This window comes from Periplaneta americana, chromosome 4 (assembly GCF_040183065.1).
Source record: "Periplaneta americana isolate PAMFEO1 chromosome 4, P.americana_PAMFEO1_priV1, whole genome shotgun sequence".
NCBI lineage: Eukaryota > Metazoa > Arthropoda > Insecta > Blattodea > Blattidae > Periplaneta > Periplaneta americana.
The window spans coordinates 4,230,502-4,374,680 of NC_091120.1; the positions used below are offsets into that span (position 1 = coordinate 4,230,502).

Consider the following 144,179-nt stretch of genomic DNA (forward strand, 5'->3'; position numbering starts at 1 on the left):
GTAAATTAAATTAAAAAAAAAAATTTTCTTTAAAATACTCTTTGATATGTGTGGAATGCATTGCATAAGATTTTGTGGGTATTTGTGCCCTTATCGGATGTTGAGACGTCATTTTTAAACTTTCTGCGCTATGATTTTTAAATCACACGCCCACTTTTATCGGTTTCCAGTAACTTCATTTTTTTGCTACATTGCCAGACAAAAATGGATATAATTTCTGAACTATTAAAGATACATGCATGAAATTTAGAACACACATTCTTTAGACTATTAGGAAACTTTTCTCTGTAACAGAATTTTATTAATTGATTTCATTTTAAAAATACGTCCGTTTGTTTGCAAGAAAGGAAATCAGAAAATTGTTATTATATTTTAATTGTTTATTTTACAAACGTAGGGACTAATATCAAAATTCTGTTACAGACAGTTTGTAGAACATGCTTTTGCAAATATATAGCAAAAAACCGTTTGAATCTATCTTTAAAAACGGTTTAGATATATCGGTTTTAGTAAAATCCTGCATTGGGTATATTTTTTTTCAAATTTGGTCCCAAAATAATTTTTTTTATATTTATATTTGGTTGAGTTGCTACTGCTATGAGATCTCTACATACAAAAATTAATATTTTACACCAAATAGGAAAAAAGTTTTAAAAAATACTATCCTCTCCCCTTAAAACATCCCACTTATTGTATTTCCTACAACCAGATTTTAATGTTTTGAAAATTGTCACTGTATTACAAAATTTGTGAAAAACTGTATTTATCTACTGACGTTGGAAAAGTTTATAGTTAAAGAAAGTGGAAAACACGTTATGTTATTTTACTTAGCAACGCGTTATGAAGCATTTTATAACTAATTATTACCGTAACAACAATACAGCTGACGTCATGAATAATAAAGAATAAAAATTTTCACTGATATAACTTTGATAGGCCTAATGGAATTTATAGATTTACTAGTGGCTTGTGCAGCAAATGCTGCAAAATAAGTCCATTACACGTTCAAACAAAAATTTTTCAGATTTATTTTCAATGAAGAATACCAGATATTTTAAAAGTTATTTGCTTCCATAATAATGAAACATACGCCCTCTGAATGGTTTTTTTATGCCAAATACTTTTTCTTGAACCTATCCACCTTCAGTTTTGAGTTTCAACGCGAAATCGCAAGTAACAATGTCAGGACGATCAGTGGGTTTTTCATGTGGGAGTAAAGCAATAGCTATTTCAGATCATTGCGGATTGTAGGTGAAAGTTAAAAAAAAATGTCAGGTTTGCTATGCTTTCGAACAATAGACATAGCATCTTGGTATAGCTGCTGCATGTAGAGCTTGAAATGTAGAGGGTAAAATCATTTTATCCTGCTAAGAGATCTTGCTGAAATGATCGGGAGACTACAAAATTTTGTAGGTCTCTTATTTTATCAGTAAGTAATACCTTTAGGTCTTTCCTTAGGAACTGTAATTTTTGCGCTCTCTCGAGCCAATACTGAAGAGAATGACCCATATAAATGTGACCCATTAAGTATATGAAAAAGACCCAACCCCACTTGATTAATAACTATAAAAATATTTGATTTTTAATAACAATATTCTTATCTTACGTAAGTTTTTTAGTCTTATGTATAAATAATAGTCGCCACTCAGTAAATTATAGAAATGAAGATATAATTTAAGATATTCTCTATATCTACTTATATAACCCCAAAACGTTTCACTTTCATATCATCAGTATAGCATTAATATCTATAATTAATGAAAAATATTCACATCATGGCATTAACTATAATGAAATTTAATTTCTAATGGTAATAATGTCATCAAACCACCTCAAGTTTTGTAGATCTTAATATCCAATACACAGCTGTACTCAGAAAATTACACACCGTAGAATCAAACCTGTAAAAAATTTTGTAAGTCTTGAAGTTTTTAATAACAAATTGAATTTGAACTCTAAATATGTCAGCAATCCTGCAGATCATGGCCTTCGTGTAATATCCCATTGTTCATTGTAGTGTGTGTTTTGTTTTATTCTGAAATGCAATTAGTTCTCAAAACTGATGAAAGATGGATTTTGGAAAGTAGGAAAATAATATAGGAAAATTGACATTTCACTAAAAACTACTATTTTTCTGAAAAACATTGGGTTCCAGGCTTCAAAATGACGGGTCATTTATTAAAATCAGTTCAGTAGTTTTCCCGTAATTTCCATTACCAGTTCAAATTATACATATAGATTTTCTTCTAATTTTGGACAAATAACGAACAACGTACATAAGAGTAAAAAGTAGGTTCTTTGACTCCGGGTCAAGTTAGGTCACTTCCCCCAGTCGTAATCTGACTTGACCCACTCGATAGTAAAGCTCCATTTTTGTACGTTATACTATTAAAACGATACACTTTATATGTAAACTTTTATGACAGTTGAACATTTATCGTCCGTGTAATATTACAACGTGCAAGAAAAAATTGGATATTGAATCGCGTTTAAACGAGTGTCGTTAAATATTAGAGACAGACAGGTGGCCCAAATTTTGTTTCTGGGTCCTTACAAAATACGTGAGGAAGCATGGCCTTTTTAAATACGTAATTCTATTCTAGATTGGACAAATAGTTTGAAAATTGCAGGCGCATAATAAACTTGAACAAATAAAGGCACTTGTGGTTCGAGTCTCACAACATGTCTTTCATATGAAATACTTCCTTAAATTGGCTTAAGAATAAAAACTTATTTACATTAATATAGGCTATACCGGAATCGTTAGTTCCATTGTTACTTTTTGTAGAATTACCTACTACTACATATAATTGTACATAATTGTACCTATTTTTAAAAAGGGGGACAAAACCAACAGTGGTAACTTTCGAGGAAGATCACTTTTGTTGACGTCGTACAAAATTTTGTCCAATATTCTTTTGAGAAGATTAACTCCGTACTTAGATGAAATCATTGGGGATCATCAGTGCGGTTTTCGGCGTAATAGATCGACTACTGGTCAGATTTTTTTGTATTCGACAGATAATGGAGAAAAATGGGAGTATAAGGGTACAGTACATCAGTTATTCATAGATTTCAAAAAGGCATATGACTCGGTTAAGAGGGAAGTATTATATGATATTCTTATTGAATTTGGTATTCCCAAGAAATTAGTTCGATTAATTAAAATGTGTCTCACTGAAACATACAGCAGAGTCCGTATAGGTCAGTTTCTATCTAATGCTTTTCCAATTCACTGCAGGCTAAAGCAGGGAGATGCACTATCACCTTTACTTTTTAACTTTGCCCTAGAGTATGCCATTAGGAAAGTTCAGGATAACAGGCAGGGTTTGGAATTGAACGGGTTACATCAGCTTCTTGTCAATGCGGATGACGTGAATATGTTAGGAGAAAATACACAAACGATTAGGGAAAACACGAAAATTTTACTTGAAGCAAGTAAAGCGATCGGTTTGGAAGTAAATCCCGAAAAGACAAAGTATATGATTATGTCTCGTGACCAGAATATTGTACGGAATGGAAATATAAAAATTGGAGATTTATCCTTCGAAGAGGTGGAAAAATTCAAATGTCTTGGAGCAACAGTAACAAATATAAATGACACTCGGGAGGAAATTAAACGCAGAATAAATATGGGAAATGCGTGTTATTATTCGGTTGAGAAGCTCTTATCATCCAGTCTGCTGTCCAAAAATCTGAAAGTTAGAATTTATAAAACAGTTATATTACCGGTTGTTCTGTATGGTTGTGAAACTTGGACTCTCACTCAGAGAGAGGAACATAGGTTAAGGGTGTTTGAGAATAAGGTGCTTAGGAAAATATTTGGGGCTAAGCGGGATGAAGTTACAGGAGAATGGAGAAAGTTACACAACACAGAACTGCACGCATTGTATTCTTCACCTGACATAATTAGGAACTTAAAATCCAGACGTTTGAGATGGGCAGGGCATGTAGCACGTATGGGCGAATCCAGAAATGCATATAGAGTGTTAGTTGGGAGACTGGAGGGAAAAAGACCTTTAGGGAGGCCGAGACGTAAATGGGAGGATAATATTAAAATGGATTTGAGGGAGGTGGGGTATGATGATAGAGACTGGATTAATCTTGCACAGGATAGGGACCGATGGCGGGCTTATGTGAGAGTGGCAATGAACCTTCGGGTTCCTTAAAAGCCATTTGTAAGTAAGTAAGTACCTACTACAAGAAATTTCTAGACTGCAACTTCTTCACCAGTCCAAAAATGTAAAATTAGTGACTGGAAACAACTTTGACACGCAGCATCTTCATACTGGTGACAGACTACAGTCGCTAATCGCGATTATCGACCTAATCGCGATCGTGATTGTAGTGTGTCACCGTCCCGATCGCGATCAGGAGCTAAATCCTGTTTCCAGAACAAGATAATCGCTCTGAGGCACGGCCCAGTGGATGAAAGTAACATTTTAGTAATCTTTGGTTTCGAATCACCTTGATTTATATTATTTAGGAAGTCGTGATAGCTTCTGCTGTGGAATTTTGTTACCCCTTCCAGTGTGTTATATGAAATAGAAACGAAAATGAATGGCTAGAAAATTAATTTGACTGCTATTAGACATATTGGAGAAATTTAATGCAGATGTGAGAAAAGTAAAAAGAAATATATTAACAAATGACAGACCAATTATTCATATTTCACATATGAGCCGTTGAGAGCAGAAGTGGTGTAAGTCAAAAATGGGTAATGAGTGGTAAAGTAAGCATTCTGTGAAATACAGCGCAAAGTAACAATTAATACTCAATTTATTTAAACTATTAGTAGTCAGTGGATAGCAAGAAGGACATATTAATTGCTACTTTGCGCTGTATTTTACAGAATTTTTACTTTAAACCTCATTACCCAATTTTGACTTACACCACTTCTGCTCTGAACGACTCATATATAGTTTTCTCTTTGTCAAACTTTCAGAATGGCCCCAAGGTCCACTCAGTCTTCTATAAAATTGAGTACCGGGTCTTTCCCGGGGGTAAAAGGCGGTCAGAGCGTGGTGCCGACCACACCACCTCATTCTAGTGCCGAGGTCATGGAAAGCATGGGGCTCTACCTCCATGCCTCCCAAGTGCCTTCATGGCATGTTACGGGGATACCTTTTTACGGCTCATATATAGAGAGCAATAGAAGGCTGCTGAAAGATGTTTCATTTCAATAAATAATGGATTACAAACTGGAACTGGTTTCTTTTTCAGATTTTCAATTTCAATCTCCATGACGATGCTATCGTTGAGGTTAGGGTTCATTTTAAAAATATGTTTTATTACAAAATAATATAAATTTTTGACATAAATTTTATTGGCTATAAAATCTCTTTTCAAAATATTATAAATAGTAATGATATAAATTGTATCGGTTTACATTGCAAAGCATATAACAATTTTAACAAATAAATTCCCTTATCATGCTGCAAGAAACAACAAAAAAACGAAAAAACTATGGACAAAATATATCAAAATAAAGTAAGAACTTTAGGTGTTGTCCAGGAGGGAAACAAACATATAAGTATAATGGCGAAGATAACATTTGGTGTCGCCAATAGTATATAAATATACCCGCATTATACGATTCAGAATTTCATCCCCCTCTATTGATTGTAAAAAGCATTAAATTTAGCGGGAAACTGCTGATATCGTAAATTATTATTTATTAATTCAAAAACAGTTTAATTTATAATTACTTATATTACATAAAATAATTTTTGTAACGGTTTTTTGCTTGAAGTAGGGATATTTTATATGAATAGTAGGGATTTTTGGTTACAACAACCTGGCAACACTGTTGAAAACGTGTAAGGGTTCTGACATCCGCAACACAGGCTCGGACACCCCGTGTGTTTGTAAGAAATATGTGGTAAAAGTTTCAGATTAATTGGTGTAAAAATGTGGAAGTTCGAAATTTCACAGATCCTTAGCCTTAACAATAATTGTTTCCTCCATGGTAATTCAGCTGTTGACCAGACGGGACGTAGTGTGTCACCACATTTTCGGTAATCGCGATCGGAGCTAATCGCGATTAGAGACTGTAGTCTGTCTCCAGTATAAGGGTACACTGAAGCCAGTCCGACTGGACTCATCTCTGAATTGCTCTGCCAAGACTTCAGTCATTGGCCGTAATCATTCATAAATCGACTTGAAGCATCGCACTCTTTCTCCCATGTCTTCTTTGTCTGCGTCTTGCTGGAGAACGAGGAGCAAAGTTTTCTTTCAAGAGTTAAGAGCAAAAGGGAGGCTGCTATAAAGAAATAAGGTAGGAGCGATGAAGGAAGAGGACGAGGGGTGCATTGTGCCTTGCTTCATCGACGTCATCTTTCCAAAGTGATAATGTATACTTTCATTCTGTGTATTGTACAACTTTCCAAGAGAATTTATCTTTCAAATCCATTCTACATGCTTTATAACGCTAACAAAGAAACTTAAGGCTAAGGATCTGTGAAATTTCGAACTTCCACATTTTTACACCAATTAATCTGAAACTTTTACCACATATTTCTTATAAACACAGGGGGTGTCCGAGCCTGTGTTGCGGATGCCAGAACCCTTACATGTTTTCAACAGTGTTGCCAGGTTGTTGTAACCAAAAATCCCTACTATTCATATAAAATATCCCTACTTTTAAGCAAAAAATCCTTACAAAAATTATTTCATGCCATATAAGTAATTATAAATTAAACTGTTTTTAAATTAATAAATAATAATTTACAATATCAGAGTTTCCCGCTAAATTTAATGCTTTTTACAATCAATAGAAGGGGATAAAATTCTGAATCCTATAATGCGGGTATATTTATATATTATTGGCGACACCAACTGTTAGCTTCGCCATTTGTATTGTATTGTATTATATTTACTAACATTCCATGGTATTCATACATTGCTTTACAGCTAGAATATTGACTTAATACTATTATAAAGTCTTAATTTATAATCACAGCCTAGATGAAATATATACAGAAGACATTTACAATATAGCACAGTCTAGTATATACAGTCGCGAAGCTCAATACGTAGTAAATATGCAAACATTAGACAGTTGCTCACCACTAGGACCGCTAATATCGCCTCTTTATAGGCAATGCAAAATAGAACCGTCACAGTCTCTTGTTTCTAGCACTCTCAAAACTCAAGCTTCGTGACTGTATATAGTAGACTGTGAATATAGTTTTAGTATCAATTTCATTAAATGTTATTGAATGTCATGAATTCACCTACAGAATAGAAGGCGTGAGAAATTAGGTGCTTCTTTAATTTGGCCCTGAATAATATTATCTTTTGAGTTTCATTTTTTATATCGATAGGGAGGCTGTTACAAATTTTACTGCCATATAACGTACTCCTTTTTGATAGCACGATAGACTTGCCGATGGAGTATGAATTCATAGAAAAAATAACTAAAAAAAACACACTTACACGAATAAATTATCCATCACTATCGAACTAGCTTTTAAAGATATCTGACCTAGAATTTTCTGATCGTGTAAGTGAACTTTCTAACCACGGGCTAAGTCAGAACCAAAGATATAACAAATGGACAAACTTAATAGTTCCGCTAGCTCTCACTAGGTGACAATATTATTGGGCATGGTAAAAATATGTTGGATAAAATGATAAAGTAGATTAAGAATAAATTATTCTCATAATTGACATTATCAGCGGTTTCCTCCAAAACCAACTGCTTTTTACAATTCAGCAGAGGGGGATGAAATTTTCAATGCTATAATGCAGGTATATTTGTAATGTATATACTATTGGCGACACTGACTGTTAACTTCGCGATCTATTCATGGAAGTAAGATAATTTGTATAAACAAAAGCCGCCCTAAATAAGGGTTCGATAGATCGGCCTACTAATCAATTCATAAAGAATAATAAGTAAACAAAACAATTTTGTGACACTTGGAAAGAAAAAAAACATTAAGATAAGAAAACATAGGAAATCATTTACAATAAAAATTTTGTTGGGTACAAATGATTGCTAATTATAGCTAAGGATGATTTTAGCACATGAGATCCTATGGCATCAATCGTTGCATCAGAAATTTTAAATTGTTTAAGTTGATTTAAAGTTTCGCGTGGGATCGTGCCACGGGCACCGAACATGAGCCCAAAAACTGTCCAATGTGTGATGTGGTATTGTGCTCAGAGATGCTGACAACAAGGCTCATAGATGACTTGTTTTTCACGACACACCTCTTGCGGCTGTCGCTCATGCATCTCGAAACGGATTGTGGGATCAAGAATGACACCTTTATCCTTCTGCCGATCAATTATGATGATATCAGCCCGTCTAGTAGAGCCATCAGAAGAGACGCAACCAACCTCCTCATAAACCTCATAGGAAGCATTCTGACGGATTGAAGCTGCGATGAGAGAACGAACCGTGTTATGTCTGTTGATTCGGAGCAATTCTCCATGATGGCAGAAACCCAAGACGTGAGGAAGCGTTTCTTGCTCGTCGCATCTTCTGCAACGGGTTGAGTCAAGAGTTCTACCAGGGAGAGAACGTACAGGTATTGTATTACAGTTCATCTTAATGGCTTGCGTCCACTGACTGCTCGAAAGTCCCGAATACACTATAAGTGTAAGCCACACTTACACGAACCAATTATCGATCACTATCGTTTAGTAGGGGTCTGTATCTTTGAACGCCAGCCTACAACCAACTATCTGGGAAGTTTAGTTTCGTATGAAAATAAATAGATTGGCGGTAGAACTTCAAACTTTTTTTTAAATTCAGGAATTATAAACAATATCTCCAAACTAGACATGATTTGAGGGGCGCCCATTGCCTCCCCAGACGAAATGTGAGAACTGTATTATTAATTTTAAAATATACCATTTTTCAACGCTTAAGAAACAGAAGACGAACTAGTTTATTTAAGATTTTGCTCAAATGAAACCTTCGCTACATTAGTGGTTTTATCTATTGTAAAGAAAGCTATTTTTTTGTTCATTTAAATTAAAATGTATTAAAGAAATGAAACTGTGTTTATTTGTTCACACCTACGTCATATGAACAGCGAATGCATGTAAAATATGTATCGTGTATTAAGCAGGATACGAAGTTTAAAGTAGGTGTATGTGTGGAAACTGGAAATGTGCTGTAAAGTGGGGTAATTTTGGCCGTAAAGCAACAAAAATTAAACCGTGATATCAGCCCTATTTTTAGCTTAAAATGATGAAATACTCAACAATTAAAGGAAAAATATGAACTTCAGAACTATGTTCAAGGTATCTGCTCTCATGGATTAGATATTTTATGGTCATGTTAACTCCAATTTACGTGTGGGAAATCCAAGACAGGCTAATTTTGAAGTAAAAATGATTAAGACAAGGTAAGATTTATTTCTGTCATTAATTAAATACATGGATAAGAAATAGACGGTAAATACATGGATAAGAAATAGACAGTATCAGAAATGCATAATACATTACAATTTCATTTTTAAAAAATCAGTAGCTGGGATCTTGTATAACAGAAATTCATTTACACTATAATAAGCTTTTTAATCACTTAGAAATTATTTTACAAAATGTGCTTAAAGATAATTCTCTTACAGTTTGCGAAAGATTATTAAAGAAATAACTTGTACTAATTAAATGTTTATGGCTATTTTCTTTCTTACAATATGATGGTATATATATATATATATATATATATATATAATATATTTAGCATATGATGGTATTCTAAATCAATTAATAACAGCTATTTACAATATTTATAATAATAATAATAATCATATACAGGTTAGGATTGAAAACAAATATTCAGAATGGAAACGAATAAATCAAGGAGTGAGACAGGGTTGTAGTTTATCTCCTCTATTATTTATTATATACATGAATCACATTATTAAGGAATGGAGATTGAAACCACGTGGAAGTATACCGGTAAGTCGTTTGTCCCAAATAGATACTTTATTATTTGCTGATGATATTGTGTTTATGGCAACTTCAGAAGATAATTTACAACGTTTGGTTTACAACTTTAATCAAATGGCAGAAAGTTTCAATATGGAAATTTCAACTGACACATCTAAAGTGATGGCTTTTTTTTTAGGAAAGGAACCAGTCCGTAACAAAATATGCATCAATAATAAGATCATCGAACTGGTCAAAAATTTTAGTTATCTCGGTTACCAAATTTCATATGAAGAAGAAAAGGATTTGAATGACAAAATTATTAAATTCAACAGAGCAATGGGGATAATTAATCAGATATTCAAACCAACCTTAGTAGAAAAACACACGCGCACCAGAATTTATAAAACATTGGCCAGACCTATACTTTGTTTTGGTAGTGAAGCTTGGACGATTCGTAATATTGATTCACAAAGATTAACGGCGGCAGAAATGAGATTTATGCATCGTACAGCGGGATACACGAGAATGGATCTCATTAGAAATTTTGACATTATGAAAGAACTGCAGATTGAACCGATTACGGAATACCTACAGAAATACAGAAAAAACTGGAGATCACATGTCATCAGAATGCCTCGTTCTAGAATTCCACGCCAAATTTTAAATTACCATCCTGTGGGCAAGAGATCCTTGGGCAGACCGTTCAAGCGTTGGCAAGAGACCGTAACGGCCCACTAGGCCCAATACATGCAAGCATGATGATGATGATGATGATGATGATGATATATTTATATCATGCTTATTTATAGAACATAATTGTGATGAAAAGAGCGTTCAAAAAATCTTGTTTATGTTCCTTGATATAAACTACAGGGACATAATTTTATTTTTACTTCGATTTTTATTGTACCTGAGTTTTTGAATGTACTTCACTCCCACCCCTTCTACTAATGAAGTTCAACCGTCCTCAAGACAGAATCAAGGCCGCATATAGTAAACAGCACTGAGTTAGTGAGTATAGTACGTTCCAGACATATGTTCGCGTTTTCCAGTGACGAAAGAACTTTCAATATTGAACCGTATTTTCGCACAGATACTGTCCGTTTGCCTACGTCGCATCCCGATTTCCCCCACCTGCTTCTGCACGCCCCTCTGTAAAAGCTGGGCTGTCTTAGCTCTTTTCTGAAAACATTAATTTCTGTTAGGAATTGGACGTTTACGTAATATTATACAACTGTTAAAAATAACTTAATAAAAGGGCCTCGTTAAGTAATTAACTGTCACGTGATTTCCTCCCTTTCTACGATCCTGCTGCATAACCATTTGGACGGACAGTAGATAGCATGTCTGAGTAATTTTATCTGTGCTGGTCGGGCAGAAGTGAAGATTGAATTTACAGTACGTAAGGTACTCTTTTATAGAGTAGGTACAGAATTATTTCAACATGAGTTACTAGTACGAAGGACGAAACTGGCAATTAGAATTAGATGCAATAGTCTACAGTGCGATAATATGCACATTAGAACTGAAGCCTGTATCGAAATGAACGGCCACCATTTTCAAAAATGTGTTTAAATATCCATATTATGATTATTTTTCAATTTAACTTCATTCTCTATATTGTACGCTAATGTGATGTAGACAGAATATTATACACTGCATAATGAATACGTTCGCATGGATAACTCAGTTCGTGAGTAAAAACACTTATTCTTAATACAGTACTGCATATTGATTAAACAAAAACCTAATAAAATTATCGAACTCAAAATTGCGATATTTCCTAGTTTACGTAAATGGACGAACTACTTTTCTTCCCTCCTATACCTAGTAAAGTGATTTGTTTGTGTTTTACGCCAGTATCATCGAACTACAGTCGTGGAAGTGGTTAGCGAACGGTGTTTCCGGTTCTCTAAAGGTATAGCCAGGTTAATATTAAAAATGTTAGTAAAAATAAAATGATGTCCCTGTAGATTAGTATATATGAATACGGAAGACAATGTTATAATTTGTACAGAAATAGAACTGTCTCTACAAGAATCTCTTTAAGAGAGTTGTTGACTACATTTTATACTTCATGCGCATCATTCCTTGTTAAATTTAGACATAAATAGATAAAAAGTGAGTTACATATGAATCAAATTCGATTATAGTTGAGGTGAAATCGCTCTGCAAAACAGGCTGGAGGCAAGTAGGCAACAGGAGCCCTGAACTGTGTGTTCCGATCTCAGAATAGATTCCCTGCTTGCTTGTCAGTGTTATAACAATATTTTCTCTTTATATTATGGTCTACGTTGTGGAATGAGAAAGTGAATATGTAAATGTTCACAAAGATCCTCAAATTGTGACTTTTCTCCACTCTTTGGAGTTGCTGCTTCGAAAAAGTGTGACTTGGTACACTCTTCTTTTCTAACTTCCCTGTTACTTGTTATCAGCAAGACAAATATGGTCATGCCATGACATACATAATCCGTAGAAGTTGCTTGGCAACCATAAAACTCGCTAATACTCACTATCAGCAGTCTGTAAGGAAAGATAGTAGCATGTGTGTTGTTACAAAATAAATAACAATGTTGTGCATGTTCATTAATGTAAATAAGTGAGGATTCTATAAATACTACAGAAGATAAGAACTTCCCTAAGTACAACAGGAATAAATATGCAGTCACATTGTCCTTACATGTAAACTGTTGAATGGAATTTATGTCTTGCCTCATGAATGTTGGTGTATATTGTCCCAGGTTGTCATTTTGGTCAATAAATTAATGTAATCTATCAAATATTTCATAATAACAATAATAATAATTTATTTAACCTGTTGACACACAACCAAATAGATCACATCTTGATAGATAAACGGAGACATACTAGTATAGTAGATATTCGAACTTTCAGGGGTGCAGACTGTAATTCTGACCATTATTTGGTGATTGGAGAATTAAGAGAAAGATTATCAGTAGCCAAGCGAGTAGAGCAACAAGTTAATATTACTAAATTCAATATTTTGAAATTAAAGGACGAGGAAGCTAAGCAAAATTATCAGGTCGAAATTTCGAATAGGTTTGCCACTTTAGAAAGTTCCGACGAAGTTGAAAAAGAATTAGATGTTAATAGCGTGTGGGAAAATATCAGAGATAGTATCAAAATTGCAGCTGAGCAGAGCATAGGTTATTATGAAACTAAGAAAAAGAAACCGTGGTTTGATGAAGATTGTTGCATGGTAGTAGAAAGAAGGAAACAGGCAAAATTGAAATTCTTACAGGATCCAGTTGAGGAGAAGAGAGATAATTATTTCAATGAAAGACGGGAAGCAAGTCGTACACTTACTTACTTACTTACTTACTTACTTACAAATGGCTTTTAAGGAACCCGAAGGTTCATTGCCGCCCTCACATAAGCCCGCCATCGGTCCCTATCCTGTGCAAGATTAATCCAGTCTCTATCATCATACCCCACCTCCCTCAAATCCATTTTAATATTATCCTCCCATCTACGTCTCGGCCTCCCTAAAGGTCTTTTTCCCTCCGGTCTCCCAACTAACACTCTATATCCATTTCTGGAGTCGCCCATACGTGCTACATGCCCTGCCCATCTCAAACGTCTGGATTTAATGTTCCTAATTATGTCAGGTGAAGAATACAATGCGTGCAGTTCTGTGTTGTGTAACTTTCTCCATTCTCCTGTAACTTCATCCCGCTTAGCCCCAAATATCTTCCCTATTCTCAAACACCCTGAACCTATGTTCGTCTCTCAGAGTGAGAGTCCAAGTTTCACATCCATACACAAGAACCGGTAATATAACTGTTTTATAAATTCTAACTTTCAGATTTTTGGACAGCAGACTGGATGATAAGAGCTTCTCAACCGAATAATAACACGCATTTCCCATATTTATTCTGCGTTTAATTTCCTCCCGAGTGTCATTTATATTTGTTATTGTTGCTCCAAGATATTTGAATTTTTCCACCTCTTCGAAGGATAAATCTCCAAGTCGTACACTTAGGAATAAAAAGAGGAAAAACTGAATGAGGTAGAAACAAATAGTAGTCTAAGAATAAAAACATCCAAGATTTATATAAGGATATAAAGGAATTTAAGAACGGATATCAGCCAAGGGTAAACGTGATCAAGGATGAGAATGGTGACTTGCTTGCAGATTCTCCATCAATCCTAAACAGATGGAAAAACTATTTTGCGCAACTACTAAATGTACATATGCCAAATAGAAATGATCGGGACGGAATTGAAATACAAACTGCTGAGCCATTTATACCCGAACCCACGCTTTCAGAAGTCGAAATTCTAATAGAAAATCTGAAAAAGTACAAGTCTCCAGGTATCGATCAAATTCCAGCAGAATTAATACAAGAGGGTGGAAGTGCATTATATAGCGAAAATTATAAACTTGTACACTTCCTATTTGGGAAAAGGAAATTGTACCAGAACAATGGAAGGAGTCCATAATTGTACCTATTTTTAAAAAGGGGGACAAAACCAACTGTGGTAACTTTCGAGGAATATCACTTTTGTTGACGTCGTACAAACTTTTGTCCAATATTCTTTTGAGAAGATTAACTCCGTACGTAGATGAAATTATTGGGGATCATCAGTGCGGTTTTCGGCGTAATAGATCGACTATTGATCAGATTTTTTGTATTCGACAGATAATAGAGAAAAAATGGGAGTATAAGGGTACAGTACATCAGTTATTCATAGATTTAAAAAAGGCATATGACTCGGTTAAGAGGGAAGTATTATATGATATTCTCATTGAATTTGGTATTCCCAAGAAACTAGTTCGATTAATTAAAATGTGTCTCAGTGAAACATACAGCAGAGTCAGTATAGGTCAGTTTCTATCTGATGCTTTTCCAATTCACTGCGGTCTAAACCAGGGAGATGCACTATCACCTTTACTTTTTAACTTCGCTTTAGAATATGCCATTAGGAAAGTTCAGGATAACAGGCAGGGTTTGGAATTGAATGGGTTACATCAGCTTCTTGTCCATGCGGATGACGTGAATATGTTAGGAGAAAATCCACAAACGATTAGGGAAAACACGGGAATTTTACTTGAAGCAAGTAAAGCGATCGGTTTGGAAGTAAATCCCGAAAAGACAAAGCCTATGATTATGTCTCGTGACCAGAATATTGTACGAAATGGAAATATAAAAATTGGAGATTTATCCTTCGAAGAGGTGGAAAAATTCAAATATCTTGGAGCAACAGTAACAAATATAAATGACACTCGGAAGGAAATTAAACGCAGAATAAATATGGGAAATGCGTGTTATTATTCGGTTGAGAAGCTCTTATCATCCAGTCTGCTATCCAAAAATCTGAAAGTTAGAATTTATAAAACAGTTATATTACCGGTTGTTCTGTGTGGTTGTGAAACTTGGACTCTCACTCAGAGAGATGAACATAGGTTAAGAGTGTTTGAGAATAAGGTGCTTAGGAAAATATTTGGGGCTAAGCGGGATGAAGTTACAGGAGAATGGAGAAAGTTACACAACGCAGAACTGCACGCATTGTATTCTTCACCTGACATAATTAGGAACATTAAATCCAGACGTTTGAGATGGGCAGGGCATGTAGCACGTATGGGCGAATCCAGAAATGCATATAGAGTGTTAGTTGGGAGCTCGGAGAGAAAAAGACCTTTAGGGAGGCCGAGACGTAGGTGGGAGGATAATATTAAAATGGATTTGAGGGAGGTGGGGTATAATGATAGAGACTGGATTAATCTTGCACAGGATAGGGACCGATGGCGGGCTTATGTGAGGGCGGCAATGAACCTTCGGGTTCCTTAAAAGCCATTTGTAAGTAAGTAAGTAAGACAGAGTTAAGGCCATGCGGCCTTCTCTAACACTCAACCAGGAGTAAAACTGCGTTTCAAAAAACACTACAAATTTACAAAGTACACTACAATTTTACACACAAAACTGAATAAGATAATAATAATAAAATGTAAATAACAAGTAAGTAGAAATTAGACATAATATATAACATACATAAAGAAAGTAAAAAAGCATAATAAAATGTGAACAGCATGTCAAAATAAATGAGACATACAAAGTATAAAAATTAAGACAATTATTGATAATAATAATAATAATAATAATAATAATAATAATAATAATAATAATAATAATAATAATAATAGTAATAATAATAATAATAATAATAATGTGCAGTATAAAGCATACAATGAATACAATATTTTTAAGTACACACAGTAAGGAAAATTATGATTATATATAGCTCAACTTATCACATTAGAGATATACCATTATCGGAAAATATGAAAACAAAAATATAAAATAAGTTAAATATCACTAGAACATAAAAAAAAATGTGAATACGTGGAAACATGCAATACAACACTTGTCATAATAGTAAGTTAGTTTGGCAACTCGTCATAAGATAATTTTCTAACTTGGATTTGAAAGATTTCAATGTTCGGCAGCCCTTGATTTTAGGCGGCAGAGAGTTCCAGTGACAAGAGGTAGCAACAGTGAAAGATGAGGAATACAGAGATGATGTGTGGAGTGGAATTTCTAGCGTGTTATCGCGTTGTGATCGAGTATTAATATTATGATAGTGAGGGGGAGTATGAAAACGAGCGAATAAATAATAGGGGGATGAAGTGTGCATAATTCGATATAGGAGAGGAAGTGAGTGCAGATTTCTCTCTCATGTAACCTAAGCCATGATAACTTCTCGAAAGAAGGTGAGATATGATCATAGTATCGAACATTACAAATGAAGCGGACGCACGCGTTATGAACACGCTGTAGTTTCTGAGCGGAATCAATCCTGAGATCACTGAACCAAACGTCGCAATAATCGAAGTGTGTTATAATTCAGAATTTTAGATGAACTTACAATCTTTAATTAATTCCTGTAAAACTTTGTATCCAGTTACGCCTGTACTATTTCTTGATTTTGTCTAGAACCGTCGTGATTTATAATTCCTATAGAATTTCATAATTTCTTTGCAATCTTGCAATGCATAACCAAGCAGCTGTTCGGAGGAATGTAATTTCTGCTGTGTACGATTCTGATATATCTTATTTTTCCAAAACTCCTAACTGCGCGTTGCAATTTCCAAAAAAAAAAATGCATACCGGTACTTCAAGTCCTGGGTTCTTTATTGCCTCACCATACAAAGAAACCATCAAACTTTACAACATCGAACTCTAGATATTCAAGTCTTCAACAACTCTGCTCATGTTCCGCCTGTGTACGAAGATCTTAGTAAACTATTGAACGGATGTTATTCATATCAATATCTACGAGTCGGTTCATCCAAAAATATTCGTAATTTTACTAATCATGACATAGCCACATACTTTCTCGCCACACATCAAACAATGTAGTTGTTATAATAATGTATCGAATGATATTACTCTTTATGCTCGACCATGCCGAAATGTAGTAATTATACACCTGGTAGCATGTCATTAAAGTACACCTATTCATTAAAGTTCAGGTTTTCGATTATTCTCGGATATGCAATCGAAAGACAACTACGGAAATGTTACAGAGGCTGGAAATCCAATACTGTCGCAGAAGGTTATGTTCTGTTACTATAATAATTAGCGTTAATTGTAAATAATATTCAAATAAATTCAATTTGTCATCTCGTTTTTCAATTCTAAATCAATTTCCAGGTTATATCAAGACTAATGTTCTCTAGGTTATATCAAGGTCAATGATATCCGTGCCTCGGAAAAAATCAATACTTTCGCGTCAGCGCACAGCTCACAATTCAGGTCAGTTCTGTTCGTCACTTAACATAACCATAACATAAAAACTTATGAATAATTTCAAGTTAGAAATATGGTCGAGCATAAAAAGTTGTATGAAACTTGCCTCCTCCTCCTTCTCCTCCTCCTCATCCTCATCCTCATCCTCCTCATCCTCATCCTCATCCTCCTCCTCCTTCTCCTCCTCCTCCTTCTCCTTCTCCTTCTCCTTCTCCTTCTCCTCCTCCTCATCCTCATCCTCCTCATCATCCTCATCCTCCTCCTCCTTCTCCTTCTCCTTCTCCTCCTCCTCATCATCCTCATCCTCATCCTCCTCCTCCTTCTCCTTCTCCTCCTCCTTCTCCTCCTTCTTCTCCTCCTTCTTCTCCTCCTCCTTCTCCTCCTCCTCCTTCTCCTCCTCCCCATTCCTCCTCCCCCTCCCCCTCCCATTCCCATCCCCTCCCCCTCTCCCTCTCCTCCTCCTCCTTCTCCTTCTCCTTCTCCTTCTCCTCCTCCTTCTGCTCCTCCTTCTCCTCCTCCTCCTTCTCCTCTTTCTCCTCCTCCTTCTCCTCCTCCTCCTTCTCCTTCTCCTTGTCCTTGTCCTTCTCCTCTCTTCTTTCCTCTTCCTTTCCTTTTCCTTTCCTTTTCCTTTCCTTCTCCTTTCCTTAATGGAAGCAAATAACTTCCAAAATGTCTGATAGGCCTATTCGTCATTGGAAATAAATATGAAAAAATTTAATTTGAACTTCTAATGAACATAGTTTGCAGCATTTGCTGCACAAGCCACTAGTATTCATATAATAAGATGGTTCCAGAGTTTTGATTCACTCTGTACTGTATTAATGGTACATTATGCAACGAGCCTATAATGGTAGTAATTAAGAGAAGGAGAAGGAGGAGGAGAAGGAGAAGGGGAGGGGAGAAGGGGAGGGGAGAAGGAGAAGGAGAAGGAGGGCAATAACCTGAAATAGCTATTGCTTCACTCACTTACACTGGTGACAGACTATTATCGACCTAATCGCGATCGGGTTTGTAGTGTGTCACCGTCCCGATCGCGATCAGGAGCTAAATCCTGTTTCCAGAACTAGATAATCGCGCTGAGACACGGCCCAGTGGACGAAAGTAACATTTTAGTAATCTTTGGTTTCGAATCACCTTGATTTATATTATTTAGGAAGTCGTGATAGCTTCTGCTGTGGAGTTTTGTTACCCCTTCCAGTGTGTTATATGAAATAGAAACGAAAATGAATGGCTAGAAAATGAATTTGGCTACTATTAGACGTAGTGGAGAAATTTAATGCAGATGTGAGAAAAGTAAAAAGAAATATATTAACAAATGACACATATTGCGTCTTTCCTGAAAGCGTTATCCTGTTTGCCTTTGAGTTTCCTTAGCATTTCTTCTCATAAAACTCGCTAGCCTGTCTTTCCCAGACATTTTTGTTGCTTGGGGAAAATTATGAGCAATTGATATATGCTTCTGCAAATTCATGAACGACCTTGCGAAGGTCTGCATGTGTGAGGCTATGAAACATGTTAGCGACCTTCAGAATGTAGTCAGCTAATTCTTCTTCTTATTCTCGTGAAAATGTTGCTTTTCGCCCGAGTGTGACAGGTTTCACATTTCTAGTTTTCGTCCAGAAACGAATGATAGACTCAGCAATGCCGAACTCCCGATTTCATTCCATATTCCACTGAATTAATGACATTTATTCGCTGTAGTTGAATATAACTACACTAGTCGTTAAACGGGTCCACAACTTTGGCATCAGCTTTTTCAAATAGTATGAATAAACTAAACATTTGAACATAAACTATTGAAAGTTTAATAGTAAACAAGAAAAAAGAATAAAATAAAATAATTAATGTATTGACCTTTAATTTTATGCAGGACAACACAATAACAAAACGGAGTTAAATATCTGTGGCCGGGAGGAAAAAGGTCTTAAGTCAATTTTTTGTGAAAATGAAAGCGGAAACAATTCTCTACAATCTGGTAAAGTCAAGTAAGACTCATGATTGGATTTATAGAGCGTTACGAAATGTCCTAAGTACTGTTTGAATCGAGCACACATAGAATAAAGGACATAAGAATATTTAATACTTTATTCCTTACAAACCATCACATGTTTACTTTCCATGGTTCCCTATTAAAAAGGTCTAAAATGTATTTTAGCCATTTTATCACATACTGATGCCCTTTCCTTTTAAAACTTTAAGCATCATGGTAAACAGTCCTATAATTGTTTAAAACCCATTTTGCATTTCTAATAATTTACATTTCTAATTTATTTTGACATGAAAAAGGTCTTATGTTTAATAGTCCCTTCTACTCAGATTGGGCTATAGTCTTAAAAGGGCTTAAGCGCGGCTATTTTCGGAAATAATCAAGAAAATTGTTAAATGAGCAACATTACGTATTTTAGAAGAAATATAAACAAATAATATCCAGGAAAAACTTCTTAATTAAAAAAAAATTATATATTTGACAACAATAATTTAAATCTTTCTACTGCTCTCCTGAAAAGTATAAAATTTTCACTTGAGACCTTTTTCCTCCCGGTCACAGATATGTAACAGCACGGTCACTTAAAACCAGCTCACATAATAGCGTCTCTTTCTTGCCACTAACTTCTAGAACTTTCCGCTACAAATCAAACCAACTGGATTTCGAGAAAAGAATTACCAGCCTGCCCACAATTCCACCACCAATTTGGGACTAACATGGTATTAGAATTTTTTATGTAATCTATTCAAAGCTGTAGGAATCTTTGTATTACTTCTACCATGTATTTACACATATGCCTGAGTATTGATTAGGGAAGCAGACAAATCCGACTTGGAAGGCAAAGAATACTTGTAATTTATTTGGCAAAATTTCTGTGTAATATAGTGTCTGTCATATGTGTGCGTAACGAGAAGGCGGCACCTATTCGTAAGTAAGGAGCGGATTTCTATGTAATTAAATATTATTTTTGCGTGTGATAAAACACAATTAACAAAGTTAAGAATTCCGAACATGAATTTTCAAGTTTAAACCCCGAATTTTATTTCGCATAAAAACACATATTTTCACAAAAAGATTATGTAAATACATATTTTCAGGAAACCTATTATAAACACATAAATCTTGGAGTTTTTTTAATTAAATAATTATTTTACAAGAACGTTTAACATTTTAAAACTAAATCAATTATATCACTCAGAAGTACGTTATCTTTTTTAAGAATTCTTGCTTGCTTCGTGTTTCTAAGCGCTGTGTGGTGTATCCGTGATCCATTTTCGTAATAGTATCGCCACAAGTTCTGAGAACTGCTAGGCAGCATATCAGTGTTATTATTAGAGAATAAATTAACATGGACAAGGAGAGATCTTGCAACACATAATTAGGAATGTTTATTGTTGCTGAAGATGATTTCATTCCACGCTTTGTTTGTGAAACACAACAGATAAGAGCTGCGTATGAACATTATTTAATTTAAACAAATCTCTCGCCTCTCGCTCATGTCTATCATGTAAGGCAATATATCTTGTTGTGATTCCCTGTTATCGGGCTTCATCAATCGATTTTCTTCAAGATATACTGAAAGATGGTTGTTTAAAAAACGATTTGGCTTTCCTATTAGTAAATTTAAGCTTTTTGTGTGACACCATGAAAAAACTCGAAACATCCAAAAACCTGTTGTCTGAAACAGGGAGGTGCGTGCCGTGAAAATTAAACTAGACTCGCTACCAGGTTCAGAAGCACAATTACTAAGGGACAAATTCCAGAATGTGTTTGGAAAAAACAGTGGATATAAAAAAAATGTGTAAAGTTGCTGAAGTATTGGAGGGTGTGCCTGTAGATGAAATTGGCGGTGTATGTGTTTGTGACATTCCTCTCTTTAAATATGCACGTCTGACGTCCTGTGATGTGGAAAGATCGTTTTCACAGTACAAGTCGTTGTTCAGAGATAATCGGCATGCATTTGTGATGGAAAATTTGGAGATGATCTTTGTTGTTCACTGCAATTCTCGGCCAACTACTAGCACTCAAGTGTGGTTGGTGAGTACCTAGTAACATTATTTTTTCAAGATAAGTAAGGTATTTTTGTCATATTTAAAAAAATATTTTTTTTTTTATGTTTAGCAAATATTTTCGTACTTTTTAGCACATAAAAAATAAATATATTTAAAATTTTTAGCACATAAAAATCCGCTCCCTATTCATAATTATAAAATATACAATGACCTCGCCGTCCTCTATTAAATGTTGTATATTCCACGACTTTGTGTAGTCATAATGTAAATACTATTAATGGAGAAAATTCGTTCCGACACTGGGAATCGAACCTAGGACCCTAAGCTTGGATCGGATCTCGGCGTACCTCAGATGGTTAAGAGCACTCAGCGTCCGAAGTTGAGAGTCCTGAGTTCGATTCCCAGTGCTGGAACGAATTTTTCTTCATTACGTAATGGCAACTAATTAATTCATTGTCTTCCGTAATCACTATCGTCGTAGTACTTAATTATAATAGCGCTCGGTACAGTAACGTAAAAAATAAATATAACACATGTCATCGCATTCGCATCCACGTTTCTGTAGTCTTTAGTTACAGTTACATAAATCCTGAAAACTCATTGACTGTTGCAAAAGTCCGTAGCTGACACAATTCAGTGTTGCCAATAATCGTCACCTCAATGTCGCCAAAAAAGATGTCTAATGTTGCTATAAAAAAAAGTCGCTAAGTTCAACTTAAAAGTAGAAAAAAAGCGTACCATCTAAAGAATAAGATTAACAATAGCAAAAATGTATCGTAATTTTAGAGATATAAATCATCCATATCCTCCTCTTCCATCTACAGCTGCTGACATGGAAAAGAAGGATTCATATAAGGCCGGAAGTGGAACATATGTACGCATCAGTATTTCCAGTCTTCTGCAGAACACTTTCAGGAAATTTGGTATTTGTAGTTCATCCTCAAGGTGTCCCCAGCGAATAGGGATTATAAAGAATGGACACTCCGCGTCGATACCTTTGATGTAGCCGGACTGATTTCAATGACCTTCAAGCCAGCTAGAGCGTGAGATTCTGCTTTCTCCCTAGAGTTGGCGCTGACATCACACCAGCTAGCAGTCGACACAGCGGAAATATAACACATACTGTATAATTAATGCATTTAGTTACATTATGTACTCAAATAAAATAAATTGGATCCATAAAATAATAAATCCGTCATTAACTGTAATGTCTAGACTCTAGAGTTCCTTTATAATGACAGTTGAGACGTTGACCCCAACAACAATTAAAATATGTAATGATTTGATAGCGCTGAAAATGGAAAAACAAAACTCTTATGAGAAGTAAAACCATATACCTATATTATATTATATATACAAATATTAAACGAATTTGATACTTAATTTTATAATGTATTATATTATTTTATAATATAATTTATTACATCTGAAATATAAAAAAATATTATTACAACTAGTTTGTCACTGAGAAATAAGGAAAAGCTGTTAACTTGAATTTATTTGAAGCAAAGCGTTACTGGATTATGCAATAAGGTAGGCGATGTTTGAATCCTGTGTCTCAACTCTATTCTCAATTATTATCTTAGCCTATGCTCGATTACACTAACCTCTAGCGCTTGAAAGTAGAACTAAACGCTGGCGCACAGAGAAACAAAAGACAGGAAAATTCGCTCAGTGTCCATTCTTTATAATCCCTATTCGCTGATGTCCCTAGCGTATAGCACTAGCTTTTTTGATAAGAATTCTGTTGCGTAGTTTTGGTTTAAGAGGTTAGGCTGGTTGAACAGGCGTTCTACCTCGGATTTCGAATAGGAAAAAGAGAGTACGGCCATAGCAAACATAGAAAATTATTAAAGCTCATTCACAATGAAAATTAAACATAACATAAGCGTTAACTTAAGAATATAAACGTTACGGTAAAATCAAGAAGTCATACCATCATTCACGATGGGAACATAAACATAACAGCAAACATACTTGGTAACCATGGAAACATAACAACGACGCCATTTTCTCATATTTTGTCGTATACTTCAGCGCTCCACGATTGTGTTCTGTTTGCAAATCACGTAAGTATAAGCATGAAAGCATGGAGTTTGCAAACTTTCATGTTAACGTCTTACGGTAATGTTTATGTCAATGCTTATGTGAATCATTGTGAATGATCCCATTTGGTAGCCTGGGCGCAAACTTCTGTGTTTATGTTACGGTTATGTTTAATTTTCATCGTGAATGGGCCTTTAGAGTTAGCCCCTGCAGAATATTTGTACTGGTACACCTCAACTCAAGAATTGCGCCAAGGAAAGATAAAGCAATGGATTACCCATGATGTCATGATACGTTGTGCAGGGTTGTTGTTATAGAGTTTTGAAATTGTACAAAAAAAATATTTTCTCTATAATAATATTAAAAATACCCAAATATTGTCAAATTAAAAATGTTTCCAAACACATCTTACTAAAAATTGTTAAACTAACTCAACATAAAAATCGCTAACTTTGTCGCCAAATTATTAATAAAACATGTTGAATCTTTCGTACACTACTTTTAACACTTGAATATAAATAAATTATTAAATGGTGGTCTTACTAGTGTTAATTGTGTAAGCATGTGCGGCTTACAGCTGTTTCGGTGCTTCTTCACACCATCCTCAGAGCCTACTAGATCTCGGCGTCATCTCGAACTTCGCTGCCTGTTGTGTGGGTGCGTTCGATTGTTGAAAAGTGTTGAAATGTGGTGTCAAATAGTGTGTGTGTTCTGAAATTGATCTATGTGTTGAGAATTTGATCAGAGTGTGTTTTAGTGTGTCTGTATATTTCATATTGTTCTAGTGTGTTGAGTTTTTGGTTTTTGGGTTGTATGTGTAGGATTTCCATGTCTGTATTTATGTTATTGTATGTGTGGTTAGCATTAGTTATGTGTTCGGCATATGTAGATGTATTGTGTCCTCTGGTTATTGCTTTAATGTGTTCTTTGTATCGAGTTTGGAATAATCTGCCTGTCTGTCCAATGTAGAAACTGTCGCAACTATTGCATGTGAGTTTGTATACGCCTGTGTGGTTGTATTTATTTGTTTGTGTGTTGAGATGTCTTTGTAGTGTGTTTTCTGTTCTGTATGCTATGTTGTATTTCTGTTTTCTGAATGAGGATGCGATCTTGTGTGTGATTAATAAAAACTCCAGTAAAGTCGTTGGTCGCTATTTCGTAATATTTGTCGTTACATCTAGCGAGTTGTTGCTAAAGTTGTCAACACTAGTCCACATAAATCTGAATCTCTTACATCAGCTGCAACTAGACACGTGCTGAGAATTGTCTCCTCAGCGATCTTAGAGTCCAGTTGTGTCTTTCGAACTGCTGACGCCGCCACACGATTTGCTTATCTCAGTTTGATCCCCCGTGAGTGTCATGTTCAATGAATATTCATCTTCGTACATTAATGCTATATAAAACGCTTCTTAGAAATTCGTTCTTTATTGCTTACAGTTGAGTATGTTCAAATAGACTTATCGCGTTACAATTCCTCTCACAATATTTAAACGGTACATGCTTTCTAAGTACGTTAGAGGCCCACATTTTGTCCAATGTTGTACTATTTACTGCATACATAGGCACAATTTTCGGTTACGTGAGGCACTCGATTTGAAATAGTTTGTTTACTAGGAGAGGAGACTGCAGAGTAGGATGGGAAATATAAACTGCTGTGACCTGCGTCACCTTATCGTAATCGCTAAGGCGGTCAGTGGCGAATTATTAGGAAAGCGCTTGGTTAACGTGAGAGACTCGAAAACTTTTATTCAATTTGGCAAATTAATTCGGCAGCTTTAATCATAAACCTCTTTACTATTTCTCCATCATTGAATTGATTTAAATCACAGGCGAGAAATTGCGTAACTAGCCAATAATATTCCATCACGTTGTCTACATTTATTTTCTTGAATATTCTGGCGTTTCTCAAGATTACTTAATAGATTTGCACATTCTCGACCTAAAAATTATTTCAGAAAATCATATTTCGTTTTCTACGCACATTTGATATTTTTTTTATAAACTTCTTTTGGAAATAATACGTACTAACAACATTTAATTCCTCGTACCTTTTAATGCAGCGTGTTTAAGGTATAATGTCTTATTTAGTATACTATGCAAATGTTAAGATCATAAATTTTCTTCGGAATAGTACGAAAAAATAACATTTAATTTGTCTTACCTTCTAATTCAGCATGTTCTTTATGACATAAGGAGTAATGTTGTTGTATATTAAATTTTTTTAATGCTTAATAGGATTTTCGAGCATAACATACATCGTATGTTCTCCCCTTCTAAACAGCAAAAAAAACTCTTCCTCCCATTTCTCATGAAATAATCGTTTTCTAACGCGTACACACTGCTTTGATAATGCCATTATACCACCACTGATATTGCTTATGAAACTGATATAGAACCTGCCCACGCCTAGGAGCTACATGAGGGAGGAACGGGGACTGTGAAAATGATGTCACTCAGAACGATAAGCTCTGTGAAGGTCAGTGAGGCACAAATTCTCAAGTGAGGCACGATGCCCACCTGTGATTTACTGCGTTTATTTTTGACGGAATTATTCTTTGGGATAAGGCTTTTGTTCCTGTAGACGCGAATGCGTTCTATTCAGTGTTATTATTGATGCAATAGAGAATTTTCGAACTCCGTGAAGGGAATAAAGTTTTTAAAATGGTTTTAGGTGTGCGTTCTGTAGTCTATCTTCATTAGGGATAAGCCTAAACAAAGTTTCGGACATATTTTAATGGTACATCAGTAGCTTTCTCACAAATAATCCCCATTCTTTTGTGAATTAAAAGATGTTTTCAGTTTTATTTGAGCCACTTAACACTTTCAAAAGTACCTTTCATTTGAGCTATATTTTTAACAATTACTTTTATCTAAATTTTAAATGACAGCGGATTCGAGATTAATTCTTGATGATAGCGTATTTGAGGTGGATGAAATCTGGGTTCTGACGGTTTTTCTCGGGGTTCTCCATTTTCCCTCGTCATTTCAACAAGAATCTCGATATTTTCCCTTTCACCATCGTTCTAGTCTCGAAAAAATATTTATTTATTTATTTACTTATTTATTTATTTATTTACTTATTTATCTATGTATTTATTTATTTATTCATTTATATATTTATTTATTATGTATTTATTTATTTATCTATGTATTTATGTATGTATTTATTTATTTATGTATTTATTTATTTAATTATTTATGTATTTATTTATTTAAGTATTTATTTATCTACAGTCAGATGGAAAGAAGTTTAATGAGATTATACGTTCTCGTGCATAAAATCGAAACTTCACATTGATGTCGATGTTATAGGCATTTCTAATTTATAGTCTCAACAAATGTTGACGCAACATCCGTCGATCGACCACGGTGTTACGTAAGTTTTATAGTTTTGAGTAATATATAGCCGTTTCTCAGTATATTATAGAAATGAAGATCTAGTATAAAATCTTCTTTCTCTGCGTCTACTTATTTAAGGCCCCAAAAGGTTTCACTTTCATATCATCAGTATACCATTATGTGTTGCATTAACTATAATAATATTTCATTTGTAATGGTAATAATGTCACCAAACATTCTTAAGTTTTGTAGTTCTTAATATCGAATACACAGCTGTACTCGGAAAACTACAGACCAGAGAATCAGACCTGTAAATTATTTTTATACGTTATCAAAAAATTACTCAAATGAAGATCGACATATTGGCATTATGATGTGAAAGAATCTTACCCATCTGAACTCTAAGTATGTCAGCAATCCTGTAGGTCATGGCCTTCGTGTAATAGTCTATTGTTTATTGTAGTGTGTGTTTTGTTTTATTCTGAAATGCAATTAATTACTTCTCAAAACTGACGAAAGATGGATTTTTGAAAATAGGAAAATGATGTAGGAAAATTGACATTTCACTGAAAGGTACTATTTTTCTGAAAAACTTTGGGTTCCAAGCTTCAAAATGAGGGGTCATTTATTAAAATCCGTTCAGCCGTTTTCCCGTAATTTTTATTACCAGTTCAAATTATATATATATATATAGATAGTTTGATGGAAATGTTATTTTATTTTTACAAGTTGAAAAGTGTTACGAGTGAGTAAACAACAGAATGTGGATGACATTTGTGGCCGTAAATCTGTTGAAATTAAGATGCTTTCCTGTACGTAACATAAATTGATTAACATAGTTCATAACTAAGGAGCGGATTCCTATGTAATTAAATATTATTTTTGCGTGTGATAAAACACAATTAACAAAGTTAAAAATTCCGAACATGAAGTTTAAAGTTTAAAACCCGAATTTTATTTCACATAAAAACACATATTTTCACAAAAAAATTATGTAAATACATATTTTCAGGAAATCTATTATAAACACATAAATCTTGGAGTTTTTTTACTTAAATAATTCTTTTACAAGGAATTTTAAATATTTTAAAACTAAATCAATTATATCACTCAGAAGTACGTTATCTTTTTTAAGAATTCTTGGTTGCTTCGTGTTTCTAAGCGCTGTGTGGTGTATCCGTGATCCATTTTCGTAATAGTATCGCCTCAAGTTCTGAGAACTGCTAGGCAGCATATCAGTGTTATTATTAGAGAATAAATTAACATGGACAAGGAGGAGAGATCTTGTAACACATAATTAGAAATGTTTATTGTTGCTGAAGATGATTTCATTCCACGCTTTGTTTGTGAAACACAACAGATAAGAGCTCGGGTATGAACATTATTTAATTTAAACAAATCTCTCGCCTCTCGCTCATGTCTTTCAAGTAAGGCAATATAATATCTTGTCGTGACTCCTTGTTATCGGGCTTCATCAATCGATATCCTTCAAGATATACCTACCGAAAGATGGTTGTTTAAAAAACGATTTGGCTTTCCTATTAGCAAATCTAAGCTTTTTGTGAGACACCATAAAAATCTCGAAACATTAAAAAACCTGTTGTCTGAAACAGGGAGGTGCGTGCCGTGGAAATTAAACTAGACTCGCTACCAGGTTCAGAAGTACAAGTACTAAGGGACAAATTCCAGATTGTGTTTGGGAAAAACGGTGGATATAAAAAATGTGTAAAGTTCCTCTAGTATTGGAGGGTGTGCCTGTAGGTGAAATTGACGGTGTATGTGTTTGTGACATTCCTGTCTTTAAATATGCACGTCTGACGTCCTGTGATGCGGAAAGATCGTTTTCACAGTATAAGTCGTTGTTCAGAGATAATCGGCATGCATTTGTGATGGAGAATTTGGAGATGATCTTTGTTGTTCACTGCAATTCTCGGCCAACTACTAGCACTCAAGTGTGGTTGGTGAGTACCTAGTAACATTTTTTTTCCGAGCTAAGTAAGGTATTTTTGTCATATTTAAAAAAAAAATATATATATATATATTTTAGCAAATATTTTTGTACTTTTTAGCACATAAAAAATAAAATATTTACATTTTTAGCACATAAAAATCCGTTCCTATTCATAACAAGGTGGCTGAAATTATTGTATCAGTAACTAGGCCTACCTAACGAAGATAGTTCGAACCTTTAATCGTTAAATAAGCAATAAATTCATTTTTGCATCCAAGGATGAGTGGAGCTCACAACGCAATGAAAAATCTTGTCGCAAGTCGCTGCGCCACTAGGCTCTCTTTGAGTGAATGGAAGGCACGACATTGTTGTACTTTGATGGAGCTTTATAAAAACAAGCATCGAGCGTTCCAGGTCGTTGATCTGCTTGCATTTCTAGCCATTATTCTGCTGAGAAAATCTCGCAGTACTTGAAGGTCAACACGTGTTCGGTCGCGTGGTTTTTATCAGCTCTTATCTCGTCCCTATGTCTGCCGGAACTCTATATAAGCGACTGAACTACAGTAGAGCCTGTTTTGAGAGCTGTGCCAGCGATTGCGATCCTTGCGTCATGTCGAAGACAAAGTAAGTCCAATCAGATGTTACATCTCGTAATTACTACTGTAATTAATTCGCATGTTCTGATGTTCACCTGTACAAACGCGGTTTTCAACGTGATGTGAAGGTTTTGGGATTTTACAGCGTGTTATAGCCAAACGGAGGCGTCATTTTGGGCAGTAGGGTAAAGCATTCGCCTCCTTCTGAGTTATGAGATTTAATATACAGGGTGATTCACGAGGAGTTACCGTCTCTTACGGAGCTTATTTCTGGAGACATCCTGGGCAAGAACTGACATATAAACATTTGTCCTAATCTCAATATTTTCAGAGTTACACTAATTTGAAGTTGTTAAAAATACATTTTCCTTTAGTTTTAAGGGTAAAAGAATGTTACAGATAGAGAACGAACTATTCAGAAGTATACTTTCTTTAATTGGCTAGTATTCTCAGGCTAAAAATGTGTTGTTAATTCCATAGTTGCTTTGTACAGATTTTGTCTTTCCAATTTTTAGGTAAATATTACATTATTCTTACGCACTTATCACAACACTAATTGTTACAGATCACACGACGACTAGCAATTTGGTTCTATAATAAATTTCCTCTTATGTAATAAAGAAAATTTTCCAACTAACTCAGTCATACATAGTATAAATACCCGCAGAAAGAATGATTTTCATACACCATCATCAAATTTATCATGCTATCAAAGGGGAGTACGTTACATGGCGATACAAATGTTCAATAGTCTTCCTGAAGACATTAAGAATCATAGCCAAAAGCCTGCATTATTTAAGGTAAAACTAAAAAATTACTTAATATATCACACTTTCTATTCTGTAGATGAATTCTTGACATTTCACAGTACTGTGTAAATATTATAATACTATTAAATGGTAAACATATTACATTGTATAAAATATTATTGTTATGAAGATATTAATTATGTACATATTTCATATTTGCATTTTATATGTATTGCATTTATATTTAACCGTAAGAATTGGACATGTTCTTTATTCTATGCTATAAAGCAAATGTAAGAATATTATGGAACGAATTAATCTATCTATCTACAGTGCAATTTAGAATCCTAGAGTTTGCGGAAGTGACGTTATCGTCAATATTAGATTTTCTAAAATTTTTGATTAAGAAAAAAATATTTCCTAACGGAATAGGTAAAAGATTCTAAACTACGTTGTTGATGTAGGTCTCTAAAAGATTCCACTAAAAGAATTCTCGAGATATTTAATTAATTGTATATTTTATTATGTAAATGCTTTACGATTGTAAAAAAAATTATGCAAATTTGACATTATTTTTACAGGTAATTATTAGCTATTTTAATATTCTGAATAATGTTTTAAAAAGTGTAATGTATTTGCAATATATTAAGTACGAAAAGTTTTTTTTTTTTTTCATTTAGCTTTTATAGTAGCTGAGATCAAAAAAATGAATATCACTAAATGTTTGTAGGTCAATAGTATACCTCCTCCCTTAAGGGGAGGCAGAGGTGAAATTTTCGAACAAAACTGAAGAAAAATGAAAATTTGGTTTTTTCCATTTTTATTATCTTTATTTTCATATTCCGATGTTAGTTTTTGATTTTGTGTCCTTAAAAGTATGAAATTAAAACCAAGATAACTGTATTACTATATTATTCCCACAATAAACTAATACTTATCATTATTTATATATCTTCTGTGAACATATAAATAAAAATAAATATTGAAAATGTCTTACAATATGGTGCATGGAGCATTTTATATCAAACGCTATAAAGTTTTATAAAATTAGTAATATTTACAGGATTATTGTACTTGAAACTTGGTATGTCTATTACTAATAACATACTTATTAGCCATGATCAATTTCAAACAAATCGGATAAATTTTGTGGATTTTGAAATATTCACCTCTGCCTCCCCTTAAAGATCTTGCAGACAATACGTCTCAGCTGTTATACTGCAAACTCTGAGAAAGACAAGCACAGGTGCAATAAAACATGCTGAGTTACAGTTAACAGCGAATTTTATATGTAGTGTTTCTGCATTAATATCTGAATTCATAAAATTATAATTTTGCTACATGGCGTCACCCATGGGAAGGAAATATTTAGGCTTCATCTGCAATACAATTTGAGCAAATGAAATCGTGAACTTTCGATAAATAAATGTTCACAATTTAGCTGCATAGCTAATCGAAAAAAAAAAAAAACGAATTCCATTTCTCAAAGCAATAATGCCATTCGGTTTAAATAATGTTTATAGTCCGTTTACGGTGTGGAAAATAGTACATTTCTGAGGAAATGGAGTACGCCACGCGATACATTCTGTAAGGTTTTCCCCAAAAATATCTCCCCCCCCTCCCACAAGAAAAGAAACAGAAACGACTCCTTGCAACCAAATCAGGCAAGGGGCACTTATTATCCACCTGTACTTTGGATTTGGTACTAAAATTTCAGAGTTAATTTATACTTAGTTTTTTGTTTCCCCTGTAAAATTCCCATTTTGTTAGTGAGCAGGTTTACAGTCTAAGTCGACGAAATACGTTTTTTCTTTGATTTCTTCTTGACTATCAATGCAATAACCATTACTGCATTTACAGTTGCAACAAGCATAGAACTGTTGTGGATCCATTATTAGAGCTGTGATGAAAGACATGATAACAGCTTTGGCATAGTGTAATATAGTCAAAATCTTACATTTGATCATATTTATTTGATAAAAAATTTTATCATAATCTGTGACACAGAAATTTAATAGTGTAATATAGGCCTTACTTACGGGGTAAGGGACAACCAAAGATATAGCAAATCCACAAACTTTGAAATAGATCCGCTATTTCTAAATAGGTGACACTAGTGTACACTGGCGTTCAAAGATATTGACCAGCGATTTTATGATCGTGTAATCGAACGACGGGATAAGTCAGAACCAAAATTGACAAACTTTGAAATAGTTACGCTAGTGCCCAATAGGTGACACAATTATAGGGCGATTAAAAAAGTGTCTAGGAAAGTAATTCTCTATTCTCCATTCACTAAAAAGATTGTATCATTATCCATCTAAATTAAAACAGACGCTGGTACAGACACTCATTCTACCTCACTTCGATTATTGCGACGTTTTGTTCAGTGATCTCAGGATTGATTCCGCTCAGAAACTACAGCGTGTTCATAACGCGTGCGTCCGCTTCATTTGTAATGTTCGATACTATGATCATATCTCACCTTCTTTCAAGAAGTTATCATGGCTTAGGTTACATGAGAGGAGAAATCTGCACTCACTTTCTCTCTTATATCGAATTATGCACTCTTCATCCCCCTATTATTTATTCGCTCGATTTCATACTCTCTCTCGCTATCATAATATTAATACTCGAGCACAACGCGATAACACGCTAGAAATTCCACTTCACGCATCGTCTCTGTATTCCTCATCCTTCACTGTTGCTACCTCTCGTCACTGGAACTCTCTGCCGCCTGAAGTCAAGGGCTGCCGAACATTGAAATCTTTCAAATCCAAGTTAGAAAATTATCTTATGACGAGTTGCCAAACTAACTTACTATTATGACAAGTGTTGTATTGCATGTTTCCACGTATTCACATTTTTTTAATGTTCTAATGATATTCAACTTATTTTATATTTTTGTTTTCATATTTTCCGATAATGTTATATCTCTAATGTGATAAGTTGAGCTATATACAATCTTAATTTTCCTTATTGTGTGTACTTAGAAATATTGTATTCACTGTATACTTTGTACTGCACTATTTTATTACTACTATTATTATTATTATTATTATTATTATTATTATTATTATTATTATTATCATCATCATCATTATTACTATTCTTATTTATTATTATTATTATTATTATTATTATTATTATTATTATTATTATTATGAATAATTGTCTTTTTTTGTATGCCTCATTTATTTTGACCTGCTGTTCACATATTATTATGCTTTTTTCTTTCTTTCTGTATGTTATATATTATGTCTGATTTCTTCTTATTTGTTGTTTATTTTTTATTATTATTATTATCTTATTCAGTTTTGTGTGTAAAATTGTAGTGTAATTTGTAAATTTGTAGTGTTTTTGTAACGCAGTCTTTACTCCTGGTTGAGTGTTAGAGAAGGCCGTATGGCCTTAACTCTACCAGGTTAAATAAATCATTATTATTATTATTATTATTATTATTATTATTATTATTAATTACAGTATGTAGATCAAGCATAAATTATTCTCATAATTGACAATATCAGCGGTTTGCAGCTAGACCCAGCTCAGGGGGATAAATATGTAATGCGGGTATGTTTATGTACGATACGTACTGAGGTGCAACTTGTGGACGGAATCGCTAAGGAAATTCTGTACGGATGAGCGATAGAAAATTTGAACATGCATTCAGTGATGGTTGCGATTCTTAAAAGAACTATAACTCTTGCATATTGTGCTCTTTTCCGTATATTATTTATATTTTTGTACGATTGCAATAATGAATATCATCTTCGCCATTTATTTATAGAAGTAATAACCAGTGAGCTCTATAGTATAGAACTCACTAGTAATAACTAAAGCAACCGCATGTACAAATTAATCGATCACTATCGATTAGTAGGGTCAGGTGAACAAACGTTCTGTGGTTAGAAAATTCGCGTACACGATCATAAAATCGTAGGTCAGATATCTTTGACATACTCTTCTTGTGTTATGAAATCCTATCATCATAAGGACCTTAATTCTCTCTCATGAGGATCCTTGATGTTATCAAACTTTTTTCATAGCAAAGGGAATAACAAAAAGTATAAACAGTAAAATTGTTGCCATAGTAACCATAGCTTTTGTATGAAACAAAATAAGTATTTCATAAAAGATAAAAATAATCTTCTTTCAGGTGACTACACTTTTTTTAATAAAAAAGCCGCCCTAAATAAGGATTCGAATAGATCGGCCTACTAATCAATTCATAAAGAATAGGCTAATCATGAAGACCAATTGTGTGACAATTTGAAAGGAAAAAGAAAACATAGGAAATCATTTACAATAAAAGTTTGTTGGGTACAAATGATTACTAATTATAGCTAAGGATGATTTTAACACATGAGATCTTAACTTTACCGGTAGAATATAATTTTCATATATTTTCGATAATATTTTGTTTACTATAAAAATATTGCTTTCTAGATACTAGATTTGGTGTGTCTGAGTTTTTTTTGTCCAAAATCCCATCATTCAATTCTAATTGCAATTATGCATTAGTTTTGAAAACCCCTGTTTCAACAATTCTTTTAACTTTATATGTGCTGCTAACATTGGTGATAAATATATTCGTATTTGACTTCTGTTGTGTCAATATTACTGGTAGGAGATACTGTTATCTCTTCCAAATAATATCTCACTTTCCAAATACTGATAAATTGTCGATAGGAAATCAACAACTACTTACTGCTTGTTAACCTTATTTTAAGCACTTAAATTTTCACATTATTCTGACTTTGTAAGAGTATTCGTGCAGGACTTTATAATGATTCAGTAAGTCAATTACAATCTGACACATGTACACAAAACTGAAGCTTAACAAAATCATTTAGAACTTTATGAAATGAATTCGTTTCTGGTTACCATCGATGTGTTGACTTTGGATTTTCAAGCGGAAATGTAGTTATTTCTCTCAGATATTCACTGAAAGGAGAAATTTTTAGTAAGGATCTAATAAAAAATACCTATATTTTATTGCGATAGTTGTTATTTTCATTTAAAGGCTTATTAAACATTATTTTTTTTTATCTTTACTGATTGTACGTCGCTACGTTTCGTTAATTAAACTTTTCTGCGGTTAAATTCAATCTCCTGTCAGAAATAATGTATTGTTTTTAACACTGAATATATTGTTTCTGCAAATAGAGACGTCATGTTTTATATTAACAGGCTAAAGTGACTATTTAGGCTGTTCTAATGTTAGCAGATTTATGATTTAGAAAAGTCGGTTGCACATTTCCATTGTTACAATGAAAACGTTAGCGATACAATGTGCTATGACATTAGTGGTTTCATCAACTGAAACCCAGTTTCTCTTTTCAGTTAGTTCAGAATTAATTTTGTGAATAATTTCTTCATAGCACACATCAAGAGTTTTTCTTTGCAGTAGGCTCATTTGGCACTCTTTCACCTGTATATTTTTCAAGTAATTTCATTAAAGTTTGGTTTTGCAACTTCCACGACGGAATTTCAGCTTACATAAAAGTTTCACAGAGGTCGAGAGAAAACTTTGATTGGGGAACTGACGTTCTAACAGTCTTATAAATGAACTCTAGCTTCTTTTGTTCCAAGCAAAACTTATATTAACCGATTTATTTGCTGAGAAAAAATGAAATTAATTTTAAAATTATATAAATTGACAGGAAATGCAGTTAAGTAGAAAACAGGCAACACACTCGAAAAAAAAAGACAAAATAAAAGCTCATCTAAACTACAACCGATGTCATAAACATCGATCGCTCTCTATAATCCGAATTCTTAAAATCTCAACCACCAAAAAAAGGTATTTTGTCAAACATTCGGGTTCTACTAATGAGAATGGGTCCATTACTATGGATAAATAGCAACAGCGGAGTTCATTGTGGGAGCGTCTATTACCTCAAACAGGAAACGTATTTAATACTCGGCTTTCTGAATGACAATTGATGATACTTTTTCAGTTTTGACTCCTTTCGCACTGAAAAAGGAAACAAATAATGATAGTTACTGCAAAGTGTTGCGGGAAATAAAGTCAAAAATACAATCCAAGGGATATGGGAAACTTACCGAAAGATTTGATCATGTTGTCAGGCCTGACACGTCTAATAAAATGAACTGGTGTATTGAATATTTAAGTTTCCAGCTCTTGGATCATCGATCATCGACTCTATATTCCGAGGTAGTGCCAAAAGCGACTGTATAAGGAACAGAGAAATTCTTCCAGAAGATTATTAAGTGTCGCAATAATATTTTAATTAAGGGGTTATGTAAAAAGAAACATTTCAGTCTTTTAAATTTTATAAGGTTTTACTTCATAAATGTAGGCCTACATTTTTAATTACTCTTGTAATATGTGGAACGTTACCGGTACATGTTTATAAATCAAAGGACACCAAAGGTTATGTAATTAGAGAAGGATTAGGTTATGTAAATGTTTATAGTTGAGACAGGAAGATCTGGCCCGCTGCCATGTATAATTCAAATCCATTATCTGAAGACATGTTTGTTTTCGCTGTAACAACACCTCGTGGAAATGTCCTCCGGAGATCTCAGCAGGCAGTGGTTTGCAGTTGCTCAATGTCATGATATATTACAGACGAATAGATTGAAAAATAGCGTCTTTAGGGTAAAGGTACTGCACTTGAAAATGTAGGCGCGCCCGAGATTGTAGCTTACAAACAATGACGTAAGGACTTCTTCCACTGTTGTAGAACATTTTTGTAGTGTCAGCTGAAGATTTGAAGAAGCGGTACGACATTAAAGATCCAGTTCTCTCAGGGTTGTGTATTACATTTTCCCTAAAAATACGTATATTGAGTCTAATTCAGATTAAATGCTCCAATAGCTCATCATACAAAGCAATCTGGCCTAATTGACGATCAGTAGGGAAGATTACCGTTTGCACTGGTGCAGCTTTCAGAAAGAATGGAAAAAGATGTGGACATTCTCTGAAGCAACATACTCTATATTTTTCGGAACTGTTTGGTTTCGTTCTTCGTGTTCTGAGCTCGCCGAATGCCGATGCTGATTGTGAGGGAATAGTTTAACAACAAAATATAATTGATAAAATATAAAAAAACAGAAATAGCTTGTTAACGGAAACTTGAAATCGGAATCTTTCTTCAAAGCAATGCGTCAGAGTCAAAGGTGAAAATTAATATAAGTTACAACCTCTCCAACAAATTATACAGAACATAAAATGAATTCCTTTGTGTTGTATGCAATGGTGACGATGAATCCCAGATCAATTTTGTTTCACCATTTTACACTTTAAACAGCGTCAGGCTCATATAACAATAAATAAATAGATCCTAGTGCGGCGCCTTTCGTACGTACCCTGACGTTCAAAGATATCTGACCCCACTAATCGATAGTGTTCGATAATTTGTTCATGTAAGTGTGGCTTCTTTAGTTATTACTTCTATGAATAGATGGCGAAGGTGGCAGTCAGTGTCACGAATAGTACGTAAATAAACCCGCATTATAAAATTCAAAATTTCATCCCCCTCTAATGTTTGTGAAAAAACACTAGATTTAGCGGGAATCCGCAGATACTGTCAATTATGAAAATGATATAATTAATCTACATCAACATTTTTCCAAATATTTTTTTACCCGTACAAATAATAGTGTCACCTATTGAGAACTAGCGGAACTATGGCAAAGGTTGTCAATTTATTTATCTTTGGTTCTGACTTTTTCCATGGTTATAGAAAGTTTGCTTACATGATCATTAAATTGGAGGTCAGTTATCTTTGAACGCCAGTGTACCAAAAAGTAATTTTAATATATTAGTGAAATAATAAATAATAGTAATACAAAGTTAGTGACCTTTAATTATTGTTTTGAATTGGAAAATACACACTCGTGGCAGACATCTCTAATATGAGAATATTAATCGCTCGCAGCATAATGCATTTGTCTCTGGCCGCAGGCGTTTGAAACAACGAGCTTCTAACTCGAGAATATTGTAATAATTTTACTCATGGCATTGTTGCGCTCGATAACTTAATTTTTATTAGATCTTAATTTACACAATGCACGAGAATTTTAATTAAAAATAAATGTATCGGTATTTCATAATGTTGTTAAGCTGCATCTACATGGTTCAAATTATCCATACAATCTGGGAAGAATATTGAAAGAATAAAATTTAAAACGCACGTTCAAAAGATGCATGCAGAGTTTGTGTCTACATGGTATGCCGTGTTGAACGTCATCTTCACTACGTAAATATATTAATTAATATTAAATATGAAAGTTGAAAGAAAAGTTGAACCGTATGTATGCACCTACACGAGTTACTTTCAAGGAAAAAATTGTTCCGGGGCCGGCCTCGGAACAATTTTTCCTTTGAAATTATTCAAATCTGCTTTACAGGGAGCTTTTGCATAATATACGAGTTACGTTTGGTGTCTCTGGCAACCCTGCCAGAGAGTCAACTCTGATTCCAGAGTGGGTTGCCAATATAATTACTTTGTCGCTAAATATGGTGTCTTTTTAACTTTTTTTCGGCGATAATTCATTTTAACTTTTCTGTTGCTTAAATGAGTATTTAGCGACTTTTTAAACACTTTAAATTGACAGAAATAAAAACATTGTCTATTTGATGCTAAGGAATCTAGCAACTTTTGAAATTCTTTTTGGAGACTTTACGTATTTTTCCGTTGGTGACACTGATCCAGAGAGTTTAATGCAGTGATAGTGTACTTAATGGCGGCTGTTACAGATATATTTTCTAGTAATTCTATTAGGTAATTTTTTACTGAGATGTAGAAAGTAAATATTATTGTATAGTTAATTAATATGCATTTATAAGTAAGGCCGTCCATAAACGTGTTGAAATAATATTGGACACAATAGGCCTACTTTGTGATGTCTGGTGTCTTTGTTTACCACATGTCTACGTAGGCTTATAGAAATGAATAAAAAAATATCTGGATATATGGGGCTTGAATACCTGTACTTCAGAATATGTGCGTGAAGGAGAAAAGTGAATACTGAATAATTTAATTTGTACTCCCAAAATATTCTTGAAAGTAATAATTTTGAAATTTGTTCAATGAAATTCGAATCATGTATCATTTATAAGCGTTTGGAAAATAATTAACTAATTGTTTAACGAAGCATTATGTAGTATTACAGTGATATTGGCTTTGAATTAATTACATTTTTGTGAGGTTAGGGAAGTTACGGAATATAGGCCAACTGTTCTTATCTGAAAATTAAATTATAATATATTAGGCCTACCAGTAGTTGGAAATGGTCCCCTATATAATTATGCAGGAAACTGAGGACATTCCTACTTGTAAAGGATTGACGCATGACAATAATCCAGTTTGTACTGTTTCCCAGAACATCTTAAGTATACGCTATTAGTATCCTATAGTTGGGCTAATTTTGTTTCTTAAGATTAAGTAACAAATTCCATTTGTTGCATGTGCATGAATGAATAGCTTAAAACTCAGAACTCCAGAAATGTGTGAACAGATGTAGTCTTTTCAATACATCAGTAGTAGTAGTAGACTAATGGCAGGCCCCTGTTTCGTGTTTTACCTATGATTTTATTCTTCAGATTGCCATGTGACCTGAAAATAGAAAAGGATTTGAGAAGTGCTGCTTATGATGGCATAGTCACCGTAGTGCCCACAGGCGGGGAAGGTCCTACACACCCTGAACTTAAGAAAAGTTTCAGCGCTTTTAGTAAAGTAAGTACCTTACCTTAAATTCGTTTATTTCAGGTCATAAGTAAAAGTGGTAATTCTACAGAACTGGACCAAAGGAGGCACCAGTTTTTCTTTAACAGTTCCGTACTACGAATAGTATAGAGTGCTAAGCAGTGCTTTGACTCTCCTGCACCCAACACTGGTACCCCAGAATAACTTCACTTGTATATACAGAGTGTATGAGATATACGCCTATACATTTGATTGCATCGTGTGATGGCAGTATTATTGTTACAGAAATATGACATTACTGTTGGAAAGATAATTCTTCAAACACTTTACATCAATACTAACCAATAGGCTATATTATTTTAATGTACCGAAGTACACTTGATGTTTCCATGCAGATATTCTGCGTCATCGTACAATGAAAGAGTAGTGGAACGGAGAAAAATTCTCTCTGGCACCGGGATTTGAACCCGGGTTTTCAGCTCTACATGCTGATGCTTTATCCACTAAGCCACATCGTATTCCCATCCTGGTGTCGGATCGAATCCTCTGAGTTTAAGTTCCACTACTTGGGTTCCCTCTGGTGGCTGCCCTCTGCACTACGTCATAGATTTCTATGAACGTAGGACAATGTCCACACATGTGCGGAGGTGCGCTCATATGAGTGACTAGTTGGCCGGGATTCGACGGAATAAGTGCCGTGAATCCGGCGTGGCTTAGTGGATAAAGCATCAGCACATAGAGCTGAAAACCTGGGTTCAAATCCCGGTGGAGGAGAGAATTTTTCTCCGTTCCACTACTCTTTCATCGTACTAATGCTAACCAAGTCACTTTATTGTCTCAAAATGTTCACTATTCACATCCAAGCAGAACTGGCAATGCTTTGGGAAGTCAGTGGTTGATTTATGATACATGTCCATTGGAATAGCATGAATTTCTTCCTCAGTTGCTATTTTCAGCATGTCGACGTCTTTCGGTTTCAGGCATAAACCTTCTTCAAATAATCCCATGACCAATAGTCACAGGCTGTGAGGTCAGGGGAACGGGCTGGCCATTCTGTCGTTCCTCTTCTTCCCATCCTTTGGTTTGAATGGATGGTACTTCTCACGTTTCAAAGCACAAAACACACTGGCATGACTGATACCAAGCTCACGTGCAGCTTGGCGGGTCGTTTTTCTGTTAGCTAGTGTCAAACGCTTCCAGAATCCTTCCCGTTGTTGCTGCATCCATGGTACTGTGAGGCCTTCCAGGAGGTTTCCTTTCTGGATGCTTCCTGTTACTAACAGTCATTTTCTCCACTTACCCACAGTCGACGGCTGCAGTGCTATGTTAAAATCACGTACCGGTATTGTTGTTTTTGAAGAATTACCTTTCCAACAGTAATGTCATATTTCCTGTAACAATAATACTGTCATCGCACAGTGCAATCAAATGTTGTTGTTGTTGTTGTTGTTTTCTAATGCCAGGCGTTTGACAATAAAGTCGTTTGACCTCTTGCACTCCAATATTTTTCAAAGATATTATCATGACCAGCCACTGAAGCACAGATTTTGAGGTGTTCCGAATCCATTTCTTGGTTTGAATTGCACAATGGGCAGTTAGGGGACTGATATATTCCAATTCTATGCAGGTGTTTGGCCAAACAATCATGGTCTGTTGCCAATCTAAATGCAGCTACAGACGATTTTCGTGGTAAATCGGGAATTAACTGTGGATTTTGATGCCGAGAGTTCCATTTTTTCCCTTGGGATTCAGTTATCAAATTTTGTTTGTTGAAGTCTAAGTATGTAGATTTAATAAATCTCTTCACAGAGTAATACGTAGATTTAGTAACAGGTCTGTAAGTAGCAGTGCGGCCCTTCTTTGCTAAAGCATCCGCATTTTCGTTTCCCAGGATTCCACAATGGGATGGTATCCATTGGAATACAATTCTTTTATTGAGTGATATTAATTGAGAGAGCATTTTAGTTATTTCTGCTGTTTGAGATGAAGGTGTGTGTTTAGAGACTATTGATAGAGTAGCTGCTTTGGAGTCTGACAATATAACTGCATTCTTAAATTTATTGATGTGGCATAGAAGATTCCTGAAGTGCAATCAAATGTATAGCTGTATGTCTGATACATTCTGCAGTATTACTGGGTGTATCGCTGCCATGTTGTCACATCAGATGTCACGAGCGAACGGATCACCATTTACATGTAGAACACGATTGTTAATGTCCAAATACGACCTCCTTCGCCAATAATCTGTATCTCCTTATGGCAGTGATCGCCAAAAGCTGTGTTGCGACACATGCCCCTGCCTCCACTAAAGCGTAACCATGGCATCATACCCCCACCCTCTGTTTACAGCCTTCACTTCGATGTAAGTAAAGACATTTATCAGCAGCGGACGTACGCATGTAATGTTACAAGTGTGTAGGATAATATGTTTCGATGTCTTTTCGAAAACAGATAGTAAGTAAAAACTTAATTTTAAGGAGCATAGAAGGAAAAGTACTTATTTTGTGCAGATGGCAAAAATATGAGATACTTAATTTGTTGTAAAATTGTAAATGAAGTATAAAAGAACAATGTACGTTGTCATTATTTGTCTTGTTATGAAGACTACCACGCCCTTACCTGTAACTTGAATAATAAACAAACAATAAAAAGTAACGGCTTCTATGTCTTAAATGGGGGTAAAATACTTCGACGTTTTTTTCGACGTATGTAGTGAAATTTGTATAGGTATTTCATTAATAAATAAACAATAAAAAGTATTGGCTTTTCTGTTTTAATCGGTGTAAAATACTTCCACGTTTTTTTTTTTCTATGTATGAGTGTAATTGGAATATTTCATTAATAAATAAACAATAAAAATATCGGCTTCTATGTCTTAATCGGAGTAAAATACTTCAACGTTTTTTTGAAGTATGTAGTGTAATTTACAACTTTGTGACCAGCCTGGTACGTTTTTCTAATTTCAAATATCTGCTGATGTAAAGTACACGCTCTTTCTATGTTAAATGAGAAAATAAATTTATGTTATTTTATTAATAATACAAAAATAATTAATAGGATGATAAAAAATTAACATGGAGAAAAGTGTGTATAGTTAATAAGTAGAAGAATATTATATTGCTTTCGTTTTTTGGTCACAGTCCGTCTCTGCACTGTTAATCACTGCATTACCTGAAGAGGTACCCACTCCACCCCTCTCCCTGTGCGGGTTGTATTTCTTTTACATCACAATTTCGTGGTGTTAGGCAACCACTGCCTTATGGTGTGGTCCAGAACTCCAAGCACCGACTGTTCACAAACTTTCACTGGACCTGTACAGCAAATGGTCTCATCAGCATGTGCCATTGAATAACAGGATTCTTTTCTAGTTCATATGCATATGAGACTGATGAATTGTTACTTGTATTACTAAATTTATGCTAACTTTGCTGGTCTGAAACATAACCTGTGTGTGACACACACACACATGACGTCATAGAGTAAGTACTCTTCCTGTGAGCATCATCTTCTAGGAAATTACCCAGTCATTTGGGGTAACTTTGTACCACTTCTATCATATTTTTATACTTACCTACAATAGTGTTTATTGAAATTGAAATTTAAAAGTAAATTATTTAAGATAGACCTAACTGCTTATTTTATGGGTTGAGACATAATGAAAATCAAAAATCATATTTTAAATACGTGAAATTTGACATTTAATAGTAGTACAAGTTACAGCTAGTTGGGGAAGCTTTGTATCACATAGGCTATGTTTTTTCCTATGAAATTAAATTCTCTATATTCCCCCTTCAAATTATGGGGAGAGGACGATATTTTTTTGGTGAAAAATGAGTAAATTAAAAAAAAAACTCTTTAGAATACTCTGTGATATGTGTGGAATGCATTGCATAACATTTTATGGGTATTTGTGTCCTTGTGAGATGTTGAGACGCCATTTTTAAACTTCCTGCACTATGGATTTGTAAATCGGACGTCTCCTTTCATTGTTGTTTCCGGTAAATTAGGCCTAAATTAAAAAAAAAAAATCTTTAAAATACTCTTAGATATGTGTGGAATGCATTGCATAACATTTTATGGGTATTTGTGTCCTTGTGAGATGTTGAGACGTCATTTTTAAACTTCCTGCACTATGGATTTTTAAATCACACGACCCCTTTATCGTTGTTTCCTGTAACTTCATTTTTTTGCTACATTGCCAGATAAAAATGGATATAATTTATGGACTATTACAGATACATGCATGAAATTTAGAACACACATTCTTTAGACTATTAGGAAAGTTTTGTTTGTGACAGAATTTTGTTAATAGATTTCATTTTTAAAATATGCCCGTTTGTTTGAGAAAAAGGGAATAAAAAAAGTGTTATTAAATTTAATTGTTTATTTTACAAACGTAGGGACTAATATCAAAATTCTCTTACAGACAGAGTGTAGAGCATGCTTTTGCAAGTGCATTGCAAAAAATTGTTTGAATCTATATTTAAAAGTGATTTGGATATATCTGTTTTAGTAAAATCCTGCATTGGGTATATATATTTTTTTTTTCAAATTTGGGCCCACAAATAATTTTTTTTTTTTCAAAATATTTATATTTGTTTGAGTTGCTACAGCTATGAGCTTTCTACATACAAAAAATTAATATTTTACACCAAATAAAAATAAAGTTTAAAAAAATACCATTCTCTCCCCTTAAAGGTAACTTTTGACCATACTTACTTACTTACTTACTTACTGGCTTTTAAGGAACCCGGAGGTTCATTGCTGCCCTCACATAAGCCCGCCATTGGTCCCTATCCTGAGCAAAATGAATCCATTCTCTATCATCATATCCCACCTCCCTCAAATCCATTTTAATATCTTCCCATCTATGTCTCGGCCTCCCTAAAGGTATTTTTCTCTCTGGCCTCCCAACTAACACTATATATGCATTTCTGGATTCGCCCATACGTGCTACATGCCCTGCCCATCTCAAAGTCTGGATTTAATGTTCCTAATTATGTCAGGTAAAGAATACAATGCGTGCAGTTCTATGTTGTGTAACTTTCTCCATTCTCCTGTAACTTCATCCCTCTTAGCCCCAAATATTTTCCTCAGACCATACAATCAGAAAATATATAAAATATGATTTCATATGAAGTCACAAGAAAAGTTTATTGAAATCATAGAACATAACATTATAACAATAAAATAGTGAGTTAGCACTAGAAAAGAAAATACATGTTTGATATAAGTTATTTTTAATTCACTAATCAAATTCTTCATTCTGAACATAATAAGTTCATACAAGCCCTTTTATTTACCAACTTATTAACTTTCTTTACTACTTCAAACTGGTCAGGCAACATCCAGTGCATTTCCTTCTTGACCTTACAACTGACTTTGTATCTGAGACCATGCAGTTCAATTCCATTCACTGTAGGCCTACCGGGGAACAGTGATCCTTTATATGAGACTACTAAAAAGTCATCATAGCACAGAGCACCAAATTCTCGGTGAAAAGATATTTACTTACTTACTTACTGACTTTTAAGGAACCCGGAGGTTCATTGCTGCCCTCACATAAGCCCGCCATAGGTCCCTATCCTGAGCAAGATCAATCCAGTCTCTATCATCATATCCCACCTCTCTCAAATCCATTTTAATATTATTATCTTCCCATCTACGTCTCGGCTTCCCCAAAGGTCTTTTTCCCTCCGGTCTCCCAACTAACACACTATATGCATTTCTGGATTCGCCCATACATGCTACATGTCCTGCCCATCTCAAACGTCTGGATTTAATGTTCCTAATTATGTCAGGTGAAGAATACAATGCGTGCAGAAAAGATATTTGGCCTCCCAAAATTATTTGTGTCTATTTTTCAATTAATTCACTAGTGTTTGTCTTGGGATGGAATACAAATGTGCAGCTTCTCGTTGACCAAGTTATTCAGTGTTTATATCATCTAGTGCCTGCCGTAGCATTTCACTGGGATACCTTGCCTTTATTGCATACTGTCTTCTCTCTGGAGAATCCTTTCGACCTCTTGTATCTAAAAATTTCAACGCATTATGGAAATCCAAGACGAGTGTAAAACTTACAACAGTAGTTCAATAAACAGGGTCAAAGAAATTTCATTAATAAGCCAGCTATAAGTTTCAGCATCATTTTTTTCTTCATGCACTCTTTCCAACACAGCTTCGTTTCTTACTCTGTCCACTTCACATGCTCCATTCTTCTCCATATCCACATTTCAAATGCTTCTATTCACTTCTCTTCACTTCGTCGTAATGTTCATGTTTCTGCCCCATGCAACTCCACACAAAGCACTTCAATAGTCTCTTCCTTAGTTCTTTCTTGAGAGGTCCGCAAAAGATGCTCCTTTTTCTATAAAGTTTCGTTTACCATTGCTATCCTCGTTTTGACTTCTTGGCAGCAGCTCATGTTACTGCTTATAGTACACCCCAAGTATTTGAAGCAGTTCACTTGCTCTACTGCCTCATTTAGAATTCGCAAGTTTACTGAATTACTTTTCTTCCTATGACCATGGTCTTCGTCTTGTTGGGATTTATCTTCATTCCGTACTGCTCACAGCTGTCATTTAGTTCCAGTAGCACAGGGAGCGTCAAGTGACTACACTCTGGTGCGTACGTACAAACCCTCAAGCCCTGACATATGGCTGCAAGCAAAGGTAGCTGCTTCCACAGTGGCGGAGCTAAGAACTTGTATGTGAACCAAATTTGTGATAAGAATATAAATTAATTTCAGCTTTTAATTGAAGTACACTTTCACTGTTAATTGCACTATACTGAAAACAGTACTCTACATAATTTGGTACAGTTAACTATATATGAAATAAATTTTTGCAAGTTTGCACAATAATGAAACAAAACAAAATATACACTTTTATACAGATTAACATACTACGAAATAAAACTGTTCACCGCTTATCTTCTTCTCTTTGCTATACAATTCAATTAACAAAATATAACAACAGTACAAACGTTATTATTCAAATACAATTCTGTAATAATAGTACTTTTTCTTATACATCAGAGATCCCCGGCGATTTTTGCAGTTTTTTGTTAGTAAGCAGCTTTTCAATTCGTGGAGCTTTTGTTTTTGTACCAGCCAATCGCAAACATGCTTTCAGTGTTCATCACTTAGTTGGCTTCTGTGACGTGACTTTGTAAACTTCATTAAAGGAAACAGTGTTTCGAATACATAGGTTGTCCCGAACATGCACAACGTTCTTGCAGCAAGATTGTGAAGTTTAGGAAACCTTTCTCGTGGAAAACAAGTATAGAAATGGTTAATACTTTTTCTGTTTTGATACTTATCCTTTAGCTCAATATCGCTTTGTAAATCAAGTATTTCTAATTGTGGTTCAGCAGGAATATCCAGGACACTCACTGAAAAAGGCGTTGCAAATATCTTAAATTGTTGTTCAAGTTCTCTCATATCCTGAAATCTACGTTCGAAGTCTTCGCACAATTGTTGCATTATTCTTATATATTCTTTCAAGGCTTCTAACAAGTTTCCCATGTACTGTACATCGATAAATAACGCAATTTCATTCCTAAGTGGGAGAAAGCATTCCAGAACTTTTCCTCGGCTTAACCACCTTAGCTCGGTGTGGTAGAGTAAATCCCCACACACACTGTTAATATCATCCAGTAGTGCCCTGAACTCCATGTGATTAAGTCCTTTAGACCATATGAAATTAATTGTTCGCACAACAACATCCATTACATTGCTAAGGTTCATGTTTTTAGCATATAAATATTCCTGGTGCAAAATGCAGTGCACCGGTGCCCCCAAGCGACCTCGATAGGTTCCACCACTGATAGACTGCAGTGTACAACTGTACTGCCCGCAGTGGAAGCCGTAAGCAGACCTGTATGCCCTCTCGCGATCTTGAGTCGACCTGGCGGAGCCTGCCTTAGTATAATCACCTCTTCTGCTAACAACGCCATATCATCAGCAAATCTTATGCATTTTAATCTTCTTCCTCCTACTGTGCTTTATAATAATTATTAACATTTACGTAAGTAATTCGGTTTTGCAAGTTATTTAATTTTATTGGTTGAATAATTTTATTAAACTGCACTTGTTTCATCTTATTAACATGATTTCACTTGCACTTCAGGCTCATGAAATTATGAATAAGATGAGACAGCACCCGTGCAATTACTACAGAAAATTATTATGTAAATAAATACTTTAGGAAATTGAGACACATAATAATAATAATAATAATAATAATAATAATAATAATAATCCGTGGCGCAAGAGCCTATGAAAGGCCTAGACCAACAACCGGCTGCTGGCCTCACGCCCACATGCCGAAGCAGAGGTGGACGATCATCCAACCAGAATGGAGGTATCGTGTGGTTAGCACGATGATCCCCCCAGCCGTTATAGGTGGCATTCGCAACCGGATTTCGCCACCTATCGTAGCTCCCCAAGTGCATCACGATGCTGGGTGGGCACCAATCCCATACGCTGGCCGAAATTTCATGAGAAAATTTCTTCCCCCATGAGGACTCGAACCAGCGCGCATTCCGTAACGCGAGTCCTAGGCAGGATGCCGTAGACTGCGACGCCATGGCGTGAGACTAGACACATAATATAGTATGGTGATTTCTCAATGACGTTACAGAAGTACACACATGAATGGAAATGCAATTTAGTGACCTCGGAAAATGGGCTATGAGTCACGACTGAGCACTTGATAGCTATGCTTCTGCTGGTGACATTCTTGGGAGTATGGCTCTACCTGTCTGCCATGTTGAACACCAAGAAAATAAAGTGCTGTGTAATATTAGCAATGATCTCATTTCTTTAACGATTGTCCAACAGCTCGATAAAGCGGCGGACTCTGAAGTGACCCTCTTCCCCTGTGATCTACCTGCAGGACGCGTCATAAGCTCGCCTACTGGCCCGCTGAATGACGACTATGCTGATGTCCGGAGCTTTACAGATGCAGCCAAGAAGGGGATTGCAAGGTAAGATATCAACATGTTGAGTTTCTAATAGAGAAAGAACTCCAAACTTGAATGAGTGGACATACTGAGAGATAAGGAGAGGATTCTTAAAGGAGTGTATGAAGGAAAACCAAGTGGAAAGAATTGGGTGGAAGATATACAGGCGGATGTAAAGGAGCTCGGAATCGAAACAGAATGGACTTGAGTTGTGTGGCAGACTTAAGACTCATTCACAATGAAAATTAAACATAACGTAAGCATAACTTAAGAATATAAACGTTACGGTAAAATCAAGAACATTCGCGATGGGAACATAAACATATCCGCAAAGATACTTGGTAACCATGGAAACATAACAACGACGCCATTTCCTCATATTCTGTTGTATACATCAGCGCTCCAAGATTGTGTTCTGTTTGCAAATCACGTAAGCATAAGCATGAAAGTTTGGAGTTTGCAAACTTTCATGTTAACGTCTTACGGTAATGTTTATGTCAATGCTTATGTGAATCATTGTGAATGATCCCATTTGGTAGCCTGGGCGCAAACTTCTGTGTTTATGTTATGGTTATGTTTAATTTTCATTGTGAATGGGCCTGCCTTCCAGTGGCTGTAGAGAGGTTATTGTAAAGGCCCATTCACAATGAAAATTAAACATAACCATAACATAAACACAGAAGTTTGCGCCCAGGCTACCAAATGGGATTATTCACAATGATTCACATAAGCATTGACATAAACATTACCGTAAGACGTTAACATTAAAGTTTGCAAACTTCAAACTTTCATGCTCATGCTTACGTGATTTTCAAACAGAACACAATCGTGGAGCGCTGAAGTATACGACAGAATATGAGGAAACGCCGTCGTTGTTATGTTTCCATGGTTACCAAGTATGTTTGCTGTTATGTTTATGTTCCCATCGTGAATGATGGTATGACTTCTTGATTTTACCGTAACATTTATATTTTAAGTTAATGCTTACGTTATGTTTAATTTTAATTGTGAATGAGCCTTAACTATGGCTATGGTTTTAATACATTGGAGTGAATTCGAGAGTAATGACTCATTTTAGTTCTTCCCCCTTTTTGTCTGGTTCTGCTATTGATAGAGAAATGGAATTCACATACAGTAAAAACTCGGAATTTAGCTTTAAAGTACGTGATTTCGAATAATTAACATGTACTAGGGTCATTTGCAGAATTTGTATAACAAATGATGTCCATCAATTCTTACCCTTCCCATTATTGCATTTATAACATAGAGTTATAAATTCCTAACAGGGAGTAGTTTCAATACTAATGTGGTAAACATCACAAGAATTATTTCCTTCATGTGAAATATTTCACGAGAATAAAATAAAATTCTCATACTGACAGCTAAAATGCAGTGTCCATACTAGTTAAGTTTTTAAAATGGAGTATGATTATGTCCAGATAAAGGTTTGTTTAATAATGTAATTGAGAAAAAAATTAAAGAAACATTTGGTATTATCAAAACTTCTTCATTTATGTCTGAGTTTATATTTTCTTAAATATCATTACATAAATCCAGTAAGTCAGTCAGGTCTGTTACACCATTCTGTTCCTATGGATACACAGTTGAAAAAGAAATCCCACAGATGTCAGCACAAGCCAAGATGATGCACAAAGATCCATCTTGATTGTACTGCTATGTTCACTCATTTTGATTTGGCGAGTTTGTGTGTCAAACTCTTGCTTTGTGTTTTAGTCTAAGCGTGCATTTTTACTCTGTCAGATCTGTTTGTGTTGTGTTTTCCACAAATAACAACATAAAAAGTCAAGATCAAGAGGACATAATAGTACATGTGTCCAGTAGTTAAGTTGCTATTTTGAAGATTTTGAAGCAAAAAAATTTTAGGTTCGCACATGCTTGTTTGCTTTGTCATGTCTGTTACCTGTCAGATCTGTTACTCCATGTCATGTCTGTTACATCATTCAAAACAGTGCTGTAAAGCAAGGTGAGTGTACAGTGGCTGATTACTATGGCAGAGACATTGCACTATATTAATACATGCAGAATATGCACTAAATAGTGCTTTAATTTTTACATTCTCAATCGTCCATTTGTTATACAATTTTTGCAAATGACCCACTAGCATGTGTGTTAGATGCTAAACATTATAGGCCTAATAATACAATTGAACCTACAATTATCATTTACATTGAATTTCATTATAACATTTTCTAAGTTTTCAAATGGTGAGGCACGTTTGGTTGAACCTGAATCACACTGAAACTTGGCACTGAAAATTTCAGATCCTTTAATTTCTTCCATTTAGTCACCATTATAACGATGCATAAAGTAACAAAAAACTTGGAAACAGGATCCACACAACTCCAAGCACAAAGCAAGCAAAGCAACCACTGTGAAAGCAAAACAAAGCAAGACCATAAAAAACTGTAAAGAATAATGTCGCTGGATGGTGTTGCTTTATTATTGATTGAGATGCACTATCAAATATGCTGCTACTGGTCTGTTGATTATTATTGAAAGTCGAGTCGATATTTTTGTCTTCATTGTCTCAAAATTCACTTGAAAACTATTTTTTAAAAGCGGGATTTTCCATAAACTGAGTTTCCTTAGGCAATGTATCAGTGAAATTTTGGCAAAAAATGAAAACATGCGTTTTTTTAGTTTTTCAGTATTTTATTATGAATAAAGTTTCTTATTTTAATACGACACTTTCCTCTGGAAAGTTCTAGGGCAACATGATGATGGTAATGTGCAATTTTTCACATTTGAATGTTAAAATTCATTTTTCTCTATTATTATTTTTTTTTCAGCAATTTGTTGCATTCAAAATCCACTACTCAATACAGTTTTCATGCAGTTGTCCTGAAATTTTCAGGAATTGTGTATCAATACTGAACTAAAAATCTGATTTGGGCTTTTTTCATAGTGCTAATAAATGATCATATGGGAAATGCGTGTTATTATTCCGTTGAGAAGCTCTTATCATCCAGTCTGCTGTCCAAAAATCTGAAAGTTAGAATTTATAAAACAGTTATATTACCAGTTCTTCTATATGGCTGTGAAACTTGGACTCTCACTCTGAGAGAGGAACATAGGTTAAGGGTGTTTGAGAATAAGGTGCTTAGGAAAATATTTGGGGCTAAGAGGGATGAAGTTACAGGAGAATGGAGAAAGTTACACAACACAGAACTGCACGCATTGTGTTCTTCACCTGACATAATTAGGAACTTGAAATCCAGACGTTTGAGATGGGCAGGGCATGTAGCACGTATGGGCGAATCCAGAAATGCATATAGAGTGTTAGTTGGGAGACCGGAGGGAAAAAGACCTTTAGGGAGGCCAAGACGTAGATGGGAGGATAATATTAAAATGGATTTGAGGGAGGTGGGGTATGATGATAGAGACTGGCTTAATCTTGCACAGGATAGGGACCGATGGCGGGCTTATGTGAGGGCGGCAATGAACCTTCGGGTTCCTTAAAAGCCATTTGTAAGTAAGTAAGTAAGCTAATAAATGATCGTATAATTTTAAAAAATCTTTGGCAGATAATATAAAATGCGAAAAGAAAAATCATGTCAATATTGAAAAATTTTTTAATAAAAAAGTAACAACAATTTCTTAAAAATCCAAATCAGTTTGTTTATATGGTCTCGCGAGGGAAATATTAAATTTATAGACCATTCATGACATGCTGCATATTGATGAAATATAAATTTAACAATTAAAAGTTAATATTTCAGGAATGGTACATTATACCGCTATGGTATTTGGTGTGTTGCATTAACATTGCATTTTTATGATCTGGTAAAAATTTGTTCATATACCTACTGTTTTTGCTGTAAGAAAAATTCTAATGTAAACATAAGCACGTTGCTGTCATACCCGTGATTGGCTCCCGGTCGAAACACTCACATGACGCAGGAAAATATAGTTTGTATTTGGAAACCACAATCTTGTATTATTTGAAAATAAAAAATTGAATTCTAGTTGTTAAATACGATGATACATTTAACTTCACTCATGTGTAAAACGCTGTGTAAAAGAAAAGCTACTTTTATATTTTGTTATGTGCTATGAACGCGAATGAATACCAACAGTAATACCGAGGTAGTCTGTTCTTGTAACAAGCTTGCATCACTTGAGCTCGTAGTTGTTCACATAAGCACGTAGTACTGAAGTATGGCTTCTGCACCCTCAACTGTCCATTGTGAAGACATAAGACTTAAAAATAATTTAATTACAGTAATTATAAAATGTTTCCTAAGCAAACGAATGCATAGTAGTGAGGTTAGGCCTACTTGACGAGTAACGGGAAATGTTTAACATGAAACAGAATGTACAACAGCAGGCGGGAACACGTACTGAGAATCTATGGCGCCAAACAGCGGCCAATGAAGCCTCACTTCAGTCACGTGCTATTGTTTATATTAGGATTTTTCTTACAGCGAAAACATTATAGGTTTGATTTTCACTGATGCATTGCCTTAAAAGCGGAAATTAATTGCAATATTCTTAAGGTAATTTGGCTGGGACTTAACAGAGAATACAGTTTTACTGTATTTATTGAAATTTGCCTTTCCAAAGATATTTTCTCCATGAAATAGCTAAAATGATCTTTAATTTTGTTTTTGTTTTGTTATGACCTGAATGCAAAGCTCTGGTACTTCATGCTTAAGATGTAACTTTAGACTTCTTTAAAGCTACGTTGCTGGTGAATGACCTCTTTGTTGCAGGGCTTTGAAGTCAGGTGTCACAGCCCCACTGCTGGTTCTGCCATCACATCCTGCGTTCAAGCAGAGTGAACTGGTCACGTTGCTGGGCGCACTGGAGGCGTTGTATGTGGTTAGTTTACTGTTATTGCTATGTTGAAATTTGACACTGTCCTACTGGATGAACACAGCTAAGGGGACATTTACTGTTATTAGATATCTGCGTAATGGATGGGTGTAAGAGAACCTTTGGCAGTCTAGTATATACAGTCACGAAGCTTGGGGTGATTTTTTGCATTTCTTGCGATAGTTGCTAGCCGCTTGGAGCGCTGTGAGTACTAGGAACAATAGACTGTGTCACTGCCATCGTGATCCAATACAGGCCATAAGGCAGACCATGTGACTCGCTTAACCCGATCACGAAGGGCGGCGTTTCAACCATATAAATTAATTGGAATGCATAAAAAGTAACATATATTTCTCTAAAATGTAGTGTAATTGCATTAATAAAATTTAAAACAATGATTAGGAGACACTTCAGACATAATTCCTTGCGAGTTAAGGTGTAATATTATTTTTGGTGTGAAAATTACGTTGTTCGTATGTGTAATACCTGCCTTTATTTCGATTAAATATTGCGAAATTCTTGTACATTCATTTATGCACGATTCAATAATTTTCAGTTGCACCGCACGAATATTTAGATATGTTGAAATTATGTTGTTGTTGTTGTTTTCTAATGCCAGGCGTTTGACAATAAAGTCATTTGACCTCTTGCACTCCAATATTTTTCGAAGATATTATCATGACCAGCCAATGAAGCACAGATTTTGAGGTGTTCCGAATCCATTTCTTGATGTTGAAATTATAGGCTATGTTTACTGTACCAGTTGCCCCTTTCTGTCTAATTTTAGTGGGTTCCAATGCCCTGCCATTCATATGGAAATATTATAGGTTATGTTTACTATATCTTATATTCCTAAATTCGCAATTATACATTATAATTAAGCATAATGTCATGTATGATACTCCGCACATTCAATTTGTCTGTATTTTAATACTACAATTGAGTATTGAATTATTGTATTCAAGTTATCTACTACCTAAGAGACGAAGTAACAATCATACGTACACTAATTTCATAGGAGTGGTATGATAAATTTTCTGTCTTTATTAAGGAAGGTAGATGTGCTAAATTGAAATTACAATATAAATTCTTTTTTATTAAACCTCAAAATAGCTTCCATTCTAAACTTAAAATGTTGATGCGAAACGATTATGTTAACATGTAAAATTCTCTTCACATTAAAATAACACAGTTTTGTAATTATTTCTGCAACAAATTATGCAATAAGAAGTAAAGGGAACTTATGGACACATTACACTAAATAAAACTTAGCTATGATAGGCAATAAAGTTATAATATAATAATTCACTGAGCTCCATACACTGAAATAGAAAATGCGAACAAACATTACGGCCTGGTCTAGATCGAAAAGCCATTGACTGTGCCGTATTTCGCATTGTTGTAAAAAGTTGTGTAAACTGTAAAATGTTCTTTATTGGTTGTAATAACTGTAAATGGCTAAAATACAATAATTTGAGTAATAATATGGGACAAGGAGACGTTTGTAGTACTATAAATTCTAAGAAAAAGAGGTCAGAGTTATCCTTCCGAAAGATCCAGGAAGGTGAGTTTATAAAATATAATATATACTTTATGAAAATAATATATAAACATTATGTATTTTGTATTTCAATAGTGGAAGAAAGGTATTAATTTTTCAAAAGAACACGACATCGAAAGTACAACACATTTTATCGTCTGCTAGGGAAAGAGTCTGTGATGAGGCGATAGTAACGATCCTGGTGGCTAGCAACTATATATGGATGCATATTTCAACTGTCTATGTTTGCATATTTAGTAAATATTGAGCTTCGCAACTGTATATACTAAACTGTGCTAGTATCTTGAAGGCAAGAGATCACTCCATTCACTGATGTTATTGACTCTAAAAGTGCTTCCAAGAGCATTTACAAAATAAAATTCTCTATGTACAGCTTAGAGGGAGCATAGAGCAAGTATTGCACGATTTTAATTAAATTTATTGTTTTTAAAATAGTATTAATGTCCGTTGTTTGTGTTTTATTTTTGCAGAATTTACAAATGCGTGAAGATGTGCCTGAGAAAGCCCAGAAGGTGAAAACACTTGGAGTATACAGTGAAAATGCGGAAAAACTACCAAATATCATCAAATTGGCCTCAGCCCTAGAAAGTGGCAGGTGGGTTGGCTGACTAACATTACTATTTACTATTTGCTGTTGGTCCGATGCCTAGGTATTCGACAGTGAAGTCATTCGCCATCTTGCACTCCAGTATTTTTGCATGATGTCATCATCTTGTAGCAGTGCTGTGCATCTTTTGGTGTGTTTCCTGTTCATCTCTTCATTTGCATCACACAATACACAGGCAGATGTATGGGAAATTCCTATCCTGGCAGATGGCTTGCCAAACAGTCATGACCTGTTACCAACCTGAACATTGCAACAGCAGATTTTCGTGGCCCTTGGGAGATTATTTCGGTGTTAGGGAATAAAATTTTTCAGGTTTTGTTTCTCGCTAAATCCGTTTGTTCTTCTTGGGCCAATCTGAATTTACTTTTGATTAGTTATTTAGAAAATAAAATGGAAATCCGTTATTAGATGGTTGTAAAATATTAGTGCTGTTTTTAGCCAAAAGGTCTGCGTTTTCATTTCCTTTTAAATCACAGTGGTAAGAAATCCATTGTAATTTTTTTTTTCTGTAGTTTAGTTAGGTTACGGTAATAGATAATTTTCTTACAATCCTGGATTTTAGCTTCTTTTGTAGACTGTTGTGAAATTATAGCTTGTATGGCTGACCTTGAACCTGACAATATCATCATGTCAGAATTTTGGAATTTTTTAAATCTAACAGGTTCTGCGAAGATCTATAAATAGCAGTAACTTCTTCAAAATTTGTACCATATTGTCCAACAGAATGGTAAACTAAAAAGAGGAAGTTTATGTAAGCTGCTTTTGTTTTCATAACAAACAACTGCGTACTTCATCTATGCTTGGTGCTGCTGCTTGCAGAACAACAACACAATCACTGCAGGTAATGTGGACTGTTCAAGCTGCTCAACTTGTCCATTAAATGCATGCTTCTAGAGATACTGTGTGGCAAGTACAATTACAGCCCTACCACTACTATGGATGCAAGCAAGGGCCAAATAATTTCGCACCCAGAGTTCAGCTCTGTCAATGGTTTATCGAGTATTGTACTGAACTTCCTACAGGTCTCTTTCGCCTGTGATGGTGTTTTCAGTAGCTGCAATAGCCATGTGTGGAGTGACGAAATAGTAATATGCATTACAAGAGTGGTGTGTTGAAGTTTTCATGTTCGAGGAAGTTTGAAAAGGCGAAACGTAGTTTATTACATACCTGAAAGAGGAATTTCTAATTAGTTGCAATGAAATCTCCATCTTGGTTTCTGTTCAATGACGGCAAATTTGCAAAACAAAAATATCTATCTTCAACATTGTTGCTTTAAAATGTCTTCTGTGTTTACTATACTCCAGCAGGCCGTGATATACGTCTGTCTTTTTTTTCCCCCCCCAGTCTATGATGAGTCTGGAATCTTGTTGATTTTTTCACGGCTTCCTTAATGTTACTTGCATCACGAATGCAGTAACTTTAGTGGAGTTGTAGAGTGTACTTAATTTTTGCAAATATTTAAAAACAATAATTAACAGTGCAATTTAGGTGAAATTGCAGTGGTAAGTTTCCAATTTATAACTATTACTATATTGAACGTCTCTAAAATAATATGTTAAAACCCTAAAGCAGTAAAATCAATATGTCACTTAAGCGGTAAGAAGAGGGAAATTGTTGTGTGTGTTAGGTTGGGAATACTGAATGTGGAATTTTAGACTTTCTGCAGATTGGTTTTGTGCGGAAACCAAGCAAATATGCACGATCTCGCTCAAATCCATTTACCGTCCTTGTGTCTGGTCAACAGTAACAGAATTGTACAGTCTCACGTAACAGGATCTCTTTTCCTGTCACCTTGTTCGAATGGTCTGTATTACCTGTGTCAATTGTGTTATTGTTTTGCAAGCTATTGCCACCAAAATTCGACCTGGTAGGCAGTTGTTATGAAAACCAAAGCAGCTTACAAAAATGTTTCTCAGACATATTTCTCATTCTGACCATTGGTTCCCCATCTCAAAATTCTCAGCTTAGACCCCTCTGTCATCTGTATTATTTTGGCTCAAGAGGTTTCAGACACCCGGTATATTCCTTGTATTAATTAAAACATTAAATTAAAAATGGATTACATTTATTTTCATTAGTTTAATCAATTAGATATCACCACAACCACCATGGTGATATTTCTTGTCATAGAATAAGAAAATATGCAAATCTGGCTTTCAGGTATAGCTCCCTGCGAAGCTGATTTGGATAATTTCAAGGGAAAAATTGTTCCGGGGCCAAGTATCGAACCCGAGACCTTTAACTGAGTGTGCCAATGCTCTACGAACTGAGTTACTCAGGAATGTACCAGACACTGGCTCAATTTTTTCCCTTTGTATCCACATACCTCAAGCGGACTGACAAGATGTCAGAAACCCAACATTGAGAGCACATAAACTCTGTGTGACTTGAATTGTGGTTTTCACTCAGCCAAAAGTCTCGGGTTTGATACCTGCCCCCGGAACAATTTTTCCCTTGAAATTATTCAATAAGAAAATATGTTTGTATATAACTGGGTTTGAACTATGGGAACAAATTGTCAGTGTAATATGAGTTTAAATTATTTAGTTATAGGAACAAGATGAATGTTCTTCTGTGTAACACTAAACCTTAAAGGCCCATAGCAGACAGCATAACGTCTGTAGTTCTGCTGTCTGGTGACTAACTTGAGAGAGATTAACAATCTGTCTCGTTAGGTTTAAGGGCCAAGAGAAATGTGGCATATCAGGTGTGTGCAGTTGTAAATCTAAACTGCGCATGTATACTACTGCCTACAGTTGAAGAGTCCACTGCAAGAATGATGGATGTCATTTGGAATACATTTTGCAGGAGAAGCAATTGAAAGTTTGAAATGCTTAGCGCTCAAAGCTTAACTGTGATTTTCCGATCATTACTGGACAACGACTATCAGTGTTAATGCCATATAACTCTCTATGTACATTCTATATGTCTTAAGCTATGCATTGACAGTCTTGGTTCATTTTCGACAAGAAAGTGACATCCATCATTCTTGCAGTGGACTCTTCAGTTATAAAAGTAGTGCATGTCTTGATGTATTTATGCAAGCTTGAAATTTCACATGCTCTGTCTTAAATGCGATTTTCGTTTTAATTTGGAAATTATTTTGCCATACAACCCAGTATGGCATTGTATGTATGTATTGATTTTTGTTTGCTTGTGATTTGACTATGAATGCAGTTCAGATTTTGTTATTTTTATTTATAGTTGCTGTAACTGCAAAGTCATTCCACAACTGTTGACTGTTTAGATGGCTACATTGTTCTAGGGATTGAGATCTTGCGAAACATTATTTGTATCTTTTATAGTGGAAATGGGCACTAATCTGGCATTTACCTTTTAAATAACTAGATTTCTAGTTATTTTGTGATCAAGGAAACCACTAAAACCTCCCATCAGATTGGCTGGCCCCAGGATTTGAACCCGAGACCTCCTGAATGTAGACCATCTTGCTCGGTGCAGTTATTTTATCAGTTTATATTTTTTAAAAGAAATGGTTATAGATCTGCAAACTTTTAATACAGGATACAAATCAGATCTCCATTTACATTCTTTTAGTCTCAGCTGTTATAAAAGGGAGTTTATTAAAGCTTTGAAGGGCCAAAAGAAAAGGTTCAGAACAGAATTAACCAACTTAGTGTAACTGTACTCCTACCTTCTACTCAGTTTATGATTTACATTAATCTGCTGGTATATTTTTGTACAATTTTTTGCTTGTTCCCGCTGAAAGCTACATTGCTGATGTGGATACAATAAATGAAATAAAATATGAATTTTTTTGTCTGTTGTCAGATATGTTGCTCGAGATATTGGAGGTTCTGATCCCGAAAGAATGTGTCCTCCCAAAGTGGAAGCATATATTCGTGAATTATTTAAAAACTCTAACATTAGTATAGAAGTTATCACTGACCCTGCCGTCTTGAAGCAAGAATATCCGCTGTTTGATGCTGTTGACAGAGCTGCAAGTCGTAAGTAACACTTCTTTCTTGTTTTTATAGATTGTGGCATCCATCTTCACCTCCATTGCATTATAATCACGTAGTTACCAATGATTATCTGTGGTGCGTGAGTGTAAGAAATTAACTATAATATTTAGTATTTAGTATTCATTTATTTAATCTGGTAGAGATAAGGCCATGAGGCCTTCTCTGCCCCTCTACCAGGGGATTACAACTATAATATGAAGAATAAAATTACAATTAATATTAAATTTACAATTACGACAAGATTACCTGATTAATGAAAGCTAGACATTTTATCATAAAAGTTAAGAACAAAGAATATTTTTGTATTTACTGAATTACAAATTAAACCTAGAATAACAAAATTCTGTAGTGATGAAATTACCATATATTGAGATATTTTGTGATAGATTAAGAGAACTATTTACAAGAAACCATGTCTGAACGAGTCTCAATTACTGACCAAGTGCCTAGTAAGTTTGCGTTTGAATTCAATTTTATTTCGACAGTCCCTGATGCTAGCAGGTAACGAATTCCAGAGTCTTGGCAGGGCTATTGTGAAAGAGGATGAGTATGAGGAGGTGCGATGGGATGGTATTGTTAGTATTGTTTCATGGCGAGAGCGTGTGTTCAGATTGTGGTGGGAAGAAAGGTAAGTGAAGCGAGACGACAGGTACGAAGGAATAGAAGAGTTCAAGATTTCGAAGAGAAGGAGAAGTGAATGTAAATTTCTTTTCTTATCTAGTTTAAGCCAACCTATTGTTTCCAGGGATGGGGTAATATGATCATATTTACGAACATTGCTTACAAAACGTACACACAAATTATGAGCACGTAGAAGTTTCGTTTTGTTGTCGCTGGAGAGGTCAGTCAGTAAAATGTCCGCATAGCCAAAATAGGGAAATACAAGGGGCTTTTTTAAGCAAGAGGGGAGATGAACATTTATCCTTTTTAGCACATGGATAATAGAATATACTCTTCTGCAGGTTTCTGTGATTTGTCTGTCCCAGTTGAGATTATTATCCGTGTGAATGCCAAGATTTTTTACCGAAGAACTGAAAGGGATATGCACTGTACTTACTTTAATGGGGGAAATGTCGAGAATTTGTAGAACTCCAATTTTAGACAACGTCCATTTAATGTTAAATTTGCACAGTCCCAATAATTATTAAATATGATTAATGTATATGATTAATGTATTTTTAAATTCGATTTAACATTCTTCTCTTTGCTTTGAAACCCGTATTTTATGTTAAATTACTCTTATATGATTTTTTAAAATTTCGATTAATGCAAAAATAAATGCATTGCAATTCATAAGTAAAATACAATATTTTTAAATGGTCAGTGATGTGGCAATGCTGCTGCCTTGGAATGGGCCAGGTGATCCCCACCCCCTGCCTGCATCTTCGTGATAGAGGTCTGCACGGGAGGGACTTGAAGGCTTACACTGCAGCCTGAGGCTTATTGTGCTTACCACTCATATTCTGTGACTGATTGGGTAGCCGAATGGTCGCGCTGTTGTACAAGTACAGCATGCCACACCGTATACTTAACCTGGGCTATTGTATGGATGATGATGATGCAGTATGTGAATTAATGATGATGAAATGAGTCCATGGTCCAACACTGGAAGTTACCCGGCAATATATTAATATACATTGTCTTTTTTTTTTTATTGGGTTATTTTACGACGCTGTATCAACATCTAGGTTATTTAGCATCTGAATGATATGAAGGTGATAATGCCGGTGAAATGAGTCCGGGGTCCAGCACCGAAAGTTACCCAGCATTTGCTCGTATTGGGTTGAGGGAAAACCCCAGAGAAAACCTCAACCAGGTAACTTGCCCCGACTGGGATTCGAACCCGGGCCAGCCGTTACTCCACAGATGTGGACCCATATTGTCTTAGGTGCTGGTCCCCATAAATATGCATTGTTTACAATCTTTGCTTCTCTTATTGCAGATATTGAAAGACACCGTGGCCGAATTATATACTTGACCTATGAACCCAGCTCAGGCCCTGTGGATAAGACATTGTTTCTTGTGGGCAAAGGCGTAACCTATGACACTGGGGGAGCAGACATCAAGGCAGGTGGAGTCATGGCTGGCATGTCGAGAGACAAGTGTGGTGCGGCAGCTGTGGCTGGCTTCATGCAGGTAACATAATCTTTGTTGAGGTTAAAGAAATTTTCTGTTGTGTCAATTGTGAATGAACATCCAGCATCGAAGGAAAGTAAAATTATTGGGGTTATTTAGTTGTGTCTTATTTCTCAAGTGCTGTCAGTCAAATCATAACATAAATTGAATTTAAGGCTTCATATTGGCTTCAATAATCAAATTTCTTATAGAAATTTGTAATCCACCATCACAAATCAACAATGATTACGACAACAAGATTAATCCAGTCTCTATCATCATATCCCACCTCCATCAAATCCATTTTAATATTATCTTCACATCTACGTCTCGGCCTCCCCGAAGGTCTTTTTCCCTCCGGCCTCCCAACTAACACTCAATATGCATTTCTGGATTCGCCCATATGTGCTACATGCCCTGCCCATCTCAAACATCTGGATTTAGTGTTCCTAATTATGTCAGGTGAAGAATACAATGTGTGCAGTTCTATGTTGTGTAACTTTCTCCATTCTCCTGTAACTTCATCCCTCTTAACCCCAAATATTTTCCTAAGCACCTTATTCTCAAACATCCTTAACCTATGTTCCTCTCTCAAAGTGAGAGTCCAAGTTTCACAACCATAAAGAACAACCGGTAATATAACTGTTTTATAAATTCTAACTTTCAGATTTTTGACAGCAGACTGGATGATAAAAGCTTCTCAACCGAATAATAACAGGCATTTTCCATATTTATTCTGTGTTTAATTTCCTCCCGAGTATCATTTATATTTGTTACTGTTGCTCCCAGGTATTTGAATTTTTCCATCTCTTCAAAGGATAAATTTCCAATTTTTATATTTCCATTTCGTACAATATTCTCGTCACGAGACATAATCATATTCTTTGTCTTTTCGGGATTTACTTTCAAACCTATCTCTTTACTTGCTTCCAGTAAAATTCCCGTGTTTTCCCTAATCGTTTGTGTATTTTCTCCTAACATATTCACGTCATCCGCATAGACAAGCAGCTGATGTAACCCGTTCAATTCCAAACCCTCTCTGTTATCCTGGACTTTCCTAATGGCATACTCTAGAGCAAATTTAAAAAGTAAAGGTGATAGTGCATCTCCTTGCATTAGCCCTCAGTGAACTGGAAACGCATCTGACAGAAACTGACCTATACGGACTCTGCTATACGTTTCACTGAGACACATTTTAATTAATCGAACTAGTTTCTTGGGAATACCAAATTCAATAAGAATATCATATAAAACTTCTCTCTTAACCGAGTCATATGCCTTTTTGAAATCTATGAATAACTGATGCACTGTACCCTTGTACTCCCATTTTTTCTCCATTATCCAGTAGACTAAAAATATCAAACTTGTAGATTTTGTTTACGTGACATGACATTTACCATATTAAAATTTCTGTCTTCTTTGTATCATATTGTGCAGGTATAATTAATTGTAATGTAAAATTTTATAAACTTCCGATCTCCTTTATTGCTATCAAACATAATTTGCATATTGTTTCTTGTTTGTTTTAGATATTAACTATGCTGAAGCCACGTGGAGTAAAAGTAATAGGAGCCCTGCCCATCGTGCGGAACAGTGTGGGTGCAGATGCTTACGTAGCTGATGAGATTATCCTCTCACGCAACAAACTCAGGGTACGCATCGGTAATACAGATGCTGAAGGGAGGATGATCATGGGTGATGTGCTTTGTAAGGTGAGTAACACTAAATGTAACACATCTCACTTTATTTGGTGATAAGGGAACCAGTAATGAAACCTCCCCTCAAACTGCGAACATAGTTTGATTTCCATAGCAGATAGACAAATATATTTTAAAAAAATTGTGGAAGTACAGTGGAATCCCTTGTATCTGGCGCCCAAGTAGCTGCAATTCCAAAACAGGAGGACTTTTGAATAAAAAGAAAAATATGAGGTTAAGTCAGTAAATAAGTTACGACACAAGCCAGACTTGTAATTTGGGCAGTGTAGCACTGTAGGAACATGACAGCAGATAAAATTATTGACTGTGTGCCAAGTAAGAGGATATTTTTTTGTGTTCCATATTTGACATTTTCTTATAATCCCATTATAAAATAGAGTCCCTGACTTCATTTATAAGTTGAACGGTTTAAACAGATTTAGGCCCATTAATAATTTTGCATAAAATAGATGTTCATAAAATGTAGTCACTTCCAACATATTATGATATTTTCTTCTTCTTCTACATCATGGATTTAGGCCTTAGGCCTGTTTCCTCATCAAGAGATTGAGTCCCTCCACCTTGTCATCGGACGCCCAACATTCCATCTACCTTTAGTTTGGTAGTGGAGTAAAATCAGTAGAAGCCTGTAGGGTGGCGTTCTTTCTATGTGCTGTAGCCAATTAGATCTTAGACTTTGAATTCTTTCTGTCAGATTAAAAATATTTAATTCTGTTCTGATCTCTTCATTATATTTCTTGTCTAATAATGTATAGCCTGCTACTGAATGTAGGAACTTCATTTCAGCTACCTCTATTCTTCTTTTATTTGACCTGTTAAGTGTCCAATTTTCGCAGGCGTATGTCAGCATTGGTACTGCCATTGTTCTATAAAATTTTAGCTGTGTGGATTTTAGTGTTTTATTTTTCAACGTTCTTCTTATTGTTCCGCACATGTTATAAAATCTATTTAATTTTATGTTTATATCGTTCTTTTGGCAGTAAGATACGTTGAATCCTAGATAATTGAAGTCATTTACCTGCTCTATTAATTTGTTATTAATCATTATTTTGCATCTTTTATGATTTGTACCTTCGAAAGCCATTGCTTTGGTTTTCTTCTCAGAAATACTCATATTATATTCACTTGCGAGTTCATTCAGTTTATGAGCAGCCCTCTTTGTAGGGGTTAGTACACAAAGCAGCTTGATTGAAAGCTGTAAGAAGGCAGCACCTTCATCAACCTTACCCTGTGCAGCACTTGTAACGCGGCCAGGGGACACTACAATTACTGATAATCATCAAGAGATGATATTTTCAAAATAGCAAAATGAAAAGGTATTTAGTGGATTGTAATGAAATTATAAGTACATTATTTACTGCGTGAATTGACTGGTAGTACCATAAAAGCAAACTGTTCAAGATGTAAAACAATATATTGTTATGTACACTTGACCACATACACAATAATTCTGCCTGGACAGCCTTCACAGCTGACAGCCTGTGGAGAGGAACTGTTTGCTTGTCACTTGGTCCTGCCTAGCTTTCAAATTACTTGTGACATGATTTGTAAAGGAGCATTTGCAACTTGATCTACAGGAAAGTAAATTTTTATGGAAAAATTGTATATTTTTTTTATTTCTGTAACAGAAAAAGTTGTTGTTTTCTAATGCCAGGCATTTGACAATGAAGTCATTTGACCTCTTGCACTCCAATATTTTTCAAAGATATTATCATGACCAGCCACTGAAGCACAGATTTTGAGGTGTTCCGAATCCATTTCTTGGTTTGAATTGCACAATGGGCAGTTAGGGGACTGATATATTCCAATTCTATGCAGGTGTTTGGCCAAACAATCATGGCCTGTTGCCAATCTAAATGCAGCTACAGACGATTTTCGTGGTAAATCGGGAATTAACTGTGGATTTTGATGCCGAGAGTTCCATTTTTTCCCTTGGGATTGTGTTATTAAATTTTGTTTGTTGAAGTCTAAGTATGTAGATTTAATAAATCTTTTCACAGAGTAATATGTAGATTTAGTAACAGGTCTGTAAGTAGCAGTGCTGCCCTTCTTTGCTAAAGCATCCGCATTCTCATTTCCCAGGATTCCACAATGGGATGGTATCCATTGGAATACAATTCTTTTATTGAGTGATGTTAATTGAGAGAGCATTTTAGTTATTTCTGCTGTTTGAGATGAAGGTGTGTGTTTAGAGACTATTGATAGAGTAGCTGCTTTGGAGCCTGACAATATAACTGCATTCCTAAATTTATTGATGTGGCATAGAAGATTCCTGAGACTTTCCCTTATTGCAATGATTTCGCCATCAAAACTTGTTGTTCCATATCCAAGAGATCTATAAAGTGAGAAGAGACAGCACGTAACACCTGCACTGGTATCTGTCGGATACAGGGGGGAGAGCCATTAATCCTTCCCATTGAAGGCTTTAAGGAGCCAACCTGGACAAATACCCAATGTCCCATCCCTACCTTCCCATGGTGCAGCTGTTAGTAAACGTAATTTTACAAGCTGAACTAAAGGGAGGGGCTACTCATCAATTAGCACTGGTCAGCTTGATGAGTTAATGACTGAATTTGGTATAATTTTCCTCTAACCAATACCTAATTCCCTCTTTACCCTTTCATATCCAGTCCTCTGACTGAACTCTTACTTTCTTCGACCCCGACGGCATTAGAGCATTCGAGGCCTAGGGGTTCATTTCACTTTCCTTCCTCCTCTTTCTACTTTTCTGTTCCTAGTGCTGACCTGCTATGGCACTAAAATCGTCCTCCAGTGGCTTAAGGAGGGAAAGCTGGTGATCAACAAGATCTCCCAGCTAGGTCCAATGGACCCGTCGACCAACAGCAGGTGTGGTCCTCCAGACATTCTGGGGGTTGTGTGTGAATGAAGTAGCCACCAAAACATTAAAATATGGTGCTCACTTAAATCGGCTACAACTTGCCATTTTTCACTCCAATATGAAATGAGTAACAGAAAAAGTAAATTGCATTTTGTTTATTTTCAGATGAGGGAACTTGCAGAGAAGGCGGTGAACCCGCATCTCATGACGATTGCTACATTAACTGGACACGCTGTGCTTACTGTGGGAGCGGGCTATTCAGTAAGTTTCCAACTTTCACATTTTGAGTAGAGTAATGTTGCATTGTAATGTATTTGAGTCTCAGTGTTCACTAGTGAAAGGTATTGATATATAGTTAACCTGAACCTTTCTTACAAACAAAAGTGAAAGCAATTAATATGGAAAAGAGTGTGTTGTTGGACAAATAGTTGCTGTATGTTTGGCGTTAAAAAGTTTATCTGTATTCGTCCACCACTTTGGAGTAGTGGTCAGCATGCCTGACTGCAAAACTAGTGGCCTGGGATCGAATCCTGGTCGGGACATGTTGCCTAGCTGAAGTTTTTCTCAACTCATTAAGAGCAAATGCTGGGTAACTTTCGGTGCTGGACCCCAGGCTCGCTTCACTGTTGTCATCACCGTAATCTTCATCCATCTTACCTATTTCCAAACTCAAGTCATCCTACCATAGGGGACAAACAGAATCCGACCTAATTTGTGCCCCAACAGGCTCTTCATCACAATTGCCAGAAAAGTAGACAGATGCACAAATGGCTTCACGCCAGTTTGCGTGACATTAACAAAATAAATAATTATAACAGATAAAAATTCAATTTTGATCAAATTAAATATTGGTCAGTGATGAAAGTACCTTAAGGGTTGTCCAGCAAAGATATTTAGTAGGTATGGTGAATACATTGAGAGATAATTTTTAATAATAAACAATAATGTAACTTTATTGTTTCAACAATAATCACTTTCTATAATTGAGTTTAAACATTCCCGTCAACAATGGGATTTCCACTCCACACAGCAACACAGTATTCGTTATTGCACTCCACAGGCGACAATGACAATTCACTTGGATTATTGGGAACATCAATGTACTACTAATCTTAACTAATGTTCACAAAGCACTATTTAGAAAACAGAACTGTTAAGTTCTCAGTTCACAGTTCGTTGCCTTGGCTAGTTCTTCTAGCTCATTCACTCAAGTTCGCAGTTATATCGAACCCAAGCCTTCTAGAAACAGTCCACTGCACTCGAACTCAAGTCTTCCAACTGCGTTGCTTCTGCCTGGACCCTCGCACAGCTGCGGACACACTCAAGTCGAACTCCGGTCTCGAAGCTGGCTTCACTGCTACACAAGACTGACTGGCTTGCTGCCCAAAAACTAACTCTCTTCTCCTCGCGACCTTTATTTATTACTAAATTACGCGTCCTCGTCTTTTCGATTTCCAGACGGTTCGCTACAACAACCGGCTCGTGTAGCTTGTCGAAATTTCCAGCTCCCCCTGCTGGCCAGCCTTCCTTTACGTCCGTCGCAGTCAGTTTTCTTCCCCTCTCCCTTCGTCACGTGCCGCTCCGCCTCCTCGTGCCCCCTCTCTTCTGCCGGACGCGCACGAAGTTCCCCGAAGCGGCCAGGAACGCCGAGAGTATTCGGCCTGCCGTCACAATATGCTGCCATAAGAAATTGGGTTGTGGAATTTGAGAGAGAACAGATGTCAGAGATGAACACTGTGTTGCAAGGCCTGTTTGTGTAACCACTCTAGAAAATATTTGTGAATTGCAGAAGGTATTCCACTTGCTGTCTTGCTTTTCATATTATATCGGTACCAGTGTTATAATTACAGTATTGTTGATTTGAAAGTGTTTGATAGTCTTCAGTTATATTTGCTTTTTGAATTGTTAAAAATATTTATTTCTTCCGCTGTTAAAATCTACTGACTTGAATGTTTCTTGCTTGTCACAGCAAAATCTTAATAAAAGAAAGTAGCCCCACCCAGAGATCTGATTGGAGGACTATTTCGCCTCTGGATTTATATTTTACTTTGGGAGACATCATGAATGTTTTTATAGGCCACGTAGTGTTATCTGGGTTAGACCATGTTGTCGTGTCCCAGGTTGCAGTCCCAGGATCGACGGACTCCCTTCGAAGATGTAGGTTGTACGTAATTCTTGAAGTAGCGGCGACGACCCCAGATGTTGGAAGATGAGTTGAGTTGAAGAAATAAATAGAAGGATTACTGTGCTAGCTCACGTTTATTAACAGTTCCAATTATATCAGGTCGAAATGATAGCCGAAGCTTAGTCACAGAATTTAAGTCACTAAATGAGAACAGATACAAAGTTACAAAATGTTAAAGATACAAAATGTTAAAGATACAAAGTTACAAAATGTTAAAGATACAAAGTTACAAAATGTTAAAGATACAAAGTTACAAAATGTTGAAGATACAAAGTTACAAAATGTTAAAGATACACGGTTACAGAATGTTAAAGATACAAAGTTACAAAATGTTGAAGATACAAAGTTACAAAATGTTAAAGATACAAAGTTACAAAATGTTAAAGATACACGGTTACAGAATGTTAGCGTCGACTAGCACAGATTGCGCGTCAGAAACACAGAATACGCAAGTGAGCGAGGAAACACAGAAATCACAAATGAGCAAGGGGTCCGGGCGAGTCAAAACTTATATAGGGAACAACAGTCATTGAGGGGGGAACACATGTTGTGCTGGCGTCCCTCACGCGTTGAGTTATGTGACATGGTACATGTTCCCTTCAAAACATAAGAATTGTGAACAACAATTAGGGCATACAAATCCGGATAAATTATGACTAGCCCAGCCCATCTGTGAGCTGTGAGGCAGCTTGAATTACCATTTAAGTTACTTTCAAAGCCTTTTCAAAGTTTCTGTACAAAAGCTGAAATACTTTTCAAAACATGTGAATGCTCCTTAGAATTGTCACTCCCAGTCTGTCCGTTTTCCATTTGTCATCATAAATGTCTGTCACACTAAAACGATATTTCACTTGAAATGTTCCAGCTCGGAATAAAAGTCAAATATATTACCCTACAACATAGAACCAGTGACATTTAATGTACAAAAAGAGACAACTATTCTAAACCTTAGACACTGAGGTCACTTTCTGAGGTATTCACTACAATGTGAAGGCAACCTATTTTGTTAACACAGCACAATTTTTAGAGGAAGATGTACAAATATGAATCTTATTTCAATAACTGACCTTGACCTCTGACCCCAATTAAATTTTTAACATACACATGCACACTTTTGTACTTCAATTTAATTTTTAATTTTTGACATCCCAACCAGGCAGACTTGTGAGAATACATTTTCATGCTTTTCTTGAAAATCCCGTGTTCGGATTTTTCAAACTAACTTTGAATTATTATAAAAAGGTAACTTCATTCCTTATCTTACCTTATCTCTACCAGGTTAAATAAATAAATCTAATCTAATCTAATCTAATCATTCTACTCAATCGTCTATATAAAAGAATAGCATAATGTTGCCCTTCACATTTCGTGGAGGCTGTTAGTTTGTACATTTCTGTAGATCAATGTTTCTGAACCTTTTTAAAACCATGGCCTGGTAAATTCTTTTGAAGGCATCAGTTTCAACGATTCTTAAGTCCTGTATATCTTGTACATCTTATATTTTGAAGTAATCTTTTTAAAACAGCAATCCCACATTATCTGCGGGATCTGTACCTGTGGTTTTATTTATCCAAAATTAACCTCAGCAACATTTTTTTATTGTATTTCAGCTCCTAGTGTCTTAATCTGAAACGATTTTATAGAAAACCTTGAATTTAGTCACATCCTGTATTCATAGACTGGTAATATCAATCTCCAACATTGTGCTTATCAGAGGTCTGCATCGGACGTTTTTGCTCGAGTGCCAAGTAGTTCATAGCATAATCCAATAGGTAGTGCACATGCATGATGGGTAAAATTGTCACGAGCGATAAATCCTTGAACGGTATAAGCCGAGCGTTAGACATTTGTTCTTGTTACAGTGATGAACTGTGTAGTAACATCATAGATGTTTATCATTTCAAAACTTTGCAGTATTTAACTAACCTCTCCATAGTACAACTACAAAACTTGCTTTAAAATGTAATATAAATGTTTTTTTTTTTTTTTTTTCCACACAGGAGTGATTTTGTTTTTACCACATCTGATGTAATTATTATAAACAGAGAACACTATCACGATAATGCAAGAACTGTATCAAGTTTTCTAGTAATAATAATAATAATAATAATAATAATAATAATAATAATCTCTGATAATTAGTGTATCAATTTTTGCATCTGTAACAGTTGTGCAGCATGATTATTCGTTTTATTATATTTTTGTGACGTTATCTCTGTACTAATATTGTTATTAATCTACTGCTATATCAATAATATTTTGTAAAACATTTCTACATTGTCGCAGTATATAGGCAGAACACTATGTATGGACCTATCATATTATATATGTGGTAAATCAAATATTGAATAATTATTAATTAGCAATAATAACTGTATATCGAAGTTTTTCATACTATTTTATTTATAACTTCATGTTCCTGTTTTGGTACGTTCCATTGACTGTTCCATTAAACGTTTGTCATAAACACAGAAAATAAAGCCTTATTTTTACCGTGTGAGCAAAACATACATGTATCTTATCTGTCGCCTTCCATACAAGATAAGACATGTCAGTGAGATGACCTTGTACTGTGCTTCTATATATTACGAGCGTATCATGACCGATCTTATCTCACTCGAGGGTGCGACACTCGACCGAGTTCAAGCGAGCGATTTAACTCCAATGCAGCTCTCTGGTGCGTAACATGTTTCGTGAAACTACTTATAAATTTACAGCTAAACAATCCACCAACCAACAAATGACAAACATCCTTATGTATTCATGCCTTTTCTTGTTTCTAGATAGTGATGGACAATGGGCCCGCAAGGAAAGCTTCACATGCACAGCTTTTGCAAGCTGCAGGCGAGGAGCTGGGAGATATGCTGGAGATCAGTACCATTCGCAGAGAGGACATTGCGTTCCATAAAGGTGAGTTGAACTGTATCTAGAGTAGAGTTGATATATGTCCGGGATTTTATCGAGATCTCCATGCTGGCTTCTCGAAAATAGGTAAATGTCCTGAACAAGAAAAAAGTAATTACTGTTTGCTTTCTTTTTACACAATTTCATTATCTTCAACTAACCATACCCGTGCACTCTGCTGCACCCGTTAGAAATAAATATAAAGTAATTACATAATTAAAATAGGACGTTTGATCCAGGGAACATTCGTGTTTGATAGAAGGATAAATCGTTTAATATGTTACTTAATTTAAATTGTATTTAAATAATTAAAATGCGATTATTTTGGTCCAGAGACACTCATTTGGTGCAATGACAATTCCTTTAACATGTTTGTTAATTGTTATTACATGCAACCATAGTTTAATGAAGATTGACATTTCATTTAGTAATTAATTAGCTTCCGATATTACTTCATACAAACACAGAAACATTCTCTGTAGGCTATGTTTAATAGCTTTCGATTGTTGTTGTCCAAGGCCCCTTATAGACGATGTCACTTGTTTTTATTTCATTACAGTGCCTTAGATGGCGTTGTTATCTTAATTTTAAAACCCATTTATCTCATTAAATATCAGTCCTATCAAAATTATGTATAGAATAAAACTTATCGGAAATCATTTTTAAAGAAACTTTTGTTATGTAACATTTTTCATGAAAATTAATAATAAGGGAGATATTTTGATTTATTTAATTCAACCCCCCTTACAATCCCCCTTTTAAATAAGGTATTTTGAATGCTTTATATCCTAAAATCTAAGTTACAACGAACTTAATTTATATTCCAATTTTCATAAAAATTGGTTCAGCCATTATCGCATGAAAAGGTAACAAACATCCAGACAGACAGACAGACAAACAAAAATTAAAAAAAAGCGATATTCGGTTTCAGGATGGTTAATTATACATGTTGGGACCAATTATTTTTGGAAAAGCGAAAATTACCAGAAAAATTTTGGCTACAGATTTATTATTAGTATAGATTTATGCGCACAGCTGCTCAAAAGGGTTAAAAATAATGAACTTGATGAATATATAGACCTACAACATTCGATTTAAATTAACAATTCTACTACATTCATATTGAATTCATTCAAAATACCCCTCATTTCTCGTGAAAAACAACTGAATAGACTAGAGTGGGCTATAGTGGACTTTATGTTGTCAGCAAACAGCTGGATACATTAAGAAGATTGATTGATATTGAATGAAACGTCTGTTTCATTCATTGGTACAGTATGTCAAGGACAAAGAATTTGCTGAAGTTTTGGTACAGTTATTGTTTTCGGTATTACCACAGTATAAGTATTAATGCAGTAAAGAAACTTGACCATTTTTCCTGCCAGACTAGACAGGCTAGTGATCCAAGCAGCAGATAAGTAACAGTACTGAAAAAGTCAGCTGTGATGATACAGAAGCAAAAGATTTCTTAGACGAATGAGGGGATTCTGAAAGGACCTTATTGTTCAGCTGTAAATTGCAGCAACAACAAAGAACGAAATCCAGAATTGCATTTTGTTCACTTTCCCCAAAGATCCAGAAAAATTCATGCATTTGTTTTATTTTTGATATGTGTTATTAATGTGGTTAAGTTTGGGGTTTTCAAATTTTTATTTGGTTTTATTTTTGTGTTAAATTCTGTTGTAATGATTTCAGATGAAGAAAAAATTGGTTGTAAATAGTTTGGTGAGAGAACCTAGTAGTAAAAATGCAAAATATTTGGGTGCAAATTGTTGTCTATGCATGGGACAGTCAGTAAGAACTCATTAATTAAAACTGCTACAACTGAGCAAGTTGGCTTAGACGGTAACATGTGAGACTTGCAGTTGCAAATCCCTATAGTTGAGTTTTTCATGGTTTTCCTCAGTCACGAAGGCAAATGTCGAATTGTAAATTGGCGTTATATGGTCAAATTTACGAATATTGCAGATGAAGTGGACACACACATTATGAACACTGTAGTCTTTCAATTAAATTGACAGTTATATTTGTCAAGAGAGAATCCCAGTAATCAAAATAGAATATCACTAATATTGATAAAACAGAAAATTATGACTTTAAAGGTTGTGTTTTGTTTTATATCCCACATATAAATTTGTTGTGTTACTAAGCAATTTTGATTGAAACTTTTTCAACTTTATTAATAAGTATTTAATGAATTTCAATCTTAAGGCATATAAACTTACAAATGTTTATTTGCTATTTAATAACAATATATGAACGTTTTCGCCGTTTAGGGCATCTTCAGATATAACAAAACATATTATCTGGACCTATAATAACATATTATGCAAATAACAAGGAAAATAGAGAACAATATATGTGGTACATGAAATTCATGAGCTTTATGTAGATATAACATGAAACAGGATGAATATTGAGATAATCTTTGAATTTGAACTTAGACTGGACGAATATTTTATTTTAATTTACAATTCATTTTAATATATCAATATGCCTGGTAATTATTAATAAGTATTTAATGAATTTGAATCTTAAGGCATATAAAATAAAAATAAAATATTCGTCCAGTCTAAGTTCAAATTCAAAGATTATCTCAATATTCATCCTGTTTCATGTTATATCTACATAAAGCTCATGAATTTCATGTACCACATATATTGTTCTCTATTTTCCTTGTTATTTGCATAATATGTTATTATAGGTCCAGATAATATGTTTTGTTATATCTGAAGATGCCCTAAACGGCGAAAACGTTCATATATTGTTATTAAATAGCAAATAAACATTTGCAAGTTTATATGCCTTAAGATTGAAATTCATTAAATACTTATTAATAATTACCAGGCATATTGATATATTAAAATGAATTGTAAATTTTTCAACTTTTCCTGTTTGCAACACTGACAATGTGTTTCTGTTGCTCCCAAAGACGTAGTTTTTAGGGTAAGTGTATTTAAGAGTACAGCTTTTTTTTTTTTTAAGTACTTTGATTTTTTAGTTGTAGGTTATTTTATATTTACTACACCATGAAAAACAAGACATTAATGTATTTTTGCCACTTTTTCATTTTACACATTTTAAAAATAAAAGCAGCGTCCCAGATTAAATATGGGAACCCTAACCCAGGGAGTGGTTCTTGGTGAATGGTTTCAGTAAGTTGTTGACACGTGTTGCTGGTTCTGTCTGCTGCATGTTGATTGTACTAAATGCTGAAATTCTGGGTTATTGAGGATGCAAAAATGTGTGACGGATCTGTAGCATGCAACCATTGAGAATTTATGCAAATAACGATGATATAAAATATTTATGCTAAAGAAAATTATTTTACGAAATACTTTGTAAAACCATCTTGAAAGTGAGGTGTGGTTCAGTTTGTTCTAGCAATGCCGGAGTGCTGGTTTTATTAGAAAAAAGTGACACCACTGATGACAGCGAAGGTACGTCACTGCATGCGGCAAAAAATTGGGTGTTTGCCTGGGGTGAAACGTGGATAAAAAATAAAAACAAGAGTATATTGGGGAATTGTCAATGTACTGCTTCAGTAGAAGTGGGTGAAGATAAAGGAAAATTATGTCCCTTGTTAGATACCATCAAGGCATATGGGGACATGGAGGTAGAGGTGCTTTCAAGATCTCGGTACTAAAGTAAGGCTTAGAAATTCAGAACTAAAATCCATTTTATCTAGCCTTCTGGCCTCCAGAGTCTAAATCATTCAATACTGTTGGCAGAATCTTAGTTAAATGCAGTGGTTTTCAAATGCAAAATATTCAGAAAAGGAACTTGTTGTAGATTGAACTTCCTCTTACAATGTTATGCATACTGAATGTTCATTTCAAATTGTGTCATGACGTCACTGTTATGAGTCAGCAATTTGAAGCGAGTTTCAGCTTTTATATCAGAGAAGTTGCCTATTAATCAAGGCGTTCAATCTGAACTTGAAAACATGTACGGTAAAACTTGAATGTCGTAGTAACAGATGGCGGTCTGTACGGTCTGTGTGCTACCATAACCTCTTTCGAACTGTGTTTTGCGCGGGAAGTCGTACGCAGGGTATTTGTTATCTTCGGTTGCGTATGGCAAAATTCCACAACACAAATCAAATGCTCCGTGTCCATGTTGACCGTCCAAGTTAATGTCAACAAATACTGTATGTAAGTAATTGTCTTAACCCTCTCCCCATATCCCGTCAGTACGTGTTTCCAAACAGTTCACATTCCTGCCACTACTGGCGTTACCGTACGTATCGGTAAGTGCTCTTCAGAATGAACATCGTACTTGCTAGGCAACTTCTCTGGCACATAGGTAATACGCCTCTGCGGAAGTGTAGGAAGATTGAATTCTCTAAGCTCATCAACTAGCTACATGACGGCATACAGCGAGCCACGACACACTTTGAACTGAACACACAGTACTGAGTGTTAAAAAAACTGGCATTCAATGTTTTGAGAGGCGCTAGTATTCATCAAAACAAGAAAACAAATTCTGATAAACATGGGTCCTAAAATTAATAATATCTTCCGAGATATGAGTACTTGTTCATCAACATCATTGGAGATGCTCAATGTGATTTACATTAAAAAAAAAATAAACATTCATTATCCTGAGAGGTGGTAGTATAAAGTCTAATAAACACGGGTCCTAAAATTAAATTTTGTACGAAACTGAAATTGGGATTGCAAGAACAGCATATATACTAATGTAAGCTCTTTGCTTCTTTCTTTTTTTTGGGGTAGAAATCTGGTTAGCTGATTGTTGGATTCTTCAGCATGCTGTAACAGACTTCATCACGCCTTTACTAACCTGATTCCTTTCTCCTTGTTAAACATGTGGTGAAATTCATTACTTTGCAGTGGTCATTGTTCTCAATTCAGAAGGACGTGATTGTGGATTGGAGAGGAGGGAAAACTTTTACCTATTGGTAGGGATGGTGAGCGATAAAATGCGGACTTACTGTAAATGCTTCTGCTTTTGTATTTCCATTTTTCACGACTTATATATACTTTCTTAATGAATTCTGAAGTAGATGTACCTATGATCGGATGCTGATATGTCCGACGATACATGCCAGTTTGAAACTAGGTTCTCAGCTTGGTAATTTTTTAGTCCCTAGCATTATGCTGATAGCTTTTCTTATCTGTGAAGTAGAAAAGTTGGTTCCTTACCTTTGTTAAGAATATTTAGGTCACTATAAATATATACAGATGGCTCAAACTAGCAAGCTGTCTCGTTCGTGCAGGCGCATAGAGCACTTCTCCCCTACCACTGTCCGCCTACTGCTGTGCACTGGGGACTAGAACGGTACAGCTCAGTTCTAATAACAATTGAGAAGGCTGTATTCTGTGTAATAATGTTTCTATATGTGGCTGTCGTTTGTGATAGAAGTATTTGTTGTATTATAATGAGTAGTGCATTATCGGGCAAAGTTCTCCATAGTCAAACGCTATAATCTATAATTTGGGCACATATAACTAGAACAATGATGGAATATTTAGGTCAATCATATATTATACTAATGAATATACTTTTGTAATTAGAAAATAAATCATTAACACCAATAACATTAAACGAATTATTATGTATTACAACAATGCTCAATATATTATAAGGAGGATGCAACTTGAATACATTGCCAGGAAGTCAAGTTTTCAGATAATATGACTATACAGAGGTATCAGAGCGTAGGTGGGCCCCCTTCTTTAGCTGTATTACCTCTCCTCTCCAGGCAGCTTCCTAGCTTGAGCTATCTGTACAATGTCCTGAGTCTCCCTATGGGGAGCATAGGGTCACATTTAGGTCAGTACTTACCAGATATTCTGCCTCTTGGATTGATGTCACTGCTTCCTCACAGCACATAGTGAGCATTGGCATCAGTCCCTGAGATGATCTCCTTGCCCGTCTCATTGCAATAGGCGATTAATCTTCTCACTGTCTCTGATGGTGATTGGATTCATCATATGGAAAGTATGCAGATGAGACAATAAGGTTCTCTTTTGCCCCTCCTCCCTCTGTTAATGATATTTTAATTGTTGTCACATCCCTGAATATCTCTGATTGAAATTTTGGCTGATAAGTATATCTATTATCAGACAGTACATCTCACTTGATGATATGTGTCAGAGGAAGAACAGTTGTCAGCCTCAGTAGCGTAGTTGGTATAGCGCTGGCCTTCTATGCTCGAGGTTGCGGGTTCGATCTCGGCTCAGGTCAGTGGCATTTAAATGTGTTTAAATGCGACAGGCTCATGTCAGTAGATTTACTGGCATGTAAAAGATCTCCTGCGAGACAAAATTCTAGCACACGGCGATGCTGATATAACCTCTGCAGTTGCGAGCGTTGTTAAATAAACCATAACTATTTTAAGAACAATTGTTTGTATGCATCTGAAGTCTGATTAGTGGAATATGTAGCTAATTGGCGATGCATGCATTGGAGGGGGGAAAGGCACTGGACACCCTACTCCTTATCTCCTGGTCTAGTTGCATCATAAGTGATGCCTTGTTGGTGTTACTTATGAGGTTCAAACCTGTCTTTGGACAGTTGACTAAACAATAACATCCCTGGAACAGAACTTCATTTGGAGCAAAGCATTAATCTAGTTTCTAACATAAATGCAAGTCCTTGGATTTTCGGTATTGGGGTTATAGAGTAAGCCCCCAGTACAGTTAACTCCCCTGATAGAGCCCTTGTATATCTAAGGTTCTTGAATGAGAGATTTGTTTATGTTTTCCTCAGATAGCTTCTTGCTCAATACGGGAGAAATTGCTGTAGTAAAATTATTTGTACTATTTTCACGGTTGCCTTGTTACAATACTTACCTTAGACAGTACTTGGTCTCTTATGATGAAGCCTCCCCAGAAGTCCTGATATAATGGACACTGGAGCATCCTTATTCTCAGCTGCTCCTCCTGTTCTCTCTGGGCTGGATAGGATCTTAAAGAGACCCTTGTCCACACCGGTAAAGGCAGTCAGGCCACTATTGGTAATTTTAGCATCTAATTTTTGGCGAATCAAAAAGATTAGTCACCATCCCATAGAATCACATTGCCTGTTGACTACTTTCCAGTGCTGTGTATGGAGCCTCTGGTTAAGCAGTTGTATACATTTAAGGAACACTTTGGGATCGCTAGTTGTTAAATCCTGGGTCCTAACTGCCACCTTAACTGGCTTAGAAAGGTCTTTAGACTCCACCACCTTTAGGACATGGCTGGCCCTAAGTTGAACTCATTGAGATTTTTCTGGAGCCAATTGCAGAAGTCCAGATTCTCACAGTACTAGTAGATCCAGGCCGCATCCTGAAGTGAAAACGTCCTGAGAAGAAGTAGAGATTTTCCTAGCACCTCGTCTATCCCCCTCAGGATCATCACCTGAACATGCTTAATATGTTTTTCTTTTCTTCTTTTTTACAATATCACATTTAATGTTCCGAGATAAGTTATATTGCTTAATCACATACAATTTTATTTTCACCCTGAAACGTATCTATTTGTTGAACTGAATCAATAAAATACAAACATTTATTGTCATAAAGGCCCGTTCACAATGAAAATTAAACATAAGCATTGGCATAAACATTACTGTAAGATGTTAACATGAAAGTTTGCAAACTCGAAACTTTCATGCTTATGCTTACGTGATTTGCAAACAGAACACAATCGTGGAGCACTGAAATATACGACAGAATATGAGGAAATGACGTCGTTGTTATGTTTCCATGGTTACCAAGTATGTTTGCTGTTATGTTTATGTTCCTATCGTGAATGATGGTATGACTTCTTGATTTTACTGTAACGTTAAGTTAATGCTTCCATTATGTTTAATTTTCATTGTGAATGAGCCTTAAGTGTTTATGAATTAACGTTTTCGTCTTTGCCTTTTTTTCTTTGGTATCATCAGATTAATATATAGAAACAATATCTCTTACATGGTGGTAAGTATATATAACTGTAGTATAAAAATACGTACATACTAAGTAACTTATAGTTTCAGTCATGTACTAACTGCATCCAGACAAATTTAATTACGCATAATTGTCAATAGGGTGATCATGAAAAGATAAAGGAGTGCAGACTTTCAGTGAAGATCCGAAAAACAACTCTTTGATTAATAATAGAAGAGGGATATCATCCTCAGAGTGGACCAATGCTATAAAGATGTCCACAAACATGGCAGCAGTACGATCCGTGCCAGTCATTCCTTCCAAGATCAAAACTGTCGCATGTTTTGAGCATGTTTTGGATTATTGCCCTAAAGGAGGACTACCGAGGAACAATCGCCACCATAAAGTAAGAAGCTCCATCGCAATCACTCTTCAGAAGGCAAAGTGGGAGGTTTACGAAGAAGTGCACTGCTTGGCTGAGAATGGGTCAACGAGAAGAGCAGACATTATAGCCATCGATCGCCGGAATCAAAGAAGCCTCATTCTTGACCCCACTGTCCGTTTTGAGAAGGATGATCAACAAGCCAATAACGTTAACGATGAAAAGAAGTCTATTTACAATCCCTGTATTCCTCACTTTAGTGAGAGATAAAAAATGAATATTAATACATGGGAAGTGAAAGGACTCTAGGTGCTAGAGGAACTTCATTTAAGTTAACCAAAACCATTCTCCTTTCTCTTACTTGCTTACTTATGGCTTTTAAGGAACCCGGAGGTTCATTGCCTCTACAATCATATCCCACCTCCCTCAAATCCATTTTAATACTATCCTCTCATCTATGTCTCGGCCTCCCCAAAGGTCTTTCTTCCCTCTGGCCTCCCAACTAACATTCTATATGCATTTCTGGATTCGCCATATATGCTACATGTCTTGCCCATCTCAAACGTCTGGATTTAATGTTCCTAATTATGTCAGGTGAAGAATACAATGCGTGCAGTTCTGTGTTGTGTAACTTTCTCCATTCTTCTGTAACGTCATCCCTCTTAGCCCTAAAAATTTTTCTAAGCATCTTATTCTCAAACACCCTTAACCTCTGTTCCTCTCTCAAAGTGAGAGTCCAAGTTTCATAACCATAAAGAACAACTGGTGATATAAATTCTAACTTTCAGATTTTTTGAGAGTGGACTGGATGATAAAAGCTTTTCAACCGAATAATAATAGGCATTTCCCATATATATTTTGCGTTTAATTTCCTCCAGTGTCATTTATATTTGTTACTGTTGCTCCAAGATATTTGAATGTCGCTGCCCAGTTACCGTCACTGTTTTTGTTCGTCTATTTTCAATTTCTCCATATAAATACGGTCCTATTATGAAATGTGATGTAAAATCACACCAGACAGTAACCTCGATATCATGTAATCCTTGCTGTAAAATTGTCTTCGGATTATCTTCTGCCCATTTCCTGCAATTATGAGTGTTAACACTTCCATTCAATTCGAAATGTGCCTCATCTGTCCATTTCTCAATCCATGTAACATTCGATATCTTCTCAATGCATATGCATATTGTGTATTGCATTCTAAACAGTAATGGTACCTATATGAAACCGAACTGCTGATATGTACAGAAAATACAACTGTTTCAAAATGGGAACTTACTTTTGAGATAACCTTATAATGTACATACACTGTCATATGTGGAGCATTCTAGTGGAGTGGTTGGCGCAGCTTATAACATTACATTGAATGACATTTTAATCATTCTCAGTAATCCGGCACTCATAGCATGTAGGCTTTCACGACCGACATCAATGGAAGGATTTTCCGGGCTGAGAGGCCATGATGTACTGGTGGTGTTGCTACCAGATGTTTCATCTACTGCTGTGGCAGATGTGGGCAAAGTGATCTCAACGTACCAGGGGCATATGTGCCTACATTTACCTCGCTATTAAAGTAGATGAAACATCTGGTAGCAACACTACCAGTAGACCATGCGATGAAAGATTAATGGAACGGAGAAAAATTCCCTCCGGCGCCGGGATTTGAACCCGGGTTTTCAGCTCTACGTGCTGATGCTTTATCCACTAAGCCACACCGGATACAACCCCGGCGTCGGACAGAATTGTCTCTGATTGAGTTCCAACTCTTGGGGTCCCTCTAGTGGCCGCCCTCTGCACTACGTCATAGATGTCTATGATGACGCAGAATATCTGCATGGAAATATCATATGTACTTCGGTACATTGAAATAATATATGATATGCGTAAATCACGAAGTGATTTAACACGGCGCTTATTCTGTCGGATCCCGGCCAACTAGTCACTCATAATGAGTGCACCTCAGCACATGTATGGACTTCGGTCCTATGTTCATAGACATCTATGACGTAGTGCAGAGGGCGGCCACTAGAGGGAACCCAAGAGTTGGAACTCAGAGACAGTTCTGTCCGACGCCGGGGTTGTATCCGGTGTGGCTTAGTGGATAAAGCATCAGCACGTAGAGCTGAAAACCCGGGTTCCAACTCTTGGGTTCCCTCTAGTGGATGCCCTCTGCACTACGTCATAGATGTCTATGAATGTAGGACTGAAGTCCACACATGTGCTGGAGGCGCCGGAGGGAATTTTTCTCCGTTCCATTACTCTTTCATCATATGATGACGCAGAATATTTGCATGGAAATATCATATGTACTTCGGTACATTAAAATAATATATATGATATGCGTAAATCACTTCTTGATTTAAGATGGCGCTTATTCCGTCGGATCCCGGCCAACTAGTTACTCATAATGAGTGCACCTCAGCACATGTGTGGACTTTAGTCCTACGTTCATAGACATCTATGACTTAGTGCAGAGGGTGGCCACTAGAGGGAACCCAAGAGTTGGAACTTAAACTGAGACGATTCTGTCCGACGCCGGGGTGGGTATCCGGTGTGGCTTAGTGGATAAAGCATCAGCACATAGAGCTGAAAACCCGGGTTCAAATCCTGGCACCGGAGAGAATTTTTCTCCGTTCCATTACTCTTTCATTGTATGATGACGCAGACTATCTGCATGGAAATATCATATGTACTTCAGTACATTAAAATAATATATAGAGTAGACCATGGCCTCTCTGCCCGGAAAATGCATGCCCTAGTCTGCTGTAATGTTATAAGATAAGAAGTGAAAGTACAAGGATCTCTTGTAGAACTTATCAAAACAAAACAAAATGATTTGGTCTTATGAAGAGGATGGCAAGAGGCAGATTGCTGAAAAAAGTGTATGAACGGAGTCTAATGGAAAACAAGAAGAGGGAAGACCAAAATGAGGAATAATTAGAACAATGAGAAAAAAGGGAATTGAAATATTGGGCATGGGAGAATAGAGAAGAATCCTGAAAATGGGTGCAGGAAGATTTCTTAGAACATTGCAAAACCTGACAATAAATAAATAAATTGTTTTGATATTTCGGTTAATATTAATGATATTTCTGGTTTTAAGGAAAGGGAATGTTTGATGACATATACCAAGCTAACAATCTTCCATCTTCTCGAACACCTCGTGGGCATCAAGGTCCAGCTGGATTCCTGATTCTGGTTTCTGGACTCGATAAGGTAAGAGAATGCATATGATCTTTTATCAGTATTCTTCTGTATGCATAAAATACATAGTGATTTATATAGAACGAACACATTTCTTTCATTAATTGTTTCAAAACGAATTGTGCTAGCGACAACTTATTATACCTAAAATGTAGAGGAATTTTGGGAGATTATTTACCTCTATAGCAAATGTCGTCCGGCGTTGTCAAATCCGGAGATCTCGGTGGCCACAGGTTCCTGGAAATTATTCGGTCGTCACATAACCGGATAAATGGAACCATGCTTCATCTGTGAACCATGTGATGGACAATATGGCAGGATTTTGCACAATGAACGTCTGAAACCAACAACAATAATTCAATCTTTATCCTTATCTGTTTCCTGTAGCTGATGAACAACCGTAACCCTATATAGCTTTAGGCTCTCTGACACATTGAGTAGGTGTACCCTGTCTCCTGCGACAAACGTCTTAATGATTTTTTGGGTGACTGCTCCAGTCGTGCTCTTACGTCAACAACAACCGTGGGAAGCCTAGATGAACGATGCTTGCCCTTTTCACTCACCAGAGATCCAGTTGTTTCCAATTTGTTTACCAGTCCCAGTATTGTGTTTCTTTTGGGAGGATTGCGAACACCAAATTCTCTCTGGTATGGCCTTTGAGTAGCTGTAATTGAATTCGTAATCCAGTATTGCTTCACAAGGAAGAGTCGTTGATTTAATGTGTACTGCATTTTCACGTTGACACAAAATGTCGAAAACAGCTGCCAACAATAGGAATAAAACATAAACATCTGCGCATTTAGTGACAAGGAATCGAAACTCCAGAATATTCTGATTAATTTGGTGCTAAGATTTGGTCATTGAATGAATTTCCAACGGAATAATTAAAGAAAGAAATGTTTCAGTTCTATATAAATCACTCTGTAGTATACACAAAGAAAAAGTAAGTGAAATTAATTTCTGTTTCTGTTACAGCATGGATCAGAATCCAAGATACCTTTGAACTACTCCCATATTGACATAGCTGCTTCCTCAGGTGATGTGCCACATGATGCTACTGGAGCTCCCATTCTGGGCCTCGTCAGTCTTCATTTGAAAGATCGTTATTAAGTTTACCCAATGAAACACTAGATGAGTTTCTCCATCTGTGTTGGACATTCATTAAGCAACTTGGTGCCAGGGACTGGAAACGCAAATGCATAATGGAATTCGGTAGTTTGCTTTATTTGTTAGCGTGTATATTAAATTCTGCTACATACGTGTGTACTTAATTTGACATTGGTCTGGCAATAATCTTTATATACGGGTTAAAAGTTTAATTATTTTATTTAATTTAGTCATATTTCATCAGAATACACATACCAGTGAAAAGGCATTATACTGTAATAGTATACTAATATTATTAAAGTTGAAGGGTTGATCATGAGACTAGAACACATTTTTCAGTTTCTTCTTGAATCCAGAAAGGGACATAACAACGCATTACATATCCAAAACTGAGACTTTGTATTTAATTTATTTCAGAAAAAATAAACTTTCATTGTAACAGATTACAGTTAATATTTTGACAAAGTTAGGGTCTACTTTAAATCTGACCAGCAGTGGAGTAAGTCCAGCTACACTTCTTAGGCCTCATGACATGCCAAGAAAACTTGTTATTAACACGGCACAACTATTTCTAGATTGTAAATTTATTTTACATGAGATGAATCTTAAGGTATGGTCACACGTCGCTACTTTTGCTGTGCAACTTTTGTACTGCAACTGCAAAAGTTGCGTGTCGTGTTCACACGTAAGCCAAAAGTAGTGTGCTGCACGCTACTTTTTGTGCTGCGCAACCCGAGTGCAGCAAAAGTTGCAACTGGAGGTTGCGAGTCTGTTCACACACAAGGCGCTACTTTTGCAGCCGCAGTCATGCTGCAGGTTTCCATCTGCGTGTTGACTTCTCAATATACATTTTGTGGTTATGTTTGCATTATTATGAAACTCATGCGATAGCTTATTTATCTATTATTTGCTTTTCTGTCCTAACTAGTATTCAGAAATTGGCATTATTTTTACTATGAAGCTATTAAAAACGCCTATATACTTAAATGATAACCAACAGCATATTCACGTAATCAATGTTGGCAACTCTCCTGTTTGAAACTACGCTACGGAAAATTAAAAAAATGAATTATGAATTATATCGTCAGCAAGTATACTCAGACTGTGTTGTGTATTTAATAACTGTTACAAATAATTTATTTTCATCACATGTAACATTAAAATACATCCAAACAATAAAAGTAACATTGACACATTTTGGTGGTAACACTGGTCGCAACCGCAGCAAAAGTTTCAACAAAACTGATATCAAAAATGCTGCGGCTGCAACCCTGAGAACCCTGTTCACATGTTGCTACTTCTAAGCTGCGCGCAGCATGAAAAAGTAACGGGCAGCAGGTTCAGCAGCCGTTACTTTTGAGGTTGCACCGTTGTTCACACGTCGCAGTACGAGAGTTGTGCAGTTTTTTGTACTGCAGCGCTGCAAAAGTAGCGACATGTGATCGTACCTTTACATCAAATAGAGAGTTCAGAAACGCTGTTTGATAGTGCTGTTCCTCTGTCGTGCATGAAACGGCCACATGGTCGTTTATCTACACACAAATATGTCTGTTAACTGTTAACCACTGCTCAGAAAAGTGATTTTGTAAGGTTGACTGACATGAATCGGATAAGAGATAGAAATTTCTGTTGTATTAATATAGTGTTTAGAACTGTAATCCAGCATACCTGGGCTCAGTTCTCAGGACAGATATGGGGCTCCATTAGTCCTTCAATATTGTGTTTATGCTTATGCACTGTAGCCAGACTCAATTAATAATGGTCTTCATCTTATTAGCTGAGTATTTTCATATAATTCCACAAAGAAAATGAGTTATTTATTAAACTGAATGAGTGAATGTTCAGTTTACATATTGTGGCCAGAATTTCTGAAGCTCAAAACAGGACTACTAGTACTGTACTACAGCTTTGCAAAAAAAAAAAAAACTCCCTCTCCTAGCTGTACCACAAATAGAAATTAAAACATAATGTTGACATGAACTGTTTAAGATTTTATCATATCTAAAACAAAATTACAAAAAAAGAACGAAATTACATTACTCGTAAACACTACAGCCTGCTCATAACACTTCTATTGGACATGTTTTTCTGGTGAATGAACTTCCATAAGAAGTTTCAATAAAAAAAATAAATACATGGAAAATGTATTTGATTAACAATTAGCAATGTCTCTGAGTGGCAATAAAATTGTTGAAAAGAGAAATGCTCCACCATTTCTATCCATTACATATGGACTCCTTTCCGCTATACTGGAGAATTACCACGGTAGCTTTGAACCGTGCCATTACGTTTACCACCAAATTTAACTACCTACACAATGTTGCCAGCATAAGAACATGATTTTGGTCTGTGGTGTCATCAGAAGGAGAAAATTGTTTTTCTCTCTACCTCCTTCGTTCTGAACATTACTGAGAGATAGCACCACTGTTACTCTCACCTATTGCAATGATTTTCCAATTTGCTTGGACGACATTTCTACATAGAAGATCAAGACAGATCTTACAAGCGATCTCCAGTTACTAACAGTATGGTCATCAAAATTGTGTGTCCATTTTATCTCGAACTAGAATCTCTCTTGCATTTTCTTTTGTTTCATCACGGCCAAATGGATTTATCTCTTCGGTATCGATGTTTCTAGTCGGTCATGGCCTTTATGACAGTTTTTGTTTCGTAATATTGATAGACGGTAATATAATTAAAGTGGTGAATAATTTCATGGCCCCTAAAAGTTTTTTTTTTTCGTAAAAGGCTAGGTATTTTCTCTAGGCCACAAATAAAACTGCAACGCGGTCATAATTTTGTACTTAATGCTTTATTTAAATGATATTCCGTGAACCACACCTTTTTCCTCGTTACCTTTTTCCTTTCCACCTACTTTAAGATCTTACTGCATATGCATTTTATTTTAGTGCATTCAAAACACCGCTGTTGTACTGCATAAATCTTGCACTTGACTAACAGAGTGATTTATTTAAGAATATAGTCGCGAATTTTACTACCACCATTTCGATTGTCTTTTGTTTAACACGGCTCGGTACGGCCCGGTGACTAGTGGCCAGCGAGTAACATCGACTATCAACATTGCTTGCCGTGGGTATTATCCAGTTGTTCCCTCCTTTTTCCTCTCTGTTCCATTGGGTGACTGTATGCACTAGCAAATTGCTTCACAGATTGATTGAACATGGTTTTGTCATCAATGTTGGAATCGCCAACAACATTTGTAATGATATGTATACACATTTCAACATCATTCTACACTAGTGTCCAAAAGTTAAGCATAATTCAATATTTTGTTCCCAACCTATCAGAATGGCACCAAACTTGTAGAAATTAATCACACAGGATCTGGTATGTAACAGAGTAACATATATCAGCATTTTTTTTTTTTTATTGTCGCATAGGGACCATTTTACACAATTACGGTACAAAATCTGACTCTCACTTCCACAAAAATGATGGTGCTGAGCGGTTAATATGGGGTATGGTTACTTCTTATGGCTACACAGGCATCGCAGTGCCGTGGCATGCCCTCTATCAGGTGGTTCAAGAGCTCTGCAGACAGCTGTTTCCATTCTTGACGAAGAGCACTGCAGAGGGTTGAAAGCGTCCTCGATGGAGGTTGGTGGGCTGCAACTCGTCTTCCTAATGCATCCCAGGCATGCTCTATAGAGTTCAGATCCGGGGACATCGCTGGCCAGTCCATGCGCTGGATATCTTCCCCCTCATGATACTCGTCGACCAGGTTGGCTGTATGGGGACGTGCATTGAAATCCATAAAGATGAAGTGTGGACCAACTGCACCTCTGAAAAGTTGCACATGTCGTTCCAATACCTCGTCTCTGTGCCTGTGGGCATTCACAGCACCAGCTGCGAAGAAGTGCAGATCTGTATGTCTATTGAACATTATGCCTGCCTACACGAGTACGCCACCACCACAAAATGGGCGTCGTTTTTCCACGATTTTTGTGGGATGAAACCTGGTTCCACGTTCCCTCCAGATTATTGTGCGATGGGAATCATTGGTCAAACTAAATCTGGACTCGTCTGTAAACAGCACGTTCCTCCATTCATTCAAGGTCCAATGTTGATGTTGCCGACTCCACTGTAAACGGTTCCTTATGTGTACTCGAGTGAGCTGGACACACACTGCTGGTCGTCTGGCACAGACCGCCTGCTCTGAGCCTCCGGTATACAGTTTGCCTGGAAACTCGAACGCCTGAGGCGGCTGCAAGCTCCGAAGACAGTTGTCTTGCAGGCATCGTCTGATTATGTCGTGCTGTTAAGGTCAAATATCGGTCCTCTTGCGGCGTTGTGACCCATGGGCAACCTTGTACAGGCATACGACGAACATCTCCTGTGTCTTCGAACCGTCGCCAAAGCCTGGAAATGACGCTTTGTGCCACACTCAGGGCTCGAGAGACTTCGATCTGTGTCTAACCTGCTCCCAGACTTCCGATTATTCTACCCTTCAAACCAGGGTCCAGTTGGCGTCTCTGTGGCATGTTGGTGCTGTTCTGTATACACTGTGATAAGAAACTACCCTCTGTTCACAATGAGAGAACAAGAACGAATGAGTCGCACTGGGTCTGTTTGCTTACCTTCGAAACACGTGTTTATTCGGAGGGTTGGCGGAGGTTGAGGTACCCCCTCCCTATGCACAGAGCACAAGTACGATGCGGCACACACTGTGATAAAGTTTTATAGCGATTGCTCATCGTTTTCCCTTTCATTTCTCTGTTTTACGAATTATGCTTAACTTTTGGACACTAATGTATTTTGGGACTTTATTCAGCAAGATTCTTTTTTGCATTTTCCAACAAATTGGAACTAACAGATCTCCTAACAAGAATTGTTGGGACATTGAGACGCAAGGTCTAAAGACAGGATAGTCCTGTTCAAAATGAAGTATCTGGTCACATTAGTTTACGGTAACAAATAAACTGATATAAACAGAAAGTATCCTTGGAAATAATTCACATCTTCATACACATCTAGTTCATACATCTCTCTCATCTTCTTTGTGGCTAAAATATTTTGTCTGGGCACGTGTAATATTTAACTCACCATAACTAACAGAGACTGAGTCTTAACATTACAAGCAGGCAACGTTGCCTAAGTGTGAAATGGCTTGCGTTGTTCTCGATGGCTAAAAGAACTATGTCGCATGAAAAGGGATATAGTAAACTTAAAAAATAAGTTTTATATACATGTAATGTGTGTGAAAAATATTGAAGAGCAAGAGAGTAATGGCTTTATTGCCATGTTCGGCCTGCAGGTTTAACATAATAAGAGAGCATATATTTTAGAATAACCATAATTTAATGAATTTGATACAGAAACTCTTGCTTTTGTGTTATATTCCAACAGTTCCTATATGTGAACTCCCTGTGGTATGGCAGATTCAGCTACATCATATCTAGTCTATAAATAAACTGTATGATGGCTTTGATCATTGTTGCCTTTGATATGGGGAGCCACGGGATGTTATTTTCACAGATATCATTGTCGTCATCATATATACCAGGCATGTCAAAAATCAGACACTGAAAGTGCAGTGTATGTGTGTGGAACGCCGGTGTGGAACTTTACGTGTAAAAATAGTAATATGCTTTACAAGAGCGGTATGTTGAAGTTTTCATGTTCGAGGAAAAGTTTGAAAAAGCAAAACATAGTTGAGCTTTTTTAATTTCCGAGAATTGAAAGAAAACATACCGCTCGTGTATCGTACATTATTTTGTGCGAAGATCGTTTATTACATACCTGAAAGAGGAATTTCTAATTAGCTGCAATGAAATCTCCATCTTGGTTTCTGTTCAATGACTGCTAATTTGGAAAACAAAAATATCTATCTTCAACATTGTTGCTTTAAAATGTTTTCTGTGTTTACTATACTCCAGCAGGCCGTGATATACGTCTGTCTTTTTTTTTTCCCCAGTCCATGATGAGTCTGGAATCTTGTTGATATTTTTAACGGCTTCCTCAATGTTACTTGCATCACGAATGGAGTAACTTTAGTGGAGTTGTAGAGTTTACTTAATTTTTGCAAATATTTAAAAACAATAATTAACAGTGCAATTTAGGTGAAATTGCAGTGGTAAGTTTCCAATTTATAATTATTACTATATTGAACGTCTCTAAAAATAATATGTTAAAAGCCTAAAGCAGTAAAATCAATATGTCACTTAAGCGGTAAGAAGAGGGAAATTGTTATGTGTGTTAGGTTGGGAATACTGAATGTGGAATTTTAGACTTTCTGCAGATTGGTTTTGTGCGGAAACCAAGCAAATACGCACGATCTCACACAAAAAATATTGCTTACCCACAACAAAATTCAAAATCACAGACTGTCATAATATTTAAATCAATGCAATATTCTGTTGAATAGAAAACTTCCAACAATAAAACTATTTACTTATTTTCCGTAATAGCTGCCCTCTTTCCACAAATAAATCTGTAGAGATAATAATTACATTTCTCAGATCGCTTGCTTATCTATATCTTATACTTTGCTCCAGAAACTACACATGCTTTCACACACTACGATAGAAAAATTCCATATAGGCTTCAAAAAATAAAACAACTCTCCACACTGAAAATATGAGCTAAACTGAATCAAGTAATACTCAACAGAATGTCCTGCCCCTAGTCCAACTCTCAACTAATGAACTACCCACCCTTCAAATGTCAAAAACGTTCAAAGTTAAAATACTGTACACCACAAGTCTCATGATGCAATAATCATAATACTGCTGTGTTACAATGTAATGACTAGGGAGCAGATGTTGATGACCTAAAAATCTACTTAAAATGGTCAATAAAATGCCTGTAAAATAATGTGAAAATGACATGAAATTAAAAGAAAATGATATTTAAATATTATTCAAAGTACTCGCAACACAACGTCTTGGAAATTAGTTACCTTGTTGCAATGACTGCCCTGCAAATCTCGAAGAGAGGCAACTTTCTGGAATTTGACTAAGATAAAGGCAACAAAATGAAGATTTTAAGGGAAAACTACAGATTTTAATGAAGGCTTACAGTGTGTTTCAATCAGAGGTGGTCATTGTCAGTTCCTTCATTCTCCGTCTCCTCCTCTTTCCACTCTTCACTTTTGTTATTGTTGGACCATCAGATCTATGCCCCTTCAGCGCTGTCATCGTTCTTGGAAAAGTTAACGCCTCTACTCACCCCATTCCACCCGTTTCTCTCCCACTACGTCAAACAGCAGGCCACGAAACTTGCCGAATAGGGATGTTGCCAAACTTCCGTCAAACAGTGTCATGTCACTTGAATATTGCTTATAATAATGTAAGGTTAATTGAGTACCTCAGTGGAAAAACGGCAGATCCCAACCCGTCGTCAGAATGCATATTTCATTAAAATTGTACATTGCTATGATCTAGTAACCTGTTGAGAAACGATTTGCTGTGTTGTGATATGTCGTTTGGCTGTAATCTGTATTCTTTGCTTCTGCAAAACTGCTTGCAGCGCTCTAGCCTAGTGGAAGATCGGCATATCCCAACCAGTTTCAGAATGGCGTCCGTAACGAGTGGAGTGGCTAAGTTGCTTCTGTGAAACCTGTGAAACAATCACGAATGAAGATGAAGAATAAACGAAAAATATGTAGAAATTGAAGGGAGTAATATATAAATGCATCACACAAGTGCCGGAGTCGGTATGTCAGTACAGTAGCTTTACCACTGAACAAAAAGACACGCTCTTTATGGAGTTTTATGATATGGGGTACTACAAGATACAGAACACCTACCTTTTTGACCTTATTGAAAAATGTACGAAGAGGAAGGCTTATAAAAAATACAGAGTGAATCCACACTATTCGCAAAGAAACTGGACTTACAGGTACTGTGATCCTATTAACAATCAGCGAGTTTCTGTGTGCCAGGAAGCCCTGTTGTCAATATTTTATGTGACAGTATGGAGACTGTGACCAATACGAGGTACGCCTATTATTATTATTATTATTATTATTATGGTATGTGTTTCCTGTGTGAGTTTTACGCGGTTTCCCCGTTCTACGTGAAACATTAATACGACACCAACGTCTCCAAAGACGACATGTCTCACACCTTCGCAAGATCAGCGAGTTAGGCATACAAGTCTGCCACACAAAATCAAAGATGAGGACAAAGAAGAGATCAGGAAACACATAGGGTCATTTCCAAAGTACCAATCACATTACAGCAGATCAAGAACCCCAAATAAGGCGTACATTTCAAGTGTCCACTCTATTCAGGAAATGTTTAATTTGTATGAACGTCACTTTGTAAAGATAAGCCTGAGATTATTGGACTCAGTTACATGTATGGCAATCAAGATGAGTGGATAAAAGTAAACACAAAAAGAAGATGTCGACAAGCAAGCACAGTGATCACTTTCAACCTCGGGTACCCAAGTGGCCACTGCTGTCGAAGTATAATGACCTAATGAAACTCTTACCACTGATTCCTCCTGTTTACAGAAATTTTAAGACTGTAAATAACACAAGTACGGGTGAAAACATCGAATTTATTGATGATGAGGCAGAGTTTGAGTAGTCATATATATGCCTGTAATGCTATCTTCAGTTTTGAATAAATACTGATACACTATGTTTATATCTATGGCACTACCGATTTGCAGTCGTATTTGTACATTTGTCTTCTTTCCTCTAAACGAGGTTTGATATATGTATGTCCTATACATCAGTAGTAATTTAAAATAAACTTTAATTGCAATTATCTCACAATTGCTTTCAGTTGGGATCTGCCGTTTTTCCACTGAGGTACTCAATTATTACTTATTCATAATTTAATTTAAGTAGGTCTAATGATGCTGATTGACTTATGCAAAATGCTATTACTTGCTTAATAATATTTCTTTCACCACTCCGTGCTACAGTGTTCATGTTGAGTTGACAACACTGGACTGCAAGTGCAAATAAACTGTCCCGCAAGAAGGCTCAAAATTGTGAGTAGTGGGGGAGAGAAAGAGAGAGATAGGAATACAGGGAGAGAAATGAATTGCCGAGGCTGAAAAGGAATTAAGGTTCAGTTCGCATATCTTACGGGGGCACAGATCCGATGGTCGGACTATACTAGATCTTCCAAATGAGGGAGTGTGAATGACAAAGCAAATTGTGGGCACAGCGTACATTCTTGCAATCTTTGTGTTAAAAATACTGTCTACTGTAGTACATCCCTTCTGAACCATATTGGGGACACAACATCCTATTGTCCAGGAAACTGTGAAAGTTTTCCCCCCTTCCAAACATAAATTCTAAAGACACCCTCGTAACGACAAAAGAACAGTAGCTGTCAAAGTCCTCACTTAAACTAAGCTGCTGTCGAGCATTTTATATTACTTCCGTTGTGTGAAGTGAAGCCTTCAGTGGAATGAGGGATGGACTTTAGAATTTGTTCCAAACTATAAAACTCAAACTTTACTGTTATTCACTTATTCAGTAGGTAATTACTACTAATCTATTTGCTTAGAAAAAGATTTAACAGGCCTATCTGTAAAGAAGACAGTAAAATGCATTCCAAATGATCTAAAAGTTCTTTATAGTGTTAAAAATGACCACCAAAAATGCCAAAAAAATATAAAAATAACCTACTAGTTCAGAAACGTCAAAAAATGCAATATAAGAAATTAATTTTTTACGTTGATATTAACATAGAAAGGATTTCTATATTAATAAGCATCATTCTTAATGTGAAAAATAAGATGATGACTTTTCAACAACATCTGTCCCCTAGTAATAACACATCACGTTCACACGTCGATAGTATGAAATAATCCAGGAGGATAACATTGTAGTTTCCATTGTTTATACGAAGGTTACTGGTTTTCTTTGTGTATTTTGTTAGAGTTTGCAGGAGGCTGTGCTATCTTCCAAAGGCTTAGTAGAGGGCAAGATGTACTTCGAAAAAGGATAACTTTTCATGTAATATTATGTACTTGAATACATGTGATGTGTTACATTTGTAAGAATAAAAATATGGTTGTTAATAGAATATTGGTACGTTTATATTCAGTGTAATGAGTAGAATCAACCTTCAAGATCACTTTCTATATCCTTCTTTTGCTTCACATTAGGTGGTACCAGTATATAGGTTTAATTGAGGACTGTTTTTGCAAAACTTGCTAATTGCAAAATTTGCAAAATTGAGATTTTGATGGATTCGTTAACATAAGGCGGGCCTCTACATGATGTTCAAAGCGTCTTAGTAAAATTGGGTTATTTCTCTTCATTGTAGTGTGTCAAAGTGTGATCGTTTTTTCAAAACTTGCTTTCTGCTATAAGTGAGAGATACAACAAAACTTGCTTACTATAGTGTTTTGTCTCTCCTGTAAAATTTAGTTTTTTCAGTTAGCAAGTTTTGCAAAAACGGTCCTCAATTAGGAACAGAAAGCTTTCTTTATGCTTTAGAAATGCCAAAATCATGTGAAGTAATTAAGCTTTTCATCACAGAGTTTCATTTCGTAACTTGTAAGACATACTAATGTCATTTAAGTAAAAATTAAATAAACCTAAATAAACTATAAATTAAATTGAAATGAAATAAAAATTAAAGAGTATTAAAAATATATACTTAGTCTCTGTACATGATCTTAATTCGTCTATCATCTGATATCTTCTTTTAGACAAAACTCTTCTCCCATTCCTTCCAGTGCATCCTTCAGTAGACAGTTTCTTCTCAGCCAGTGACCCAACCAATTCCTTTTTCTCTATCTGATTAGTTTCAGCATCATTCTTTCTTCACCCACTCTTTCCAACAGAACTTCATTTCTTATTCTGTCTGTCCACTTCACATGCTCTATTCTTCTCCATACCCACATTTCAAATGCTTCCATTCGTTTCTCTTCATTTCGTCGTAATGTCCACGTTTCATTCACATACAGTGCCACACTCCACACAAAGCATTTCACTAGTCTCTTCCTGAGTTCTTTTTTCAGAGGTCCGCAGAAGATGCTCTTTTTTTCTATTAAAAGCCTCCTTTTCCATTGCTATCCTCTTTTTGACTTCCTAGCAGCAGCTCATGTTACTGCTTATAGTACATCCCAAGTATGTTGAAAATAAGTCCTCATATAATCAGATACCATGGCATGGATTTTAGAATCAATACGTGTACTAGGTAGGTCATGGTATAGGAGGCCATGAATTGTGAAGAATGGTATCCAAGACGACGGATAAATAACAAATTATAATTAGTTATATAATTTTAATATATATATTTTTTTCATTTTAAACGTGTATTTTCATCTTTTTGAATTTTCAGGGATTATTTAGAAGTGTTCACGGGACTAATGTGATTAAAATAATTTCACATTTTACTTCTGTAAACTTAAGAGCAATATTAAAACGTAATTAATCATCATGTCTGTTTAGCTCAGTTGACTAAGGCGTGTTGTTATTAAATTACTAAATCCTATAAACCCAACTTCTTAGGTTCAAGTCTCCTCGCATCCCAAAAGGTAAAATATTTCAATATATATAAAAAAATACATATTAGATATGGATGCAATGCACAAATTACGACGTAGTAGTAGTAGTAGTAGTAGTAGTAGTAGATAGAGAAAGGAAACGAAGATTGAGTGTATGGAGATAAAAGAAATGGTAATAAAGAAGGAGTAGAGATAGTGACATCTAATAATAATAGTAATAGTGTGCCGTTTATTTTTCGGCACCCTGTTTGTCTATTGATTTTTTTCTCCTTTCCCATATTCCCTTCACTTCCTTGTTTTAGTTTTTATTTTTTTTCAACAGATGGCATTTTCTTATCCGCCATTTTCTGTTGAACTTCTTCCTTATATAAAGAGCGAGTTTATTACTTTAATAACTATTTTTTCATTGGTGCTTATTCTAATCTTGCTTCTCATTGGTTCTGAATGCTTTTAAAATTTGTCGGTTACGATCGTCTTCTCTGCTGGACAGGATGGGGAGTGACAAGGGGCAGTGACTCATCGGGGCTTGAAGGAGCATGTTGGTGATCAGCTATGGGAAGTAGCCGGAGTAAGTCAGCCAGAGAGAGTAACTGACCGGCACCCGAACGTGAAAGTTGGAACTTAGCTTGAGGGACATCATTGCAGCGGAGTTGTCCGCTGACATAGGGAAGACTGTTGTACCTTTAGCATAGTGTACCTTTGAACATGTTTTGTTTTTAATTTTTTGTTACTACCTAGAGGACTCAAACTGAAGTAAATTGTAGAGAAAGCTGCTAAGTAGCTCTGGTCGTAGTTTCGGTTTGATTTATTGCAAAGTGTGAGTTCTGTGAACAAAATCTTTTTTAGTACCAAAAGTAAACATTTCGTTCATTGATATATGTTTTCTAACACAAAACCAGATTGCATTTGTTAATATCATTCAAGTACGGTGTGTTCCCTATCATCTGGTGAGTAATAACATATTTTAATTTCCATGATTTATTCGAATCTCTAGTTTTGGGAGCCATATTTGTTTAAACGTGCACCCTCTTGTACCTTTGAACATAGAACATCTTGTACTATGGAATCTTCCAAGGTGCACGATACTATCGGTTTTTGTCTTTCTTTTATTTTAAGATCATGTCACGAAGTAAGTCTGGAGTTAAGAGGCTCCCAATTGATCCGGATGCCTTGAAGAAAGCTGTTGAAGCAATTCTTGCTCCTCCAGGAAATATAATCTAAATCAGAGAAGCCTGCTGTGGTTTATGATGGCAAATACATTTTACATTTGATTGTCAGTTCTTACAACTGTATTCCCACCTATATTCCATGTGTTTCAACTTACAAGAGGGTATGTTCTAAGGTACGTGAACCTGTTGTACCTTTGAACATACTTACAACTTACAAATGGCTTTTGAGGAACCCGAAGGTTCATTGCCGCCCTCACATAAGCCCGCCATCGGTCCCTATCCTGTGCAAGATTAAGCCAGTCTCTATCATCATACCCCACCTCCCTCAAATCCATTTTAACATTATCCTCCCATCTACGTCTCGGCCTCCCTAAAGGTCTTTTTCCCTCCGGTCTCCCAACTAACACTCTATATGCATTTCTTGATTCGCCCATACGTGCTACATGCCCTGCCCATCTCAAACGTCTGGATTTCAAGTTCCTAATTATGTCAGGTGAAGAATACAATGCGTGCAGTTCTGTGTTGTGTAACTTTCTCCATTCTCCTGTAACTTCATCCCGCTTAGCCCCAAATATTTTCCTAAGCACCTTATTCTCAAACACCCTTAACCTATGTTCCTCTCTCAGAGTGAGAGTCCAAGTTTCACAGCCATATAGAAGAACCGGTAATATAACTGTTTTATAAATTCTAACTTTCAGATTTTTGGACAGCAGACTGGATGATAAGAGCTTCTCAACCGAATAATAACACGCATTTCCCATATTTATTCTGCGTTTAATTTCCTCCCGAGTGTCATTTATATTTGTTACTGTTGCTCCAAGATATTTGAATTTTTCCACCTCTTCGAAGGATAAATCTCCAATATTTATATTTCCATTTCGTACAATATTCCCGTCACGAGACATAATCATATACTTTGTCTTCTCGGGATTTACTTCCAAACCGATTGCTTTACTTGCTTCAAGTAAAATTTCCGTGTTTTCTCTAACCGTTTGTGTATTTTCTCCTAACATATTCACGTCATCTGCATAGACAAGAAGCTGATGTAGCCCGTTCAATTCCAAACCCTGCCTGTTATCCTGAACTTTCCTAATGGCATATTCTAAAGCGAAGTTAAAAAGTAAAGGTGATAGTGCATCTCCCTGCTTTAGCCCGCAGTGAATTGGAAAAGGATCAGATAGAAACTGACCTATACGGACTCTGCTGTATGTTTCACTGAGACACATTTTAATTAATCGAACTAGTTTCTTGGGAATACCAAATTCAATAAGAATATCATATAATACTTCCCTCTTAACCGAGTCATATGCCTTTTTGAAATCTATGAATAACTGATGTACTGTACCCTTATACTCCCATTTTTTCTCCATTATCTGCCGAATACAAAAAATCTGATCAATAGTCGATCTATTACGCCGAAAACCGCACTGATGATCCCCAATAATTTCATCTACGTACGGAGTTAATCTCCTCAAAAGAATATTGGACAAAATTTTGTACGTCAACAAAAGTGATATTCCTCGAAAGTTACCACAGTTGGTTTTGTCCCCCTTTTTAAAAATAGGTACAATTATGGACTCCTTCCATTGTTCTGGTACAATTTCCTTTTCCCAAATAGCAAGTACAAGTTTATAAATTTCGCTATATAATGCACTTCCACCCTCTTGTATTAATTCTACTGGAATTTAATCGATACCTGGAGACTTGTACTTTTTCAGATTTTCTATCGCAATTTCGACTTTTGAAAGCGTGGGTTCGGGTATAAATGGCTCAGCAGTTTGTATTTCAATATCGTCCCGATCATTTCTATTTGGCCTATGTACATTTAGTAGTTGCGCAAAATAGTTTTTCCATCTGTTTAGGATTGATGGAGAGTCTGCAAGCAAGTCACCATTCTCATCCTTGATCACGTTTACCCTTGGCTGATATCCTTTGAACATATTACATTTTATTTTTTCCAGCCTTAATAGATGTGTAGAACAGGAAAATACATACAGAAAGCTGTGAAAGAATCTTCAATAATTATTTAAAGCATTTTTTTAATTTAAAAAATATCATCATCATCATCATCATCATCCTTCACGAATTAGGCCTCTGTAGACCTGTTTCGGCCCCATCTAGCAGTCTTCTTAAAGGTCTTCCTGGTCGACGATGTCCTCTAGGTTTATATTGCATCATAATTTTTGGGATTCTTGAATTTTCCATTCTTCTTACATGATCTAGCCAATTGAATTTGTATCTGCTGATTTTTTCTTCTACTGACTCTACTTCTAATTGTTCTAAAATTTCTTCATTCCTTTTTCGGTCTAAAAGAGTATATCCTGCTGTCCTCCTGAAAAATTTCATTTCCGTTGCTTTGATTCTGTTCATGTCTTTTTTTCTTTAATGACCAAATCTCGCTTCCGTATAAAAGGGTGGGTAATGCTAGTGTATTATATATTTTTATTCTTGTAGATTTTTGTACTAATTTAGCTTTTAATGTATTGTTTATTATTCCTAGAATTTGTGTAAATTTGGTAATTTTCTTATTCACATCTTTTTCATTTTGATAAGATATTTCACAACCCAGATAATTGAAATTTTGCACTTGTTCGAGGCATTGGTTATTGTGTATTATCTTACTTCTGACTGGGTCTTGTCCTAAAAATGCCATTACTTTTGATTTTTGTGCTGAAATTTCCATCCCAAAATCTTTTAATATTTTATTTAATGTATACAATCCTCTTTGTAAATTATCCTCTGAATTGGAAATTATGACTTGATCATCGGCATAGAGTAAGGTATTTAATATTAGAGCACTGGTTATTTTGATTCCTGATGTGTAGATTTGGTTCCATTTTAAAATAATTTCATTTATATAAATATTAAATAAAGTTGGTGATAGTGGACAACCTTGTCGAACTCCATTATTAACTAATTTTCTTTCGGATATACAGTTATTTATTTTGACACTTATTTTGCTGTCTGTGTAGATTTCTATTATATTTTGCAATAGCAAATTTGGAATATTTTTTTCTTGTAATATGTCGAATAAAAGGTCTCTTCGGACTTTATCAAAAGCTTTCACAAAATCAATAAAAGTTTTAAAAAATGTCATTTCCCAAAATTAAAAAAAAATAAAATGTGAAAAATGTTCAAAGGTACAACAGTCTCCCCTACATTACGACCTAGCATAGTGACTTGGTATGGGCAGGCGCGGCCTGATCCAGGGATTTGGAACTTTGCACTACTGCCTGACGATGGGGTTTTCAGTTGTGGTGTATTTCAACCGACGTGATGCTGGAAGAGATTGGCTTCATTACGAACACGAGTTCAAGAGGATCCGAAAACTGCCATGTCGAGGACTACGCGTTGGATCTGACAATTTATGAGACTGTTTGTTAATATATATTTTTCCTAAATTTAATTTTTCTTTAAATTTTCCTTTGCCTACAAATTTCCGCTGACACTCATTACTAAGGAGCGGATTTCTATGTAATTAAATATTATTTTTGCGTGTGATAAAACAGAATTAACAAAGTTAAAAATTCCGAACATGATGTTTCAAGTTTAAAACCCGAATTTTATTTCACATAAAAACACATATTGTCACAAAAAAATTATGTAAATACATATTTTCAGGAAATCTATTATAAACACATAAATCTTGAGTTTTTTTACTTAAATAATTTTTTTACAAGAACTTTTAAACATTTTAAAACTAAATCAATTATGTCACTCAGAAGTACGTTATCTTTTTAAGAATTCTTGGTTGCTTCGAGTTTCTAAGCGCTGTGTGGTGTATCCGTGATCCATTTTCGTAATAGTATCGCCTCAAGTTCTGAGAACTGCTAGGCAGCATATCAGTGTTATTATTAGAGAATAAATTAACATGGACAAGGAGGAGAGATCTTGCAACACATAATTAGGAATGTTTATTGTTGCTGAAGATGATTTCATTCCACGCTTTGTTTGTGAAACACAACAGATAAGAGCTCGGATATGAATTTTAATTTAAACAAATCTCTCGCCTCTCGCTCATGTCCATGAAGTAAGTAGACCTATGTCTTGTTGTGATTCCCTGTTATCGGGCTTCATCAATCGATATCCTTCAAGATATACTGAAGGATGGTTATTTAAAAAACGATTTGGCTTTCCTATTAGCAAATTTAAGCTTTTTGTGTGACACCATAAAAAAATTCGAAACATCCAAAAACCTGTTGTCTGAAACAGGGAGGTGTGTGCCATGGAAATTAAACTAGACTCGCTACCAGGTTCAGAAGCACAATTACTAAGGGACAAATTCCAGAATGTGTTTGGGAAAAACAGTGGATATAAAAAAATGTGTAAAGTTGCTCAAGTATTGGAGGATGTGCCTGTAGGTGAAATTGACGGTGTATGTGTTTGCGACATTCCTCTCTTTAAATATGCATGTCTGACGTCCGGTGATGCGGAAAGATCGTTTTCACAATATAAGTCGTTGTTCAAAGATAATCGGCATGCATTTGTGATGGAGAATTTGGAGATGACCTTTGTTGTTCACTGCAATTCTCGGCCAACTACTAGCACTTAAGTGTGGTTGGTGAGTACCTAGTAACATTTTTTTTTCCAAGCTAAGTAAGGTATTTTTGTCATATTTAAAACAAATATTTTTTTGTTTTTAGCAAATATTTTCGTACTTTTTAGCACATAAAAAATAAATATATTTGAATTTTTTAGCACGTAAAAATCCGCTCCCTACTCATTACCTTAAAATTATCTGCTACTTATTCATTTGTTTCATTTAGTGTTCAGTTTATTCTGGCTTAGTTGATAGCAGAATTGAGGATTCATTAAACTTAATATGAGATTTGTAAAAAGCCTGTTATTGAGTTTGTTACTTGTAATGGCAGATGTCAGCGAGGTCCACATGACTCGGCAAGTCAGTTTCCAGAGGGATAGTAATTTTGTAGTAGATTGGTATTTCTGTTTGTGTCTGGTTTCATTCAGTTATTTATGGTTCTTTGAGCGTTCCATTTTTCCGATTCTATTCTAATTCTAGTCACTTCATTTATATTTATTACTTTAATATTATATTACTAGCCGTACCCGTGCGCTCCGCTGCACCCGTTAGAAATAATTATATAAAGTAATTACATAATTAAAATAGGACGTTTGATCCAGGGAACATTCGTGTTAGATAGAAGGATAAATCGTTTAATATGTTACTTAATTTAAATTGTATTTAAATAATTAAAATGCGGTAATTTTGGTCCAGAGAGCAATCATTTGGTGCAATGACAATTCCTTTAACATGTTTCTTAATAATTGTTATTACATGTAACCATAGTTTAATGAAGATTGACATATCATTTAGTTTTAATGTGTATACTTTATATTACTTGCTATATGTTTCAGAAGTTACTGTAATAACATTGTAGAATTATGTCCATCTAGAGAAACTACACTTTCCAATGGTGAAATAATAATTAAACAATTAATTACCTTCCGATATTACTTCATACAAACACAGAAACATTCTCTTAGGCTATGTTTAATAGCTTTCGATTGTTGTTGTTCAAGGCCCCTTATAGACGAAGTCATTTGTTTTTATTTCAGTACAGCACCTTAGATGGCGTTGTTATTGTAATTTTAAAACTCATTTATCTCATTAAATATCAGTCTTATGAAAATTTTGTATAGAATAAAACTTATCGGAAATTATTTTTAAAGAAACTTTTGTTATGTAATATTTTTCATGAAAATCAATAATAAGCAAGATATTTCGATTTATGTAATTCAGCCCTCCTTATAATCCCCCTTTTAAATAAAGTATTTTGAATGCCATATGGCCTAAAATCTAAGTTACAGCGAACTTAATTATATTCCAATTTTCATATAAATCAGTTCAGCCATTATCGCGTGAAAAGGTAACAAACAACCAGACAGACAGACATACAAACAAAAATTTCAAAAAAGCTATTTTCGGTTTCAGGATGGTTAATTATACATATTAACACCAATTATTTTTAGAAAATCGAAAATTACCAGAAAAATTTTGGCTACAGATTTATTATTAGTATATTTATACATTTATATTTTTTCTATTCTTGTTGATTTTTGAATATAGTTTATTATAGGCTAGTTATTACCTGATTTTTAGTTAATAAATGTTATCAGGTAAATTGTAATTGTTAAAGTGTTCATTTCATTCTCCCTCACCCAACGGGATAGTCAACCTTATCAAACGATGTACGGCGGGGAAGAGGGACTACGTCACAGCGTTAGCTAGGACCGTGGTTTTGATTAGTGTTTGACATCTCGTGGGTAAGGAGTTTGTTTTTTTTTTATGTCTTATTCATTCTTTGAAATCTTGTTTCATGTTGAGCCTGATTTGTTGCTGGTTTTACGCCCTTGCTGCGGAGTTTGTGCATGAGCTGAGAGCAAGTTGGAATCATCGCGGTGAAGTGTCTTGGTTCACAACTCGGAAGTCCATGGACCGCGTGCCTGTTTGGTTATATTGGGTTCGTCAACATTGGCAAGGCGAGTTTCGGCCCGCATTACATCACGTTGTGTCGGCAAGTAGATATATTTATGCTTTATTTTTGTGCAGTTATTGAGTTGTGTATTAGCTATTTTGTATTTTTAGGTTAGTTGATTTACTTATTTTTGTCTTTTTCTACCTATTTTGTGCGGAGATCTGCTTGGGTTTTGCGTGATGTTGTCAACTTGGGGCATCGGTTATTGCTCATGTGTATTTAGGCATTGTGTGTATACCTTTTTCGACTTTCGGGGTTTTGCTCAAGCCTTGGTACGAAGTTTGGGATGTGGTTACCGGAGTGGTCTTGCTTTAGTCGCTTTGTTACTTTTCAGTAGCGGCTGGTGGTCAAAATAATGAGTGTGCTACAATCTCTATACCGGCCTACTGTATACACTTATATGTATTTATCTTAATTTGAGTCTCGCCTAGTGACGAAATATGGAGTTCCTTCCTACTGCAGAACTTGTCAATTACCCTGGTGTTAAACGTTAAATCCCTCCATCCTGGACCTTATACTCTTTTCTATTGACAGTATTGCAAGAGCAGTGAGGCGATCCTGGGACATAGTGTTCCTTAAAAACGTTTTTCGCTGCTGAATGTTACATATAAGATTTTTACAAATATAGTATCTAATTATATTAAAGCATATACAGATGAATGCCTGGGTGAATATCAGTGTGGTTTTAGGCAAGGACGAAGTACAACCGATCACATATTCACAATCAAACAGTGTTTAGAGAAGACAAGTGAATATAATATCCCCATACATATGCTTTTTATAGACTTTAAGCAGGCATTTGATAACATGAATCGATTTAAAATTCTGGAGGCTATGAGAGAATTTGGTATCCCTACCAAATTGGTAAATTTAACAAAAATAACCCTCTCCAAAACATATAATAAGGTAAAGATACAAACAAAACTATCTGATAAATTCTTAACAGTAAATGGGGTGAGGCAAGGAGACTCCTTATCTACAATTCTGTTTAATATTGGCCTTGAAAAAGTCATTAGGAACATTGATATAAATTTTAATGGTACCATATTTAATAGGACCAGACAGTGCATGGCCTATGCAGATGATATTGTGGTCATGAGTAGATCTCTTGGAGTGCTAAATGAAATAGTAACCCAAATTCAAACAGAAGCAGAGCACATGGGGTTAAAAATTAATAAAGAGAAAACTAAATATATGAGAAACATAAGACCAAGTGGCATTTGTAATAAAGATATTATAATAAATGGACATAAATATGAGGAAGTAGATTCTTTTAAATATCTAGGAGTTCTAATTACCCAAGAAAACACTGCAGATGCGGATATGAGGCAAAAAATTGCTGGGGGAAATAGATGCCTGAGAGCCCTTAACAAAACTTTGAGAGCAAGATGCATAAGTAAAAAAGCAAAACTTACATTATATAAAACAGTCGTAAGACCAATTGTGCTTTATGGCAGTGAAACTTGGACTCTGTCGAAGAAAATGGAACAACAACTGATGACATGGGAAAGGAAAATTCTAAGGAAAATCTATGGTCCTAAATATGAGAATGGGCACTGGAGGATTAGATATAATACAGAACTGAAAACTCAATATAAATCTCCAGATATTGTTGCTGAAATCAAAGCCCGTAGGTTGGAATGGTTAGGACATGTAATCAGGATGAATGATCAGAGAATACCAAAAAAGATTCTAAACACAAAACCAGAAGGCAGGCGCAATATTGGCAGACAGAAACTAAGATGGTTGGATGGAGTGGAGGAAGATTTAAGGACTCTAGGCGTGAGAAGATGGAGGCAGAAGGCTCTGGTTGGACAGGAATGGACCAAAATCCTAAGGGAGGCCAAGGCTAGACTACAAGGGCCGTAGTGCCAAAGAAGAAGAAGAAGAAAAACGTTTTTATGCGTTTCAAGCAAGAAAAACATCTTTCTGGCTCAGCAGTGGTCATTGGTGTTGTAACCAAAATGTTTAACAACTTCGTTACTTCACAGAATGGATCCCGTGAATTGTTGGAGACTATGTTTTGTAACAATTGAACAGCCATCTATATTTCGGAAGTCGGATCTTCCGTATAGAACTCCAAGTTGTGTCTTTAACATTCTTTTGTTCAGTACAGTATAGCTGTTGACAGCAACTTCAAGTTCGCGTTCAGGAAAATTATGCAAAAAATTGTCAAAAAATTCGCTGTTTAACAATTTTGTTGCGTCTAGGTAGCTTAAAGATTGGAAACGACGAGTAGTTTCCTGAATTATATGGTTACATACCTCCTTGGCATCAATTTTCTGGGATTCAATTTTCCGTCGCTTGCTGACTGATTCAGGAGGAACCTCAAAAAACTGGTAGATTGCAGCAGCAGTCGAACATTTGAATTACCAAATACATTGTACATAGTTCTGAGTTCCTCCACAAACAAGCATTCTTTCGTTACGCTTTACTTTTGCAATCTCCAAGCTGTGTTGTGCCGAAGCTCACTACGAGCGTATTCCGAATCTCACCGGTGAGCAATCCGATGGCATCACGGTGTTCCGAATTCCACCGATGACGTCATTGATGCTCCACCGGTGTCGCACCGGTGCCATCAACTTGCAGAGGTGGTGGCAGTCTCCATCAGCCGGCATCAGTGAATCTGATTGGTTCTTGTATAGGGCGGGAATTAGCAGACAAATAACATCGTGCACTGTTGTGTCATGGCGGTGTGTTCTGCTGTATTGTTTGTAATGAGCACAACGTAAAAACAATATGTTAATGGCTTATGAGCGAACATGTCAACGGACCAGTTATTACTACCGGTTCAAGAAATAAATTATTTATGCTATCTTTTCTGTGAACGAGATGGGAGTACGAAATTTCGCAAAATTTTGCTAGCGTAGCACAAAAAACAACTTGTACAGTCGCCATGACAGCATCGATCCTTCCAGCAGTTTTGTTCCTTATTTCGCTGCAACGTGACGTCATTGATGCCACCGGACCGGTGAGATTCGGAATACCCTGTACAGCACTTCCCCGCGTAAAAATAGCCAATCAGAGCAGTTATTTCAGCTTCGCACATGCGCATTAACTGTCTACATTCTCATGTGGAGTTTTGAGTGGCACAACGAACCCCCTGAGGCACCAAAGAGCGAAGAGCGAAGACTAAACACTCGATAATGCGTCATGAACATAACCACGGGAAATTGTCGAATGGCAGATCAGATATTATGGTATTCCAAACACTTTATTTGAGCAAAAATTATCATTGTACTGTAGCACACAAGGCCGCCCCCTGTTACTTTTGGCTTTTGCTTTCGTCGTGGGGAAAGAGATAAGTGGTTTCGCGGCAACTGCAGAGCACTGAGGCATGTTTGAAGTTTCTCGATTTTCCGGATCCGCCTTTACACGCATTGGGGAGCCCCCGCAGAGCCCCGAATCGTGTTTCAAGCCTCTCATTTTTCCGGTTGTTGCGTTTTTCCGGTTGCCAAGCTTTCCACTGCTGGGGCAGCTCCTGCAGAGCCCCAAGGCATGTCTCTAGTTTTTCGTTTTTTCCGTTTGCCGTGTTTTCTCGTCTGGGGCGTCCCCGGCACATCCGACAGGCATATTTCAAGTTTATTGTTTTTCTGGTTTCCGCACTCATCGGCTTTGTTGTGACCACAAGTACTGCAGAATTATGACGGCAATAATGTCGGCGAAATAGTGGTTTAAACCCTTCCCTTTTTTCTCGAAAATCAGAAAGTGTTCCGATTGCCATTTGATGCTATCGTGTAAGAAGTAAGTCAAGGTGGAATACAAGGCCGCATCCCGTACCTCGTTATGGCCATTATTTCCGGAATTAGAGACTCAAATATTTGAGGTACCCAAAAATTAAGGCTAGAAAAAAGTGCGGCTGATTTGCCGGATTTTTGCGGTGTTTACTGGGGAAGATGCGGGGATGCCACTGTTAAAAAGGCGGGCCTCTGAGCCGCTTCGTTTTCCTTGTGTAGAAAAAAGTCCGTTTTGGAAGGTCAAAATGACCATTTTATGAAATTTTGCCGGCCTCTCCCGTCCAAACGCAGGGGGATAGAGAGTTGTCCTTTATACTGGAGATAGAGTTCGACAAGCTGTATTCAACGCACTCATCGGCTTTGTTGTGACCACAAGTACTGCGGAGTTATGGCCGCCAGAACGTCGGCGGAAATCGAAAATCAGAAAGTGTTCGCGATTGCCAATTCGATGCTATCGTGTAAGAAGTAAGTCAAGGTGGAATACAGGGCCGCATCCCGTTCCTCGTTATGGCCATTATTTCCGGAATTAGAGACTGAAATATTTCAGGTACCCAAAAATTAAGGCTAGAAAAAAGTGCGGCGGATTTGCCGGATTTTTGCGGTGATTACTGGCGAAGATGCGGGGATGCTACAGTTAAAAGGACGGGCCTCTGAGCCGCTTCGTTTTCCTTGTGTAGAGAAAAGTCTGTTTTGGAAGGTCAAAATGACCATTTTTTGAAATATTGCCTGCCTCTCCCGTCCAAACGCAGGGGGATAGAGAGTTGTCCTTTATACTGGAGATAGAGTTCGACGAGCTGTATTCAACGCACTCATCGGCTTTGTTGTGACCACAAGTACTGCGGAGTTATGGCCGCCAGAACGTCGGCGGAAGGGTGGTTTAAACCCTTCCCCTTTTATTCTCGAAAATCAGAAAGTGTTCGCGAATGCCAATTCGATGCTATCGTGTAAGAAGTAAGTCAAGGTGGAATACAGGGCCGCATCCCGTTCCTCGTTATGGCCATTATTTCCGGAATTAGAGATTGAAATATTTCAGGTACCCAAAAATTAAGGCTAGAAAAAAGTGCGGCGGATTTGCCGGATTTTTGCGGTGATTACTGGCGAAGATGCGGGGATGCTACAGTTAAAAGGGCGGGCCTCTGAGCCGCTTCGTTTTCCTTGTGTAGAGAAAAGTCTCTTTTGGAAGGTCAAAATGACCATTTTTTTAAATTTTGCCGGCCTCTCCCGTCCAAACGCAGGGGGATAGAGTGTTGTCCTTTATACTGGAGATAGAGTTCGACGAGCTGTATTCAACGCACTCATCGTCTTTGTTGTGACCACAAGTACTGCGGAGTTATGGCCGCCAGAACGTCGGCGGAAGGGAGGTTTTAAACCCTTCCCCTTTTTTTCTCGAAAATCAGAAAGTGTTCGCGATTGCCAATTCGATGCTATCGTGTAAGAAGTAAGTCAAGGTGGAATACAGGGCCGCATCCCGTTCCTCGTTATGGCCATTATTTCCGGAATTAGAGACTGAAATATTTCAGGTACCCAAAAATTAAGGCTAGAAAAACGTGCGGCGGATTTGGCGGATTTTTGCGGTGATTACTGGCGAAGATGCGGGGATGCCACAGTTAAAAGGGCGGGCCTCTGAGCCGCTTCGTTTTCCTTGTGTAGAGAAAAGTCTGCTTTGGAAGGTCAAAATGACCATTTTTTGAAATTTTGCCGGCCTCTCCCGTCCAAACGCAAGGGGGATAGAGAGTTGTCCTTTATACTGGAGATAGAGTTCGACGAGCTGTATTCAACGCACTCATCGGCTTTGTTGTGACCACAAGTACTGCGGAGTTATGGCCGCCAGAACGTCCCCTTTTTTTTCTCGAAAATCAGAAAGTGTTCGCGATTGCCAATTCGATGCTATCGTGTAAGAAGTAAGTCAAGGTGGAATACAGGGCCGCATCCCGTTCCTCCTTATGGCCATTATTTCCGGAATTAGAGACTGAAATATTTCAGGTACCCAAAAATTAAGGCTAGAAATAAGTGCGGCGGATTTGCCGGATTTTTGCGGTGATTACTGGCGAATATGCGGGGATGCTACAGTTAAAAGGACGGGCCTCTGAGCCGCTTCGTTTTCCTTGTGTATAGAAAAGTCTGTTTTGGAAGGTCAAAATGACCATTTTTGAAAATTTGCCGGCCTCTCCCGTCCAAACGCAGGGGGATAGAGAGTTGTCCTTTATACTGGAGATAGAGTTCGACGAGCTGTATTCAACGCACTCATCGGCTTTGTTGTCACCACAAGTAGTGCGGAGTTATGGCCGCCAGAACATCGGCGGAATTTCTCGAAAAACCGAAAGTGTTCGCGAATGCCAATTCGATGCTATCGTGTAAGAAGTAAGTCAAGGTGGAATACAGGGCCGCATCCCGTTCCTCGTTATGGCCATTATTTCCGGAAATAGAGACTGAAATATTTCAGGTACCCAAAAATTAAGGCTAGAAAAAAGTGCGGCGGATATGCCGGATTTTTGCGGTGATTACTGGCGAAGATGCGTGGATGCTACAGTTAAAAGGGCGGGCCTCTGAGCCGCTGTTTTCCTTGTGTAGAGAAAAGTCTGTTTTGGAAGGTCAAAATGACCATTTTTGGAAGTTTTGCCGGCCTCTCCCGTCCAAACGCAGGGGGGATAGAGAGTTGTCCTTTATACTGGAGATAGATTTCGACGAGCTGTATTCAACGCACTCATCGGCTTTGTTGTGACCACAAGTACTGCGGAAGAGTGGTTTAAACCCTTCCCCTTTTTTTCTCGTAAATCAGAAAGTGTTCGCGATTGCCAATTCGATGCTATCGTGTAAGAAGTAAGTCAAGGTGGAATACAGGTCCGCATCCCGTTCCTCGTTATGGCCATTATTTCCGGAATTAGAGACTGAAATATTTCAGGTACTCAAAAATTAAGGCTAGAAGCAAGTGCGGCGGATTTGCCGGATTTTTGCGGTGATTACTGGCGAAGATGCGGGGATGCTACAGTTAAAAGGGCGGGCCTCTGAGCCGCTTCGTTTTCCTTGTGTAGAGAAAAGTCTGTTTTGGAAGGTCAAAATGACCATTTTTGGAAATTTTGCCGGCCTCTCCCGTCCAAACGCAGGGGGATAGAGAGTTGTCCTTTATACTGGAGATAGAGTTCGACGAGCTGTATTCAACGCACTCATCGGCTTTGTTGTGACCACAAGTACTGCAGAGTTATGGCCGCCAGAACGTCGGCGGAAGGGTGGTTTAAACCCTTCCCCTTTTTTTCTCGAAAATCAGAAAGTGTTCGCGATTGCCAATTCGATGCTATCGTGTAAGAAGTAAGTCAAGGTGGAATACAGGGCCGCATCCCGTTCCTCGTTATGGCCATTATTTCCGGAATTAGAGGCTGAAATATTTCAGGTACCCAAAAATTAAGGCTAGAAAAAAGTGCGGCGGATTTGCCGGATTTTTGCGGTGATTACTGGCGAAGATGCGTGGATGCTACAGTTAAAAGGGCGGGCCTCTGAGCCGCTTCGTTTTCCTTGTGTAGAGAAAAGTCTGTTTTGGAAGGTCAAAATGACCATTTTTGAAATTTTGCCGGCCTCTCCCGTCCAAACGCAGGGGGATAGAGAGTTGTCCTTTATACTGGAGATAGAGTTCGACGAGCTGTATTCAACGCACTCATCGGCTTTGTTGTGACCACAAGTACTGCGGAGTTATGGCCGCCAGAACGTCGGCAGAAGGGTGGTTTAAACCCTTCCCCTTTTTTTCTCGAAAATCAGAGAGTGTTCGCGATTGCCAATTCGATGCTATCGTGTAAGAAGTAAGTCAAGGTGGAATACAGGGCCGCATCCCGTTCCTCCATATGGCCATTATTTCCGGAATTAGAGACTGAAATATTTCAGGTACCCAAAAATTAAGGCTAGAAAAAAGTGCTGCGGATTTGCCGGATTTTTGCGGTGATTACTGGCGAAGATGCGGGGATGCTACAGTTAAAAGGGCGGGCCTCTGAGCCGCTTCGTTTTCCTTGTGTAGAGAAAAGTCTGTTTTGGAAGGTCAAAATGACCATTTTTTGAAATTTTGCCGGCCTCTCCCATCCAAACGCAGGGGGATAGAGAGTTGTCCTTTATACTGGAGATAGAGTTCGACGAGCTGTATTCAACGCACTCATCGTCTTTGTTGTGACCACAAGTACTGCGGAGTTATGGCCGCCAGAACGTCGGCGGAAGGGTGGTTTAAACCCTTCCCCTTTTTTTCTCGAAAATCAGAAAGTGTTCGCGATTGCCAATTCGATGCTATCGTGTAAGAAGTAAGTCAAGGTGGAATACAGGGCCGCATCCCGTTCCTCGTTATGGCCATTATTTCCGGAATTAGAGGCTGAAATATTTCAGGTACCCAAAAATTAAGGCTAGAAAAAAGTGCGGCGGATTTGCCGGATTTTTGCGGTGATTACTGGGGAAGATGCGGGGATGCTACAGTTAAAAGGGCGGGCCTCTGAGCCGCTTCGTTTTCCTTGTGTAGTGAAAAGTCTCTTTTGGAAGGTCAAAATGACCATTTTTTGAAATTTTGCCGGCCTCTCCCGTCCAAACGCAGGGGGATAGAGAGTTGTCCTTTATACTGGAGATAGAGTTCGACGAGCTGTATTCAACGCACTCATCGGCTTTGTTGTGACCACAAGTACTGCGGAGTTATGGCCGCCAGAACGTCGAAAATCAGAAAGTGTTCGCGATTGCCAATTCGATGCTATCGTGTAAGAAGTAAGTCAAGGTGGAATACAGGGCCGCATCCCGTTCCTCGTTATGGCCATTATTTCCGGAATTAGAGGCTGAAATATTTCAGGTACCCAAAAATTAAGGCTAGAAAAAAGTGCGGCGGATTTGCCGGATTTTTGCGGTGATTACTGGCGAAGATGCGTGGATGCTACAGTTAAAAGGGCGGGTCTCTGAGCCGCTGTTTTCCTTGTGTAGAGAAAAGTCTCTTTTGGAAGGTCAAAATGACCATTTTTGGAAATTTTGCCGGCCTCTCCCATCCAAACGCAGGGGGATAGAGAGTTGTCCTTTATACTGGAGATAGAGTTCGACGAGCTGTATTCAACGCACTCATCGGCTTTGTTGTGACCACATGTACTGCGGAGTTATGGCCGCCAGAACGTCGGCGGAAGGGTGGTTTAAACCCTTCCCCTTTTTTTCTCGAAAATCAGAAAGTGTTCGCGATTGCCAATTCGATGCTATCGTGTAAGAAGTAAGTCAAGGTGGAATACAGGGCCGCATCCCGTTCCTCGTTATGGCCATTATTTCCGGAATTAGAGGCTGAAATATTTCAGGTACCCAAAAATTAAGGCTAGAAAAAAGTGCGGCGGATATGCCGGATTTTTGCGGTGATTACTGGCGAAGATGCGGGGATGCTACAGTTAAAAGGGCGGGCCTCTGAGCCGCTTCGTTTTCCTTGTGTAGTGAAAAGTCTCTTTTGGAAGGTCAAAATGACCATTTTTTGAAAATTTGCCGGCCTCTCCCGTCCAAACGCAGGGGGATAGAGAGTTGTCCTTTATACTGGAGATAGAGTTCGACGAGCTGTATTCAACGCACTCATCGGCTTTGTTGTGACCACAAGTACTGCGGAGTTATGGCCGCCAGAACGTCGGCGGAAAATCAGAAAGTGTTCGCGATTGCCAATTCGATGCTATCGTGTAAGAAGTAAGTCAAGGTGGAATACAGGGCCGCATCCCGTTCCTCGTTATGGCCATTATTTCCGGAATTAGAGGCTGAAATATTTCAGGTACCCAAAAATTAAGGCTAGAAAAAAGTGCGGCGGATTTGCCGGATTTTTGCGGTGATTACTGGCGAAGATGCGTGGATGCTACAGTTAAAAGGGCGGGTCTCTGAGCCGCTGTTTTCCTTGTGTAGAGAAAAGTCTCTTTTGGAAGGTCAAAATGACCATTTTTGGAAATTTTGCCGGCCTCTCCCATCCAAACGCAGGGGGATAGAGAGTTGTCCTTTATACTGGAGATAGAGTTCGACGAGCTGTATTCAACGCACTCATCGGCTTTGTTGTGACCACAAGTACTGCGGAGTTATGGCCGCCAGAACGTCGGCGGAAGGGTGGTTTAAACCCTTCCCCTTTTTTTCTCGAAAATCAGAAAGTGTTCGCGATTGCCAATTCGATGCTATCGTGTAAGAAGTAAGTTAAGGTGGAATACAGGGCCGCATCCCGTTCCTCGTTATGGCCATTATTTCCGGAATTAGAGGCTGAAATATTTCAGGTACCCAAAAATTAAGGCTAGAAAAAAGTGCGGCGGATTTGCCGGATTTTTGCGGTGATTACTGGCGAAGATGCGGGGATGCTACAGTTAAAAGGGCGGGCCTCTGAGCCGCTTCGTTTTCCTTGTGTAGAGAAAAGTCTCTTTTGGATGGTCAAAATGACCATTTTTTGAAATTTTGCCGGCCTCTCCCGTCCAAACGCAGGGGGATGGAGAGTTGTCCTTTATACTGGAGATAGAGTTCGACGAGCTGTATTCAACGCACTCATCGGCTTTGTTGTGACCACAAGTACTGCGGAGTTATGGCCGCCAGAACGTCGGCGGAAGGGTGGTTTACCTTCCCCTTTTTTTCTCGAAAATCAGAAAGTGTTCGCGATTGCCAATTCGATGCTATCGTGTAAGAAGTAAGTCAAGGTGGAATACAGGGCCGCATCCCGTTCCTCGTTATGGCCATTATTTCCGGAATTAGAGGCTGAAATATTTCAGGTACCCAAAAATTAAGGCTAGAAAAAGTGCGGCGGATTTGCCGGATTTTTGCGGTGATTACTGGCGAAGATGCGTGGATGCTACAGTTAAAAGGGCGGGTCTCTGAGCCACTGTTTTCCTTGTGTAGAGAAAAGTCTCTTTTGGAAGGTCAAAATTACCATTTTTGGAAATTTTGCCGGCCTCTCCCCTTCCCCTTTTTTTCTCGAAAATCAGAAAGTGTTCGCGATTGCCAATTCGATGCTATCGTGTAAGAAGTAAGTCAAGGTGGAATACAGGGCCGCATCCCGTTCCTCGTTATGGCCATTATTTCCGGAATTAGAGGCTGAAATATTTCAGGTACCCAAAAATTAAGGCTAGAAAAAAGTGCGGCGGATTTGCCGGATTTTTGCGGTGATTACTGGCGAAGATGCGTGGATGCTACAGTTAAAAGGGCGGGTCTCTGAGCCGCTGTTTTCCTTGTGTAGAGAAAAGTCTCTTTTGGAAGGTCAAAATGACCATTTTTGGAAATTTTGCCGGCCTCTCCCATCCAAACGCAGGGGGATAGAGAGTTGTCCTTTATACTGGAGATAGAGTTCGACGAGCTGTATTCAACGCACTCATCGGCGTTGTTGTGACCACAAGTACTGCGGAGTTATGGCCGCCAGAACGTCGGCGGAAGGGTGGTTTAAACCCTTCCCCTTTTTTTCTCGAAAATCAGAAAGTGTTCGCGATTGCCAATTCGATGCTATCGCGTAAGAAGTAAGTCAAGGTATAATACAGGGCCGCATCCCGTTCCTCGATATGGCCATTATTTCCGGAATTAGAGGCTGAAATATTTCAGGTACCCAAAAATTAAGGCTAGAAAAAAGTGCGGCGGATATGCCGGATTTTTGCGGTGATTACTGGCGAAGATGCGTGGATGCTACAGTTAAAAGGGCGGGCCTCTGAGCCGCTTCGTTTTCCTTGTGTAGAGAAAAGTCTGCTTAGGAAGGTCAAAATGACCATTTTTTGAAATTTTGCCGGCCTCTCCCGTCCAAACGCAAGGGGGATAGAGAGTTGTCCTTTATACTGGAGATAGAGTTCGACGAGCTGTATTCAACGCACTCATCGGCTTTGTTGTGACCACAAGTACTGCGGAGTTATGGCCGCCAGAACGTCCCCTTTTTTTTCTCGAAAATCAGAAAGTGTTCGCGATTGCCAATTCGATGCTATCGTGTAAGAAGTAAGTCAAGGTGGAATACAGGTCCGCATCCCGTTCCTCGTTATGGCCATTATTTCCGGAAATAGAGACTGAAATATTTCAGGTACCCAAAAATTAAGGCTAGAAAAAAGTGCGGCGGATATGCCGGATTTTTGCGGTGATTACTGGCGAAGATGCGTGGATGCTACAGTTAAAAGGGCGGGCCTCTGAGCCGCTGTTTTCCTTGTGTAGAGAAAAGTCTGTTTTGGAAGGTCAAAATGACCATTTTTGGAAGTTTTGCCGGCCTCTCCCGTCCAAACGCAGGGGGATAGAGAGTTGTCCTTTATACTGGAGATAGATTTCGACGAGCTGTATTCAACGCACTCATCGGCTTTGTTGTGACCACAAGTACTGCGGAAGAGTGGTTTAAACCCTTCCCCTTTTTTTCTCGAAAATCAGAAAGTGTTCGCGATTGCCAATTCGATGCTATCGTGTAAGAAGTAAGTCAAGGTGGAATACAGGTCCGCATCCCGTTCCTCGTTATGGCCATTATTTCCGGAATTAGAGACTGAAATATTTCAGGTACTCAAAAATTAAGGCTAGAAGCAAGTGCGGCGGATTTGCCGGATTTTTGCGGAGATTACTGGCGAAGATGCGGGGATGCTACAGTTAAAAGGGCGGGCCTCTGAGCCGCTTCGTTTTCCTTGTGTAGAGAAAAGTCTGTTTTGGAAGGTCAAAATGACCATTTTTTGAAATTTTGCCGGCCTCTCCCGTCCAAACGCAGGGGGATAGAGAGTTGTCCTTTATACTGGAGATAGAGTTCGACGAGCTGTATTCAACGCACTCATCGGCTTTGTTGTGACCACAAGTACTGCAGAGTTATGGCCGCCAGAACGTCGGCGGAAGGGTGGTTTAAACCCTTCCCCTTTTTTTCTCGAAAATCAGAAAGTGTTCGCGATTGCCAATTCGATGCTATCGTGTAAGAAGTAAGTCAAGGTGGAATACAGGGCCGCATCCCGTTCCTCGTTATGGCCATTATTTCCGGAATTAGAGGCTGAAATATTTCAGGTACCCAAAAATTAAGGCTAGAAAAAAGTGCGGCGGATTTGCCGGATTTTTGCGGTGATTACTGGCGAAGATGCGTGGATGCTACAGTTAAAAGGGCGGGCCTCTGAGCCGCTTCGTTTTCCTTGTGTAGAGAAAAGTCTGTTTTGGAAGGTCAAAATGACCATTTTTTGAAATTTTGCCGGCCTCTCCCGTCCAAACGCAGGGGGATAGAGAGTTGTCCTTTATACTGGAGATAGAGTTCGACGAGCTGTATTCAACGCACTCATCGGCTTTGTTGTGACCACAAGTACTGCGGAGTTATGGCCGCCAGAACGTCGGCAGAAGGGTGGTTTAAACCCTTCCCCTTTTTTTCTCGAAAATCAGAGAGTGTTCGCGATTGCCAATTCGATGCTATCGTGTAAGAAGTAAGTCAAGGTGGAATACAGGGCCGCATCCCGTTCCTCGATATGGCCATTATTTCCGGAATTAGAGACTGAAATATATCAGGTACCCAAAAATTAAGGCTAGAAAAAAGTGCTGCGGATTTGCCGGATTTTTGCGGTGATTACTGGCGAAGATGCGGGGATGCTACAGTTAAAAGGGCGGGCCTCTGAGCCGCTTCGTTTTCCTTGTGTAGAGAAAAGTCTGTTTTGGAAGGTCAAAATGACCATTTTTTGAAATTTTGCCGGCCTCTCCCATCCAAACGCAGGGGGATAGAGAGTTGTCCTTTATACTGGAGATAGAGTTCGACGAGCTGTATTCAACGCACTCATCGGCTTTGTTGTGACCACAAGTACTGCGGAGTTATGGCCGCCAGAACGTCGGCGGAAGGGTGGTTTAAACCCTTCCCCTTTTTTTCTCGAAAATCAGAAAGTGTTCGCGATTGCCAATTCGATGCTATCGTGTAAGAAGTAAGTCAAGGTGGAATACAGGGCCGCATCCCGTTCCTCGTTATGGCCATTATTTCCGGAATTAGAGGCTGAAATATTTCAGGTACCCAAAAATTAAGGCTAGAAAAAAGTGCGGCGGATTTGCCGGATTTTTGCGGTGATTACTGGGGAAGATGCGGGGATGCTACAGTTAAAAGGGCGGGCCTCTGAGCCGCTTCGTTTTCCTTGTGTAGTGAAAAGTCTCTTTTGGAAGGTCAAAATGACCATTTTTTGAAATTTTGCCGGCCTCTCCCGTCCAAACGCAGGGGGATAGAGAGTTGTCCTTTATACTGGAGATAGAGTTCGACGAGCTGTATTCAACGCACTCATCGGCTTTGTTGTGACCACAAGTACAGCGGAGTTATGGCCGCCAGAACGTCGAAAATCAGAAAGTGTTCGCGATTGCCAATTCGATGCTATCGTGTAAGAAGTAAGTCAAGGTGGAATACAGGGCCGCATCCCGTTCCTCGTTATGGCCATTATTTCCGGAATTAGAGGCTGAAATATTTCAGGTACCCAAAAATTAAGGCTAGAAAAAAGTGCGGCGGATTTGCCGGATTTTTGCGGTGATTACTGGCGAAGATGAGTGGATGCTACAGTTAAAAGGGCGGGTCTCTGAGCCGCTGTTTTCCTTGTGTAGAGAAAAGTCTCTTTTGGAACGTCAAAATGACCATTTTTGGAAATTTTGCCGGCCTCTCCCATCCAAACGCAGGGGGATAGAGAGTTGTCCTTTATACTGGAGATAGAGTTCGACGAGCTGTATTCAACGCACTCATCGGCTTTGTTGTGACCACAAGTACTGCGGAGTTATGGCCTCCAGAACGTCGGCGGAAGGGTGGTTTAAACCCTTCCCCTTTTTTTCTCGAAAATCAGAAAGTGTTCGCGATTGCCAATTCGATGCTATCGTGTAAGAAGTAAGTCAAGGTGGAATACAGGGCCGCATCCCGTTCCTCGTTATGGCCATTATTTCCGGAATTAGAGGCTGAAATATTTCAGGTACCCAAAAATTAAGGCTAGAAAAAAGTGCGGCGGATTTGCCGGATTTTTGCGGTGATTACTGGCGAAGATGCGGGGATGCTACAGTTAAAAGGGCGGGCCTCTGAGCCGCTTCGTTTTCCTTGTGTAGTGAAAAGTCTCTTTTGGAAGGTCAAAATGACCATTTTTTGAAATTTTGCCGGCCTCTCCCGTCCAAACGCAGGGGGATAGAGAGTTGTCCTTTATACTGGAGATAGAGTTCGACGAGCTGTATTCAACGCACTCATCGGCTTTGTTGTGACCACAAGTACTGCGGAGTTATGGCCGCCAGAACGTCGGCGGAAAATCAGAAAGTGTTCGCGATTGCCAATTCGATGCTATCGTGTAAGAAGTAAGTCAAGGTGGAATACAGGGCCGCATCCCGTTCCTCGTTATGGCCATTATTTCCGGAATTAGAGGCTGAAATATTTCAGGTACCCAAAAATTAAGGCTAGAAAAAAATGCGGCGGATTTGCCGGATTTTTGCGGTGATTACTGGCGAAGATGCGTGGATGCTACAGTTAAAAGGGCGGGTCTCTGAGCCGCTGTTTTCCTTGTGTAGAGAAAAGTCTCTTTTGGAAGGTCAAAATGACCATTTTTGGAAATTTTGCCGGCCTCTCCCATCCAAACGCAGGGGGATAGAGAGTTGTCCTTTATACTGGAGATAGAGTTCGACGAGCTGTATTCAACGCACTCATCGGCTTTGTTGTGACCACAAGTACTGCTGAGTTATGGCCGCCAGAACGTCGGCGGAAGGGTGGTTTAAACCCTTCCCCTTTTTTTCTCGAAAATCAGAAAGTGTTCGCGATTGCCAATTCGATGCTATCGTGTAAGAAGTAAGTCAAGGTGGAATACAGGGCCGCATCCCGTTCCTCGTTATGGCCATTATTTCCGGAATTAGAGGCTGAAATATTTCAGGTACCCAAAAATTAAGGCTAGAAAAAAGTGCGGCGGATTTGCCGGATTTTTGCGGTGATTACTGGGGAAGATGCGGGGATGCTACAGTTAAAAGGGCGGGCCTCTGAGCCGCTTCGTTTTCCTTGTGTAGTGAAAAGTCTCTTTTGGAAGGTCAAAATAACCATTTTTTGAAATTTTGCCGGCCTCTCCCGTCCAAACGCAGGGGGATAGAGAGTTGTCCTTTATACTGGAGATAGAGTTCGACGAGCTGTATTCAACGCACTCATCGGCTTTGTTGTGACCACTAGTACTGCGGAGTTATGGCCGCCAGAACGTCGAAAATCAGAAAGTGTTCGCGATTGCCAATTCGATGCTATCGTGTAAGAAGTAAGTCAAGGTGGAATACAGGGCCGCATCCCGTTCCTCGTTATGGCCATTATTTCCGGAATTAGAGGCTGAAATATTTCAGGTACCCAAAAATTAAGGCTAGAAAAAAGTGCGGCGGATTTGCCGGATTTTTGCGGTGATTACTGGCGAAGATGCGTGGATGCTACAGTTAAAAGGGCGGGTCTCTGAGCCGCTGTTTTCCTTGTGTAGAGAAAAGTCTCTTTTGGAAGGTCAAAATGACCATTTTTGGAAATTTTGCCGGCCTCTCCCATCCAAACGCAGGGGGATAGAGAGTTGTCCTTTATACTGGAGATAGAGTTCGACGAGCTGTATTCAACGCACTCATCGGCTTTGTTGTGACCACAAGTACTGCGGAGTTATGGCCGCCAGAACGTCGGCGGAAGGGTGGTTTAAACCCTTCCCCTTTTTTTCTCGAAAATCAGAAAGTGTTCGCGATTGCCAATTCGATGCTATCGTGTAAGAAGTAAGTCAAGGTGGAATACAGGGCCGCATCCCGTTCCTCGTTATGGCCATTATTTCCGGAATTAGAGGCTGAAATATTTCAGGTACCCAAAAATTAAGGCTAGAAAAAAGTGCGGCGGATTTGCCGGATTTTTGCGGTGATTACTGGCGAAGATGCGGGGATGCTACAGTTAAAAGGGCGGGCCTCTGAGCCGCTTCGTTTTCCTTGTGTAGTGAAAAGTCTCTTTTGGAAGGTCAAAATGACCATTTTTTGAAATTTTGCCGGCCTCTCCCGTCCAAACGCAGGGGGATAGAGAGTTGTCCTTTATACTGGAGATAGAGTTCGACGAGCTGTATTCAACGCACTCATCGGCTTTGTTGTGACCACAAGTACTGCGGAGTTATGGCCGCCAGAACGTCGGCGGAAAATCAGAAAGTGTTCGCGATTGCCAATTCGATGCTATCGTGTAAGAAGTAAGTCAAGGTGGAATACAGGGCCGCATCCCGTTCCTCGTTATGGCCATTATTTCCGGAATTAGAGGCTGAAATATTTCAGGTACCCAAAAATTAAGGCTAGAAAAAAGTGCGGCGGATTTGCCGGATTTTTGCGGTGATTACTGGCGAAGATGCGGGGATGCTACAGTTAAAAGGGCGGGCCTCTGAGCCGCTTCGTTTTCCTTGTGTAGAGAAAAGTCTCTTTTGGATGGTCAAAATGACCATTTTTTGAAATTTTGCCGGCCTCTCCCGTCCAAACGCAGGGGGATAGAGAGTTGTCCTTTATACTGGAGATAGAGTTCGACGAGCTGTATTCAACGCACTCATCGGCTTTGTTGTGACCACAAGTACTGCGGAGTTATGGCCGCCAGAACGTCGGCGGAAGGGTGGTTTACCTTCCCCTTTTTTTCTCGAAAATCAGAAAGTGTTCGCGATTGGCAATTCGATGCTATCGTGTAAGAAGTAAGTCAAGGTGGAATACAGGGCCGCATCCCGTTCCTCGTTATGGCCATTATTTCCGGAATTAGAGGCTGAAATATTTCAGGTACCCAAAAATTAAGGCTAGAAAAAAGTGCGGCGGATTTGCCGGATTTTTGCGGTGATTACTGGCGAAGATGCGTGGATGCTACAGTTAAAAGGGCGGGTCTCTGAGCCACTGTTTTCCTTGTGTAGAGAAAAGTCTCTTTTGGAAGGTCAAAATTACCATTTTTGGAAATTTTGCCGGCCTCTCCCCTTCCCCTTTTTTTCTCGAAAATCAGAAAGTGTTCGCGATTGCCAATTCGATGCTATCGTGTAAGAAGTAAGTCAAGGTGGAATACAGGGCCGCATCCCGTTCCTCGTTATGGCCATTATTTCCGGAATTAGAGGCTGAAATATTTCAGGTACCCAAAAATTAAGGCTAGAAAAAAGTGCGGCGGATTTGCCGGATTTTTGCGGTGATTACTGGCGAAGATGCGGGGATGCTACAGTTAAAAGGGCGGGCCTCTGAGCCGCTTCGTTTTCCTTGTGTAGAGAAAAGTCTCTTTTGGAAGGTCAAAATGACCATTTTTTGAAATTTTGCCGGCCTCTCCCGTCCAAACGCAGGGGGATAGAGAGTTGTCCTTTATACTGGAGATAGAGTTCGACGAGCTGTATTCAACGCACTCATCGGCTTTGTTGTGACCACAAGTACTGCGGAGTTATGGCCGCCAGAACGTCGGCGGAAGGGTGGTTTAAAACCCTTCCCCTTTTTTTCTCGAAAATCAGAAAGTGTTCGCGATTGCCAATTCGATGCTATCGTGTAAGAAGTAAGTCAAGGTGGAATACAGGGCCGCATCCCGTTCCTCGTTATGGCCATTATTTCCGGAATTAGAGGCTGAAATATTTCAGGTACCCAAAAATTAAGGCTAGAAAAAAGTGCGGCGGATTTGCCGGATTTTTGCGGTGATTACTGGCGAAGATGCGTGGATGCTACAGTTAAAAGGGCGGGTCTCTGAGCCGCTGTTTTCCTTGTGTAGAGAAAAGTCTCTTTTGGAAGGTCAAAATGACCATTTTTGGAAATTTTGCCGACCTCTCCCGTCCAAACGCAGGGGGATAGAGAGTTGTCCTTTATACTGGAGATAGAGTTCGAAGAGCTGTATTCAACGCACTTATCGGCTTTGTTGTCACCACAAGTACTGCGTAGTTATGGCCGCCAGAACGTCGGCAGAAGGGTGGTTTAAACCCTTCCCCTTTTTTTGTCGAAAATCAGAAAGTGTTCGCGATTGGCAATTCGATGCTATCGTGTAAGAAGTAAGTCAAGGTGGAATACAGGGCCGCATCCCGTTCCTCGATATGGCCATTATTTCCGGAATTAGAGACTGAAATATTTCAGGTACCCAAAAATTAAGGCTAGAAACAAGTGCGGCGGATTTGCCGGATTTTTGCGGTGATTACTGGCGAAGATGCGTGGATGCTACAGTTAAAAGGGCGGGTCTCTGAGCCGCTGTTTTCCTTGTGTAGAGAAAAGTCTCTTTTGGAAGGTCAAAATGACCATTTTTTGAAATTTTGCCGGCCTCTCCCGTCCAAACGCAGGGGGATAGAGAGTTGTCCTTTATACTGGAGATAGAGTTCGACGAGCTGTATTCAACGCACTCATCGGCTTTGTTGTGACCACAAGTACTGCGGAGTTATGGCCGCCAGAACGTCGGCAGAAGGGTGGTTTAAACCCTTCCCCTTTTTTTCTCGAAAATCAGAAAGTGTTCGCGATTGGCAATTCGATGCTATCGTGTAAGAAGTAAGTCAAGGTGGAATACAGGGCCGCATCCCGTTCCTCGTTATGGCCATTATTTCCGGAATTAGAGACTGAAATATTTCAGGTACCCAAAAATTAAGGCTAGAAAAAAGTGAGGCGGATTTGCCGGATTTTTGCGCTGATTACTGGCGAAGATGCGGGGATGCTACAGTTAAAAGGGCGGGCCTCTGAGCCGCTTCGTTTTCCTTGTGTAGAGAAAAGTCTGTTTTGGAAGGTCAAAATGACCATTTTTTGAAATTTTGCCGGCCTCTCCCGTCCAAACGCAGGGGGATAGAGAGTTGTCCTTTATACTGGAGATAGAGTTCGACGAGCTGTATTCAACGCACTCATCGGCTTTGTTGTGACCACAAGTACTGCGGAGTCATGGCCGCCAGAACGTCGGCGGAAGGGTGGTTTACCTTCCCCTTTTTTTCTCGAAAATCAGAAAGTCTTCGCGATTGCAAATTCGATGCTGTCGTGTAAGAAGTAAGTCAAGGTGGAATACAGGGCCGCATCCCGTTCCTCTTTATGGCCATTATTTCCGGAATTAGAGGCTGAAATATTTCAGGTACCCAAAAATTAAGGCTAGAAAAAAGTGCGGCGGATTTGCGGGATTTTTGCGGTGATTACTGGCGAAGATGCGGGGATGCTACAGTTAAAAGGGCGGGCCTCTGAGCCGCTTCGTTTTCCTTGTGTAGAGAAAAGTCTGTTTTGGAAGGTCAAAAGACCATTTTTGGAAGTTTTGCCGGCCTCTCCCGTCCAAACGCAGGGGGATAGAGAGTTGTCCTTTATACTGGAGATAGAGTTCGACGAGCTGTATTCAACGCACTCATCGGCTTTGTTGTGACCACAAGTACTGCGGAGTTATGGCCGCCAGAACGTCTGCGGAAGGGTGGTTTAAACCCTTCCCCTTTTTTTCTCGAAAATCAGAAAGTGTTCGCGATTGCCAATTCGATGCTATCGTGTAAGAAGTAAGTCAAGGTGGAATACAGGGCCGCATCCCGTTCCTCGTTATGGCCATTATTTCCGGAATTAGAGGCTGAAATATTTCAGGTACCCAAAAATTAAGGCTAGAAAAAAGTGCGGCGGATTTGCCGGATTTTTGCGGTGATTACTGGCGAAGATGCGGGCATGCTACAGTTAAAAGGGCGGGCCTCTGAGCCGCTTCGTTTTCCTTGTGTAGAGAAAAGTCTCTTTTGGAAGGTCAAAATGACCATTTTTTGAAATTTTGCCGGCCTCTCCCGTCCAAACGCAGGGGGATAGAGAGTTGTCCTTTATACTGGAGATAGAGTTCGACGAGCTGTATTCAACGCACTCATCGGCTTTGTTGTGACCACAAGTACTGCGGAGTTATGGCCGCCAGAACGTCGGCCTTAATTTTTGGTCGAAAATCAGAAAGTGTTCGCGATTGCCAATTCGATGCTATCGTGTAAGAAGTAAGTCAAGGTGGAATACAGGGCCGCATCCCGTTCCTCGTTATGGCCATTATTTCCGGAATTAGAGGCTGAAATATTTCAGGTACCCAAAAATTAAGGCTAGAAAAAAGTGCGGCGGATTTGCCTGATTTTTGCGGTGATTACTGGCGAAGATGCGTGGATGCTACAGTTAAAAGGGCGGGTCTCTGAGCCGCTGTTTTCCTTGTGTAGAGAAAAGTCTGTTTTGGAAGGTCAAAATGACCATTTTTTGAAATTTTGCCGGCCTCTCCCATCCAAACGCAGGGGGATAGAGAGTTGTCCTTTATACTGGAGATAGAGTTCGACGAGCTGTATTCAACGCACTCATCGGCTTTGTTGTGACCACAAGTACTGCGGAGTTATGGCCGCCAGAACGTCGGCGGAAGGGTGGTTTAAACCCTTCCCCTTTTTTTCTCGAAAATCAGAAAGTGTTCGCGATTGCCAATTCGATGCTATCGTGTAAGAAGTAAGTCAAGGTGGAATACAGGGCCGCATCCCGTTCCTCGTTATGGCCATTATTTCAGGAATTAGAGACTGAAATATTTCAGGTACCCAAAAATTAAGGCTAGAAAAAAGTGCGGCGGATTTGCCGGATTTTTGCGGTGATTACTGGCGAAGATGCGGGGATGCTACAGTTAAAAGGGCGGGCCTCTGAGCCGCTTCGTTTTCCTTGTGTAGAGAAAAGTCTGTTTTGGAAGGTCAAAATGACCATTTTTTGAAATTTTGCCGGCCTCTCCCGTCCAAACGCAGGGGGATAGAGAGTTGTCCTTTATACTGGAGATAGAGTTCGACGAGCTGTATTCAACGCACTCATCGGCTTTGTTGTGACAACAAGTACTGCGGAGTTATGGCCGCCAGAACGTCGGCGGAAGGGTGGTTTAAACCCTTCCCCTTTTTTTCTCGAAAATCAGAAAGTGTTCGCGATTGCCAATTCGATGCTATCGTGTAAGAAGTAAGTCAAGGTGGAATACAGGGCCGCATCCCGTTCCGCGTTATGGCCATTATTTCCGGAATTAGAGGCAGAAATATTTCAGGTACCCAAAAATTAAGGCTAGAAAAAAGTGCGGCGGATTTGCCGGATTTTTGCGGTGATTACTGGCGAAGATGCGTGGATGCTACAGTTAAAACGGCGGGTCTCTGAGCCGCTGTTTTCCTTGTGTAGAGAAAAGTCTGTTTTGGAAGGTCAAAATGACCATTTTTTGAAATTTTGCCGGCCTCTCCCGTCCAAACCCAGGGGGATAGAGAGTTGTCCTTTATACTGGAGATAGAGTTCGACGAGCTGTATTCAACGCACTCATCGGCTTTGTTGTGACCACAAGTACTGCGGAGTTATGGCCGCCAGAACGTCGGCGGAAGGGTGGTTTACCTTCCCCTTTTTTTCTCGAAAATCAGAAAGTGTTCGCGATTGGCAATTCGATGCTATCGTGTAAGAAGTAAGTCAAGGTGGAATACAGGGCCGCATCCCGTTCCTCTTTATGGCCATTATTTCCGGAATTAGAGGCTGAAATATTTCAGGTACCCAAAAATTAAGGCTAGAAAAAAGTGCGGCGGATTTGCCGGATTTTTGCGGTGATTACTGGCGAAGATGCGTGGATGCTACAGTTAAAAGGGCGGGTCTCTGAGCCGCTGTTTTCCTTGTGTAGAGAAAAGTCTCTTTTGGAAGGTCAAAATGACCATTTTTGGAAATTTTGCCGGCCTCTCCCATCCAAACGCAGGGGGATAGAGAGTTGTCCTTTATACTGTAGATAGAGTTCGACGAGCTGTATTCAACGCACTCATCGGCTTTGTTGTGACCACCAGTACTGCGGAGTTATGGCCGCCAGAACGTCGGCGGAAGGGTGGTTTACCTTCCCCTTTTTTTCTCGAAAATCAGAAAGTGTTCGCGATTGGCAATTCGATGCTATCGCGTAAGAAGTAAGTCAAGGTGGAATACAGGGCCGCATCCCGTTCCTCGTTATGGCCATTATTTCCGGAATTAGAGGCTGAAATATTTCAGGTACCCAAAAATTAAGGCTAGAAAAAAGTGCGGCGGATTTGCCGGATTTTTGCGGTGATTACTGGGGAAGATGCGGGGATGCTACAGTTAAAAGGGCGGGCCTCTGAGCCGCTTCGTTTTCCTTGTGTAGTGAAAAGTCTCTTTTGGAAGGTCAAAATGACCATTTTTTGAAATTTTGCCGGCCTCTCCCGTCCAAACGCAGGGGGATAGAGAGTTGTCCTTTATACTGGAGATAGAGTTCGACGAGCTGTATTCAACGCACTCATCGGCTTTGTTGTGACCACAAGTACTGCGGAGTTATGGCCGCCAGAACGTCGAAAATCAGAAAGTGTTCGCGATTGCCAATTCGATGCTATCGTGTAAGAAGTAAGTCAAGGTGGAATACAGGGCCGCATCCCGTTCCTCGTTATGGCCATTATTTCCGGAATTAGAGGCTGAAATATTTCAGGTACCCAAAAATTAAGGCTAGAAAAAAGTGCGGCGGATTTGCCGGATTTTTGCGGTGATTACTGGCGAAGATGCGTGGATGCTACAGTTAAAAGGGCGGGTCTCTGAGCCGCTGTTTTCCTTGTGTAGAGAAAAGTCTCTTTTGGAAGGTCAAAATGACCATTTTTGGAAATTTTGCCGGCCTCTCCCATCCAAACGCAGGGGGATAGAGAGTTGTCCTTTATACTGGAGATAGAGTTCGACGAGCTGTATTCAACGCACTCATCGGCTTTGTTGTGACCACATGTACTGCGGAGTTATGGCCGCCAGAACGTCGGCGGAAGGGTGGTTTAAACCCTTCCCCTTTTTTTCTCGAAAATCAGAAAGTGTTCGCGATTGCCAATTCGATGCTATCGTGTAAGAAGTAAGTCAAGGTGGAATACAGGGCCGCATCCCGTTCCTCGTTATGGCCATTATTTCCGGAATTAGAGGCTGAAATATTTCAGGTACCCAAAAATTAAGGCTAGAAAAAAGTGCGGCGGATATGCCGGATTTTTGCGGTGATTACTGGCGAAGATGCGGGGATGCTACAGTTAAAAGGGCGGGCCTCTGAGCCGCTTCGTTTTCCTTGTGTAGTGAAAAGTCTCTTTTGGAAGGTCAAAATGACCATTTTTTGAAAATTTGCCGGCCTCTCCCGTCCAAACGCAGGGGGATAGAGAGTTGTCCTTTATACTGGAGATAGAGTTCGACGAGCTGTATTCAACGCACTCATCGGCTTTGTTGTGACCACAAGTACTGCGGAGTTATGGCCGCCAGAACGTCGGCGGAAAATCAGAAAGTGTTCGCGATTGCCAATTCGATGCTATCGTGTAAGAAGTAAGTCAAGGTGGAATACAGGGCCGCATCCCGTTCCTCGTTATGGCCATTATTTCCGGAATTAGAGGCTGAAATATTTCAGGTACCCAAAAATTAAGGCTAGAAAAAAGTGCGGCGGATTTGCCGGATTTTTGCGGTGATTACTGGCGAAGATGCGTGGATGCTACAGTTAAAAGGGCGGGTCTCTGAGCCGCTGTTTTCCTTGTGTAGAGAAAAGTCTCTTTTGGAAGGTCAAAATGACCATTTTTGGAAATTTTGCCGGCCTCTCCCATCCAAACGCAGGGGGATAGAGAGTTGTCCTTTATACTGGAGATAGAGTTCGACGAGCTGTATTCAACGCACTCATCGGCTTTGTTGTGACCACAAGTACTGCGGAGTTATGGCCGCCAGAACGTCGGCGGAAGGGTGGTTTAAACCCTTCCCCTTTTTTTCTCGAAAATCAGAAAGTGTTCGCGATTGCCAATTCGATGCTATCGTGTAAGAAGTAAGTTAAGGTGGAATACAGGGCCGCATCCCGTTCCTCGTTATGGCCATTATTTCCGGAATTAGAGGCTGAAATATTTCAGGTACCCAAAAATTAAGGCTAGAAAAAAGTGCGGCGGATTTGCCGGATTTTTGCGGTGCTTACTGGCGAAGATGCGGGGATGCTACAGTTAAAAGGGCGGGCCTCTGAGCCGCTTCGTTTTCCTTGTGTAGAGAAAAGTCTCTTTTGGATGGTCAAAATGACCATTTTTTGAAATTTTGCCGGCCTCTCCCGTCCAAACGCAGGGGGATGGAGAGTTGTCCTTTATACTGGAGATAGAGTTCGACGAGCTGTATTCAACGCACTCATCGGCTTTGTTGTGACCACAAGTACTGCGGAGTTATGGCCGCCAGAACGTCGGCGGAAGGGTGGTTTACCTTCCCCTTTTTTTCTCGAAAATCAGAAAGTGTTCGCGATTGCCAATTCGATGCTATCGTGTAAGAAGTAAGTCAAGGTGGAATACAGGGCCGCATCCCGTTCCTCGTTATGGCCATTATTTCCGGAATTAGAGGCTGAAATATTTCAGGTACCCAAAAATTAAGGCTAGAAAAAAGTGCGGCGGATTTGCCGGATTTTTGCGGTGATTACTGGCGAAGATGCGTGGATGCTACAGTTAAAAGGGCGGGTCTCTGAGCCACTGTTTTCCTTGTGTAGAGAAAAGTCTCTTTTGGAAGGTCAAAATTACCATTTTTGGAAATTTTGCCGGCCTCTCCCCTTCCCCTTTTTTTCTCGAAAATCAGAAAGTGTTCGCGATTGCCAATTCGATGCTATCGTGTAAGAAGTAAGTCAAGGTGGAATACAGGGCCGCATCCCGTTCCTCGTTATGGCCATTATTTCCGGAATTAGAGGCTGAAATATTTCAGGTACCCAAAAATTAAGGCTAGAAAAAAGTGCGGCGGATTTGCCGGATTTTTGCGGTGATTACTGGCGAAGATGCGTGGATGCTACAGTTAAAAGGGCGGGTCTCTGAGCCGCTGTTTTCCTTGTGTAGAGAAAAGTCTCTTTTGGAAGGTCAAAATGACCATTTTTGGAAATTTTGCCGGCCTCTCCCATCCAAACGCAGGGGGATAGAGAGTTGTCCTTTATACTGGAGATAGAGTTCGACGAGCTGTATTCAACGCACTCATCGGCGTTGTTGTGACCACAAGTACTGCGGAGTTATGGCCGCCAGAACGTCGGCGGAAGGGTGGTTTAAACCCTTCCCCTTTTTTTCTCGAAAATCAGAAAGTGTTCGCGATTGCCAATTCGATGCTATCGCGTAAGAAGTAAGTCAAGGTATAATACAGGGCCGCATCCCGTTCCTCGATATGGCCATTATTTCCGGAATTAGAGGCTGAAATATTTCAGGTACCCAAAAATTAAGGCTAGAAAAAAGTGCGGCGGATATGCCGGATTTTTGCGGTGATTACTGGCGAAGATGCGTGGATGCTACAGTTAAAAGGGCGGGCCTCTGAGCCGCTTCGTTTTCCTTGTGTAGAGAAAAGTCTGCTTAGGAAGGTCAAAATGACCATTTTTTGAAATTTTGCCGGCCTCTCCCGTCCAAACGCAAGGGGGATAGAGAGTTGTCCTTTATACTGGAGATAGAGTTCGACGAGCTGTATTCAACGCACTCATCGGCTTTGTTGTGACCACAAGTACTGCGGAGTTATGGCCGCCAGAACGTCCCCTTTTTTTTCTCGAAAATCAGAAAGTGTTCGCGATTGCCAATTCGATGCTATCGTGTAAGAAGTAAGTCAAGGTGGAATACAGGGCCGCATCCCGTTCCTCCTTATGGCCATTATTTCCGGAATTAGAGACTGAAATATTTCAGGTACCCAAAAATTAAGGCTAGAAAAAAGTGCGGCGGATTTGCCGGATTTTTGCGGTGATTACTGGCGAATATGCGGGGATGCTACAGTTAAAAGGACGGGCCTCTGAGCCGCTTCGTTTTCCTTGTGTAGAGAAAAGTCTGTTTTGGAAGGTCAAAATGACCATTTTTTGAAAATTTGCCGGCCTCTCCCGTCCAAACGCAGGGGGATAGAGAGTTGTCCTTTATACTGGAGATAGAGTTCGACGAGCTGTATTCAACGCACTCATCGGCTTTGTTGTCACCACAAGTAGTGCGGAGTTATGGCCGCCAGAACATCGGCGGAATTTCTCGAAAAACCGAAAGTGTTCGCGAATGCCAATTCGATGCTATCGTGTAAGAAGTAAGTCAACGTGGAATACAGGGCCGCATCCCGTTCCTCGTTATGGCCATTATTTCCGGAAATAGAGACTGAAATATTTCAGGTACCCAAAAATTAAGGCTAGAAAAAAGTGCGGCGGATATGCCGGATTTTTGCGGTGATTACTGGCGAAGATGCGTGGATGCTACAGTTAAAAGGGCGGGCCTCTGAGCCGCTGTTTTCCTTGTGTAGAGAAAAGTCTGTTTTGGAAGGTCAAAATGACCATTTTTGGAAGTTTTGCCGGCCTCTCCCGTCCAAACGCAGGGGGATAGAGAGTTGTCCTTTATACTGGAGATAGATTTCGACGAGCTGTATTCAACGCACTCATCGGCTTTGTTGTGACCACAAGTACTGCGGAAGAGTGGTTTAAACCCTTCCCCTTTTTTTCTCGAAAATCAGAAAGTGTTCGCGATTGCCAATTCGATGCTATCGTGTAAGAAGTAAGTCAAGGTGGAATACAGGTCCGCATCCCGTTCCTCGTTATGGCCATTATTTCCGGAATTAGAGACTGAAATATTTCAGGTACTCAAAAATTAAGGCTAGAAGCAAGTGCGGCGGATTTGCCGGATTTTTGCGGAGATTACTGGCGAAGATGCGGGGATGCTACAGTTAAAAGGGCGGGCCTCTGAGCCGCTTCGTTTTCCTTGTGTAGAGAAAAGTCTGTTTTGGAAGGTCAAAATGACCATTTTTTGAAATTTTGCCGGCCTCTCCCGTCCAAACGCAGGGGGATAGAGAGTTGTCCTTTATACTGGAGATAGAGTTCGACGAGCTGTATTCAACGCACTCATCGGCTTTGTTGTGACCACAAGTACTGCAGAGTTATGGCCGCCAGAACGTCGGCGGAAGGGTGGTTTAAACCCTTCCCCTTTTTTTCTCGAAAATCAGAAAGTGTTCGCGATTGCCAATTCGATGCTATCGTGTAAGAAGTAAGTCAAGGTGGAATACAGGGCCGCATCCCGTTCCTCGTTATGGCCATTATTTCCGGAATTAGAGGCTGAAATATTTCAGGTACCCAAAAATTAAGGCTAGAAAAAAGTGCGGCGGATTTGCCGGATTTTTGCGGTGATTACTGGCGAAGATGCGTGGATGCTACAGTTAAAAGGGCGGGCCTCTGAGCCGCTTCGTTTTCCTTGTGTAGAGAAAAGTCTGTTTTGGAAGGTCAAAATGACCATTTTTTGAAATTTTGCCGGCCTCTCCCGTCCAAACGCAGGGGGATAGAGAGTTGTCCTTTATACTGGAGATAGAGTTCGACGAGCTGTATTCAACGCACTCATCGGCTTTGTTGTGACCACAAGTACTGCGGAGTTATGGCCGCCAGAACGTCGGCAGAAGGGTGGTTTAAACCCTTCCCCTTTTTTTCTCGAAAATCAGATAGTGTTCGCGATTGCCAATTCGATGCTATCGTGTAAGAAGTAAGTCAAGGTGGAATACAGGGCCGCATCCCGTTCCTCGATATGGCCATTATTTCCGGAATTAGAGACTGAAATATATCAGGTACCCAAAAATTAAGGCTAGAAAAAAGTGCTGCGGATTTGCCGGATTTTTGCGGTGATTACTGGCGAAGATGCGGGGATGCTACAGTTAAAAGGGCGGGCCTCTGAGCCGCTTCGTTTTCCTTGTGTAGAGAAAAGTCTGTTTTGGAAGGTCAAAATGACCATTTTTTGAAATTTTGCCGGCCTCTCCCATCCAAACGCAGGGGGATAGAGAGTTGTCCTTTATACTGGAGATAGAGTTCGACGAGCTGTATTCAACGCACTCATCGGCTTTGTTGTGACCACAAGTACTGCGGAGTTATGGCCGCCAGAACGTCGGCGGAAGGGTGGTTTAAACCCTTCCCCTTTTTTTCTCGAAAATCAGAAAGTGTTCGCGATTGCCAATTCGATGCTATCGTGTAAGAAGTAAGTCAAGGTGGAATACAGGGCCGCATCCCGTTCCTCGTTATGGCCATTATTTCCGGAATTAGAGGCTGAAATATTTCAGGTACCCAAAAATTAAGGCTAGAAAAAAGTGCGGCGGATTTGCCGGATTTTTGCGGTGATTACTGGGGAAGATGCGGGGATGCTACAGTTAAAAGGGCGGGCCTCTGAGCCGCTTCGTTTTCCTTGTGTAGTGAAAAGTCTCTTTTGGAAGGTCAAAATGACCATTTTTTGAAATTTTGCCGGCCTCTCCCGTCCAAACGCAGGGGGATAGAGAGTTGTCCTTTATACTGGAGATAGAGTTCGACGAGCTGTATTCAACGCACTCATCGGCTTTGTTGTGACCACAAGTACAGCGGAGTTATGGCCGCCAGAACGTCGAAAATCAGAAAGTGTTCGCGATTGCCAATTCGATGCTATCGTGTAAGAAGTAAGTCAAGGTGGAATACAGGGCCGCATCCCGTTCCTCGTTATGGCCATTATTTCCGGAATTAGAGGCTGAAATATTTCAGGTACCCAAAAATTAAGGCTAGAAAAAAGTGCGGCGGATTTGCCGGATTTTTGCGGTGATTACTGGCGAAGATGAGTGGATGCTACAGTTAAAAGGGCGGGTCTCTGAGCCGCTGTTTTCCTTGTGTAGAGAAAAGTCTCTTTTGGAACGTCAAAATGACCATTTTTGGAAATTTTGCCGGCCTCTCCCATCCAAACGCAGGGGGATAGAGAGTTGTCCTTTATACTGGAGATAGAGTTCGACGAGCTGTATTCAACGCACTCATCGGCTTTGTTGTGACCACAAGTACTGCGGAGTTATGGCCTCCAGAACGTCGGCGGAAGGGTGGTTTAAACCCTTCCCCTTTTTTTCTCGAAAATCAGAAAGTGTTCGCGATTGCCAATTCGATGCTATCGTGTAAGAAGTAAGTCAAGGTGGAATACAGGGCCGCATCCCGTTCCTCGTTATGGCCATTATTTCCGGAATTAGAGGCTGAAATATTTCAGGTACCCAAAAATTAAGGCTAGAAAAAAGTGCGGCGGATTTGCCGGATTTTTGCGGTGATTACTGGCGAAGATGCGGGGATGCTACAGTTAAAAGGGCGGGCCTCTGAGCCGCTTCGTTTTCCTTGTGTAGTGAAAAGTCTCTTTTGGAAGGTCAAAATGACCATTTTTTGAAATTTTGCCGGCCTCTCCCGTCCAAACGCAGGGGGATAGAGAGTTGTCCTTTATACTGGAGATAGAGTTCGACGAGCTGTATTCAACGCACTCATCGGCTTTGTTGTGACCACAAGTACTGCGGAGTTATGGCCGCCAGAACGTCGGCGGAAAATCAGAAAGTGTTCGCGATTGCCAATTCGATGCTATCGTGTAAGAAGTAAGTCAAGGTGGAATACAGGGCCGCATCCCGTTCCTCGTTATGGCCATTATTTCCGGAATTAGAGGCTGAAATATTTCAGGTACCCAAAAATTAAGGCTAGAAAAAAATGCGGCGGATTTGCCGGATTTTTGCGGTGATTACTGGCGAAGATGCGTGGATGCTACAGTTAAAAGGGCGGGTCTCTGAGCCGCTGTTTTCCTTGTGTAGAGAAAAGTCTCTTTTGGAAGGTCAAAATGACCATTTTTGGAAATTTTGCCGGCCTCTCCCATCCAAACGCAGGGGGATAGAGAGTTGTCCTTTATACTGGAGATAGAGTTCGACGAGCTGTATTCAACGCACTCATCGGCTTTGTTGTGACCACAAGTACTGCTGAGTTATGGCCGCCAGAACGTCGGCGGAAGGGTGGTTTAAACCCTTCCCCTTTTTTTCTCGAAAATCAGAAAGTGTTCGCGATTGCCAATTCGATGCTATCGTGTAAGAAGTAAGTCAAGGTGGAATACAGGGCCGCATCCCGTTCCTCGTTATGGCCATTATTTCCGGAATTAGAGGCTGAAATATTTCAGGTACCCAAAAATTAAGGCTAGAAAAAAGTGCGGCGGATTTGCCGGATTTTTGCGGTGATTACTGGGGAAGATGCGGGGATGCTACAGTTAAAAGGGCGGGCCTCTGAGCCGCTTCGTTTTCCTTGTGTAGTGAAAAGTCTCTTTTGGAAGGTCAAAATAACCATTTTTTGAAATTTTGCCGGCCTCTCCCGTCCAAACGCAGGGGGATAGAGAGTTGTCCTTTATACTGGAGATAGAGTTCGACGAGCTGTATTCAACGCACTCATCGGCTTTGTTGTGACCACTAGTACTGCGGAGTTATGGCCGCCAGAACGTCGAAAATCAGAAAGTGTTCGCGATTGCCAATTCGATGCTATCGTGTAAGAAGTAAGTCAAGGTGGAATACAGGGCCGCATCCCGTTCCTCGTTATGGCCATTATTTCCGGAATTAGAGGCTGAAATATTTCAGGTACCCAAAAATTAAGGCTAGAAAAAAGTGCGGCGGATTTGCCGGATTTTTGCGGTGATTACTGGCGAAGATGCGTGGATGCTACAGTTAAAAGGGCGGGTCTCTGAGCCGCTGTTTTCCTTGTGTAGAGAAAAGTCTCTTTTGGAAGGTCAAAATGACCATTTTTGGAAATTTTGCCGGCCTCTCCCATCCAAACGCAGGGGGATAGAGAGTTGTCCTTTATACTGGAGATAGAGTTCGACGAGCTGTATTCAACGCACTCATCGGCTTTGTTGTGACCACAAGTACTGCGGAGTTATGGCCGCCAGAACGTCGGCGGAAGGGTGGTTTAAACCCTTCCCCTTTTTTTCTCGAAAATCAGAAAGTGTTCGCGATTGCCAATTCGATGCTATCGTGTAAGAAGTAAGTCAAGGTGGAATACAGGGCCGCATCCCGTTCCTCGTTATGGCCATTATTTCCGGAATTAGAGGCTGAAATATTTCAGGTACCCAAAAATTAAGGCTAGAAAAAAGTGCGGCGGATTTGCCGGATTTTTGCGGTGATTACTGGCGAAGATGCGGGGATGCTACAGTTAAAAGGGCGGGCCTCTGAGCCGCTTCGTTTTCCTTGTGTAGTGAAAAGTCTCTTTTGGAAGGTCAAAATGACCATTTTTTGAAATTTTGCCGGCCTCTCCCGTCCAAACGCAGGGGGATAGAGAGTTGTCCTTTATACTGGAGATAGAGTTCGACGAGCTGTATTCAACGCACTCATCGGCTTTGTTGTGACCACAAGTACTGCGGAGTTATGGCCGCCAGAACGTCGGCGGAAAATCAGAAAGTGTTCGCGATTGCCAATTCGATGCTATCGTGTAAGAAGTAAGTCAAGGTGGAATACAGGGCCGCATCCCGTTCCTCGTTATGGCCATTATTTCCGGAATTAGAGGCTGAAATATTTCAGGTACCCAAAAATTAAGGCTAGAAAAAAGTGCGGCGGATTTGCCGGATTTTTGCGGTGATTACTGGCGAAGATGCGGGGATGCTACAGTTAAAAGGGCGGGCCTCTGAGCCGCTTCGTTTTCCTTGTGTAGAGAAAAGTCTCTTTTGGATGGTCAAAATGACCATTTTTTGAAATTTTGCCGGCCTCTCCCGTCCAAACGCAGGGGGATAGAGAGTTGTCCTTTATACTGGAGATAGAGTTCGACGAGCTGTATTCAACGCACTCATCGGCTTTGTTGTGACCACAAGTACTGCGGAGTTATGGCCGCCAGAACGTCGGCGGAAGGGTGGTTTACCTTCCCCTTTTTTTCTCGAAAATCAGAAAGTGTTCGCGATTGGCAATTCGATGCTATCGTGTAAGAAGTAAGTCAAGGTGGAATACAGGGCCGCATCCCGTTCCTCGTTATGGCCATTATTTCCGGAATTAGAGGCTGAAATATTTCAGGTACCCAAAAATTAAGGCTAGAAAAAAGTGCGGCGGATTTGCCGGATTTTTGCGGTGATTACTGGCGAAGATGCGTGGATGCTACAGTTAAAAGGGCGGGTCTCTGAGCCACTGTTTTCCTTGTGTAGAGAAAAGTCTCTTTTGGAAGGTCAAAATTACCATTTTTGGAAATTTTGCCGGCCTCTCCCCTTCCCCTTTTTTTCTCGAAAATCAGAAAGTGTTCGCGATTGCCAATTCGATGCTATCGTGTAAGAAGTAAGTCAAGGTGGAATACAGGGCCGCATCCCGTTCCTCGTTATGGCCATTATTTCCGGAATTAGAGGCTGAAATATTTCAGGTACCCAAAAATTAAGGCTAGAAAAAAGTGCGGCGGATTTGCCGGATTTTTGCGGTGATTACTGGCGAAGATGCGGGGATGCTACAGTTAAAAGGGCGGGCCTCTGAGCCGCTTCGTTTTCCTTGTGTAGAGAAAAGTCTCTTTTGGAAGGTCAAAATGACCATTTTTTGAAATTTTGCCGGCCTCTCCCGTCCAAACGCAGGGGGATAGAGAGTTGTCCTTTATACTGGAGATAGAGTTCGACGAGCTGTATTCAACGCACTCATCGGCTTTGTTGTGACCACAAGTACTGCGGAGTTATGGCCGCCAGAACGTCGGCGGAAGGGTGGTTTAAAACCCTTCCCCTTTTTTTCTCGAAAATCAGAAAGTGTTCGCGATTGCCAATTCGATGCTATCGTGTAAGAAGTAAGTCAAGGTGGAATACAGGGCCGCATCCCGTTCCTCGTTATGGCCATTATTTCCGGAATTAGAGGCTGAAATATTTCAGGTACCCAAAAATTAAGGCTAGAAAAAAGTGCGGCGGATTTGCCGGATTTTTGCGGTGATTACTGGCGAAGATGCGTGGATGCTACAGTTAAAAGGGCGGGTCTCTGAGCCGCTGTTTTCCTTGTGTAGAGAAAAGTCTCTTTTGGAAGGTCAAAATGACCATTTTTGGAAATTTTGCCGACCTCTCCCGTCCAAACGCAGGGGGATAGAGAGTTGTCCTTTATACTGGAGATAGAGTTCGAAGAGCTGTATTCAACGCACTTATCGGCTTTGTTGTCACCACAAGTACTGCGTAGTTATGGCCGCCAGAACGTCGGCAGAAGGGTGGTTTAAACCCTTCCCCTTTTTTTCTCGAAAATCAGAAAGTGTTCGCGATTGGCAATTCGATGCTATCGTGTAAGAAGTAAGTCAAGGTGGAATACAGGGCCGCATCCCGTTCCTCGATATGGCCATTATTTCCGGAATTAGAGACTGAAATATTTCAGGTACCCAAAAATTAAGGCTAGAAACAAGTGCGGCGGATTTGCCGGATTTTTGCGGTGATTACTGGCGAAGATGCGTGGATGCTACAGTTAAAAGGGCGGGTCTCTGAGCCGCTGTTTTCCTTGTGTAGAGAAAAGTCTCTTTTGGAAGGTCAAAATGACCATTTTTTGAAATTTTGCCGGCCTCTCCCGTCCAAACGCAGGGGGATAGAGAGTTGTCCTTTATACTGGAGATAGAGTTCGACGAGCTGTATTCAACGCACTCATCGGCTTTGTTGTGACCACAAGTACTGCGGAGTTATGGCCGCCAGAACGTCGGCAGAAGGGTGGTTTAAACCCTTCCCCTTTTTTTCTCGAAAATCAGAAAGTGTTCGCGATTGGCAATTCGATGCTATCGTGTAAGAAGTAAGTCAAGGTGGAATACAGGGCCGCATCCCGTTCCTCGTTATGGCCATTATTTCCGGAATTAGAGACTGAAATATTTCAGGTACCCAAAAATTAAGGCTAGAAAAAAGTGAGGCGGATTTGCCGGATTTTTGCGCTGATTACTGGCGAAGATGCGGGGATGCTACAGTTAAAAGGGCGGGCCTCTGAGCCGCTTCGTTTTCCTTGTGTAGAGAAAAGTCTGTTTTGGAAGGTCAAAATGACCATTTTTTGAAATTTTGCCGGCCTCTCCCGTCCAAACGCAGGGGGATAGAGAGTTGTCCTTTATACTGGAGATAGAGTTCGACGAGCTGTATTCAACGCACTCATCGGCTTTGTTGTGACCACAAGTACTGCGGAGTCATGGCCGCCAGAACGTCGGCGGAAGGGTGGTTTACCTTCCCCTTTTTTTCTCGAAAATCAGAAAGTCTTCGCGATTGCAAATTCGATGCTGTCGTGTAAGAAGTAAGTCAAGGTGGAATACAGGGCCGCATCCCGTTCCTCTTTATGGCCATTATTTCCGGAATTAGAGGCTGAAATATTTCAGGTACCCAAAAATTAAGGCTAGAAAAAAGTGCGGCGGATTTGCGGGATTTTTGCGGTGATTACTGGCGAAGATGCGGGGATGCTACAGTTAAAAGGGCGGGCCTCTGAGCCGCTTCGTTTTCCTTGTGTAGAGAAAAGTCTGTTTTGGAAGGTCAAAAGACCATTTTTGGAAGTTTTGCCGGCCTCTCCCGTCCAAACGCAGGGGGATAGAGAGTTGTCCTTTATACTGGAGATAGAGTTCGACGAGCTGTATTCAACGCACTCATCGGCTTTGTTGTGACCACAAGTACTGCGGAGTTATGGCCGCCAGAACGTCTGCGGAAGGGTGGTTTAAACCCTTCCCCTTTTTTTCTCGAAAATCAGAAAGTGTTCGCGATTGCCAATTCGATGCTATCGTGTAAGAAGTAAGTCAAGGTGGAATACAGGGCCGCATCCCGTTCCTCGTTATGGCCATTATTTCCGGAATTAGAGGCTGAAATATTTCAGGTACCCAAAAATTAAGGCTAGAAAAAAGTGCGGCGGATTTGCCGGATTTTTGCGGTGATTACTGGCGAAGATGCGGGCATGCTACAGTTAAAAGGGCGGGCCTCTGAGCCGCTTCGTTTTCCTTGTGTAGAGAAAAGTCTCTTTTGGAAGGTCAAAATGACCATTTTTTGAAATTTTGCCGGCCTCTCCCGTCCAAACGCAGGGGGATAGAGAGTTGTCCTTTATACTAGAGATAGAGTTCGACGAGCTGTATTCAACGCACTCATCGGCTTTGTTGTGACCACAAGTACTGCGGAGTTATGGCCGCCAGAACGTCGGCCTTAATTTTTGGTCGAAAATCAGAAAGTGTTCGCGATTGCCAATTCGATGCTATCGTGTAAGAAGTAAGTCAAGGTGGAATACAGGGCCGCATCCCGTTCCTCGTTATGGCCATTATTTCCGGAATTAGAGGCTGAAATATTTCAGGTACCCAAAAATTAAGGCTAGAAAAAAGTGCGGCGGATTTGCCTGATTTTTGCGGTGATTACTGGCGAAGATGCGTGGATGCTACAGTTAAAAGGGCGGGTCTCTGAGCCGCTGTTTTCCTTGTGTAGAGAAAAGTCTGTTTTGGAAGGTCAAAATGACCATTTTTTGAAATTTTGCCGGCCTCTCCCATCCAAACGCAGGGGGATAGAGAGTTGTCCTTTATACTGGAGATAGAGTTCGACGAGCTGTATTCAACGCACTCATCGGCTTTGTTGTGACCACAAGTACTGCGGAGTTATGGCCGCCAGAACGTCGGCGGAAGGGTGGTTTAAACCCTTCCCCTTTTTTTCTCGAAAATCAGAAAGTGTTCGCGATTGCCAATTCGATGCTATCGTGTAAGAAGTAAGTCAAGGTGGAATACAGGGCCGCATCCCGTTCCTCGTTATGGCCATTATTTCAGGAATTAGAGACTGAAATATTTCAGGTACCCAAAAATTAAGGCTAGAAAAAAGTGCGGCGGATTTGCCGGATTTTTGCGGTGATTACTGGCGAAGATGCGGGGATGCTACAGTTAAAAGGGCGGGCCTCTGAGCCGCTTCGTTTTCCTTGTGTAGAGAAAAGTCTGTTTTGGAAGGTCAAAATGACCATTTTTTGAAATTTTGCCGGCCTCTCCCGTCCAAACGCAGGGGGATAGAGAGTTGTCCTTTATACTGGAGATAGAGTTCGACGAGCTGTATTCAACGCACTCATCGGCTTTGTTGTGACAACAAGTACTGCGGAGTTATGGCCGCCAGAACGTCGGCGGAAGGGTGGTTTAAACCCTTCCCCTTTTTTTCTCGAAAATCAGAAAGTGTTCGCGATTGCCAATTCGATGCTATCGTGTAAGAAGTAAGTCAAGGTGGAATACAGGGCCGCATCCCGTTCCGCGTTATGGCCATTATTTCCGGAATTAGAGGCAGAAATATTTCAGGTACCCAAAAATTAAGGCTAGAAAAAAGTGCGGCGGATTTGCCGGATTTTTGCGGTGATTACTGGCGAAGATGCGTGGATGCTACAGTTAAAACGGCGGGTCTCTGAGCCGCTGTTTTCCTTGTGTAGAGAAAAGTCTGTTTTGGAAGGTCAAAATGACCATTTTTTGAAATTTTGCCGGCCTCTCCCGTCCAAACCCAGGGGGATAGAGAGTTGTCCTTTATACTGGAGATAGAGTTCGACGAGCTGTATTCAACGCACTCATCGGCTTTGTTGTGACCACAAGTACTGCGGAGTTATGGCCGCCAGAACGTCGGCGGAAGGGTGGTTTACCTTCCCCTTTTTTTCTCGAAAATCAGAAAGTGTTCGCGATTGGCAATTCGATGCTATCGTGTAAGAAGTAAGTCAAGGTGGAATACAGGGCCGCATCCCGTTCCTCTTTATGGCCATTATTTCCGGAATTAGAGGCTGAAATATTTCAGGTACCCAAAAATTAAGGCTAGAAAAAAGTGCGGCGGATTTGCCGGATTTTTGCGGTGATTACTGGCGAAGATGCGTGGATGCTACAGTTAAAAGGGCGGGTCTCTGAGCCGCTGTTTTCCTTGTGTAGAGAAAAGTCTCTTTTGGAAGGTCAAAATGACCATTTTTGGAAATTTTGCCGGCCTCTCCCATCCAAACGCAGGGGGATAGAGAGTTGTCCTTTATACTGTAGATAGAGTTCGACGAGCTGTATTCAACGCACTCATCGGCTTTGTTGTGACCACCAGTACTGCGGAGTTATGGCCGCCAGAACGTCGGCGGAAGGGTGGTTTACCTTCCCCTTTTTTTCTCGAAAATCAGAAAGTGTTCGCGATTGGCAATTCGATGCTATCGCGTAAGAAGTAAGTCAAGGTGGAATACAGGGCCGCATCCCGTTCCTCTTTATGGCCATTATTTCCGGAATTAGAGGCTGAAATATTTCAGGTACCCAAAAATTAAGGCTAGAAAAAAGTGCGGCGGATATGCCGGATTTTTGCGGTGATTACTGGCGAAGATGCGTGGATGCTACAGTTAAAAGGGCGGGCCTCTGAGCCGCTGTTTTCCTTGTGTAGAGAAAAGTCTGTTTTGGAAGGTCAAAATGACCATTTTTGGAAGTTTTGCCGGCGTCTCCCGTCCAAACGCAGGGGGATAGAGAGGTGTCCTTTATACTGGAGATAGAGTTCGACGAGCTGTATTCAACGCACTCATCGGCTTTGTTGTCACCACAAGTACTGCGTAGTTATGGCCGCCAGAACGTCGGCAGAAGGGTGGTTTAAACCCTTCCCCTTTTTTTCTCGAAAATCAGAAAGTGTTCGCGATTGCCAATTCGATGCTATCGTTTAAGAAGTAAGTCAAGTGTGAATACAGGGCCGCATCCCGTTCCTCGATATGGCCATTATTTCCGGAATTAGAGACTGAAATATTTCAGGTACCCAAAAATTAAGGCTAGAAACAAGTGCGGCGGATTTGCCGGATTTTTGCGGTGATTACTGGCGAAGATGCGTGGATGCTACAGTTAAAAGGGCGGGTCTCTGAGCCGCTGTTTTCCTTGTGTAGAGAAAAGTCTGTTTTGGAAGGTCAAAATGACCATTTTTTGAAATTTTGCCGGCCTCTCCCGTCCAAACGCAGCGGGATAGAGATTTGTCCTTTATACTGGAGATAGAGTTCGACGAGCTGTATTCAACGCACTCATCGGCTTTGTTGTGACCACAAGTACTGCGGAGTTATGGCCGCCAGAACGTCGGCAGAAGGGTGGTTTAAACCCTCCCCCTTTTCTTCTCGAAAATCAGAAAGTGTTCGCGATTGGCAATTCGATGCTATCGTGTAAGAAGTAAGTCAAGGTGGAATACAGGGCCGCATCCCGTTCCTCGTTATGGCCATTATTTCCGGAATTAGAGACTGAAATATTTCAGGTACCCAAAAATTAAGGCTAGAAAAAAGTGCGGCGGATTTGCCGGATTTTTGCGCTGATTACTGGCGAAGATGCGGGGATGCTACAGTTAAAAGGGCGGGCCTCTGTGCCGCTTCGTTTTCCTTGTGTAGAGAAAAGTCTGTTTTGGAAGGTCAAAATGACCATTTTTTGAAATTTTGCCGGCCTCTCCCGTCCAAACGCAGGGGGATAGAGAGTTGTCCTTTATACTGGAGATAGAGTTCGACGAGCTGTATTCAACGCACTTATCGGCTTTGTTGTGACCACAAGTACTGCGGAGTTATGGCCGCCAGAACGTCGGCGGAAGGGTGGTTTAAACCCTTCCCCTTTTTTTCTCGAAAATCAGAAAGTCTTCGCGATTGCCAATTCGATGCTATCGTGTAAGAAGTAAGTCAAGGTGGAATACAGGGCCGCATCCCGTTCCTCGATATGGCCATTATTTCCGGAATTAGAGGCTGAAATATTTCAGGTACCCAAAAATTAAGGCTAGAAAAAAGTGCGGCGGGTTTGCCGGATTTTTGCGGTGATTACTGGCGAAGATGCGTGGATGCTACAGTTAAAAGGGCGGGTCTCTGAGCCGCTTCGTTTTCCTTGTGTAGAGAAAAGTCTGTTTTGGAAGGTCAAAATGACCATTTTTGGAAATTTTGCCGGCCTCTCCCGTCCAAACGCAGGGGGATAGCGAGTTGTCCTTTATACTGGAAATAGAGTTCGACGAGCTGTATTCAACGCACTCATCGGCTTTGTTGTGACCACAAGTACTGCGGAGTTATGGCCGCCAGAACGTCGGCGGAAGGGTGGTTTAAACCCTTCCCCTTTTTTTCTCGAAAATCAGAAAGTGTTCGCGATTGCCAATTCGATGCTATCGTGTAAGAAGTAAGTCAAGGTGGAATACAGGGCCGCATCCCGTTCCTCGTTATGGCCATTATTTCCGGAATTAGAGACTGTAATATTTCAGGTACCCAAAAATTAAGGCTAGAAAAAAGTGCGGCGGATATGCCGGATTTTTGCGGTGATTACTGGCGAAGATGCGTGGATGCTACAGTTAAAAGGGCGGGCCTCTGAGCCGCTTCGTTTTCCTTGTGTAGAGAAAAGTCTGTTTTGGAAGGTCAAAATGACCATTTTTGGAAGTTTTGCCGGCCTCTCCCGTCCAAACGCAGGGGGATAGAGAGTTGTCCTTTATACTGGAGATAGAGTTCGACGAGCTGTATTCAACGCACTCATCGGCTTTGTTGTCACCACAAGTACTGCGTAGTTATGGCCGCCAGAACGTCGGCAGAAGGGTGGTTTAAACCCTTCCCCTTTTTTTCTCGAAAATCAGAAAGTGTTCGCGATTGCCATTTTGATGCTATCGTGTAATAAGTAAGCCAAGGGGGAATACAGGGCCGCATCCCGTTCCTCGGTATGGCCATTATTTCCGGAATTAGAGACTCAAATATTTCAGGTACCCAAAAATTAAGGCTAGAAAAAAGTGCGGCGGATTTGCGGGATTTTTGCGGTGATTACTGGGGAAGATGCGAGGATGCTACAGTTAAAAGGGCGGGCCCCTGAGCCGCTTCGTTTTCCTTGTGTAGAAAAAAGTCTGTTTTGGAAGGTCAAAATGACCATTTTTTGAAATTTTGCCGGCCTCTCCCGTCCAAACGCAGGGGAATAGAGAGTTGTCCTTTATACTGGAGGTAGAGTTCGACGAGCTGTATTCAACGCACTCATCGGCTTTGTTGAGACCACAAGTACTGCGGAGTTATGGCCGCCAGAATGTCGGCGGAAGGGTGGTTTTAAAACCTTCCCCTTTTTTTCTCGAAAATCAGAAACTGTTCGCGATTGCCATTTTGATGCTATCGTGTAATAAGTAAGTCAAGGGGGAATACAGGGCCGCATCCCGTTCCTCGGTATGGCCATTATTTCCGGAATTAGAGACTCAAATATTTCAGGTACCCAAAAATTAAGGCTAGAAAAAACTGCGGCGGATTTGCGGGATTTTTGCGGTGATTACTGGGGAAGATGCGAGGACGCTACAGTTAAAAGGGCGGGCCCCTGAGCCGCTTCGTTTTCCTTGTGTAGAAAAAAGTCTGTTTTGGAAGGTCCAAATGACCATTTTTTGAAATTTTGCAGGCCTCTCCCGTGCAAACGCAGGGGAATAGAGAGTTGTCCTTTATACTGGAGATAGAGTTCGACGAGCTGTATTCAACGCACTCATCGGCTTTGTTGTGACCACAAGTACTGCGGAGTTATGGCCGCCAGAATGTCGGCGGAAGGGTGGTTTAAACCCTTGCCCTTTTTTCCTCGAAAATCAGAAAGTGTTCGCGATTGCCATTTTGATGCTATCGTGTAA

The 144,179-nt window shown here is 38.6% G+C and overlaps 1 protein-coding gene across 5 annotated transcripts; it reads left to right on the plus strand.

The window, feature by feature from the left end:
- Positions 1 to 29,483: 29,483 nt before the first annotated feature.
- Positions 29,484 to 94,325, plus strand: Dip-B (Dipeptidase B). Of its 5 annotated transcripts, none has more exons than XM_069822798.1 (13): positions 29,484 to 29,625; positions 39,924 to 40,056; positions 48,871 to 49,016; positions 53,726 to 53,834; positions 55,860 to 55,984; positions 59,786 to 59,961; positions 61,922 to 62,115; positions 63,624 to 63,806; positions 66,817 to 66,912; positions 71,620 to 71,746; positions 75,115 to 75,180; positions 83,105 to 83,217; positions 84,181 to 94,325. In XM_069822798.1, the coding sequence occupies exons 1-13, from the start codon at positions 29,528 to 29,530 to the stop codon at positions 84,313 to 84,315; spliced, it is 1,701 nt and encodes a 566-aa protein (XP_069678899.1). In that variant the 5' UTR covers positions 29,484 to 29,527; the 3' UTR covers positions 84,316 to 94,325. The 5 variants fall into 5 exon arrangements, with proteins under 5 accessions (XP_069678899.1, XP_069678902.1, XP_069678900.1 ...); XM_069822799.1 differs by lacking the exon at positions 29,484 to 29,625 and adding an exon at positions 39,019 to 39,102; XM_069822801.1 differs by lacking the exon at positions 75,115 to 75,180.
- Positions 94,326 to 144,179: the final 49,854 nt, after the last annotated feature.

What these genes read in the sequence shown, in the direction of transcription:
- Dip-B (XM_069822798.1), top strand. Translation starts at nt 29,528, where the DNA reads ATGTCTGCCGGAACTCTATATAAGCGACTGAACTACAGTAGAGCCTGT. An exon ending in GCCAAGAAGGGGATTGCAAG is followed by an intron (nt 49,017 to 53,725) that starts GTAAGATATCAA and finishes TCTTTGTTGCAG; the next exon opens with GGCTTTGAAGTCAGGTGTCA. An exon ending in CTGTGGGAGCGGGCTATTCA is followed by an intron (nt 66,913 to 71,619) that starts GTAAGTTTCCAA and finishes TCTTGTTTCTAG; the next exon opens with ATAGTGATGGACAATGGGCC.